At 38.3% G+C, this 142,455-nt stretch overlaps 7 protein-coding genes and 1 pseudogene across 16 annotated transcripts; 4 read left to right on the forward strand and 4 right to left on the reverse strand.

Moving 5' to 3' along the window:
- Positions 1 to 5,291: 5,291 nt before the first annotated feature.
- nsd1b (nuclear receptor binding SET domain protein 1b) lies at positions 5,292 to 46,935 on the forward strand. Of its 4 annotated transcripts, XM_048167313.1 has the most exons (25): positions 5,293 to 5,495; positions 5,581 to 5,765; positions 5,890 to 6,020; positions 7,536 to 8,236; positions 10,714 to 10,855; positions 11,002 to 11,174; positions 11,265 to 13,113; positions 13,211 to 13,323; positions 13,431 to 13,713; positions 13,939 to 14,039; positions 14,178 to 14,223; positions 23,420 to 23,601; positions 23,832 to 23,963; positions 26,139 to 26,262; positions 26,354 to 26,554; positions 35,794 to 35,973; positions 37,050 to 37,206; positions 37,289 to 37,494; positions 38,875 to 38,987; positions 39,074 to 39,343; positions 39,991 to 40,107; positions 40,191 to 40,332; positions 40,430 to 40,536; positions 43,172 to 43,373; positions 44,408 to 46,935. In XM_048167313.1, exons 4-25 carry the CDS (start codon positions 7,886 to 7,888, stop codon positions 44,920 to 44,922), a joined length of 5,706 nt encoding a protein of 1,901 aa, XP_048023270.1. In that variant the 5' UTR covers positions 5,293 to 5,495; positions 5,581 to 5,765; positions 5,890 to 6,020; positions 7,536 to 7,885; the 3' UTR covers positions 44,923 to 46,935. The 4 variants fall into 4 exon arrangements, with proteins under 4 accessions (XP_048023272.1, XP_048023270.1, XP_048023268.1 ...); XM_048167311.1 differs by having other exon boundaries at positions 5,293 to 5,811; XM_048167314.1 differs by having other exon boundaries at positions 5,293 to 5,765; positions 7,615 to 8,236.
- Positions 46,936 to 47,345: 410 nt separating this feature from the next.
- rab24 (RAB24, member RAS oncogene family) lies at positions 47,346 to 53,164 on the reverse strand. Of its 2 annotated transcripts, none has more exons than XM_048167318.1 (9): positions 52,690 to 53,164; positions 51,654 to 51,797; positions 51,363 to 51,431; positions 51,205 to 51,283; positions 50,592 to 50,659; positions 50,408 to 50,507; positions 50,247 to 50,297; positions 50,086 to 50,145; positions 47,346 to 48,895 (listed from the first exon to the last, which is right to left on the reverse strand). In XM_048167318.1, the coding sequence occupies exons 2-9, from the start codon at positions 51,768 to 51,770 to the stop codon at positions 48,723 to 48,725; spliced, it is 717 nt and encodes a 238-aa protein (XP_048023275.1). In that variant the 5' UTR covers positions 51,771 to 51,797; positions 52,690 to 53,164; the 3' UTR covers positions 47,346 to 48,722. The 2 variants fall into 2 exon arrangements, with proteins under 2 accessions (XP_048023275.1, XP_048023276.1); XM_048167319.1 differs by having other exon boundaries at positions 48,503 to 49,176; positions 52,690 to 53,161.
- Positions 53,165 to 53,781: 617 nt separating this feature from the next.
- On the forward strand, positions 53,782 to 60,359 carry taf9 (TAF9 RNA polymerase II, TATA box binding protein (TBP)-associated factor). Of its 2 annotated transcripts, none has more exons than XM_048167316.1 (7): positions 53,782 to 53,938; positions 54,343 to 54,424; positions 54,883 to 55,019; positions 55,100 to 55,234; positions 56,230 to 56,311; positions 56,504 to 56,635; positions 60,022 to 60,359. In XM_048167316.1, the coding sequence occupies exons 1-7, from the start codon at positions 53,897 to 53,899 to the stop codon at positions 60,183 to 60,185; spliced, it is 774 nt and encodes a 257-aa protein (XP_048023273.1). In that variant the 5' UTR covers positions 53,782 to 53,896; the 3' UTR covers positions 60,186 to 60,359. The 2 variants fall into 2 exon arrangements, with proteins under 2 accessions (XP_048023273.1, XP_048023274.1); XM_048167317.1 differs by having other exon boundaries at positions 53,783 to 53,938; positions 56,525 to 56,635.
- Positions 60,360 to 64,681: 4,322 nt separating this feature from the next.
- siah2l (seven in absentia homolog 2 (Drosophila)-like) lies at positions 64,682 to 109,050 on the forward strand. The gene is made up of 2 exons (XM_048167040.1): positions 64,682 to 65,301; positions 106,339 to 109,050. Exons 1-2 carry the CDS (start codon positions 64,861 to 64,863, stop codon positions 106,888 to 106,890), a joined length of 993 nt encoding a protein of 330 aa, XP_048022997.1. The 5' UTR covers positions 64,682 to 64,860; the 3' UTR covers positions 106,891 to 109,050.
- LOC125253637 lies at positions 90,913 to 91,029 on the reverse strand (annotated as a pseudogene).
- A 5,598-nt stretch (positions 109,051 to 114,648) lies between the features above and the next one.
- rbmx2 (RNA binding motif protein X-linked 2) lies at positions 114,649 to 120,970 on the reverse strand. Its single transcript, XM_048167039.1, has 6 exons — positions 120,850 to 120,970; positions 120,162 to 120,277; positions 119,030 to 119,081; positions 118,805 to 118,934; positions 117,398 to 117,584; positions 114,649 to 115,335 (listed from the first exon to the last, which is right to left on the reverse strand). Exons 1-6 carry the CDS (start codon positions 120,852 to 120,854, stop codon positions 114,773 to 114,775), a joined length of 1,053 nt encoding a protein of 350 aa, XP_048022996.1. The 5' UTR covers positions 120,855 to 120,970; the 3' UTR covers positions 114,649 to 114,772.
- A 2,763-nt stretch (positions 120,971 to 123,733) lies between these two features.
- On the reverse strand, positions 123,734 to 126,521 carry LOC125253195 (glucose-dependent insulinotropic receptor). Its single transcript, XM_048167037.1, has one exon. It carries the CDS (start codon positions 125,144 to 125,146, stop codon positions 123,977 to 123,979), a length of 1,170 nt encoding a protein of 389 aa, XP_048022994.1. The 5' UTR covers positions 125,147 to 126,521; the 3' UTR covers positions 123,734 to 123,976.
- A 1,580-nt stretch (positions 126,522 to 128,101) lies between these two features.
- Positions 128,102 to 137,419, forward strand: LOC125253198 (kidney mitochondrial carrier protein 1-like). 5 transcript variants are annotated; one of them, XM_048167042.1, is made up of 4 exons: positions 128,102 to 128,153; positions 128,874 to 128,972; positions 129,739 to 129,877; positions 136,310 to 137,419. In XM_048167042.1, the coding sequence occupies exons 2-4, from the start codon at positions 128,909 to 128,911 to the stop codon at positions 136,419 to 136,421; spliced, it is 315 nt and encodes a 104-aa protein (XP_048022999.1). In that variant the 5' UTR covers positions 128,102 to 128,153; positions 128,874 to 128,908; the 3' UTR covers positions 136,422 to 137,419. The 5 variants fall into 5 exon arrangements, 3 of the variants coding, with proteins under 3 accessions (XP_048022999.1, XP_048023000.1, XP_048022998.1); XM_048167043.1 differs by having other exon boundaries at positions 128,104 to 128,153; positions 128,877 to 128,972; XR_007181375.1 differs by lacking the exon at positions 128,102 to 128,153 and adding an exon at positions 128,160 to 128,309 and having other exon boundaries at positions 136,310 to 136,404.
- Positions 137,420 to 142,455: the final 5,036 nt, after the last annotated feature.

Below are 142,455 nucleotides of genomic sequence, written 5' to 3' on the forward strand. Positions count from 1 at the left end.
CATATACAGAGGTCCTTCAGGGCCAGCGTCCCAGAGGGGGACTCCATCCCTAGCCTCGAACAGCCGTCATCAGCCCAGTGGGGTTTGTTTGTACTCGGTCCGAGCAGGAGCTCCACATTTCTCCTTACACAATGTCTGGCCCCGCCGATTTGGGGCTTGGGCCAGGATGCCCTCAGCATCGTATGGTAAGTAAGGAGCCCCGGGGCCTCTTTGCGGAGCTCCTGGCGGACCAGCTGCGCATGAGGTTCCTCATCTTTCGTGCTCATTCTTTTAATTAGACAATCTGAGAATTAGCTCTCAGAGGGACACCTCCACCTTCTCAAAAAGCCCCGCATGCTCAGAGAGGTGGCGGCCCGTATGTGAGCCCCAAGCTCATATACATAATCTCACCACATACCTCCACCCCCCCCACCCATCCTCATTTCAATAGCGCTCCCCTCCTTTGCCCCACAGATACTCAAAAGGAGCCCACACCTCCCATTTCCAGGAGCCTGTGGGCGCAGTGAGAAAATGAAGACCTCTGCGCCCCTCCAAATCCCCAGGAATTTCTCATTAAGAGCAGGTCCTGGGCTCCTGAGGACCCCCGGGTTCCCCCCGCACCCCCTGCTCCCTCAAGAAGTCGACCCTCTCGCCCGACTAGAATGGACTACTCCAATCCACTTTGTGTCGGGCGGCTGTTTCCCTGTGTCTGTTATTCATCTTGCTCCCATTCTCCAGGCACAAGAGGCTTTCCCCGCCAATGGTGCTTTGAAAGTCCTCAAGACTTCCTCTTCTTTTCACCACATTTTTTATGTGTGTGCATGTGCGCAAGTCAGTGTCTGTAATGAAAGACCTGGGCTCTGGATAGCACAGAATAGGGGTAATTGAAATGACATTTTTTTAATGGTCTCCCATGACAGGAAGCGGGAGTTGGTTCATCAGGACAGTTCTGAGGTTTTGTGCCTTGCTTGGCATTCATCTACAGGCTGTTTTATTTACAGACGAGTGCTTGGTTGATGAGAACAGAAGTGTACTTTAGTGCGAGCGGGACGCAGTCAAGAACAGTTATGTTTTTATTTCTCTGTGGCTTACAATCATATCAGCACTGCTAAGTATTGAATGAATGAACAGTATGTTTAAACAGTATGAACAATATGGTTTAACATAAACCGATAAGATAAAAGTAGAGATTTTGCTACCTCGCCTTGAAAACATTTCTGATCAACTCTACCTTGGCAACTGTCGCCATCTGCCAAGATTTTGCTTATTTCTAATGTAAGTCTATGGAGGATCTCTGCAATTTAATTGTTTTAAACACAATTTGATGGCAAAAATATGGCATTAAAGTGACAGAAAGTACAGTATTTTTACTGGTATTTTTCCTTCTCCAAATCTTTAAATAAATCATACATTATTATATAAAATAAGACTATATGTCAGCCCTCATTCTCAAATGACCATGTAAAACATCAGTAAGAACACCAACATTTCTCAAAGGTAATGTTACTAACTTAACATAATTTCATTTAAGCTACTTATTGATTCAGGTCATTGTTTTGTCGATAATAACTAAGAGTTTATTATACCATAATGAATGCATTGTAGAAACGTTACACTAATATTATCTGTTACAATTGCTTTCTACTGAAAATTTTCATTTTGCCTTGATTTTGATTTATAGTCCCTGAGGTTTTTAGTCACAATATGGTAATAATTTTAAAGAAAAATTTAAACCCAATCCTGCAGCTGATTGTAAAGATTTCATAGTCCATGCCAATCACAGTGCTGATTGTCTACACAACACTGAAACAAATACTAACCCCTAACCCTAACACCCTAAACTTAACCTCATTATAATGTTGGTAGCACATCCTGAAAGATAGTCTAACAGTTTACAGTGATCCGATCCGATAAAATCTGAACCTTTATTGACACGTGACTGTGTGATTAAGTTAACCAATGAAATCGGCCTTGGGGTGGGGTTCATGCTCAACTGGTTAGAATTGATTCTAGCCCATATACAAATAATATCTAATAATTTTACCACTTTACAAGCATATTTTACCAAAAATGACATATTCATGGAAATCTCCTGTTTATTCCTTTTGGGTGTCTTGTAAAGCTAGACAGCAACAGTGAGCAGGAAAGGTGGACCTTAGTGAAAGGTCAAAAGAAGTGGGAACTCCCTCTAAGAAAACTGCAAGAAAATTAAACAAATTCTATAAATAAACATCAATATATGGTGACCGTTTACATTTTTATAAGTAACAGTATTCACTCCAGAATAATCATTGTAGTGTGGCCTCTTTGTATATGAAAGAGCGATTGACTCCATCTAGTGGAGAGAATGACTCTCTGCCTGAATTTGAGTCCACACATGGCAACAGTTTGAAGATCACTCTAAATCATAACCCAAGACAAGACAGGACGTAACCCTACTCATGAAGAGCTTAAGACGTCATTTGTCACAGTCAGTTGGATCAAGTGTAGCATGCAAAATATAATTTTCTCATCCACATGAAGTCAAATTACAGGCCTAAACTTGAAATGTTGTTATACTATTTATATAATTTACGTTCCTCGGTCAAGAAGTGAGGAGTTTGCTGTGCATTTAGTTTTTGTAAGTCTTTGTGCTGTAAATCTACAGTCTTTGTTTATACAGGATGTACAATAAAACTCTGAGTGACTCATTTATTTCTTTAAATGTTTCTCAACCACTCAGTTTTACTTGCCAATTCATGCTATCATTCAAGACACTGGGCTGTTTAAAAAGTTGAGTAAGAGAAGAGAAGTGAGAGAGACAGAAAGCAGGAGAGAGCTGTCACAAATGAAGACAGCTGTCAGCTGGGATGGCAGGGCTCAGAGGTTAAGGAGGAAAACAACGGGGGTGGACAGTGGAATCTCAAACAACAGGAAAAGACTTCTACACACAGACCCAGACATACGGGCCTCCGGAACTCTCTTTGAGAGATGGGTACAACCAGACACCTTCAGCAGATCACTCCATGGCCCTGTCCTTAATGCCACTCCATATTTGTGGTGACAATGCCACATAGACTGCAGGGAAGTAGTTCGCTGCAGTCCAGACTTCACAAAAGGAGACATGCATGAGCGAATGCAAATCCACATCAAGTGTACCATTTGGGACAGGGCCCAGTGCAGCAGGATTCTTAAATTCTTTTGTTGAGTTGTGCTGCCCTCTGCCAGTAATATTTGTTACTACATTTGTTGGTTTGTTAAATGTCAAGTACAAGTATCGCCCTTCAATTAAAGTATAACACTTACGTCTTACAAAATATTGCTTTGTTTAATAATTCTGCTTTCTTAAAATGAATCTTATGACACTGATTTCATATTAAAATCGGTTCTCTGATTAACTTTTTCTTGTGTATGTCAGAAGAAAATGATTAAACTTCATATGCATTAAAGTGAAATATCCAGGAAAAAGTTTTGTTTTATTTTTTTCACTGAGTCTACAAATTGAGCAACAAAGTCCTGCAATCTAATCACCAAAGACAAATGCTCTGCTGAACGATTGTTGAAGGGTAATAGGTCAAGACAGAAATGATTTACCACCAGGGGGCGTAAGAAAGAACAGCATGCGCTTTAGGCATGAGAAAAATGATATCATCCAAAAAGAACAATATAAGCAAAATAGTAATTTAATGTTAAAAGCACATTTATGTATTAATAGGCCCAAAATATTTTAGCATTATGTATACATGTGCAATTTATAGCTAGTTTTATTAGTTTCAGATCCCCCCCCCCCCTATTTTCCCATTCCCATTTTTAAAAATAAAACTTTTTTTCTTTTCTTTTCTTTTTCTTTCTTTTTTTCTTTCTTTTCTTTCTTTTTTTTTTTTTTTTTTATAAAATTACCTTTACAAAAAGTGTGGCCTTTACGGAGCCTTTCTCCTTTGGCTTTTTCTGCATGTTATACAGATTTAAATAGCTTTGTTTGTTTGTTTTTGTAAATCAAATTTGACCAAAAATAGTTTGCATTTCTCTTAAAGATTTGGCCACTCACACATAGTAGAAGGAACTATGGAGCTAAAAGCCCCAGTGTAAAAGGTCATTTGGATGTAATTTCTTCTTACGACAACAAAAATCAAAACTTAACTCGGTTTTGTTGTCATGTGCCAAGTGTCAAGTTGCCAAATGTGGAGAACAATATTGCTCCAGTCACAATAGAGATTAATTTGTAAAATACTCTTAAACAAAAAACTGCAAGTAGCCTATAAGATGTACAGGCCAACTACTAATTTTATAGCTGAATGTTACAATACATGAGATATTACAAGATGCCAAAAGAGACTGAAATTGAAACGGGATAGCCTATACGTTTTACTGTAGCTTTGTCTAGTTAGTTCTTTTGTACACAAATTTTGTTATTTAATATTTAATTTAATTTTCCCCGGAGAAAAAGACTGGAGATAGACTATTACTTACGAGTATAAATCGGTTATAAGTAAGGTTAACTTTACTGCTGTAACTCGGGTGTATTTTCTGCCAGGTGAGGCGCTGTTCAGGCGAAGCGGAAAGCAGCAGGCCCACAGACAGCGCTGAAACACTTTCTCTCTCTCAACACCAATTTTGACATCTTTCGCAAATTTCATTTTTCTAGGTGCCAGCGAAAAACATCTTTAACGACGTTGTCTGTCGACATGATAACGTTTCCCAAGCACCAAACACGCCCTCCCCTTAAAATATCCATATTGCAGTATAGGTTTTGAGTTCTGCATGATTTGGAATAGACGTGTTGCTAAGCAGTTATATGTAGGCTACGTTTAACGCTGTCACTTATTGAAACGGGATCTAAAGCTGAATGCTCCTCGTATCAAAGCGCTCCAGTGTCACATTCACACGACCATTAAACTCGGCCACAATCGTTGAGATGGTGTCGGACTCCTCCATTTTCTCTCTCCTCAGACAAAATAAATAAATAAATAAAACAAACGACAGAGAAAAACAAATGCGCTGTTGATATATTTACACGTCCAAATATCATTAGGATCAACACAGTTTCGATGTCATCTCATATGTTAGAGATGTGACTGAATGAAACGGATCAGTGCATTGTGCTGCGTTGCCTGCGATATTTAGCCTGTTTATTACACAAAATCTTCTTAGTAGCCTATACTAGTACTAACGTTATATCTATATATAAATGTGCCATTGTAGCGCAGCATTGCTGAACGCACGTGTCTTCACGCGCACTGTCATTTTTATCAACTCTAATGTAAAAAAGCCTCGTTGAAAGACGAGTCACAACTTCTTGAATGTATAAAAGCCTTACTTCAAATCGAAATTTAACACTTTGTGGCCTGTGCCAGCACACAGCAGACTCCATCTTGAATGATCAAGAGCGCTGAACTTGAATAGAATCGCGTGTTTTCATACGGTTCCGAACGTTTGTGTTAATTGTTTATTTATTTCAGAATAGGATTTTATACCACTTAAAGGAAAATATCACTTAAGGGTAGAAATGTGCGTTACAAAAGCACAGTTTCTTGCAAGTGAGTGGGGAAAAAGATTAAAAGGACGCCTAATGGTCGATTAAACGTACATTTGAGCGTTTAAAAATGCATAATTGTGTTTTAGGATAAAGTGAAGCACAGGAGTTGAGGAGAGCTCCTCTCACAAGGGGTTGGGTTGCCGTGCCGATTGGCTGCTGTTCATAGACACATACAGTCACGGGCTTGAAACAGAACCAGGGGCAGGTCGACAGCAAAGGAAACCATAATCATTGAAAATGAAAAGTACAACGTCCGCATCGTAACCCAGAGGTACGTTGTGACTCAGACATCGCGCACTGGAAAGCTTCCTCTCTGTGTGAGTGTTATAATGCATGTGTTTGATGTGTTTTTATATTGAAGGGGTAGAGTGATGATAGCATGAATGTGTTCTCAGGTTCTCTGGCCTACTACTGCAGCTGCGGCTGGGATTTTCTTGATCCACTTTCACAATTTGGAAAAAAAGGTCATTTCACGCGCACAAACGAAGAGTTTTCAATATGAATAAGACTGGCCAACATTTAAATGGTAAGATTTCATCGGTGTTTCCTTAAGCATCACATTTTATATGTTTTAAAATAACGAAATATTAAGTAGAAGACCGGTGTAACTCTGTGAACTCGTTCTTGATGTTTGTTCGGGAGAGAGGTATTATTAAAATAATAGCTTATAAATATTAATGAGATTAGAACGCGTGACAACGAGCCCAGCGCTGCCAGTTTTACATGTATGTCATTACTGTATCTCATCATATTATACTTCTTTATGTGAATTGTGTCAGTCAGAGTTCACTCTTCGCTCTGTTGTGTGCGCCCGCTATCATTCCTGCGTTCCTGTGTTATGGAGTATGTTCGAAATGACATACCATACTTCCCCTACTCGGAATAGTAAGCACTATAAGCAGTACGTAAATAATCTGTTCCGAACGTACAGTCGCGCTAGAAACTTTGTAAACGCTTAAGATTTTTCTTCATTTAATCATAAAATTCCACTACATTGTAAACAAATCTCTGTTTAAGTCCTATACCTCAATAAAGAGAAACTACATAAATAAATGATTCACAAATATTTGTATTCATTTATTTAGGCTATTGAGCAAAATGATCCAGGTGTAAATATCCTTTTTGGAGAAAGTAACATCTCATTACCAGATCATAATAATTCAATAGTTCATAATAATAGGGATAATTGGAGCAGGTGTTTTAAATGGATAAAAATCAAGCGTGAGTTGACAGCCCCATATTACTGAATGAACATACACCTGTGTCTTTGGTCAAAAGAGATTTCTGAGAACCTCTGAAAAAGTTGTTGATGCTTACTAGGCTGATTTCTATAGTGAATACAAATGTACTCTCTTAGTCTACCAAGAAATGATCATCTACTAAAATCCCTCCAAAAGCAGGACATATAATATTTAAGGAGGTCACAAAAAAAAAAAAAAAAAACTCAAAGTAACATCCTCAGATCTTCAGGTCAGGGTTTGTGAGTCCACCATCAGCTAGAGAGACAGGGCAGCGAGGAGGATGGTACTGCTTCTCCAAGAAGAACATTACTGTCTGTCTAAAATTTGGATGAGCCAGAAGACTAATGGAAGAATGTTTTGTGGACAGATGAGGCCAAAATAGAGCTTTTTGGTGTTAATGAACCATTACAGTTGAAGACAGCCAAACAGTGGATTTGGCTTAATAAATACGTGACAATATGTAATTATATAAACATATAAAATATATAATTCTTTTTATGTAGTTAAAAGTTTTAGATGTAGATGTGATGCAAATTTAGGTCAAAGTTGTGCAAAATTTCTTAAAGGTTCATAAACTGTGCTGGGCACTTGTTGGCAGCTTTGCTTTACTATTATTAGGCCTACTATTCTTTAAAACTTTTTGATTAAATGTTTTAGAGAATTCACACACAAGCACAATTTATATTATATATTTAATTTATAGTAAGCACAATTTATTATTATTTCATTTCAAGAGTTTTACACATACAGAGGAGGTAATGATGAATTGAATTCTTATATTATATACATTTGTTTTTCAGATAATGTAGCAGAGCCGTTATGATTCGGTCACATGTGCTTAGTCTCAGTAATTCAACACATTGCCGTACCTGTCCACAGGTGCTGGATCTGATTGACTGTACATGGAAAACATCACCCATAGGCAGACAGGCACTTGGCTTTGACCCTGGCCCTTCCTGTCTCGTCTGTCCGTGGGTTAAAAACTTAAGAGCCATAGTTTACTTACTTATCATCTCTAGAGAAGCCTTGGAGATCTGAGCCTTTGCCTCTGCCTGACAGGGACCCACAAGGCTTATGGAACAATGTGTGCACGATGAACTCAGATTGGTGTGTGGTAGCCAGACTGACTTATTGACACATCTGTCTCAAAATGGATGCAGCTCTGACTGACAGCTGCACGTCCCCACCTAGCCCTGATTTTAGTCTGGATTCATCCAGTCCATTTGCAAATGGACTGCACTTTGATTCAATTCTGTTTGAAGACGAGGATGAGGATGAAGTTATGGATCCAGAGACATTGTCTCAGCTGGAAAGAGCCTCGTGTGGCTCAACGAGAGATCATACAACAAATACAAATTCAAAGACAAAATTGGATGTCAAGCCTAGAAGCAAAATTTCAAAGGCTAGCTCATCCTTGGGGCAAGAAGTCGTCTTTGAAGACAAGTCTAAAAGTGATTGTGGGCTTTCTTCTCTTGTAAGCAGGCCTGCCGGGATTATAATGGCAAGTTCTGGTTCTGTTCCTCCATCCCCACCATCAAACCACTACTAACATTATTAGATATCTCTTCATACACCAATCAATTGTTCTACTATACCTTTTAAAATGAGGAACATGTCAATATACAAAATTTTAGTTATAAATAAATGTATAATTATCAATAATTTAATATTTGATAATATCATTTATAAAAAATATGCTCATAAAATGTAGATTATATTACAGCTTATTATATTTATTATATTACTAATAGAAATTATATCCATTTCTGATATCCTGCGCAATGTATAGATATAGGCTACCAAGTATATGACTTATTTCTGTAGGCACATTTACGGGAATTATATTGGAAGTTTACTTTACAGGATTTTAACATATTAGGCTATAATATTTATTTATTTCAGCTAGTAATTAATAGACTACATTAGTAAATAGATATAATTATAAACGTATTTAGCGTTTAAAAATGTTTTCTTATTTTATGTTCTTACATATTCTTTTGACAAATATATAATATAATATAATATAATATAATATAATATAATATAATCATAGTTCCACTTTTTTGTCATTTTTAATTCAAAATAAAATATTTATTACTTCTGATAATCCCAGGTTGCTATGGTCATGCAGGCTTGTTGACGAAATAAACTTGTGACCACAAGAAAAGGCTGTCGTTCCATCAACATAAAAAGTCGTAGCCATGGATCTTGAGGCCATGACTTCACATCGCGTGGCCACGAAATATACCTGGTATTAAGATGTGTTTTGGTCGATCGGATCACAAGTAGACGAGGCAGACACATACCCATTTACACCTGCTTCCAGTTGCATAATCATAGTCATTCTGTTAAGTCTGTGTGTTAAGTACTAGTATGACCAACTAGTGATTAGTCTAGGAGCAGTAAGTCTTACATTTTGGTTTCAAATTAGACCAATCTACGTTTTTATGTAACTAACTTAAAACAGTTATGAACAGTCTTAAAGAAAAAAAAATTGATGGCTAACTTGTAAGACTAGTCATAGCAGTATGCAACTGGCACCTGGTGTTTTAATCTGTCCTACTTTCAACTTTCAACCACTTCTGTCCTGTTTTCTTCGAGGGAAAGTCTATGGCCGGGTAAATGTATAGGTTTTTTTCAGATCTTTCGTTCTAATGGACAAAATAAGCTCACATCTGGTCAAATGTGTTTTCGACTACCTCTGGAAGTGGTCGCAAGTGGACAAGCTCAAAACGTTTTCGACCCCGTTTACACCTGTATTTAGCATTGTCCCTTTGTGATCCGATTGACCAAAACGTATCTTAATAGCAGGTATAAACAGGGCCATAAGTATGTCGTTACCTCAACAAAATGATCTCATGGCCACAACATTTTCTCACATTCCCACAAGTTAATATGTCTGAAAGCAATACAGTCGAATGTGTTTTCGACTACCTCTAGAAGTGGTCACATGTGGACAAGCTCAAAATGTTTTAGACCCCGTTTACACCTGTATTTAGCATTGTCCACTTGAAATCCTACTGACCAAAAGGTATCTTAAAGGGTTAGTTCACCCAAAAATGAAATTTCTGTCATTAAGTACATCACCCTCAAAACAAACCCAAACAAAACAAAAATAACAACTTTATTCAACAAATTCTTCTGTCCCCTGTCATACTGCTATGCTATTTTCGTTGCAGAGCTTCAGTGTTTATGTCAGAACACGGGCTCATTATTGGCCGTCTCCTGCGTCAGCATCACACGCCTGCGTCGTGCTGCTCACGTGACCAGAGCTGGGCAATACTGAGCCGCCGTAAACACTGAAGCTCTGCAACGAAAATAGCATAGCAGTATGACAGGGGACAGATGAATTTGTTGAATAAAGATGTTATTTTTTATTTTATTTTTTTGCACAAGTATTCTCGTCGCTTCATAATATTAAGGTTGAACCACTGTATTCACGTTGACGGTTTTAATAATGTCTTTAGTACCTTTCTGGACCTCAAAAGGTGCAATGTCGTTTCCGCCTATGTGTGGTGCAGCTACCTTCGGATTTCATCAAAAATATCATAATTTGTTTTCCGAAGACAAACAAAGGTCTTGCGGGTTTGGGACGACATAAGGGTGAGTACTTAACGACAGATATTTCATTTTTTAGTGAACTAACCCTTTAATAGCAGGTGTAAAAAGGGCCATAAGGATGTTGTTACCTAAACAAAATGTCTCATGGCCACAACATTTTATTATGTTCCCACAAGTTAATATGTCGTGGCCTCAACATGCTGTGACGTTCCCACTAATTAATATCTCAAGGACACCATGTCCACCATGTCCCCTCCTGGTCACCGTTTTTTTGTAGTTAATACTGAAACCTTTTTTTTGTAGTTGATACTGAAATCATTTTTAAAACATTTTTCATGTTTTAAAGGTTTACCATGTTTTGAAACCTTTTAACAATATGTTAAAATAACCTAATTTATATATGATGTCTACCAGCAGACAAAAAAAATGAAAACAAAGGCTCTACCACCAGTGAAATATTTAGAGGGTGAAGTTATATGGGCTAAATTCAACCGTAGACCATGGTGGCCATGTCAGGTGACTGTTCACCCAGTTGAGGGAGTTTACCACAGAATTAAAGGTAAGTACACAACCACAGAAGCCATGCTGTAGATGCCTAACTTCATGAACCAGATTCATAACTTTTCAGTTTCTTTATACCACATAATCCACCCACAAAAATGTGTATTGTCCCTTCTTGAATTGCTTTGTGTGATTGTGTTTCAGAGCCACCAGATAGGACCAATCGTCAGTATTTCCTCAAGACATTTGGGGAACCTGAAGAACAAGCATGGGTTCCTGAGCGATCTACTCATATATTTGTGGGTGGATATCAGTTTAACAATCTCCCTTTTGTGAGGGGAAGTGGACGTCAACAAGATGAAAACACCAGACACTCTGTAATTTCTGAAACATCCTTTCAGTTATATGGATATTGTGACACCTTTTTAAAACCCTTGTGAAATTGTTACTCTTGGGTTACTTTGCAGATACCCAAGCGTTTTCTAAACTCTTGGAGAGATAGTGTGGTTGAAGCGGAAGCACTTCTCCTGGAGAAGCCAAGGGTCACCACTCCATGCTCAGACTTCTCCAAAACAATCTCTGAAGGAACCACAAATAACACAGAAAACAAAGTGTCTGTGCCAGTGGAATTACCCAACATTAGTCTTCTGAGCAATGGAACAGTTACACAAAAAGACCACCTGAACACCTTACCACATAATCAGGGGTCTAAAAACAAAAAGAAACAAAGAAAGTCATCAACACTTTTAAAAACATCTGAAGAATTTCATTACGAGAAGGATAAGATTATGGAAGGGTTGGACAGTCCCTACTCTGACATTGATTCAGTACCACAGATCCGCAGATGTCCCAAAAGCTCTGAGCGAATATCAAATATTGAACAATCAAACTTAACCCCAAGTCAGCTTCCTATTACAAATGACAAAGAAATAAAAAAGAATGTGGAGAAACAGGGTGGCCTTTGGTTCAGTAAAACAGGGAAAGGTCAAGTCAATGGGGGACTTGGTCGTGCTGGAATTAAATCTGTGAATTGTTCCTTCGGAAAGGTATCTTGTAAAATTAAGATGCCAGATTCAGCAAGCATGAAATCCAAGGACAATCACATCACCGGACTTGAACATCTATCTACCGAAGCCAGGAAAGCTCTCGGTAGGAGAGTGAAGTGCCTTCCAGCAAGTAGTCGCCTCATGACGAGAGCACTGAAGGCGATGGAGGAGGCAGAGTGGATGAAGAAACAACTGGTAAACCAAGAGTCAACCTCAAATGTTGATATAGAGAATTGTGTATCTTCTTCTGACTTTACATTACCTGAAGCAACAGATGTAGACAACAGTGGCTCTTCACAGAAGATGCCAACTACAGCAAGCAGTGATCTGAAAGAGGACTCAAACATTAGCACATGCACCCAGCTGTCATCCGATCCTCTGAGTTGTAAAGACAATGAACATTTAGTCAAATCTGAAGATGAAGCTTCTTTGATATCTCAAGCACCTGTTGCCTTTCATTCATCCAAATTCAAACAAGAGAGTCACATTTCTAATTTATCTTCTAGTTCTACACCAAATTTGTGCTTAAATATGGAAGATATGGAGAACATGAAAGAAATAACCTTCAAATCACTAGCAAATGAACACAGTGGCCAACCTCTGTTGTTTCATCCTAATGCAAACTATAAGTTTAGCACATTCCTAATGATGCTTAAGGATGTACACGATAGCCGGGAAAAAGATGGAACAGCATTGGTAATAGAACCGTTACCCAAAAATGAACTTATTAAAGAGGAGCCATCACTGATTCCAAACATGAAGGATGAGCTGACCACAGGAAACACAGTAGCAGCACAAAAATGTCAACAGGGCAAAATCACATCCAAACAGAAGAAGATGAAGCTGAAATCTGGGACCAATATTATCCCAGAAAATCAGTTAAACTCTACATTTTCAAAAAATGCTCAAAGTCTTAGTAAAAAAATGAGTTCAAAAAAGAAAACCACTGAGGTTACAGCAAACACCCACTCCAAAGATGCATTTGACAAACTGATATCTGAGCATCACCTGCCCTCAGAGGAACCAGAGACCAAGTTCTCAGCAAATGTGCCCAAAAAGCGTTGGCAGAAGTTTGACCAAGTCAGTAACAAAGCATTGCATGCAGACGAAGGTAGTTGTATTCAAGAAACAGAAAGATTGCCCTCAGAAAATTGTGACATTTTGGTGGGTGGCACAAATAAGTCTTGTTCTTTTTTGCCTGAGAAGGCAACTTCCATCAGTGCATCAGAAAATTCTCAAGCCAACTGTCAAAAAAATGACACCCCTACAGGTAAGTTAGACAATGTAATCAATGCTACTATCATCTAAGGATTGTGTGAAGTCTTAAAATTTTTAAGTGGGCTCAAAAATGTTTGTGCTTTTTACAGAATGTAAACGTATTAGAAAACCTAGCAAAAGACTCATAGAATGGACAGAAGAATATGATCAATTGTTTTCTACTAAGAAGAAAGCAAAAAAGAAACCTGAGTCGTTTAATAAGGTAGCTCAATTTATGCTAGCTAATCAAGTTCAAGTTGGATGTGTAAATTTTCTTGTATTCTGTAATTCGCTTTAGCATTCTGACAATTTTTTTAAACTTATGAATAGGTCGAAAACCACAACTGCAGTGGCCCAGTGGAGAAAACATCTGGTGAAAGTATTCAGAATCCTCAGGTAACAGAACAAGGTATGTCGAGGCCCCTGCCAGAATTACAGACTCCTCCTCCAGAAGACCTGTCTCGGAGCACTCCTTCAATAAATACCACACCATGTCAAGAGAGTCAAGTGTTGTCTGTTGACACGCTAACTCCACCTCCAGAAACAATCCCATCACCATGTGCTGAAATGTGCCATAGGGAGCAGCTTCAAAGACAAAATGCTTTAGCCATTGGTGAGTACCTTTATGAAGGTTTACATAATTATGAAGAAATTCAGCAAGCATATGCAATGGTCATATGTAGACCTAGTGCAAGCCAGAATCACTTTTTACCACGTTTTATTTTATTTATTGATTTAGGCCTGATATTTTTAGTTTTAGGGCTATACCATATTCAGTACTTTTTATAAGAACAAAAATAACAGTCAAAAAGAAATGATTGTTCACAATTTTTAATAGGTGATGGTGTGTGTTTAAGCACAAAGAGACAACGAAAACCCACCAAAAAGATTCTAGAAAGCTCCATTGAAGCTGAACCAATTCTCATCCCTAAAAGAAAGGTACTATTTAAAAAAAGTTCACTTTGATTGATTACTAAATAAAGAATATTTGTTATCAAAAAAACATATTTATTGCGATTTTAGACTAAAGGACAAAAGAACAAAGGAAAATTGGGCTAATAGCATTATCATTCACAGGTGAAGTCACAGAAGATTTGCTCATCTGGACAATCTACAAGATCAGGTTTGACTGCTTTCAAAACAATTCAAGGGCCACATTTTCTGAAGATGCAGCCCTGGGGTGCATTTCCCGTACTCAACTCACTGCTTAACTACCATAGCATGATGCATCGTTGAAGAAATTAACTAGCTAGTCATGACCGTTTCCAGAAACCGTATTGTAGCAAATTTGTCACACAGGTGGTAAAAATAACTTTCTAATGTTACCGGTTGAAATTGAATTAATGCTAGATTTTTTGCTATAAACTATTGACATGGCATCTGAGGACTAATTCTCATTTTTCTCAGTAATTTTGCTTAATTTACATATTCATTCATAGGCTCGTTCTTACGTACTAGAGCATATACGCACACTTCAAAAATGCCGCTATAAATCTCTTGACAAAATAAAAGATGTAAATGATATATATATATATATATATATATATATATACAGTACAGTCCAAAAGTTTGGAACCACTAAGATTTTTAATGTTTTTAAAAGAAGTTTCATCTGCTCACCAAGGCTACATTTATTTAATTAAAAATACAGTAAAAAAAAAGCAATATTGTGAAATATTATTACAATTTAAAATAACTGTTTTCTATTTGAATATATTTCACAAAGTAATTTATTCCTGTGATGGCAAAGCTGAATTTTCAGCATCATTACTCCAGTCTTCAGTGTCACATGATCCTTCAGAAATCATTCTAATATGCTGATCTGCTGCTCAAGAAACATTTAATGTGTACAATTGTACAAAATATTTGTCACAGACACGTCAGGCTCCACCTCCCGTCAATACCCACGCACCCAATCACCGGAATTCTAATCATCGCCACCTGCACATCATCAGCCACTTAATCACCAGCACTATTTAACCCACACTCACACACACACCAGTTGTCCGGTCTTGTTTGTAGTACAGACTCATGTATGCAAACCTCAAGGACTCAACCTGCTACTTACCTGCAACTTACCTGCTACCAGCGATCCCTATCGCTCCGTTGTCTCCAGTTCCCCTCCTGTGTTCCTCTTTCCGTGTGTGTGAGTGTTCCTCGTCAGCCATTCTCCATCTCCTCGACTTCTACCTCCATCTGCAATCACAAGGACAGTATCAAACCTCTATCATCTCATTTGAATTCTCCATCTTCCATTTACTCACCTGCTCATTGCTGTTTCTCAAATAAACCACCATACTTGCCTTTACCTCTGCCTCCGTGCCGTCTGTATCATAACAGAAGACCGGACCTGTAAAACACGGCTAGAGATCAGCATGAGCCAACAAGACCTGTTCCAGGAGCTTGTGAGCGCGCTGCGCCGAGCACTCACTCCACCACAACCACCGTCACCAGCACCTGCCGCCGCTTCCCCAGTCACTTCTTCATTGCACTTTCCAACCCAGCACGCCAGTCCCATGGCCAGGCCGGCGCCCTACTCAGGATCGGCGGAGAATTGCAGCGCATTCCTCCTGCAATGTGAGCTGGTCCTGGAGATGCAATCGCAACTTTACCCCACTGACACCTCTAAAGTCGCATTTATCATCTCGCAGCTACAAGGTAAAGCTCTCCGTTGGGCAGACGCACTCTGGATTCAAAAGAACCCCGTGGTGAAATCCTATTCGGCCTTCGTCTCTCACTTCCGCGAAGTCTTTGGAAAACCCCTTTCGGATTCATCTGTCGGTGAGAAACTCTATAAATTAAAGCAAGGATCTAACGCTGTGAGTGACTATGCTTTGCAGTTCCGTACCCTGGCTTCCAGTAGCGGATGGAATGAACAAGCCCTCATCACTTCCTTCCGCCAGGGGTTAGAACCAAAGTTGCGATTGCATCTCGCTGCATACGAGGACAACATCGGCCTCGAACGCTTCATCCAACTCGCCGTCCGTGTGGGCACTCGTATGCAGTCGTGTCTTGAAGAGCACCAGGGCCAGCCACCTCTTCAACCTCTCCTCCGTCGGTCCGAACCCGTCAGCTCCCCAGAACCAGCCAGCGAACCTATGCAAGTTGAAAACTCCCGACTCACCCCTGCAGAACGACAACGCCGGCTGACCCTGAACTTATGCCTCTACTGCGCCTCTCCCGGGCATGTACTCTCCGCATGCCCAACACGCCCTCCAAGACCTCTGGTGAGTGCCATCCTTCCCTCTTTAATCCAGATGAAACCACTCACCACCGTTGTAACCCTTACTGCTGCCAATATGTCTGTTCCAGTTGTTGCGCTCCTCGATTCAGGGTCAGCCGGGAACTTCATCTCCGGGTCCCTCTGCCGTCAACTCAAGTTCAAAACCTCGCCTTCGGCTAGTATCTATCAAGCCCACTCCATTACCGGAAAACCCCTAGGCCGCAAAAAGATCACCCGATGTGCTGGTCCTCTGCAACTCCGCATAGGCCTCCTTCATGTCGAGGATATCCATCTGCTGGTTCTGGAGGAATCCACCGCTGACGTGGTTCTAGGGCGCCCGTGGCTCGAACTCCACAGCCCAACCATCTCCTGGCGCACGGGCGAGATCCTGAAGTGGGGCGAACACTGTTTCTCGACCTGCCTCTCTGGGTTTCCTGTTCCTCCATCTCCACGTTCCAAAGAAATCTCCATCTGTGCCACTTCCATTGAAAGCCCCATCGAGAAACGATCCATCGACATCCCAGCCTGTTACGCCCCCTTCAGCGATGTCTTTTGCCCACAACGAGCCTCCAAGTTACCTCCACACCGGCCATGGGACTGCGCCATAGATCTGCTACCGGGTGAACCAGTGCCACGGGGAAGGATCTACCCCCTATCTGTGCCGGAGGAGAAGGCCATGGAGGACTACATCGACGAGGCCCTCAAGCAAGGATACATCCGTCCGTCTACTTCCCCTGCTGCTTCCAGCTTCTTCTTCGTGGCCAAAAAGGACGGAGGCTTGCGGCCCTGTATTGATTACCGCTCACTCAACAAGATCACCATAAAGTTCCGTTACCCACTTCCCCTCGTCCCAGCGGCCCTGGAACATCTCCGTGGTGCCACTGTGTTCACTAAGCTGGACCTCCGCAGCGCGTACAACCTCATCCGGATACGCGAGGGGGACGAGTGGAAGACCGCCTTTGTCACACCCACTGGCCATTATGAATACCTGGTCATGCCCTATGGACTAGTCAACGCCCCCTCCGTATTCCAGGATTTCATTCATGAGGTGCTCCGGGAGTTTCTCCATAAGTTTGTGCTGGTGTACATCGATGATATCCTCATCTACTCCCGGAGCCTGGCCGAACATCGCCACCACGTTGCGGAGGTCCTCAAACGCTTACGGCAGTTCCAGCTGTTCCTCAAGGCGGAAAAATGCTCCTTCCACCAGTCGTCCGTCCACTTCCTTGGATACTACATTGACCACAGTGGCATCCGGATGGACGAGGGGAAGGTGGACGCCATCCGGTCCTGGCCCACTCCGACTACCATAAAAGAACTCCAACGCTTCTTAGGCTTCTCCAATTTCTACCGCCGTTTCATCAAGGGCTACAGTTCCATCGTCTACCCACTCACCAACCTTCTACGCCATCAGCCCAAGACTCTGTCCTGGTCCGAAGAAGCCACACAAGCCTTTGAAGCCCTTAAGGAAGCCTTCACCACCGCTCCCCTCCTCGTCCACCCTGATCCCAACCGGCCATTCATCGTAGAGGTAGACGCATCTACCACAGGAGTGGGAGCGGTACTTTCACAGCAGCAGGGGCAACCAAGTAGACTCCATCCATGCGCCTTCTTCTCCCGCAAGCTCAACCCGGCGGAGGTCAACTATAACATCGGTGACCGCGAACTCCTGGCCGTCAAGCTCGCGTTGGAGGAATGGAGGCATTGGCTGGAGGGAGCCAAACACCCCTTCCAAGTTCTAACCGACCATAAAAACCTGGAGTATCTTAAAGCTGCTAAAAGATTAAACCCCGACAAGCCCGCTGGGCCATGTTCTTTTCAAGATTCGATTTCACCATCTCCTATCGTCCCGGCTCCAAGAACCTCAAGGCTGACACCTTATCCCGTCTCCATGCTCCTGATGAGAAGTCTGAAGCTCCTGAAACCGTCCTCCCAGAAACCATCTTTGTGAGTCCCATCCAATGGTCTGAAGAGACTCTGCCCTCCTCCAATGCCTCCTCCAACACTCCGCCGGGTTGCCCTCAAGATCTCCAGTACATCACCAGAGCACGACGCACTCAACTCATCCACGCAGCTCACTCATCACTTGGCACTGGTCACCCGGGGGTCAATGGAACCCTCTCGCTGCTTAAAGCACGCTTCTGGTGGCCCAACTTGGCCAGGGATGTCAGAAGGTATGTGCAGGGCTGCAGGGAGTGCGCCATCTCGAAGAGCTCTCGTCATCTGCCGGCCGGCAAGCTCCATCCTCTGCCTGTTCCTGAGCGACCATGGTCACACCTGGGAGTTGACTTTGTGACGGATCTCCCACCTTCTGATGGTCATACCTGCATACTCGTGGTAGTGGATAGATTCTCCAAGGCCTGCCGGCTGATCCCTCTCCAAGGTCTACCTACCGCTCTCACTACTGCTGAATTAATGTTCAACCACATCTTCCGCTACTATGGAATCCCCGAGGACATTGTATCTGACAGGGGCCCCCAGTTCATCTCCCGAGTCTGGAAGGCCTTTTTGTCGCTCCTGGGTGTGACCGTCAGCCTATCGTCGGGATACCACCCTCAGACGAACGGGCAGACGGAACGGAAAATCCAAGAGATCGGCCGCTTCCTGCGTACCTTCTGTCACGGCCACCAGGACTCCTGGAACCAGTACCTGGGTTGGGCCGAGTATGCCCAGAACTCTCTCCGTCAACCTTCCACCGGATTAACACCTTTTCAATGCATACTCGGCTACCAACCCCCATTGTTCCCCTGGGACGGGGAACCCTCCAACGTTCCTGCCGTCGACTACTGGTTCCGGGAGAGCGAGAGGGTGTGGGACTCAGCCCACCATCAGTTGCAGAGGGCCCTGCGCAGACGCAGGATGACAGCCGACCTTCATCGCTCCAACGCTCCCAACTACCAACCTGGGCAGAAGGTCTGGCTGTTGACAAGGGACATCAGACTGCGTCTGCCATGCAAGAAGCTGAGTCCCCGCTTCATTGGCCTGTTCACCATCCTTCAGCAGATCAACCCCGTCACGTATCGTCTTCAGCTTCCTCCTGAATATAAGATTCATCCCACTTTCCACGTGTCTCTACTCAAACCTCACCACACCTCTCTCTCCTTCCACAGAGCCTGACGTGACAGCCGCCGAGCCCCCCCTTCCACTTCTTCTGGAGGATGGGACTGCTTACGAGGTTCGGGAAATTCTGGACTCCCGGTGCCGTGGTGGTCTCCTGGAATACCTCGTCGACTGGGAGGGCTACGGGCTAGAGGAGCGGTCGTGGGTCCCGCGGAACGACATCCTTGATCCCAACCTGCTACAAGCCTTCCACTCCAGCCACCCGGACAGACCTGCCCCACGCCCTCGAGGTCGGCCACCACGACGTCGGGGTCCTCGGCCCTCAGGAGCGGGCCGTGGGAGGGGGAGTACTGTCACAGACACGTCAGGCTCCACCTCCCGTCAATACCCATGCACCCAATCACCGGAATTCTAATCATCGCCACCTGCACATCATCAGCCACTTAATCACCAGCACTATTTAACCCACACTCACACACACACCAGTTGTCCGGTCTCGTTTGTAGTACAGACTCATGTATGCGAACCTCAAGGACTCAACCTGCTACTTACCTGCTACTTACCTGCTACCAGCGATCCCTATCGCTCCGTTGTCTCCAGTTCCCCTCCTGTGTTCCTCCTTCCGTGTGTGTGAGTGTTCCTCGTCAGCCATTCTCCATCTCCTCGACTTCTACCTCCATCTGCAGTCACAAGGACAGTATCAAACCTCTATCATCTCATTTGAATTCTCCATCTTCCATTTACTCACCTGCTCATTGCTGTTTCTCAAATAAACCACCATACTTGCCTTTACCTCTGCCTCCGTGCCGTCTGTATCATAACAATATTTGTGTACAATATTTTTTTTCAGGATTATTTGATGAATAGAAAGTTCAAAAGAACAGTGTTTATCTGAAATCTAATCTTTTGTAACATTATAAATGTCTTTACTGCCACTTTTGATTGATTTAATGCATCCTTGCTGAATAAAAGTATTCATTTCTTTAATTTCTTTTCAAAAAAATAAAAATAAAAATTCTTACTGACCCCAAACTTTTGAACGGTAGTGTATAATGCTACAGAAGCTTTGTATTTCAGATAAATGCTGTTCTTTTGAACTTTCTATTCATCAAGGAATCCTGAAAAAAAAAGTACACAACTGTTTTCAACATTGAAAATAATCATAAATGTTTATTGAGCAGCAAATCAGCATATTAGAATGATTTCTGAAGGATCATGTGACACTGAAGACTGGAGTAACGATGCTGAAAATTCAGCTTTGCATCACAGGAATAAATTACTTTGTGAAATATATTTAAATAGTACACATTTATTTTAAATTGTAATAATATTTCACAATATTACTGTTTTTTACTGTATTTTTAATTAAATAAATGTAGCCTTGGTGAGCAGACGAAACTTCTTTTAAAAACATTAAAAATCTTAGTGGTTCCAAACTTTTGGACTGTACTGTATATAATAAAAGATATAGATTGTACTGAATGTCAGCTTGCTTATTTTGCTCAAGATAAGGATTTAAGTCCACATGTCATGTAAACAAGAAACTATGCTTCTAAGCACAGGTTGAGAGGAGTCATTCCAACCACACAACTTTAAGATGTGTTACGTAATGGTGGTGTATCAAACACGATGAGGAAGAGTAAAGTTAAATAAGTCTTTACTTGATAATCCACAGGGAGAAACACAGAATCCAGAGCAGAAAATACACCAACACATCTTACATGAAACGAGACCTGAACAAAGACACCAACAGAACTGAACTAATATACACACACTAATGAACTCAAATGACAAACAGCTGTGAAGATGATGATTAGTGTCCATAGTAACAGATTGTGGCGGGAAACTCAAACAAAGAAACACGTGACAGAAGAAAAAGCAAACAAACTGACAGTTCATGTGGCGTGTGAATGTGACATATCGCCCCCTCCCGGAAAGACGCGTCCTCGCACCGTGGAGAGGAGATGAAGATGATGAAGAGATGCAGATGATGATGTAGGAGGTGGGCGGCCTACCGGGAGGAGGCAGGAAACAAAAGTCTAGGGTGGAAAGGATGGTGGAGTGATCCAGGGTGGAGCCTTGAGCAGAGGCAGATGTTGTGTGCTGACCCAGGCCACAGCTGAGACAGCTGTGTCCCATGGCGGCAGCGCAGGAGGGAGGAGCCATGGATAGATGTTTACTGGCACCGCCATGGGGACGACCGGAGGCGATGGAGACACCGATGATGGAGCCCACCGCGAAGCCAGCGAGCCAATGTAGTGGAGGGACTCCGAAGATCTAGACGGCCATGACGTAGCCGCAGTGACAACCCCCCCCCACCTAGACTTACCACTGAGAGGAGGTGCTGAGGGACTGATGGGAGGCATCGATGATGGGACAACAGGATTAGTTGGGGACTGGGGCAAAAACTGTGGAGCAGAGGAAAGTCCAAAAAACAGTCCATGGTGTGTTGGAGGGGTAGTGGATGAGGGAGGTTTGGAGGGAACACAGGGGACACAGGGTTGGACGGAACCGGCGGGGAGACGGACAGTTCAGGGCTGGATGGAACCAAACAGTTAGAAATGTGACAGATAGACTCAGTAGGTAACAGAGGGGGAAACAAAACAACCTCTCCAACATCAAAAAAAAAAAGAATTCTCTCCAGTGTGGTGGCCAAACACTCACTCTCAGTGGCGGGAGGGTGTGGGCGGGGCTCCTTTCCATCCCGTCGAACTCCACTAAGACTCCCTCAGCGATGGTTAAGGCAGCCGGCTCACACACCTGGTCAGGCACGCGTTGCTCTGGCTCCGTGGCGATGTTCTGCTCGGTCGCTCTTGTGTGCGCTGGCTTGTATGTCGCGGCGGAGTGGCTCTCGTTGCCTGCGGTGGGCTCGGGCTGATGATCCCCGCAGTTGAGGTGTTGTTGGCTGGGCACTGGGTAGCTAGTGGGGCTGGTGACATCATCGAAGATGTTCACTGTGAGCGGCGAATTACAGGACACCAGCACCCACTCGATGTATTCCATGAAACTCCCTCGAGGCCCTTCCCCGGACAGCAGCGCTTTGGTGGCGGTGTTAAGGCCGGCATATAGGAAGATGCAGAAGCTGCGGTCCGGGAAAGTTGTAGATGGTACGAGATGGATAAAATCCTCTAAATGTGCCTCGAGGGAGTGGTCCTTCTGCTCAAGGCAAAGCAGTTGTACTGTAAAAAATTATTCCATGGTGCAGGAAGAAAACAAAAAACATACTCACAAAAAACACAGAAAAAAACAAAACAAAAAAAAACACTGATGACAAAAAGCATGCCGCTACTGTTTTGGTCGGGTCTTCTGTTACATAATTGTGGTGTATCAAACACAAAACGAAGAAGAGTAAAGTTAAATAAGTCTTTACTTGATAATCCACAGATTGTGGTAGGGAACTCAAAGAAACAAGTGACAGAAGAAAAACAAAGAAACTGACAGTTCATGTGGCGTGTGAATGTGACAAGATGCTGTTTGCGAATGTTTGTTGGAACTGTGGTTTCGGGAAACACGACTCGTTGAACTATGCTGATAATGGCGGAATTTACTACCATATTGGGCTAACGATGCTTTTGGGAAACACACCCCAGGTCATTTAATAATGTACTAAAAGATGCATGTCCATCAATTATATTTTCAACAACAATCTAATCTAATTAAAAATTATGTTTTAAGCATGTTATTTGACATTATTCAAACTTAATAACAGGCAAATTCATATGATGCCTCAGGTTCAAATCAGTTCAGTAGTCAGCATCATATTAGTGACCATCATAGTGACCGTGATCAGTAAATTTTCATAAATGATATTAAATCCTTGGTTTTTAATAACGGAAATCTGAAGAAGCCTGAATCTCCAATAATATTTTGGAAATGCAAAACAGCTCTTTTGTTGAGCTGCTAAAAGAACTGACATATGCTGCACAAATAACTTTGTTATTTTTTTATGAACTGTAATTTAATCTATTCAGCAAGTTTATTTGGTTCCTTATAGTTGTCTTCTGTTTTACAATCTTTAATTGTATTGTAAATGAAGGGATGGGACAACATTCATCAAAAAGTAAGAACAAGCTGTCTTCTGAGTCCATCGACACACCAACTGACCCAATACTAAAAAGCACAGAGCTGGATATAAAAGTTGCCCCCGCAATGCCTCATACAGTTAACCCAGAATCAGCTGAGGATGGCTCTGATGTTCTCAGATGCTCAAGTTCAGAGGTCAGTAAAAAGAATTCTTGAAAATAGATTTTATTTTATTTTATAGAAAATTATTATTTCTTAATGGCCACTTTATTGGGTATACCTATACAACTGCTTCTAATTAGCCAATCAGTCAAATGCATTACTAGTAAGTACCAATATTCAAAGAATTCAATGAAAACAATTTAAATCAGTCTTTCCAAATGCTCAATTAATTAAATAACCTGAATATCTGACATTTCATTCAGATGTTTGAATCTAGTTATGGCTTGTGTTCTGAAAGAGAAGAAAAATCACAATCTGATGAAGGACTACCGGATAATAAAAGACTGCCAGAGGAGAAAGGTGGCAGCATCTTATTCATGGAAAATGTGTGTCAGGTAGGTGTGTTGAGGCCCGTTTACACCAAAAATGATAACTATATTAGTGTCCACACCAACAGACAACAGTTATTTCATGTGCTGTGTTAAATACTCAAGCTCTTTAAAGTCAGGTGAATTCTGATTCTCAATGTTTTTTATCATTCATTGTTCAACAAATCACTCTGAAAATGATCCAGTGATACTGTTCCTCTATGTAATTATCGTTATAGTTGTGGTGTGAACTTTTATTATCACTATTTATTATTTAACCTTTATTGTCTCCCTTTGAAGATTTTTTTTTCTTTGGCGATTCAGTGAACACAATTGACCTACACATATATAGTGAAATCAACCTACAATTAACAAAAAATTAAAACAATTACTAAATTAGCGAATTACTTTTTAGTTACAGTTATCGTTATAATTACCGTCCTTGGTGTAAATGGATCTTCATCCTGGCTAACAACATGGTTGGTTGTAATGCATTACTAAGTAATAGGGAATACTAGTTATAGGGATGGACCGAAATAAAAATTCTGGGCTGAAACCGAAAATGTTTTTTCAGTTAATTAAATTAATAAAATAGCCAATAAAATAATTAAAAAAACACTTTCATTAAAAGTAACAAACTAAAATTGGACTGAAAATTGATATATTAATATTAAATATCAGTATATTATTCTTTATTTAGTTCTATGCAACAGAATCAGATCCAAATTATCCAAATTATGTATAGTTCTACAAAGCTATTATTATCAGAGCATGTGAGCAGAGCGTAGTGGGGAACGGATCAGTGAACGAGAGGGTAGCATCATTTTACCAGTGTTGCCCAGCCCGGCTATACCACACCATGTTACAGCACTGTAGGCCTATTGCAAACAGAAACAAGTATACTACTGCATAGAAATTTCACGTCGGCACGTTATTTGAGCGGACTTTGCTTTTCCTGTGAGAGTGAGTGGAGTGTTCGCATGGCCTGTGAGCAACTGAGAGGAGTGCACATGGATAGAGTGGAATATTGAGTGGAACGTCACACCGTGCAGTGATATCAGCTAAACCTAAACACTGAACACTGCGGGGCAGCATATATTTTCAGCTATTTTTCTCTTTCGGCCAAAAAACGAAAATGCCATTTTCGGCTGATAATATTTGATGGCAGAAATTTCGGTGCATCCCTTAATTACTTTTAACTTAAAATATTAAAGTAAGGAATTACTCTTAATTATTTAGCAATTTAATTACAGTTACTACTGATGTAATTGCATTAAATTCTGTATAGACTATAGAACAATTTTATATAAAACAACAGTGGATTTAACATAAAAATTTAACATCTAATGTTAAAATGTTTTTAATGTAACCTTTTCTCTGGTCAGTTCAAGAGTAATTTATGTAATTTTATATTATTTATTTAAAAGAATTAAAAGAGCAGTTTCATGTCTACCTTTCTATTGTTCAACTGGTTGAGGTTGATTTGGGATTAATTAGGGAGTAATAAGTAATGCAATACATTTTAGTGAGAGTAATTAGTACATATAATTACACTGTTGAAGATATAATTAGTAGCTAATTAATTACTTTTTTAGAGTAACTTAACCAACACTGGCTAACAATTACTGATACTAGTAAAAACAAAAATAAATGAAAAATGAATTATCACAAATATTGACAATGACCTGTATTTTTAAGGCTTAAAGTCACAATGAAACAGAAGTAGGACATATCTTTTTGATATACTGTATATCTGGGAGAAACAGATTATTAAAAAAGAACTTGGTTTTATCCATTGGTTGTTGATTGGCTGTAGGCAGATCTGAATGCAAGTTTGCAATTGATTGTAAGAAAGGGGCAGGGTTTAAGCAGACTAATTGATTGGTGAAGAAGTCTGTTGCTTCACCATAAGATCAAAAACAAAGATCAAAATGCATGGATGCATTTAAAAAATAGGGTAGACTTTTATTTTATGCTAACTTTAATCATAAACAAATGACAGTGTCAAATGACATTATCAATTGGAAAAAATTAATTAAAACTATATTTAAGACTAAGATGTTTCCAAGGAGTGATTGATCTCAGGATGTTTTGGCAAATTTAAATTTATCATTTAAAATATTAGTTGACTAAATTAAGTAGTCAATAACTATGGTATATTATAAAATACCTCAATGACCTCCTCCTCTGCTGTTTCTGAAGGCGTGTGAGAAACAGGGAGATCTCCTTCTGTGTGAAGGGCAATGCTGTAGGGCATTCCACCCACAATGCACTGGTCTGAACGAGCTTCCCACAGGAAAGTTTTTATGTCAGGAGTGCACGTCTGGTGAGTGCCTGCTCCATAATTCACACACCAACAATTTGTCTTAAAGTAATTTTACAGCTTTTGACAGCAGGTTTTGTGAATATTTGAATAGGTATACACTCATGCTTTGCTTGTAAGAGCTTGGGTGAGGACGTCAGGCGCTGTATGCTTCCTGGATGTGGGAAGTTCTACCATGGGGAGTGCGCTGCCAGCCATGCACCCACTGTACCTCTGAACCGGGCCTTTCGTTGCCCTCTACACGTCTGCCTGTCGTGTTTCATCACAAACCCTACCAATCCATCCATATCTAAAGGTTTGTTGTGCTTAGAGCAGTTAGGTGCTAGATCAGGTGATTCTACACAATGAATCAGGTGATTGTACATAATGAAGGCTTGTCGTCACTGCCCTAAAAAACACCAACAATTCCACCTGGGAACAGCAATATCTGTATATATGTAAGATTCAGTCCATAAAGTGTGGGTCCATAAAGTTGTTATTTTTAATTAGGTGAGTTACCTCATCATAATGGCAACAATCTTTGGATGCTGTGTATGTTGGAGCAGTGCAAATTAGCTTTAAGATGTCATCTTGCAAACTAGGTATAGACCGATACTATAATTCTGGTCAATACAGATAAGCCCATGATTATTTCATGTTGTGGCTGATAACCAATAAATGGCTGATATGAATATTCTATGCTATTTTGCCTAAATAATTTTAAAATTAAACACTTAAAACTAAAATCAGTCATTTGAATTTGGTGATTTTGTGCATCACAACATTATAATGTAAAGTATGAAAAATTGATTTTAATTTTGAGATTTGCTAAATATTACATTTAAGTGTTTTAAAAGATTCAAAGGTAATCTAGTGCAAAGGTAATCTAAATTTAAAGGGGTCCTATTATGCCCTTTTACGAAGTCTTGATTTTGTTTTGGGCTGTACTAGAATATGTTTTTATGCCTGTTTGTTCAAAAAACGCATTATTTTTCACATATTTTACATTATTACAGCTCCTCTCTCCACAGTCCGGCTTGAACGCGCTGTCTAGTTCCTGTTTCGATGAAGCCCCTCTTTCTGAAATACGAAATGTGCTGTGATTGTTTAGCTGACCCAGTGTGTTGTGATTGGCGCTTGTTCGGGAAAAGTCACACCCCTTCATAACAGTGAGTTTTTCTCTGGTGTAAATAATTAAGGATGGCTTCAATTTCAAACCAATTTGAGACCGATTCAGACCCTGACAATGTTAACGAACAAGAGGATTAGCAGACCGGATTTCAAGCATGGACTTTGCAAGCAAGGATTTCACAGGATGTTTCAGAGTGGTATGTTTTTTTTGTTGTTGTTGTTTTTTGTAATTTTCTTAGAGATTACAGATATGATGTTATCCACCATTTAATCATATTTGTCGGAAAACTATGGTAATACAAACAGAAATCGCTCACAAAATCAAGGATAATTTTCCTAAGGGGTGGTGAACAGTCTTAGAAAAGCGAGAGCTTACAAAAGCTACAATAAACACTACATCAATACTGTAATGTTAGTTAGCAGGCTAGCGGAATCAAAGCTTTGCCCTTTGTTTATATCATAGCAACTACATAAAACTTATAATTGGAATTATACAAAAGGCCCGGATGCTTTAATGCCACCTTCACATGCTCTCGGAATTATCATAAATACGAGTTTCCTATGTAAAAATTGCACATGAATGCCCACCTAATTTGAAACTTGAATGTGATGAGCTCATAATCACTACTTCAAAAGTGGGAATTTTCAAATTTCCGATAGCATGTGAAGGCAGCATAAATGTCCTGGATAATCCTGACCAATCACAGCATACAATATTACCATAGCGTCACCTGTGCTGAAGCGGAACCGTGTTGGAAATAGAGAGAAGACGCAGCGCATGTTAGAGAGTGTAAAGTTTGTCAGCTTCATTATAGTTCATCCATCGATGCTCTATTACTATTCATTTTAAGACTATATTGAGTTGCTGTGTGCGTACATATCAAGTAAGTAAATATTGTCTATATATTTCCTGTTTTTGCTGAGAAATGCTTAGTTTAATTTCCAGCCTAAACACTAGCCGATTAGCTAGTTCTGTTCAGTGTATTTCGGAGTTTTTTTCTATGTGCCATTTTATGTTAGATGTTATGTAGTGCACACTTTATCGCATGCCTAGTTGAATGCCATTTACGTACTACTAGCACTCTCTTGTGACGATGTAACTAGTTACTAGTTACTCAGAATTGTCCAATAATACTTTATTAATAGGCCTATCATTCTTTTATACAGACTGAATACTGTTTAATCATTTAAATGGATGTTTATGTTTGTGGAATACATGTATGTATGTATGTATGTATGTATGTATGTATATATATATATATATATATATATTAATAAGTTTATTTCTCTTGTCTACAGAACCACACAAGTATACTCAGTCAGCTCTTCGGTAAACAGAGTGAGAACTTAGACCCTGCTTGGTGTGTCTCTTCAACTAAGAGTCAACTCTAACATGAGATGTTAGAGCATTCAAGCTGATTGCCCTCCGTGTGCGCTCATTAGTGAGTATGCTAGAGCAGTTGGGGTCAGAAGTGGCGGCAAAGTTGGAATGTGGTTCGCTTGTGTCCAGGCTGCCAGGCAAACTTCCTCACAAGCTTAAGACCGTAGCTATGGCGTAGAAACGGCCTAGGCTGTGTGTACCACGCGTAGCCTACGACGTAGCTTGATGTGCACCTCTTCAAAAATGTAACAACGTGTCAGTTCTACGTGGACCTCAAGCACTGTTATTGGTCTGCTAGAACCCCTCCCTCAGGTCAAAAAACTGGCGCGGAGCAATCAGAGAAGAGCGAGCGTCAACTTCCATAGGAATGAAGAAATGCTCTGTATCAGAGGACAAATTCAGTCATACTGCAACAAAAGTTGTTACCTCTTTGCCGCTTCTATTTGTAAGCTTCTCTGACAACGTACATGACAAGCTGCTTCTTCTTCGACTTTTGCCTTGATACTCAACATGACTGCGGACACTGCCTCCTAGTGGTCTGCATGCACGTCGACGTGGGCAACAATGCAGAAGTATAAAGAAAACAGACACATAGCCTACGGCACAGAGGCTCCGGTGTAGGTCCAATGCAGAAGTATAAATCAGTCTTAACAGTTCCTATTTTTCTTGACTTTGCGGACTGATTAGAGTACGAGCTCCAGGTTCAGGATGATACTTATGGTCCAGACTCATCAACCAAGATCCACAAGCATCCTGCTGGGTAACAAGAAGCCTGCTGCAGACAGTGAATGCAGAGTGCCAGCTCCAGAGTCCAGACCTAGCTCCAACAGGTACAGAGAGAAGTCACGTGCTTACTGCCCTTACTGTGACAGTGCCAGTCATTTTCATAATGGATGTCTCAACTTTAAAGAACTGAATAAGGAAAAGAAAGAGGCCTGGATTTGCAAGAATAACCACTGTTGGAGATGCGGTCACAATCATCATGCTTCCATCAGGCCCTGTGAAAGACTCAATGGAGACATGAATGGAGATATGTTGTGCTTAATGATGGGTCAGAAAAGACTATTCTTCTCCATGCTGCAGCTCAGCCGCTGAACCTTAAAGGACAACCAGAAGACTTGATGTTGCGAACAGTCAGACAAGATAAGCAGGTGCTTCATGGGGCGGCTGTGTCTTTCACAGTGTCTGTGTCTAATCTTCACAAGAAATTCCTCATCAGAGGTGCATTCACAGCCAAGAGACTGGGCCTTGCTGAACATACCTACCCAGTGGCATCCTTACAGAAGTGGTATCGACACCTCGCTGGTATCCCACTGCAGCAGATGGATAAAGTGCAACTTGTGCTGTTGATTGGTTCAGACCACCCACATCTTATCACACCTGTTGAACCTGTCCTGTTAGGCCCACCAGGTGAACCTGCAGCAGTTAAGTCCCATCTGGGATGGACTCTTCAAGGCCCCACGAATGAGATTAAGCATGGGTTCAGTGCTCACTAATCCCTCTTCACATCTCTCCATCCCAATGTAGACCTGTTTGCTTACATTGAGAGACTGGCAGATGGATGTGATTCCCTTCTGCAGCAACAAGATAGTGACGAGATCCAATCACTACTAGTGGTTCTGCTCTGCTTCAGAACCACTGCTCTGATCCTAGAGACCAAGTCGATAATTGTCTGCACCGTCTTTACTCCCCCCAAGAAGCCTGAGAACTAGTTGATCGACTCCCTTCACTCCTAGACTCCAGAGGCTTTGAGCGATTCAGCGATTACTCCCCTCCCCTCTGAGTCCAGATCCAGTACCTGTAAACTCTAGCTCCGTCAAGGTCAAAAGGACCATGAGTCTACATTCGGACAGCCCTGGCACTGTCAGTCGGACACCCTACATTATAAGCACAGAGCAGACGCTGTTCCCCCGTGGCAATGCAGATCACATTTACCATGTTCTAGCAAGCCAATATGACCCTCTCGGTTATATCATCCCTTATACTACCAGAGCCAAGATAATGGTACAGCGTCTGTGGGACAAGAGGCACAACTGGGATGCCTGGGGCATTGCTTACCTTGTGGTTTGATTGGGAGAATTAGTTGAGTGGTCTAGAGGAGATATCTCAGCCCAGGTGTTACTTCAGCTCACAGATGGATCACCCTTCCTGTAGACATGTGTTCTGTGATGTGTCGGAGCAGGCATATGGGTCAGTGGCTTACCTGCAGACAGAGGGCAGCAAGGGTCAAGTAGAAGATTCCGTGTTGCCCCCCGCAAGCAGTCTTCTGTCAAGCTCAAGCCGAATCTTTTCCCATAGAGCTGAGGCTTCTGAAGTCAGGCAAATCAGTGTCAGCCACAAGCAGACTGGCCACACTCTCCCCTGAGCTTGACATCTACGCCACTGTGAAGTACTAGATACAGATGCTGTTTCAACTGTGACTCATTCCTGATGGCCCTATGATGGTTCATTGCCCAACGAGGGAAACCGTATGAGCTATTGTGTGACCAAGGCACTAACTTTGAGCGAGACCAGACAATGATGGTGGACGAGGTGTGTGCTTATGTAGCATTCCTGATGATTGTGCAGATGAGGTGCAGGTGTGTGATTTAGTAGTCTGCTGAGGGTGTGTGCTGTGATTGGCTGGGATAAGAGCCTGACATATTCATGATAGTACCCCAACCCCGTTAGCCTCTTCCACGGGGAGCAGGACGATCTGGGTGAGAAGTATGGATGGTAGCAAGCAGTGTGGGATCAAGGATATCATTTCATTGCCCAACGAGGGAAACCGTATGAGCTATTGTGTGACCAAGGCACTAACTTTAAGGGAGGAGAACGTTAATTGATTGACTCCTTTGCCGCCCTCCAAGATCAGAGTCACCTCGCCAGCCAGCAGATCAAGTTCGTCTACAATCCTCCAAGTGCCCTTCACTTTGGTGGCTGCTGGGAGAGGGAGATCTGCTTGATCAAGGCAACCCTTAGAGTGACCATCGGGGGCCAGACTGTCACTGAGGAAGTGTTGAGAACAGTCTTGGTCGAGGTTGAAGGTATTCTCAACTCAAAGCCCCTTGGGTATACCTTCTCAGATGTGGCCCACCTTAACCCAATCACACCATATCACATGCATATGGCATGCCCAGTTGAATGGCATTTACGTGCTACTATCGCTGTCTTGTGGCGATGTTGAGAATAGTTACTCATAATTGTCCAATAATAATTTATTAATAGGCCTATCATTCTTGTATACAGACTGAATACTGTTTAATCATTTAAATGGATGTTTATGTTTGTGGAATACATTTATTAATATAAGTTTATTTCTCTTTATAACCACACATACTCAATCAGCTCTTCAGTAAACAGAGTGAGAACTTAGACCCTGCTTGGCGTCTCTTCAACTAAGAGTCAACTCACACAGTTCTTACCGACTGCCTGCTGCATTTCGCACAAATCTAAATTAGCCAAACTTCGAACCTCTTCATTTCAGCAATGACTAAAGTGCCCCTATTATGGATTTTTGAAAATTACCTTTCATGTAGTGTGTAACATAGCTCTAAGTGAATGAAAACATCCTGCAAAGTTTTAAATTTGAAAGTGCACCGTATATTAAAGGTTCTCTAAGCGATCCTGAGCGGAGTAACTTCCTGTTGACGTTCGAAGTGTTGTCAAACAAAACAATTCAAAATAAATTTTAACCTCACTATGTTTGTCCACCTTTGGACAAACTTTTTCCAGGGTGGAAAAAACAGCAACAACACTCTTCATCTTCTTTAGTGCAGCTTAACCAGGCCTCACCCCCTTTTTTGTGAATTCCGTGGGCAGAGATTATCTAAATGAGTAACACTGTGACTTCACAAGATCTGAAAAAAACACATTGTAGTCCAAATGAGCAGTTTGTTGTAGTTCTTGAAAAGTGGATTCTGTTAAATAAAATATCATAATCTCCCTTTAGAGTGGACTTTGAGCTTTGTAACTGTTATGGAATGTAGATTCAGAGAAATGCAGTTAATAGCTTTATTGACAGCACAGAGCAGATTGGAGGATACGGGTGAGTATGCAGTTGACGCATGCAAAGACGCTGGAATACAAATGCTGGAGGTAATCACTGGAGAAAAGGTAAGTAGTCCACTTAGTATGAACAAGACCGAACATGGTGTGTGTGTGCTAATGTAGCAGTCCTGATGATCGTGCAGATGAGGTGCAGGTGTGTGATTTATTACAATGGTGAGGGTGTGTGCTGTGATTGGCTGGGGTGAGAGCCTGACAAATCCATGACAGTACCCCAACCCGCCAGCCTCTTCCACGGGGAAAGGAAGACACTGGAATACAAACGCTGGAGGTAATCACTGGAGTAAATGCTGGAGAAAAGGGCTTCTTCTGCTGGGCCAGGCTCTGTGGGAACAGAAACAGGAAAGTGATAAGGCTTGAGGAGTGAGCATGGAAAGAAGAGTGAATCCTGTACTGTGAAGGAAGCTGAAGTTGATACGTGACTGGGTTGATCTGCTGGGTAACAGTGAAGGGGCCACTGTATCTGGGACTGAGCTTCTTGCAAGGCAAGCGCATCCTGATATCTTGGGTTAAAAGCCAAACCGTCTGACCAGGCTGATAAGTTAGAGCTTCAGTCCACCGGAGGTCTGCTGATCCTTTTGGCGGTGCACTTCCCACTGAAGCTGATGGTGAGCTGCGTTCAAGACCCTCTCACTCTCTCGGAACCAGTGGTCGACAGATGGGACATCAGATGGTTCTCCAGACCATGGGAACAAAGATGGCTGGAAACAGAGTACGCGCTGGAAGGGCATAAGTCCAGTGGCAGGCTGACGGAGGGAGTTATGTGCATACTCTGCCCAGCCCAGGAACTGGTTCCAAGAGTTCTGGTGGCCATGGCAGAAGGTTCGTAGGATGCGTCCAATCTTCTGGATCTTTCTCTCCATCTGCCCATTTGACTAGGGATGGTAAACTGAGGAGAGATTTATGGTTACATCTAGGGTGGTAAAAAAGGCAAAAAGGCGAGTACTCTTTGAGATGGTTCAGTCAGAGCAACCTCGAACAAACCTTCTCACATCCCTGGCCATGTTGGGCCACCAGAAGCGGTCTCTTAGCAGCGAGAAGGTGTTATTGGCCCCTGAGTGGCCAGTGCCCAGAGATACTGAAGCTCAGGTGGACAACCTGGTGGAGTAGCTGTGGAGGCATTGGTGGAGGTGGCTGGCTCTGGGGACCACTGGATGGGACTCACAATCATGCTAGTGGGCAGGATGGGTTCAGGTTCTTAGTGGACCTCTTCTGGAGCATGCAGATGAGAAAGAGCGTCAGCTTTCACATTCTTGGTACCTGAAAAATTAGAAATGGAGAAGTTAAATTGGGTAAAAAAAAAAACAGCCCAACCAGCCTGGTGAGGATTTAATCTCTTAGCTTCTCTTAAATATTCAAGGCTCTTGTGGTCAGTCAACTCAGTGAAAGGATGTTGTGCACCCTCCAACCAATGCCTCCACTCCTGAATGGCTAACTTGATGGCAAGGAGCTCCTGGTTGCCGATGTCATACTTTCTCTACGCCGGGGTGAGCTTCTTGGAGAAGGTGCATTGATGGTGTCTGGCTGGAATCCCCTGCTGCTGAGACAGAACCGTTACTACACTGGTGGTGGATGCATTCACTTCCACGACGAAAGGTTTGTTGGGGTCAAGATGGATAAGAAGCATTGCGCTGGTGAAGGCCTCTTTGAGTCGTTGGAATGCTTTGATGGCAGATGGTGACCAGGACAGAGACTTGGGCTTGTTCTTCAGCAGATTGGTTGAGGGACTAATGATGGAGCTGTAATCTTGGATGAACTGTTGGTAGAAATTCGCAAATCCTAGGAAGCTCTTTGAGCTCTTTGATGGTGGTTGGCGTGGGCCAGTTCTTAACGCCTTCCAACTTCCTCTTATCCATTTGGATACCATGTTTGCTGATGTTGTATCCAAGGAACTGCACTAAGGACTGTTGGAAAGAGCACTTCTCAGCTTTGAGGAAAAGATAGAATTCTTTCAGGCATTTCAGGACCTCCACAACATGCTGGGAATGTTTGGCCATGCTCCGCAAGTAGACGAAGATATCGTCTATGTAGACAAGCACAAAACTCACCACTGATCGTGGACTGAGCATGATGAGATCACATGCCCACCAGCACTGCAGTATAGGCAAAGCCCCTGGATCAGCCTCCTCTGCCGCTCAGCTGAACACTCCGAAGGGAATCCACAGTCTCCTGGAATGGGTCAGAGGTGCTCATGATGCTGTTAATTCCTTTAGGGTCCAGTCTTCTGTTACAGAATGCAGACTCAGACACAGAGAAATGCAGTTAACGGTGAGCTTTATTGACAGCACAAGAGTAGATTGCAGAATACAGTTGAGTATGCAGTTCAAAAAGACTTGCAGAATGAGAATGGCTTGGTAATATAGATTTTCCTTGTCTTACAGGTGCAGGAGATCATGGATGGCTGAACGGATAGCTAGATGGATGCACACACCTTGTCATGTTTGGTGAGTATGGTAGTAATGGTCTTTTGCAGGTTGTTGACTGGAGAACACAGGAGACACAAGGGAGAGGAAGATGCTGGAATACAAATGCTGGATGTAATCCCTAGAGGTAATCGCTCGAGTAAACACTGGAGAACAGGTAAGTAGTCCACTTATGAATGAAACCAGACAATGATGGTGGTCAAGGTGTGCGGTTATGTAGCAGTCCTGATGATCGTGCAGATAAGGTGCAGGTGTGTGTGATTAGTACTCTGGTAAGGGTGTGCACTATGATTGGCTGGGGTGAGAGCCTGGCAGATCCGTGATAGTAACCTTGTAGATCTTTTTTGGCTCAAACAGCAACATTACAGACTAACTAAAAGTGAAAAAGCATAACAGGACCCCTTTTAAAACTAATGAAATTGCCTGATACGGATTAAAAAAAAACACAAAAAAAACTTGATAACCGTTATGGTAATGATATATCATACCATGTTAGTGTTCCCCATCTAAATCACACATATTTCAAATGTGGGTGCATAATTTTATTATGAAATTCTCTGTATTTTGTCTCAGGCCAGCTAACCTGCTGTATCAGATGCCCTGTGGCATATCACGCCAACGATTACTGCGTACCTGCTGGGAGTGTCACGCTCACAGACAGCAACATAGTGTGTCCCAATCACTTCACACCAAGAAAAGGCTGCCGCAACCACGAGCATGTCAACGTCAGCTGGTGCTTCGTCTGCTCAGAAGGTTAACTCAGATTTTTCATATATTTTACCTTTATTCTACACCGTTGTTTCCCTTCTCCTAAAAATGCTCTGTTAAGTTCCTGGTTCTATAAAGCCCCTCCCTCAGAAATACGTAATGGGCTCAGATGTTTGTATTTGTATCAAAGTGTTTAGATATGCTGTCACTTGTAAATGTTACTGCTGTTTATGTTAGCTTTCGATATACAGTGTTATCCTGATTAAAGCTTTACTGTAGCTGAATACATGACTGAGTAGTAGCATTTTTGTAAAGGTATTGTTTATTTGTAACATGAACGAGCATGTGGGTAAACACAACATAAAAGCTGTACACTGACAACAGAAACGCCAACAAACACCAACAGAAGTTTGCTGGTGTGATTACATAGAAGTTTGTTGGTGTTTGTTGCCGTTTGTTGGAGAAGTATGAAATAGAATTTAGCTAATTGGTCTTTGTTTACGTCCCAGAAACTATATAACTTTATAAACAATAAAATATACTTACAGGTTGGGGCCCATAAACAGCAGCTTCTGCTTTTAAAGTGGGAACTGCTCCATCTTTCAGTAATAGCCTTTGTGCAAATCCAGCATTGAACTTGTGTAGATTCTGGAAGTTGTCTTCCGTAAAATGTGCAGCACAGACAGCTAAATTAGCATTATAATTGTCAGGAATAGAATTAAACATAAATTTTAAACATTGTTCCCAAAGTCCAGCATCCCTAGGAATCACAAACACAGAAGACTTGTATGCACGTGACATGGCCTCGCCCACTTTGTTGCGTATTCCCGGGGGCAGGGTTTATGTTAATTGCAGAAGCTTGTTGTAGTCCAAACCAGTCATAATTGTAGGCATTAAACTGCCATAACTTTAAAAGACAATATCTCATCTGCATTGAACTTTCAGCGCTGTAACTTTGCAGATACTGTTTATGCTCAAGCAGCAACATTACACACTAACTGAAGTTAAAAAAGTGAAATCGCAATGAACCACCCCTTTAAGAGAACTTCCCTTACAAGTTCACTTTATATTACCTTATCAGAAACAATTCCTCTCCGTATCTGTATCACTTCCCTCTACAGGAGGTAGTCTACTGTGTTGTGAGTCATGTCCTGCAGCATTTCACAGAGAGTGTTTGAACATCGACATGCCAGAAGGCAGCTGGTACTGCAACGACTGTCGTGCTGGAAAGAAACCACACTACAAGGAGGTAGTGTGGGTGAAAGTGGGCCGCTACAGGTCAGCATGCACAAACCAACCATTATTATTCCTGGTTTGTACAGTCATTGTACACAACAGTTTTTGCTCTGCTCTTTGTTAGATGGTGGCCAGCGGAAGTTAGCAATCCCAAAAACATTCCTGAGAATATCCTCCGCATGAGACATGATGTTGGAGAGTTCCCAGTTCTTTTCTTTGGTTCTAACGACTACCTGTGGACTTACCAAGCTCGTGTTTTCCCTTACATGGAGGGTGATGCCAACAGTAAAGAGAAAATGGGAAAGGGAGTTGACTCTACCTATAAGAAAGGTATCTTCTGCAACTAATTATTTCTGCTTGCTTTTGGTACTGCTATTTCTAATGCCCTATCGCTTTTTTTAGCGATCAGATTAACATTTTCAGGTGTGATAAAATTGATATTAAATGTAAAATAAAACGAAATCATTTTGCTACCAATACTACAAATCCAATACTAAAAAGTGAATTTAGACATCACAACACTGAAATGTTGTCATAGTTTGGTTAAGCAAGGGAAAGTTAAGGTGTTGATCTAAGAGCAAGTGGTAATTAAATAATCAAAACAAAGACTCTAAACAACTGGAAATGCTGGGAAGCACAACCAACATAAAAGATGAGAACGGATAACTGAAACTCAGGGCTATGAATACAAAGACTAAATCAAGAACTAAACAATGGAGGAGCTAGCAGAGTGGGATGCCATGATGGAGCCAGAGGGATGAAGCCCATTGTGGAGCCTTAGGCGGTGCAGCCCAGGGTGGAGCCAAGGAGACAGAAGAACGTGGCAGAGTCAGGGAGACTGGAGAAGCAGGGTGATTTCACTTGTACAGAGGGCCAGTCGGAGACAAATGACCACGGTTGAGCTGGGGGCTTGGAAGACCAAGGTGGAGCCAGTGGGAGTAAGGATGACAGCGAAGGGAACTGGAGGCAGCCAGTTGAGCCGAAGGAAAAAAACTGGGCAGAGGCTGTTAACTGGACGGGACTGGCTGAGGAGGGGGAGCTAGAAGACTGGATGGAACCAGCGGAGGAGGAAGGGTCAGGGAACTGGTCAGAACCAGAGAGTCCAACAAGCTGGACAATACCTTAACTTTAAAGGAATAGTCTCTAAAAATGAAAATTCTGTCATTATCAGAATGAAATCTGCCTAATGTAATTCCAAACCTGTTTGACTTTTCTGTGGAACACAAAAAAGATATTTTAAAGAATGTTTCAACTGTCAAAAGTCAATAGTATCCAGAATAAAACTGGCCCACACTGACTTTAATTTTATAGTCAAAAACACATATATACATATTATACATTATACAATACCTATAAATGATAAAAATCTCTAATATGGGCTGATAGCCAATATGGTACAGACATATTGTGCATCCCTAATGCAGTCCAATGGACTTACATTGTAGAAGGGACCTGAATATCAAAGAGAGGTGGGGTCATTTGACTTGGGCAGCCACATAAGCAACTGCATAGAAACATGCTAAACACTTGGAACTCCTTAACGACTTTGTAGCAATGCCTTAGCAACCATCCACAACACCATAGTATCTTGAAGGTGACAACTGCACACACTACTCATGTAAAAACCTAGTTGTATTACATGGTTCTTGGTGTAGCTAAATCAGTGATCAAATGAAAATTTCTGAAATCAGAATGTTCAATGTGGTTTAGCTTTGGAAGAAGCTGCACTAAGATTCAAAGAACTGCAGGCCGAGAAAGAACTGCGGCAGCTCCAGGAGGACCGACGAAATGACAAGAAACCTCCACCATACAAACATATTAAGGTACATGACCATACAAGACATGCTATGAGATTGATTGCTAGCTTTATATTATGACGGTACCTGTCTTATCTTGGTCAATCCAATAGGTGAACAAACCAATTGGCAAAGTGCTGATCATCTCGGCAGACCTTTCGGAGATTCCCCGCTGCAACTGCAAAGCATCAGACGAGAACCCCTGCGGTATGGATTCAGAGTGCATCAACCGCATGCTGCTGTACGAATGTCATCCACAGGTTTGTCCCGCAGGGGAGCGCTGCCAGAACCAGTGCTTCACCAAACGGCAGTACTGCCAGGTGGAGATCTTCAGGACACTGTCTCGAGGCTGGGGGCTGCTCTGTGTGCACGACATTAAAAAGGTGAGCTGATTTCAAATGTTCTTCATGGGTACAGACTCCATTAAACATCATTCATGCAGACCACACAAAAAAAGTCCTAAAGTATACTTTGTTCGTGTTCCAGTCCGGCTCGCGAACTGTCCGCATGCATGATTTTTATCATCAGCACAGTCCTCTGATGTCCGCATGCAGCCTGATTTTTATGTTTGTGTAATTGCTCAAAAACAAAGTTCCACTACATGGGGTATCCATTCACACTCACAGTAAATTATATATATTTTGAAGGCATTTGCTTGCTCAACTGTGCGCAAGATGGAGTTGAATGCGGAAAAAAAGTATACCTCACAGTTGTATAATGCTCATAGTTGATGCTTAGCATGTTTCTGAGCTAATTGCTTCAAATTAACAATCTCAACAACATATTTTTGCTTCTCTTTGTCTAATTACACTAAAAACTGTGTTCAGTTTAGAGTAAACAAACTTTCAAAAAGCAATTGACTTTTTTTATATTGAGAGTTAGAATTTTTCCTATACATATTTTACAATTAGTCCATCTCCTCCTCCTTATAATGTCTCTACAGAGAGCCAGTATGGATGTGGATATAATTAGCTTTAGTTTGTCCAGTCTGCTTTGTAAACAAGTCTTTGTTTTTAATGCTCGACCCAAGGGAGGATTTGTTAACGAATATGTTGGAGAGGTGATTGACGAGGAAGAATGCCGTGCCCGGATTAAACATGCTCAGGAGAACAATATCGGCAATTTCTACATGCTTACATTGGACAAAGTGAGATTCTAAAACTACAACACTAGTTTTTTCTGACTTTTTGTTATAGGAAGCTGAATATATTGCTTTGTTTTTTCTGGAAGGATCGAATTATTGATGCCGGGCCCAAGGGAAATGAAGCCCGTTTTATGAACCACAGTTGCCAGCCGAACTGCGAGACCCAAAAATGGACGGTCAATGGAGACACGCGTGTTGGGCTTTTCGCGCTTACGGATATTCCTGCTGGTAAGTCAAATTCATTTTTTTAAAGACGACACTGTGGTACAGCCTCACATTTACATGCTTTTGCAAAATCATTGATAACTTGATGTTTTCTTTAAAGGCACAGAGTTAACATTCAACTATAACCTTGAGTGTCTGGGCAATGGGAAGACCGTGTGCAAGTGTGGTGCATCTAATTGCAGTGGATTCCTGGGAGTAAGGCCAAAAGTAAGCAGATGATCTCCAGAGGTTCTCTTTTATATAGTATAACATCATGTTATAACTAGAGATAGATTGATCATTTATTTGGCTGATATAAGGCTGATATAATTAATAATAAAAGATTATTATTAATATATTTTATTAATATTACTATTAATATTAATAAAAGAGAAAATACTGGAAAAACAATTATCAGTCTATAATAATAAAATAATTTATATTAATTATTGTAACGTAGGGAGTCCACTGGAGGCGAGCGTAGTTAAGAACCCAAGTGAAGTATTTAATGATGACCCAAAATCCAAAATACAAACATGAACACAGACGTGGCTTGACATAGCATGACTTGACAATAGACACTAACACACACACCAAACAGCGGGTTACAATAAATGAAGCTAGACAAGAGTACAATGAAACATGAGGGCTATTTATACAAAGGGACTAATGACAAACAAGGAACACCTGTGAACAATGAAGACGATGGACCAATGGAAAGACAGAACTGAAATCACATGACAAAACCAACCAATCAGAACATGACACATGAGACAGGGGAAGCACATGACATGAACACATGAGGGCAATGGAATCACGACACAAAACACATGGCAAAAACAAACAAAGCATAACAATGAAAACAAACTATAAACTGTGAATATGAAACAATACCAAAACAAGATATGACATGACATGACATGACAGAATCCCCCCCTCTAAAGGGTGGCTTCTGACGCCCAACAACAAAACAAAAAACTATAGTTCAGGGGGGTGGTCTTGGGGGAGGGATGGTGGGCCAGGCCCTTGCAGGGGAATAGGCGGACCTGGACCGTGGAGCGTGGGAGGACCTGGGCCGTGGAGCGTGGGAGGACCTGGGCCGTGGAGCGTGGGAGGACCTGGGCCGTGGAGCGTGGGGTCCCAGTGTACTGGAGGACCAGGGCCATGGTTCGGTGGTGTACCAAGCTCCGCAGCCGCAGGAGCTTGGTACCTATAACCCCCCCCCCCCCCCAAAAAAAAATTGAGGGCAACTAGGGCAAGTTTAGTGAGAGGGGGCTCTGGTGTGGCAGGTGTGGCGGCCATGGCATGGCAAGGCTCTGGCATGGGATGACAAGGCTCTGGCGTGGCAGCCATGGCATGGCGAGGCTCTGGCGTGGCGAGGCTCCGGCGTGGCATGAAGAAGCTCCGGCGTGGCATGAAGAAGCTCCGGCGTGGCCTGACGAGATTCTGACTTGGCCTGACGGCCATCTCGGGGCGAGACACTGGCGCGGCGGCCTTGATGGCGAAGCGGGCGGCGGGCTAGCATGCGAAGCGACCGGCAGGCTCGTGAGCGAAGTGGCCGGCTTGAGACGTGACACTGGCGTGGCAGGCAGGGGCGTAGCATAAATAATCCCAGACATGAACGTGGGGGCAAGAAGACAGTCAGGTGTGATGGATACTGTAGGGTTGCGGGGCTCTCCATCCGCAACTCCTACAGTAAACGGTGAACCAGCCAACACCAGTGCATAGTCAATATATTGTGCAAGGGGGAAATGAATTTTTCCCCCAGGCAATCGTGACCGCAACAGTTCATTTAATCCATTTCGGAAAATGTCCTTGAGTGCCACATTAAAATTGACATAGTGGCACACGTCACAAATCCTTGACATAGTCCTCTATACAGCGATTACCTTGACGTAAATCCAAAAGAGTGTCTGCTGGGTTCATGGTTGGTCTAGCTTTCTGTAACGTAGGGAGTCCACTGGTGGCGAGCGTAGTTAAGAACCCAAGTGCAGTATTTAATGATGACCCAAAATACAAACATGAACACAGACGTGGCTTGATATAGCATGACTTGACTCGACTCGACTCGACTCGACATGACATGACATGACATGACATGACATGACATGACATGACATGACATGACATGACATGACATGACATGACATGACATGACATGACATGACATGACATGACATGACATGACATGACATGACATGACTCGGCTCGGCTCGGCTCGGCTCGGCTCGAGACAGCGAGCAGCGGGTTACAATAAACAAAGCTAGACAAGAGTACAATGAAACATGAGGGCTATTTATACAAAGGGACTAATGACAAACAAGGAACACCTGTGAACAATGAAGACGATGGACCAATGGAAAGACAGAACTGAAATCACATGACAAAACCAACCAATCAGAACATGGCACATGAGACAGGGGAAGCACATGACATGAACACATGAGGGCAATGGAATCACATGACACAAAACACATGGCAAAACAAACAGCATAACAATGAAAACAAACTATAAACTGTGAACATGAAACAATACCAAAACAAGATATGACATGACAATTATATTATTTAATAATCACTAAATAATAATAATTTGTAATTAATTAAAAAAATATAAATGAAAGTAAATATAATAGCCATTATAATAGCTAAAAAATATAAATAGCTATTAATATAATAGTTATTGGACACTGATAAAAATAATAATTGGTATCTGTATTGTTTGTTATATATGACAGAGATTTACAATACATTTCTAATGTAAACCTGTCCGTTTTTAATATCCAAAGCATTCTTGCAAATTCAGTGATCCTTTCTGCTTTGATAAGTGATTGTAATTAGACATCAACTCTGTGTCTATCAGAACAACCCCCCATCAGACGATAAAGGCCGTAAGCTGAAGAAGAAGTCCCAGATGAAGCGCAAATCCCAGCAGGAAGTAATCAAGGAGCGGGAGGATGAATGCTTTAGCTGTGGAGATGGAGGACAGATTGTGTCCTGCAAGAGGCCAGGCTGTCCTAAGGTTTACCATGCCGACTGCCTCAATCTCACCAAGAGACCTGCAGGTCAGTCTTAATTCTCAAACACAGACCACTCACTGACCATAAAAATACACTTTTCTTTGATTTTATGTCTATAACTAGTGTTTTGCAGTACCAAAGGTTTAGTAGTCAATAGCATTACAAGTGAAATTTCACAATTCTCAATACCAGTGTCTTCAAAAAGGATTCAATAGCACCATGTCATATAATCATGTCAAGTCACAATTGTTTATATAGCGCTTAATACAATACAGATTGTTTCAAAGCAGCTTCACAATAATAAACAAGAAAATAACAGTATTTAAAGTATTAATGGTGCAAAGTTCTTCAATCATGGAATGAATACAATTTCAGCTGTAGAGCAGTTCTAAAATGTGTCATTATTCAGCTCAATTTAGTTTAATGTTGATTCAATCTAGTTCAGTAACATTGATCATTTTCAGTTTTTCATTAGTTATGAAGCAAACTTAATTCAACTATGATGTAGTATCATTATTACTGTAGGTCCAAGGCAGCTCAGTGTTGATTCAGTTTAGATCAATTTCATCAAATTATGAAACAAGCTTAATTCAGCTTTAAGCAACTCTACAGAAGGCAATAGTGTTATTATTCAGCTTGAGTCAGCTAAATGTTGATTCAGTGGAGTTCAATTACAATGTCAATGTTGCAGCGTTGATCAATTATGAAGCAAATTCGATTCAGCTATAGAGCAACTCTACAGAAGACAATAGTGTCATCATCCAGCTCAATTTAGTTCAAGTTTTGTTCTCATCCAATAGTGTCAGAGCAGTCAAATCAATAATATTACTGAATATTAAGTGTCTTTTATATAATAGTTTTTTTTGTGAAACTATTTTAAGTCAATATTAACCAAAAATTAGGAAGCAATGATATCTGATTTGTGAACAGATCATTATTTTGAGTCGGATCTTTTCAATTAATCAATTGATCTGGTTTACAAAACAAATCTGAATGTTTACTGACTCAGTGATCCTCTTGCAGCAGGTAACAGCTCACTGGAGGGAAAGACTTAGTAAGTAACTTGTTTTGCATTTCAGGCCGTTGGGAGTGTCCCTGGCATCAGTGTGACTTGTGTGGACAGGAAGCAGCTTCCTTCTGTGAGATGTGCCCTAGTTCCTATTGTGTCGAACATCGAGATGGCATGCTTTTCATATCCAAACTGGATGGGCGATTGTCATGCAGCGAGCACGACCCCTGTGGCCCCGAGCCCCTGGAGCCTGGTGAGATCCGGGAATGCCCTGCAGAACTCGTGACAACGTACCCTATAAACCTCATCAGAGCTGCCAAAACCAAAACCACAACCCTAAACACCACGGCTGTCCCGCAGGCTCCCTCTCCCCCTGATATAGCCCCTCAGGTCTCATTTAGCCCCCCCAGTAGCCCTCTACCACTTAACATCTCTTTAAACTGTGCATATTCACCCATTTCTCCCTATGGAGAAGAAAAAGAAGAAGAGGACGACAGTTTGATGCGTTTAGAAATGGATGGTGAGAAAAGCGCATCTCCAGATAATTCGGAAAGACTAAGGATAAAGAAGAAAACCGAAGTATGAAGGTTTAATTTATTGACTATCGAAGCAAACTGACATGTGGTTTAAATGTCCCAACAGACCTCTTTTTAGCCATGTTCTTGTTTTCTCAAACTACTTTCACTGAGGGTATCTGGTGTAATTTGAGTTCCAATCACTACAACTTACTTGAAGATGGCACTCAAAAAAAAAGTTTGCATCTCCATCTGTTATCACTTGCAGATTTTATGAGGTTGATTTTAAGGAAGATGAAGATGACAGTGCTTATAAAAAAAGATTCAAATGATGATTGAACAGTATCTTCTTCATACAATGCCATCAACAGTTACAACATCATAGGACGTCATGAGATTTTGGCCATCTTATTATTTCTTGCTACATCTGGCACTATGAAAGATGTTAAACATCACAAAAACGCAACATTGAAGAGAATGAAAATACAGTATTGAGGGAAGGGAATATATTTTTCCAAGGAAATGCCATTGCCTTCTTCATCGAGTCAAATAATAATGACTATAAATAATAAGTACCGTTACCAAAACTCATTTGCTCTGTGAGCAAATGGTACATAACCTAAGCTTAGGTTCAATTTTACTATTGAATAAGTGGTTGATATATTCAAATCCAAAGTATACTTTGGTTTTTACAAACAAATGCTACATGCATACAGTGCGTGTGACGTAAATTTCATCACCAGCCCAATTTTTGTAACCGTGTGTACTTAATTTGCGCTAATAATCTGGTACACAAAGTAGCAACACTGGGCTGAACTGTTTGAAACTAAAAAGAAACGTAAGAGATGGAACAACAAACTACCGAAGACCACATTAACAACAGAAATGCACATTGATGAGCGATTGCGTGAGAAGGTTTAGAGATATCGCAACTCTAGTTTAAAAGAGTACAAAGAGTGTAGATTCTAGAGAAAAACAGCACGGACATTAGATAAAGATGAAAATGTCTAGTGAATGTGTCAACCGCCTATGTTGGCATAAGTTATCAAATTGACTATACTTTGAAAGGCTATGCGTTTGGCATATGCTAAGCATTTGCATTAAAACTGAAATATACTTTGGTGATGGTAATTAATAAAATTAAAATATCGGTGTCTTGATCCTGTATTTTTTTCACATCGTATTATAGAGCCTGCTGTTAAAATGACTTCAAGACTATCGGTTTGTTGAAGCACTTTTGTATAATAATCCAAAATTCGCCTGCTAACATGTTTAGACAAAGGCAAGAATGCTTGTAATTTATTTGAGATAATTTTAGGAGAATTCCCAGAAATGTCTCCGAATTAATCTTAGCCAAATTGTCACAAAATTTTCTGGTGTAAATTGTGCTGTAAATTTAAAGGTGAACAGTGTGATTTTTGAAACACTTGTGGCATCCAACAGTTACAAAACATTCAAACAAACAGGAAGTTCTGTCCCAACTCACACCAGTGGTTGAGCCAGAAGTTTAAATGTTGGCTGCTCAACCAGAGCAAACTTATGAAAGCGCAACTATGAGGTCTAGTTAGATGAAAAATATGAGCTGTTCTATCCTGTTGTACGTTTTTATACATTTCAGCTAAAAGGGAGAAAGTAACAGACTTTGCAATTCTGATAATGAAACACTCCCAGCCAAGTCTTTGTCATTTGTTGACTTCATGTTAAATCAACATACAATTTGAACTGAGACTGCAAGTGTAAAACACTAGAAGACAAGTCCTCTATCATCATTTGTGAAGCTAATGTATTGGACAAATGATATTGGCCTGTTGCATGTCTACACTCCTGAATTTCCTCTTCTGGTTTTCCTGACCCCCATCTAACTGATCATGTGTTCATGTTGAACAGCATTTTAGCTTTTATTTTTACTGTATTCATGTATAGCAATGTTAACTTATTAGTTTTCTTGCTGCTCCTAGAGTCATTTCACTTCAGTATATTTCAGACAAATTATCAAGCGAAAGGGTAAAAAAAATCTGTTGCCTTGTCAGAGATTTTAATTGTGCTGTAGTGCTTTGTACAGAATAAACAACAGTACACACTTGTTGCATCCTTGCTGCTGTTTTTACTACATTCCTGTATATGCTTTGATCTAAATTGTATTTCATTTATTTATTGCATTTGCCAATCATTAATTGTCATTAATCAAATGTTAGAGGAACTGAAACTATTAAATCTCACAAAAACTGTCAAGAAAAAATAAATTCTATTTTACATAAAGAAAATGAAACCCATTTTTAGGATCATTGAAGTGTTTGGCATTGCAACATTAATGTCGTAACAATTAAGCACATTTCCACATAATGCAGAAAAAAGGAGCATTACTGTAACACAAAACTATTCCATTTACATTGTAAATTCTAAGTAAGCCTATAGATAATGGCAGCATTTGTTGTACTGTACTTTATATTTAATGATTTTAATAATAATAAAAAAAATGTCCAGACAGGATGATTTAATTTCTGTATTCTATACAGTAATGAGAATTTTAATGAGAATTTGAGGCAACTGTCATGGCAATAGTGTCACCACGCAAAACTCTTGCAGCTAATTTCATTTTCTTTGTGTAAAAGATCTTGAAAGTGCAGAAAATGTCTAAATGTCTAAATTTTCAGTTTAATTTCTACAAAATCACATATATATATATATGAGTATTTGGTAATGTACAAGAATGATACAGAATATTCAATGAATTTTGTTCTCTGATGCAGTACACAGAATTGCTAATTATTTTGGTGAGAGAGTCGATCTTAAACAAAAATAACTTACACATGTGAGGGCAAGCAGGAATAGGCAGCAAAGGATGAATATGATATGTTGGGGGAAAAAATCCATGTTGAATTTAGGCGATTACCCCTCAAAGTTCTAGGATTCATTTACAGTATTGATAAGCATACTGCACGCACACTTGATATTTTATTGTTCCAATATCTGATAATGACTTGGGCTGCTTAGCTTATATAATTTTGATACACTTAAACTTGGTAAAAATGCTCTGTATATGCAAGAGGTGTTTAAGATCACATGCTTTAGCTTTTTTTTTTTTTTTGATAATATTCACATAATCTGTAAGAAAGTAAATTATTATTGGGCCCTTCTTTCCTGTAGGATGCCCGGTAAAAAAATGGCACAATATCAGGATCCGACGTAAATTACGCAAATGTTTTCACAAGAACCATATTTTTAGCTACAGGCCTCTTTGAGCAGTATTTAATACATTCACAATATGAATTGAGAACGAACTAAGGCTGTAAAGTTCACGTAAAGTACACGTTCACAACAGTTAGTGTCCCAGTTTACAATATCTTACCCAAACTATATTGACGTAAAATTAAATAATAATTGAAATAACATTGTAAACATTAACATCACATTCATCAAAGGCTGCACATAAACTCACTTTTGGAATGCAGGATAGATCTATTATGTCAAACAGTCAACTGCAAATAATGGACAACATGATACAGGAAACTTTGGGCTTGATTATCAAACACTGCAAACTGCAAACAGTTTTTGTGATATTTCCAGATATCAAATTCACCATGATATAATGTTCAAGTGACCATAGTTATTAGCCTTTAACATATTGACAGCAGCTTTTCAGCCGAGCATGAATGGGAAACTGCCTTTTACTCTCTGTGATCTTCCACCCCATCAACATCCAAACCATTATCATGAGAAAGTGTTTTCAGATCTGGTTTCAGATCTGTGAAAACTGCAACTTAAATGGCTTCAGTTTAGTGTGGACGTGCATTTATCAGTAGAGTGTGATAAATGAAGGGTGTAAACATGGCGATCCTCAAAAGATCTATAAAATGGAGACACTTTAAATTATAAAAGGTGATGAATCACAAGGCATTGTTTGTGAAAATTGGCAACGATCATCTCCATGCAATGGCATCTGTCCCTAAAGCTTACTTGGCGTCTTTTCTTTTTGGTAAAATGGATTGCCATGCACTGTTGATATTTGCTGTAGTCAATATTCTCAGGTCCAAAAAGTGTTCCTGACAAAGAAAAAAAATGTTCATTGCTAGAACACAAGAAAAGGAAGAATCCTTCACTTTCAAAAGCCCAATCTCAACATACTGCACAGCAAAAAAGAACAAGGAAAAAGGAAAAAGCAAAACACTCCAGCTGATGCTGTGAGGAGTATAAAAGACAGAGAGCTTCCAGTCATCCCAAAATAGATCATATGATACAGCAGTTTTTCCTGTGATAGGTCAGTTATGGCAGCAGTTGTCAAAATAAGAGTCCTTCTTTTGCCCGAGATCCACCCCTTTCTCTTCTGTGAGGATACAATATCAAAAATAAAATAAAAATATAAACAATATCACATTATTTTAGCAATTCTATTCCTATTATTATTTACTTGCCTTAATCAAATTAGTAAATAAAATTATTATTATCAAACGCATTCATGATTTGAACATCAAAAGCTTTGGAAATTAATAAATACTCTTCAACAGTATTGATTTACAGCAAAAAGAGCAACTTATGTGTTTTTTTCTATCAATACTGTAGAAAATAGACAAAAACACGGTAAGAGAAAGCAAATCTGTTATTAAATAACTATTAAGGCCCGTTCACACAAAGCACGATAACTATTAATGACAAAAATATATATTTCAAAAACCACACCACAACTATAATGATAATGACACAGAGGAATGATATTGTTGGAATCACTTTGAGAATGACTTTTTTTTTCCAGCTGATGAACGATAAAAACATTGACAGCCAATCAAAATTCATTCCGATTTAAAGAGCTTGAGCATTTAAAACAGCAGACGACAAACCTGCAGCACGCGCTTAGAATAAACAGAGCGTAATAGTTCGTTGGTGTGGACGCTAATATAGTTATCGTTCTTGGTGTGAACGGGTCTTTAGGCATCCAAGTCCATGTAGGGTAGGCAGGTATTTCCAAGCCTGTAAATCTTTGATCTAAGATATCATCGTTGTGGGCTGTATCTTTATTTCCCCACAAAGACAAGCAGTTTACTTAGGTCATTGTAATAAAAAGTTTCTGTGCTTTTCATGCTTATGCTAAGCATCAAGTAACTGACAGAGTGCTATGATTGTTAGCAAATAGGTTAGCATGAAAGCTGATGCACCTGAAACACACAGGACATAGGGTGTATAGTGTAAAAAAAATAAATGTGTTATGTAAAAGTTTTATTTTGCGACAAATTCCCACCTTGCATGAACTCTAAAGCACAGCTACTGAAATCTTCAGCCACCTTCTGAAACACCTCATCTGTACAAAAAAACAAACAAGAAGTGAAACTTCTCAGTATCTAACTGCATGTTACACATAAGTAGTGCTCAACAGAGCAGATACACTTAAGTATCACTTACCAACATTTTTTCCTGTTTTGCTGGAGGTCTCAAAATGTTGAGCACCTATTTCTGCAAAGAAAAGTTATAATGTTGATATTTATTTATTTATTTATTTTTATTTTTTTAAATGTTTTGCAATTGTTGCATGGAAAAACAAAAACAGCTAAATTCATGCTTACCATCTGCGAAGTCTTGAACATCATGGAAGTCTACTTGCCGCACACTTCGATCGGCTTCAATTAGGTCACTCTTGGTACCACACAAATATATTTTACAGTGCTGAAAATAAAATAATGTGTCAATAAAGTTGTGCTGAATAATCCTGAGATGTTCCTGTTTTTGTGAGACGTGGGTATATTTTACCTCTTCACAGTTCTGTAACTCCTTCACCCAGAACCTGGCCCTTTTAAAACTGCTGCTGTCAGTCAAATCTAAGTGCAAATGTCAAAGACAACCACATATTTAAAATAAAATATTGATGTTTTACAACTTTTTCTCTTGTAAGGGACTAATAAAAATATTTCAATACAATATTATTTTTTTCACTGTATTTTTAATTAAACAAATGCAAACTTGTTGAGCTTCTTTTAACATACAAAAAATTTCATAGATCCCAAAATACAAACCCATTTATAGTATATAAGAAATAGCATAAGTGTCTGTGTTTGTGTATATATGTATAACAAAATAGCCACATCATGTAAATAATTTAAACATATTTCATTATATTAACACATTTTTACTTTGACAGCCCTAAAAACACACAGAGTAAAATCTTTTATTTTGTGCCCCAAACTTTTATGTAGCCCTGATTAACTTATTTTAAACCAAGCCTAGCAGGATTCGTAACTACTGTAAAATGTACACAGAGTGAGCAAGCATGAGCCATTTACTTGCTCACAGTCACCTGACTGCTAGACTAGCTGCTACATGAAAAAAGCCACTTTCTGTGTCAAACTGTGAAAGAGGGATATACCATAGCAGACAATGGCAGCACGGGCTCCTCTGTAATAGATTCTGCTCATGGCCTCGTAACGTTCAGACCCAGCAGTGTCCTGAGATTAAAGGAAACACATGAAGTCACTAATAAGTGGTTGACGAGCATATATAAAAGACCATAGTGACAACACTTACCCATATTCCCAGCGTAACCACTTTGTCACCGACATTGAGGGCTTTTGCAACAAACGCAGCCCCTATAGTCTTAATGAGACAAAAACAAATGAACACATCAAGCTTAGCAACATCATATCAGGTCATCGTTAAAGAAATCACTGACATCAGTGGAAGGTGGCTTTACCTGTGGAGCTGGTTTATGTGACACATGATTAGAGACAGCTGATACCCAGTCAAATGGACATCTTACACAAAAATGTCTTTAATGAGAGCTTACTTCTTGAGGTGTCTATGCAAACGCAAACTTACATTTTGATAAGGTCCCACAAGAAAGCGGCGATGTACGTATCTTTCCACCAGGCTGGTTTTACCAACACTCTCCTTGCCAAGCATGACCACTTTAGCATCCACTCGCATGGCAGTCATGATTATTTGGGTTTGTAGAAAAAGACACTAAAGAAAAAATAAAAAGACATGGGTCTATTGTGTAGACATAATAATATATAGATACTGTAGATATGGACAGCATCATTGTGAAAATGAAGTGTGCTTAAATGTTTTGAATGTGCACTTGTAGTGTACTTCAAATCTTGAAGGTATATATTTTTAAAGAAAAACAGTATTTGCAGGTAATATAATATTAATGAAATAAAAAGACCACTTAAAAAGAGTAAACTTACATGACTGTTTCTTAACGTGCTTAAGTACACTTTTAAAAAGTGCACTTTGCAATAATGTCCAATTAAAAGTTTTCTTTAAAGTACATTTTAAAACATTTTAAATGTTTTGCTGTGTTTACAAGTAGTACACTTATTTTGATGGGTTGACTAAGATGGTAAAGCACATTTAACATGTAAAGTACTTGATTTTACACACCTGTAGTGCGTTATTCAATTTTACATTTAATATTAATATATTTTAAATGTTCTAAATTGCAGCGTCATTATTACAAATGTGTAATTACAAACGAATTTAAACAAATGACAAAAGTTTCATCATGCAGTACACTTTAATTATATTTCAAAGACAGTAGAATGATGAAATTACATATACAGATCAGCTTAATCTGTAATATTATGCTAAAAAGCAGTTAGTTAAATTGAAGAGTATTCTATATAAATTTAGTGTCCGACAACATAGCGTTCAGTTAGCATTTAAGTATATTATTTCCGTAATAAATATTATTATTGTTGTTGTTGTTGTTTTTTAAGTATGCTAAAGTGTTGTAGTAGTGGAAGAAATCAGAGCTAGCTTTGGCTAATGCGCAGTTTCAGTATATCAAGCAAAATATTATCCATGTGAAACACACTAGAGATTTGTTGGCCTTCTCATATTTTTCACTTACCTGCGCTTTTAACGTATCAGTTGACGGGACTTCAGAGTGACTTTACTGACAGACAAATACTGTAAGTGGGTGGCTAATGGTTTAGTTAGCAATCTCCACTGATATGCCACTGAAAACTAATAATACAGTTAAAGACTACTTGATGAATAAATACAAATAGCGAATCACAAGACACTTCAAACTGAGAACACGGTCAAAAATAAAATAATCGGTGATTTGTTCACCGTAAAACGAAAGGAAAACAGGTTAGCTAGTTTCAACATCACTAAATACAGCAGAGCTAGATAATTTCCGAGCCATGTTTTGTCCCGTTTACATGGGAAATACTACAGTAAATGCTGTGACAGATGTTAGATGTATTCGGTAGAAGAGGAACTGTAGTGTGTCCAGCTAGCTGGAATAAACTAGTGTATGTTTTTTTTTGTTTATATAGAGGAGGATGTGACTTCACTAGGGACAGTGGTTGTGTCTCAAATAGCGATGTATGAATCGGGAAACAATCGTTCTTACGAATCGGATCTTTTAATTGAACTGTTTGTTGACTGATCAGAGTGAATCAGTTCTAACGTTTCTGGGGGATTTGCAGAAATATCAGGAATAAAACCTACTGGAAATATGTTTACAACTTAGTTTGCTTATGAATTAGAGCTAATTATAGATTATTTTTAAAACGTGCAAAAATATTTTTCAAGCTGGATATTAATTCTAATATTGTTTCATGTAAATGCTTATTATATTTAGGTTCAAAATAATTTTTTAATGAGTTAAAATCGTGACTGTAACGAATTGAACTTGGACACATGAAATTTCAATAAATACAGGTAGTAAAAACAGGTAATCGAAAAACATATGGCTTTATTGTAACGTTTAACGATATCTTTTTTAAAATGAGTTGCTTGAAACGAACTGTTCGAAAGAACCGATTCGCTGAAATGATTCAGACGTCCTATCACTATAGGCACGTGCTGCAGTTTGGGCGCGTTGAATGTCTAAGCCGCTGCTGATTGGATGCTCGAGTCACAGTTGGCTGAATATTTGCATATCTCTCTGTGATTGGTTGCTTGTCTCCGCCACTCATTGTTTCTTCATCCACAGTGGCTGCGCTGCTTCGGCACCGCCTGTGGTGGCCAAAATGCTGTCTAGGTAGACAACTCAGTCCGTTTTGAAACACAACCCGAGCCTTCAGGGGAGGAGATTCTGAGCTCATATGAAAATGGCGTCTCCGAAAACAGTACCTAAAGATGCACAGGTAAATAATGAATCAAAGACTGTTTTATTACTGTAGTATGCACCATTTATTGTTTTAAAACAGTAGTGATTAAAGCAGCATGTTTAAAGAGCGACTGTGTATTTTATTCGTCCTACTTATTCTTCTTTGTGCACACACATGCGTTAGCACGCTAACTGGTCCACTGTAATGCAGTGGTTTGAGTTTCAATTTGGCGCGATTTTAACATGCTGTGTTATAATTTGCCATATTTTTGTAAATTTGAAGTTTTTTTTATGAATGATGAATTTACAAATGTAAAGTAAGATATGTGCTGGCACATCACTGCAAAGAACCTGCAACAGAGTCGAATTGATGCTAATATAGTATGCTTAATATTTCCCTTTCGCACTTTTTGCTTTCTTATTTTACTATTATTTTTAAAGGTTATGATGCAGATACTTAAAGACATGGGGGTCACGGAGTACGAGCCTAGAGTGATCAATCAAATGCTGGAGTTTACATACAGTAAGTCAGGATCAAAATGGACAATTTGTATTTGTTTATGGAATATTACAGCGTTTATTATAATTGATTTATCCATGCAAATCTTTTTTTTTTATCCATGTGCTCTCGTAATATTTAATCAAAATAACTTTCCCTCCCTCTTGCAACTAAATCACTTCTCTCATGACGTGTTTACTGGCGCGAGGGTGGGACAACCTGTCACTCACATGACATCCCACTAATGGCAAACCACAACCATCCAATCAATTCTCGATGGACAAAATCAAGTCCTGCCCTACGTTTTTTTTTTCTTGTTCAAGAAGCCAATTCACGAAGAAAAGACTTATCACAACATCCGCTTCATACCGACTTTTAAGTATATTGTTAAATGCTTTTAGAGAAATGAACGCACTCCAGCAATAACTTTTCTGTACTAGAAAATCATCCAGTAACTTTTTAACATTGATGTTTTTCTACAGGATATGTAACCACCATTATTGAGGATGCAAAAATATATTCCACCCATGCCAAGAAGTCCACTGTGGATGCAGATGACATAAGGTTAGCAATCCAGTGTCGAGTGGATCAGTCGTTCACATCTCCTCCACCACGAGATGTAAGTCTCTCTTGATGAATAATTCATAACTCATATGTGACTTCAGGTAATTGACAGTCCTGTTTGGTCCATGGTTTCAGTTTCTGTTGGACATTGCAAGGCAGAAGAACCAAACACCTTTGCCTCTGATCAAACCGTACACAGGTCCACGCCTTCCACCAGACCGCTACTGTCTCACCGCACCAAACTACAGACTGAAGTCCTTGCAGAAAAAGGTATTACTTTAGATAATGTGATAATATACAGTTTTAGTCAGTCTGGTCTAAAAATTGGATTTGGTGATCTAGGGATACTTGTGATGTTTTACTACAGTTATTGTACCTGTAGTGCAATGATTTTCAACATTTTATCCTTTATATTATTTAACTATTTTTTTCACCTTTTATCCACAACAATATTCGACAGCCATAGTTTTGTTTTTCACAACGTATTTTATTTGAATCTATTTGATCATAATTAAATAGACTAAAATAATTATTAAAATAATGTAAGGTTTCCAGATGTTTTAGGAGCTAAATGTTACCGCTCTTTTTACCAAAGGAATTTCCAAAAGTGCAGTCACAATTTTCAGCAAAATTTTGTGGGCAAAAAAGGTCTATGGCGCATGTATAAAGCACTTTTCAAATCAAGTGACTTTCTATTGGTCAACACAGCCAATTCACATGACCAACTTGAATTGCAAAATCATTGGGGAAATTTTATACCCTCATGTGAAATTCTCAGTCACATGTTCTTATATCGAAATGAATGGATTTTATATTGGCATAAATAGTAAAATGTATTCATTTTTAAAATGCAAATGGCATTTTATTAATTTATATGACCATATATATAAGTGTGTGTGTGTGTGTGTGTATATATATATATATATATAAAGTTTTAGTAATTTTGTTGCTTTTTTTTTTTTTTTTTTTTTGTTCATTTTTATATGTAGTTATTTTAGTACATCAAGTAGAGCTAAATATAAATGAGAAATGTTGTCTTGCCAACTATATGATATAAAATGTTGTGTATTTTATTTCAGGTAAGGTTTTTTCCAAAGGTTGTTTTATGGTTTTATTTTTTAGTCAGACTATAATAACCCTGATAATAACTTAAAATTCAATTTCCTCATATCGAGGTTTTTTTTTAAAATCCTGGTTCTTCAAATAAAATAAACAGATGTAAATTAAAATGCACAGTCTGATATGGTTCTGATTTGAATGTTTAGGTGTCTTCGTCCGCGGGCAGGATAACAGTGCCACGGTTGAGCGTGGGGGCCGTGTCCAGTAGGCCAAGCACTCCAACTCTTGGTCAGTTATTCTAAATGCTTTTTGTATAAACTGAAAGATCTCAAGCATCTAAATGAGCTTTCAGGACACTTTACATGCTTACGATTTCCAACATACATTCATTGAGCTAACGTCTTACAAGAAGAGCTTTTATTTGGTTTCCTTTGTTTCTTGTCATTGGTGAATGAGCGAAATCTAAAACTCCATTTTCAGGATCCTCATCGTGTTTTGTAGGTACTCCATCAGTGCAGACAGTGGGGACAAAAGTGGGAACACCTGTGTCACTGACCGGCCAGCGCTTCACTGTTCAGATTCCCAACTCACAGGCTGCTTCTGTCAAATCAGGTACCAGTTTCCACCTTAGAACAAGCAGTTCTCCTTGTTCTTTTTGTATATTAAAGGATTAGTTCACTTCAGAATTAAAATTTCCTGATAATATACTCACATTCATGTCATCCAAGATGTTTGTCTTTCTTTCTTTAGTTGAAAAGAAATTTAGGATTTTGAGGAACGCATTCCAGGATTTTTCTCCATATAGCGGACTTCACTGGGGTACAACGGGTTGAAGGTCCAAATTGCAGTTTCAGTGCAGCTTCAAAGGGCTCTACACGATCCCAGACAAGGAATAAGGGTCTTATCTAGAGAATCGATTGTCCATTTTGTAAAAAAATAAAAATAAAATAAAAATGTAAATATTTTTCAACCACAAATGCTCATCTTGCAGTAGCTCTGCGATTTGCCACGCATTACTTAATCATGTTGGATAGGTCACACGTGATGTTGGTGGAAGATCCAGTGTCTTCAAAGCGAACATGCAAAGAATAAGTCAAACACCTTTTACAAAAAAGGTAAAACATCAATGTCGGACGATTTTGAAGTTGGAGGAAAAAATGAGATAGGAGTTTTTCGTCATACCGTGATACTTCAGCCTACGTCACACTTGATCTTTCCAACGTGATTATGTAATGCGTGGCGCATCGCAGAGCTAGTGCAAGACGAGCATTTGAGATTAAAAAGTATATACAGTTTTTTTTTGTTTTTTTTGTTTTTAATTTTACATTTTTTTTTTTTTCCCGCTGTTAAATTATGTACTACATTCGTACAAATTCAAGCACGATCTCTCTGTATCTCCCAGTACTGTCTAATAGACTGTTGAGACACATGCAAACACAATATGGATGTTATAATGCAGCTAGAGTGGGAATCAAGGCTTTGTCAGGACAGTGTTCTTGCACGGAGAAGCGCGATTACACAATGTTTTAAGATGAAAAAATCTTTGTTTTTTAAATGCAGTAGCCTAACTAATGTGCTCACTCACAGAATTAAACACTGCTGCATTTTATATAACACATTTCCCGTTATGAAATATAATAAAGTTTGGTTCATTGGTCCGTTGGGTCGGATTGCTTTCACACCACAAGCGAACCGCCCCGATCTCGAAGCGATTGTTTTGGTGCGGGTCCAAGCGCAATTGCCATGTTCCTAAACAAACCGAGCCAAGTAAGAAAATGCACCAGGTTCCGAAACAAATCCTCAGTTGTGAAAACACCCTTATTCCTTGTCTGGGATTGCGTAGAGCCCTTTGAAGCTGCATTGAAACTGCAGTTTGGACCTTCAACTCGTTGTACCCCAGCGAAGTACACTATATGGAGAAAAATCCTGGAATGTTTTCCTCAAAATCCTTAATTTCTTTTCAACTGAAGAAAAAAAAGACATTAACATCTTGGATGACATGGGGGTGAATAAATTACCAGGAAATTTTAATTCTGAAGTGAACTAATCCTTTAAGAGCCATGGGAAGATTTTGTGCCAAATCAGTAAGCAGGTCAAAAGTTAATCTGTTGATTGAGTTGCAGTACCTGTCAAAAGTCTGGAAACATTACAATTTTTTATGTTTCTAAAAGATGTCTTTTATGCTCACCAAGGCTGCATTTATTTAATCAAATGCTTTCTATTTTAATACATTTAAAAATGTAATTTATTCCTTTTGATGACAACTGACTTTTCAGCATCATTACATCAGAAATCATTCTAATATGCTGATTTGCTGCTCAAGAAACATTTCTAATTATCGATTTTTTATTTATTTATTTATTTATTTTTTTTTTTTAAGTTTTTGCTGCTTAACATTTTTGTGGAAACAATTCAAACATTAGTGATAAGATTTAAAAAATTAATACTTTTATTCATCATACATTGATCAGTGAACACATTTATAAAGGTATAAATAAACTCATCATGCTGCAATATTAATGTTCATTGAACTTTTTATTAATCAAAGAATCCTGAAAAATGTATCATAGTTTCTACAAAAATGTTAAGCAGCACAACGGTTTTCAACATTTGCTGCTCAACATTTCTTATCAGCAATCAGCATATTAGAATGATTTCTGAAGGATCATGTGACACTGAAGACTGGAGTAGTGATGCTGAAAATGTAGCTTTACCATCACAGGAATAAATGTTGCACAACTACTTCCACGTTCTACTTATTACAACTCAGGAGTTTCCGGTAACAGCATTCAGCGCACCTACGTACATGAGAATGCAGATTATTACTATGTTTTATGGTTGTCAGTTCATTAAAACAATGAATAATGTTCTCTGCGTTAACATGAATTATCTTGAACCTGCTGAAATGTTGCTATAAATATATTTTCTTTCCAACTGTGCATTCTGAATAAAAAATATAATTCCCCACTAACCTGCCGCAGTCCAGTACTCATCTTCTCATTAAGTATTTTCTCTTACTGATCATATTTCATACCTGTTGAGTTTAAAATTTAATTAATTTGACTGATAAAAAAAGATTGCTTGTTTGTTGTATTTAATCTTAATTAATATTTAATTAATCTTAAAGTAACGGGTTAACAGCACTACTACTTTGAATATTAAGAATGTTTGCATAAATGTAAATATCTTACAGTGAAATGATTTACTATAAAAAATGACAAAAGTAATTCAAATATTTTATACAGATAGATAGATGTTCATATTCATCAGGTCTCACACACTTCAGCATTGTGGTCACTAGTTTAGAGGAGCACATATGTTTACTAGCCGCTGCTTTCTCAGATTGGCTTGGGTTGGATTAAAACTTTGTGTTCTGTTGATTTTGGAAAATTCTTTACACAGTAATCATCAGAATATCTCTTCTCCTGCCTCTGAAAATGTCCCGATTTTTAAATCTTCTTACGGACACTCATTTTAAGTGCCGTTGTCCATTGCAGTTTAAAATATAAAAATATATGGTAACACTTTACAATAAGGTTAATTAGTTAACATTAGTTAACTACATTAGTTAACATGAACTAATAATGAACTGCACTTATACAGCATTTTTTTTAATCTTTGTGCATGTTAATTTCAACATTTAGTAATACATTATTAAAATCTTGTTAACATTAGTTAATGCACTGTGAGCTAACATGAACAAACAAAGAACAACTGTATTTTCATTATTGTTAATGAAGAATAGTAAATACAGTAACAAATGTATTGCTCATGGTTAGTTCGTTACATTTAACTAATGATTAACTAATGAACCTTATTGTAAGGTGTTACCAAATATATTAATTTGTAATAATATTTCACAATATTACGTTTTTTTTTTTTTTGTTTGTTTTAAATTAAATAAATGCAGCCTTGCTGAGCATAAGATACTTCTTTCAAAAGCATTAAACTGTAATGTAACCACATTAATTATGAATGATTTAATTTTTCATTCACAGCTACTCCTACCACTCCCACGGTTCAGAACGTCCTCATCAACCCCTCTCTCATCGGCTCCAAGAACATCCTTATTACTACAAATATGGTGTCACAGAATTCATCTAGTGACTCTACGTCTCTAAAGAGGAAGCATGAAGATGAAGATGACTATGATGCTTTATGACCTGCTGCGGTTTCTTACTAGTATGGAAGAAAAAGTGATTCTGTAAATAAGCATTTGATAACTCTGAATTTGCCTTTCAGTAGTCTTGTCTTGTTTAGAATAGTACCATTACATATTACCATTTATTGTTCATTTTTGTAAGTAAAAAATAAATAAATAAAATAAAATGATAAATTGTGTGTTTGGTTGTTTTTATTTCAGACTTCATTTAGTGGTACAGTTAGTTAACAATGGTGCAGAAAAAAAAATCTTGATCACCTTGAGCCAGTTTAATCACTTAATCAAGGGCAATTTAATTATTTGGATAATTTCATAATATGTGTAAATAAAATGTAATTTAAAAAATAAATAAATTAAATTATTTCTAATGAAATCAACAGAATGCCAGCAGAGGGAGCTGGCTAGACAAGTGCTTTTACTCCAGGATTCTGATACTGATGTATGCTGAAATATTATACTGATATAATTTAGAGGCAGCAAATGAGATGTACACCGTTTGTGAACTAAAAATTACTATTAACTGGCCAAGTGTACAAAGGTGTATCTGTAGCTTACCTGGTAAAGCATGGTGCCAGCAGTAAAATGTTATCTCTTGTGTATTATTTACATAGAACAAATTTTTTACATACAGTGCTCGGCGTAAATGAGTACACCCCCTTTGAAAAACATTTTAAACAATATCTCAATGAACACAAACAATTTCCAAAATGTTGACAAGACTAAGTTTTATACAACATCTGTTTAACTTACAACATGAAAGTAAGGGTAATAATATAACTTAGAGAACAAAATTTTCAGTTTTACTCAAATTAGGGTGATGTAAATATGAGTACACCCCACTGAAAGTCTCTGGAGCAAAGCTAAATTTTAGACTACAAATGTCTAATTTAACAAGAATTCAACCACAAGTGAGTCTAATTATTCATTACACAGGTGTCCAGCAGACAGCTGACTATAAAAGGGTGTTAAAACCCCTTCCCATTTCATGCTGTCAGCAATGGCACCACATGGAACAGAAATGTCACAAGACATGAGAAAGAAAATAATTTCTTTACACCAGAAAGGTGAAGGCTACAAGAAGATCAGCAAAGCTTTACTTATCAGTCAGAATACTGTAGCAAAAGTGGTACAAAAAAGTTAAAAAGATGGAACTACAACCTTCTCACAGAGACGTCCAGGTCATCCATGGAAGTTAAAAGATTAGTTCACTTTCAAATTAAAATTTCCTGATAATTTACTCACCCCCATGTCATCCAAGATGTTCATGTTTTTCTCTAATTTTATACGTTTTAACCATAAATGCTCACCTTGAACCAGCTCTCTTCTTCTTCTCTATTTGAATTCCAGCAGTGTAGAAATTGCTAAGTGTATTACTGCCCTCCACAGGTCAAAGTTAGAACTAAATTGTCATATACAATAATGCAGGGGTAGGCAAGTTCGGTCCTAGAGAGCCGCTGTCCTGCAGAGTTTAGCTTCAACCCTGAAAAAAACCCTCACCTGTCTATAGCCTTTGTAATCCTGAAGAGCTTGATTAGCTTGTTCTAAAGGCTGTTTCATAAAACAAGATTAGAAAACAAGCCAGGCTTATTTTACTTAGTCAGACTTGTTGTCAGCGAATTCTGTTTCATAAAACAAACTTAAATTAGTTCAAACTCAGTTACTCTGGCAACTTATGATGGGAAACTAGCCTGGTCTGGAGCAGGCTAACTGTCAGGCTAAGCTGAGCTTTTCTAACACTGATCAATAGGAACGCAATGATATTACAGCTGACTCTCTCACATACAATTATTTGACTTTATTAACATATATATATATATATATATATATATATATATATATATATATATATATACACACATTTACTAAATAGTGCTAAATAAATAAAAATATTGGTGTAAGTTTAAGGCTTTTTTTTTATTAAAAGGTTAGTATGATGAGAAACAAAACATTTAAAGAGAAGTAATTTCTTAAAAATTAAGTGTTATATAGCCCACTGAATCATTCTCAGACTTAATACTGACAACAATGGAAGCACTTGGGAGAGAACTGTCAGAGACTTATTTCTTAGCACAGAAGAGTACAAGAGGATTACCAAATCATTGTTTTAAGTGTGAAAATATAGTAAAAGTAACACAGAAATTCAAAGTCAATAAACCTGTGACAAGGCCCCTGAAACAATCAGGCCTTCATTTGTAAGCTTTCATTAAGTGATGAGTGATTTTTTTGCTAGACAAAGAGCAGGAGAAATACCAAGTGAGTGTTTCAGAGCCAGCAAAAGCTATGAAAAGAGTGACAGAGTAAGATGCAGCCTGCAGAAATGACATGTATGGATGTTGTCCACACTGGAACTACCCACTGTAGTCAAAGCACAATAAAGTCAGCTAGCCTTTTCCAAGGCCCATATTTAATCTATACTCTGGTCTATTTAAATATATATATATATATATATATATATATATATATATATATATATATATATATATATATATAGATAGATAGATAGATAGATAGATAGATTAAGGTTGGAGCTAAACTCTGCAGGACAGTGGCTAAAATTAAAAAAAAAAAAAAATTGTAGAAAATGAGTGATGGTTTCTCTAGATAAGACCCTGTTCTAGTGCAAGTATATAACAATTAGTTCAAACTGTAACCTGTGGAGGGCAGTAATACACTTAGCAGTGTCCACACTGCCGGAATTCTAGTAGAGAAGAAGAGAGCTAGTTCAAGATAAGCATTTATTGTTACTTATATCATTTTTTTATTTTAGAAAATGAGCGATGGTTTCTCTAGATAAGACCCTTATTCCTTGTCTGGGATCGTGTTGAACGTTTTGAAGCTGCAATGAAACTCTAATTTTGACCTTCAACCGTTTGGGCTCCATTGAAGTCCACTATATGGAGAATAATCCTGGAATGTTTTCATCAAAAACCTTAATTTCTTTTCGACTTAAGAAAGAAAGACATGAACATCTTGGATGACATGGGGGTGAATAAATTATCAGGAAATTTTAATTTGAAAGTGAACTAATCCTTTAACACCTCGACAGGAGCGTCTTCTGATGAGAAGGGTTGAAAAAGATTGGCATGCAAGTTCACTGCAGTTATCTAAAGTAGAAAGCCAAACTGAGGTGACTATTTCCCGAGACACAACACAGCGTACACTGCAGGAATGGCATGCATGGGTGCCATCCATGAAAGAAGCCTCTCCTAAAGCCCAGGCACAAAAAAAGCCAGCCTAGAGTTTGCCAGGGCCCATGCTGACAAAGATGAAGACTACTGTGACTCTATACTCTGGAGTGATGAGACAAAGATAAATGTTTTTGGAACTGATGGCTTCAAAACTGTATGGCATCGCAAAGGTGAGGAATACAAAGAAAAATGCATGGTGGCTACAGTGAAACGTGGTGGCAGTGTCCTTATGTGGGGCTGCATGAGTGCTGCTGGTGTCAGGGAGCTGCATTTCACTGATGGCATCATGAATTCACAGATGTACTGCTCTATACTGAAAGAGAAGATGCTACCATCACTCCGTGCCCTTGGTCATTGTGCATTTTTCAAACATGACAATAATCCTAAACACACATCTTAGGCCACTGTTGGATTTCTGAAGAAGAACAGGGTGAAAGTGATTCAGTGGCTCCTGATCTGAACCCAATTGAACACCGATGGGGAGTTCTGAAGAGACAAATTGAGCATTACTCTTCATCCAGCATCCAATCTCTAAAAGAGGTCATTCTTGAAGAATGGAAAAAGATAGATGTTGCAAAATGTTGCCAACTTATTCATATTCCATTCCTAGAAGACTTGGTGCTGTCATGAAAAATCGTGGAGGCCGTACAAACTACTTGATGTAGTAGTTTTTGTTGTGGGGTGTACTCATTTTTGCATCACCCCAATTTGAGTAAAACTGAAAAATGTGTAATCTAAGTTATATTATTAACCTTACTTTCATGTTATAAGTTAAACCAATGTTATATTAAACTTAGTCTTGTCAACATTTTGGAAATGTACGCTGAGCACTGTAGAAACAAAATCTTATGTATTAAAAAAAAAATTAAAATGGTATTAAATATATATTTCAATATTTCGTGTATTAAATATGTATTTTGAAGTGTTTTTTTCTATATTAAGAAAAAATGAAAATAATGTTGAGCTCATTTCAAGTTAATTAGTTTGAATATACTCATTGCACATATTTAATTTGTGCATGATCCCAAACATGTTAACTAAAGTGGAAAACATATTTTATTGAACCAGAAAGGAAGGGATTTTTTTTAAAGACTTTATGTCCTTTTTTCATTGATTAGTTCTAATGGTTTATCTTTAGTCTTTTAAATGCGCCAGTCCTCGGATTGCATAAAACGGTGAAACATCCTTTGGTCGTGTTGAGGTGCCATAGTGCAACTGTTTGCCGTTTACTTCACTATCCAGTCACGTAGACGTGCTCTTACGTAAACGTCAAGAGCAGCTCTGTGATTGGGTAAAGAGAGTGTCTATCAAATCTCCTTCATCCAATAGACTCGTTACTCGCTCTCAAACTATGGCGGCCATGTTGTATCCGCGGGGGATTGGAGGCTGTTCGGAACTGAGTCTGTCTTCAGTCGGGAGTATATGGTGAGGCTCTCGGGCTTGAACTCGTCTGGGTTTTACACCATCAGAGATCTACACTCCTCGCCATGAGCCGTCCGTCCTCTACGGGTGGCGCGGCCGGGGGACTCGGAGCTGGTAAAGCAGGAGGAAGTAAGCATGGAGGTTCTGGAGGAACAACCGCCTCTGCCGCCGCCGCCGCTGCAGCTGCTGCCGCCGCGGCCGCAGCAGCAGCCGCCGCGGGGGTATCTGGCTCTGTCCCGGGCTCTGGTACTGTGCCCGCGGCCGCTGTAGCCCTTCCAGCCGCTGCCCTACCAGGACAGTCAGCCGAATTGACAGCGTTGTTTGAATGCCCGGTGTGTTTCGACTATGTGCTGCCTCCGATCTTGCAGTGCCAGGCTGGACACCTGGTTTGTAACCAGTGCCGGCAAAAGCTCAGCTGTTGTCCAACCTGTCGCGGCCCTCTTACGCCGAGCATAAGGAACTTGGCAATGGAAAAAGTTGCATCTACTCTGCCGTTTCCGTGTAAGGTAAGAACAACTCCGTAGCACTGGTGAAATACATTCACAGGTGTCATAACCAATCCAAAGTTGCCTAGAAGATTGTTTAATTCAGAATCAGTACTACTGTATGATGGCACACAGGCAGCCATAAGTTTAGGAAGTGTGGTCATATTGTGTAACTTAAGCTTGGATGCCACAGGTAAATTACATCAAGCCAAGAAGATACAGCGCTTCTCTTTAATTCATATTTTCAGGCAACTTTTGCTTATATTTGCACTGACATCCAGATGAACTGTCTATTTTTTTAGTGTTAGAATACTTTAATCTATTACTTATTCTTATAGCTTAATATGCAGTAGTGCTTAGATATCATAACATTAAAATTCAAAACGATATTTTGAGCATCCCGACCAAAGCCGACATATAAACATTGTCTCAACCAATGGCTTGTGTTTGGGGCGGGATTATCTTTTAGTTCAACAGATGACAAGTAGGGAGGCGGGGAATGTCTGGGAAACCTGTTTGGGAACAATTATTTTTGTATTTCGTTTGGTGACGCTAGGGGCGCGAAAAATTACACTTTAGCTTTAAAATTTGAGATGGGGCATAGGCTGTGTCCGAAATTGACACCTATACAGGTGCTGGTCATATAATTAGAATATCATCAAAAAGTTGATTTATTTCACTAATTCCATTCAAAAAGTGAAACTTGTGTTTTATTTTCATTCATTACACACAGACTGATATATTTCTAATGTTTATTTCTTTTAATTTTGATGATTATAACTGACAACTAAGGAAAATCCCAAATTCAGTATCTCAGAAAATTTAGAGTATTACTTAAGACCTATACAAAGAAAGAATTTTTAGAAATCTTGGCCAACTGAAGAGTATGAACATGAAAAGTATGAGCATGTACAGCACTCAATACTTAGTTGGGGCTCCTTTTGCCTGAATTACTGCAGCAATATGGTGTGGCATGGAGTCGATCAGTCTGTGGCACTGCTCAGGTGTTATGAGAGCCCAGGTTGCTCTGATAGTGGCCTTCAGCTCTTCTGCATTGTTGGGTCTGGCATATCGCATCTTCCTCTTCATAATACCCCATAGATTTTCTATGGGGTCAAGGTCAGCGAGTTTGCTGGCCAATTAAGAACAGGGATACCATGGTCCTTAAACCAGGTACTGGTAGCTTTGGCACTGTGTGCAGGTGCCAAGTCCTGTTGGAAAATGAAATCTGCATCTCCATAAAGTTGGTCAGCAGCAGGAAGCATGAAGTGCCTCTAAAACTTCCTGGTATACGGCTGCGTTGACCTTGGACCTCAGAAAACACAGTGGACCAACACCAGCAGATGACATGGCACCCCAAAGCATCACTGACTGTGGAAACTTTACACTGGACCTCAAGCAACGTGGATTGTGTCCCTCTCTTCTCTTCCTCCAGACACTGGGACCCTGATTTCCAAAGGAAATGCAAAATTTACTTTCATCAGAGAACATAACTTTGGACCACTCAGCAGCAGTCCAGTCCTTTTTGTCTTTAGCCCAGGCGAGACGCTTCTGACGCTATCTGTTGTTCAAGAGTGGCTTGACACAGTCTACTCTTTGTGAATCTCCCTCACATTTTTGAATGGGTTTTGTTTCACAATCCTCTTCAGGGTGCGGTTATCCCTATTGCTTGTGCACTTTTTTTTTTTTCTACCACATCTTTTCCTTCCCTTCGCCTCTCTATTAATGTTCTTGGACACAGAGCTCTGTGAACAGCCAGCTTCTTTTGCAATGACCTTTTGTGTCTTGCCCTCCTTGTTCAAGGTGTCAGTGGTCATCTTTTGGACAACTGTCAAGTCAGCAGTCTTCCCCATGAATGTGTAGCCTACAGAACTAGACTGAGAGACCATTTAAAGGCCTTTGCAGGTGTTTTGAGTTAATTAGCTGATTAGAGTGTGGCGCCAGGTGTCTTCAATATTGAACCTTTTCACAATATTCTAATTTTCTGAGATACTGAATTTGGGATTTTCCTTAAGCCGAGTTCAGACTGCACGATTTTAGCCCTGATTTTGGCTCACCGACAGGTTTGAGAAATCGCAGACAAATGCCCGAAATCACAGGCAAATCGGTGCTCGTTCACGCGAGTGACAATCACGCAGTGTGAATGAGCAAAGACGCGATCTGGGAGAATCGCCGACGAGTCGCTTACACCCGTGAGATATTTGGCATGCTAAATATCTGGACCTGTCGGCGATTCAAAATCATGCAGTGTGAAAAGTGTTCTGACTGAAAACTACATCGGCGATGACCGACAGCCAATGAGAGAGCAAGATACAGAGCAGCGGAGAGTTCGGGGAGGAGTTATAGACCACATTATCAGCAAGCATGGCTTCATTTCAGATAAACATTACAACTCTATCAAACAAAAACAAAGCACAAACATTTGCTTGACTATCCGCAACAGCAGCACATTGAAAAGTTATGTATTTAGTTCCAACTGTCGTTGCAGAACACATAATCCACAGTCTCCCCAAACATTTCCTTCTCCATATTCTTCTTTTATTTATGTTGTTTTCGCTGCAAATCAGCGCACAGGCAATTCGTATTTCAAGCTTCTTGCGGACTACTATTTTTATTAATAATCCCACCGTGTGTCTCAATCAGCTCCCTAGTTCAGTAGTCAGGGCACTGATCAGGGTATCAGCCACATTCACTTTCATTATATACTGATTCACGACCTAGGGAGTTAGGGAGCTGATTGAAACGCAGGGCCAGTCTCACGTGAGAACTCCGGTCTTGAACGCGTGATATCGCGTTGTTTCCTTGTCACGTCTCGCGTGTGTTTGGTTGTGAAACGTAGTTTGCGTGCCAGACAGAGTTGTCGGCGATTCTTCCTATTGTAAAGTCATGCAGTGTGAAACCTTCTGTCGCCGATCCATCGTGCAGTTTGAACAAAGCAGCGACTGAATGCTGGCCAAGATAGTCATGCAGTGTGAAAAGAACAGTGACCCGACTATTTTGAAAATCGTGCAGCCTGAACTCGGCTTTAGTTGTCAGTTATAATCATCAAAATTAAAATAAATAATCATTTGAAATATATCAGTCTGTGTGTAATGAATGAAATATAATATACAAGTTTCACTTTTTGAATGGAATTAGTGAAATAAACTTTTTGATGATATTCTAATTATATGACCAGCACTTGTATCCTCATTCACTCCCTATATCCTCATTCACTATTCCCTACATTAGTCCACTAATAGTTCTCGAGGGAGTGAATGAAAATAAATGAGCAAATTTGGACATTGAGTGTGCCGCTTTTTGCATAGTTTGTGTGGGGTCTTGAACTGTGTTGACCAGCACTTGTATCCTCATTCACTCCCTATATCCTCATTCACTATTCCCTACATTAGTCCACTAATAGTTCTCGAGGGAGTGAATGAAAATAAATGAGCAAATTTGGACACTGAGTGTGCCGCTTTTTGCATAGTTTGTGTGGGGTCTTGAACTGTGTTGTTTTATTGTTTCATAATGTTTCCTGGGGTGCGCTTATAATGTTAATATGCTTTTTACATCTAAAATTGACATAATTTAGAAATAAAAGGCATTTTTCGTACCCTGATTTTAGCTCTCTTATTTGAACGCTCTGTTTTCTTCTAACAGCAACTGCAGTGATGCAATGACTTTATCAATCAGCGATTGGCTCGTTTACTTAGAAGACGGACATATTCCACCATAATGCGTGTTGCAGTTTCTCCCATTCATAACTAATGGGAGTGAACAGTCTTTATATATATATATATATATATATATATATATATATATATATATATATATATATATATATATATATATATATATATATTAGTCATTGGTATCACTCTATTGAAAACTTTTATCATGTTTTTACTATTACTGCTCTCAAGGTTAACTAATCGTGAAAAGCATTTAGATCTATGGCATTATATTTAGATTGTGGCATGAAAGGTTGCAGTGATGAACATTGTAGCTGATCACAGACATGTTGTTGAGTGCATGAAAGCAGTGATCTCATCAATGCTACTCAATTTCTGCACACTAACGAAAGCTTTCATCTTGACTAACAGTTACTAACTGTCATAACTAACGCGATGTAACTAAGAAATTCGCTGAATAAAACAGGAGTTTTGGCGTGAGTCTAGAACTCAGTCAGTGATAAACTCATGCTGTTTGATTGACAGCTCCAGTGTTCTATCTATATATATATATATATATCAACATTATTTTTCACAATTATTATTTTCATCATCCTACTAAGAGTAACAATGTGAAGTTGACCGTTTAGTCACTGGTTTGATTTACTGACATATAGACAAAGAACATCTGATTGTACACGAATTATTACATATCAGATCAGGCATTAGAATGAACACAGTTACTTACATGTTGTTGCATTACTGTCGAGTCCATATCGTAAAAGTCTGTTTGCAAAGCCTTCGCCAAAATGTGATTGATTTACCAAAGAATCCACAGTGAAACGTACTGAATATAAATAAATAATGCTCAACTGAGACCATCACATTGTTGAAAATAAATAACCATATTTCTAGCATTAGGATCCATTGAAAGGTAATGTTAGGTGAGTGGTGAGGGTGAGTAATAAATGACATTATTTTCATTTTTGGGTGAACTAACCCTTTTAAGTCCTGTATTGCTCTTCTCTCCTCATCTCACTAACACGCCAGTGGGAATTGGCAATGATGAAGTATGAGTATGAAGTATGAAGTATAAATGCGTTGATTTCTTCTGCGGAGGATGCGTTTCACCTATCTATGACATAGGCACAGGCATGGTGTCAATAAAAGCTTTTATTCGGCTAACAGGGAGGTTTTCAGTTCTTAAACTTGCAGGATATTCGGTAACACTTTACAGTAAGGTTCATTAGTTAAACATTGGTTAATGTATTAACTAACACGAACTAACCATGAGCAATGCATTTGTTACTGTATTTATTAATCTTCGTTAAAGGTCCCATGACATGCTACTTTTTGGATGCTTTTATATAGGCTTAAGTGGTCCCTAGTACTATATCTGAAGTCTTTTTCCCGAAATTCAGCCTTGGTGCAGAATTTCAGCCACTACAAGCCAGTCCCACAATGAGCTTTACTCAGGACGTGCCGTTTCTTGATCTGTAGCTTTAAATGCTAATGAGGAGAAGAGAGGCGGGGCAAGGTGGAGGGTGGGTGTGGCCTTAACCCGCTTGCGGCCACGGTACCATGCGCTAATGTTGACAGTGGATGTATCGCAATGGCTCGTAAACACGCAGTCGTTCAAGCTTTCAGTTTGACCCAGAATCTGATCTGGATGGAGAAGCACCGGATGAAGAAGTTGCAACTCAGTGGCTATATCTCCGAATGGTTAGTTTAAAACATTGTGTCTGGATACGGTACTTTAGTTGGTTTAAGTATGCTGTTGTATGCTATATATATAATTATCAGCTATAGACACTAACCAGCACCACTAAATTAGTCAGACCTCTGCCATTATTACAAATACGGATACAAATACTTTTCGGATAGGTGCCATTGTGGAAAATGTGCTACCATGCCAACATCATTTATTTGTTTACATATTTTATATTTCATAAATCTTAAAAGTTTTTACAATTTTATTACAATTACATCAAGCTCTGCAATCTGGAAATGTGGATGTCGCGTGCGCCATAACAGCAACAGCAGAACGGTTATCCAAACAACAAAGAAATGTACAACACTCGCATTACAGTGTGTGTATTCGCACACACACACACACACACACTTGATGCTGTCTACCTTTACATTAGCGACAGTAACTGGGCTGTATTGGCCCACGTTGAGGAAACAGTCGTCGGTGAAATGTGTGGCGCAGACATACAAAACTATGGGAAGTTGTATAGGCGCATTACCAGAGAAAATAAAATTAACCCACTGTTTCTTCATAGGCTCAGATGAAGGAACTAAAAAATACTAAGGAGTTCATTTGTACATCCAGACACTGAGCAACTGCCATGCTTTGCTAGTTTACAAGGCATGATGTCTCTCGAGGAAAAAAAATATTGTGCTTGAATCTCACTGTAGTAGCTCATTTTCTCATGGGCGGGCAAAGCAGAGAAATGGGAGGTAACCTTTCCCCTTATGACGACATATGGGGAAGATTCCAGATTGGGCTGTCTGAGCTTTCATTTTCTCAAATTACCCAGGGCTCGGTTTACACCCATCACCTTTTCTAGCCACTGGGGGACCATATGCAGGCCAGGGGAACTCATATCAATGTTAAAAAACCTCATAAAGTGAAATTTTCATCCCATGGGACCTTTCGTTAACATTAGTTAATGAAAATACAGTTGTTCATTGTTCGTTCATGTTAGTTCACAGTTCATTAACTAATGTTAACAAGATTTTAATAATGTATTACTAAATGTTGAAATTAACATTAACAAAAATTAATAAATGCTTTAGAAGTGCAGAAGTGCATTATTAGTTCATCAACTAATGTAGTTAACAAATGCCAACTAATTAACCTTATTGTAAAGTGTTACCGGATGTTCTTATAGCAAAATGACCTCTTGTATATCAAAAGCTCAAGGAATAGTTGATTTCTCAATTCATGACCCCTTTAAGCAATTTAATAATCAATTAAAAAGGAATTTATACCTGTATGATATGCTGTAGCCACATTGGACCAGTGGTTTGGAAAATGGATGGATGGATTATTTAGCTGTGGGAGCCATCTTCTGGTCAGACTTGGGAATTTATTCTGCATGATCCTCACAGTGCATTATGGGTATTCTCTGGCCGTTGAGTGTACATCAGGGGCTTTATTCACAAAACATTTTATCTTACCACTAAGCGTTCTCCTAAATAGAAGTAAAAGTTCTTAGCTAAGAGTTTTCTCTTTAAACCTATTCACAAAGCTGCCGAGACCAACTTTTACTAAGGAATAGACTGAAGTCTTAAGCTAAGAGTAAGGGCGGGGTTGACCTCGTTGCTATGGAGTATACACACAGTGATTGGCTGATTGGAGGAGTCAGTGATTTAATCATAGAAATATTGTAGAATGAGGTGTCATGTTTGGATCGGAATATATACACATGCAGACGAGAGCCGACTCGCCTATAGTTACTTCGACAGTTTTCTGTATCCCTCCGCCACTCTGCTCCTCACTCTCGGCTGGGGATATGGGGAGAACTTTGGGTTTGGGCTAAATTCCAAGCTCTGAGCCCTCGATCTCCTTGGACAGCACACCAAATACGCTTGTGTGTGTGTGTGTGTGTGTGTGTGTGTATATATATATATATATATATATATATATATATAATATATATATATATATTAGGGCTGCACGATTAATCGCATGAGATTGTCATGCGTGTCTCGTCAGTAAAGCCGGTTCTGTGATTAGCGGTAAATGTCCATCACCTGCTTTCAAATGGAGCGGCACTTAATATACAGAGCCGTAGTTCGCGGACAAGCTACGCAATATCGCGTTCATAATCGCAGATGAATCGCCTTCGATTATGAACGCGATATTGCGTAGCTTGTCCGCGAACTACGGCTCTGTATATATAATATATATAATTTTTTTTTTTTTTTTTTTTTTTTTACTCTATTCAATCATTTGTAAGTGTGAACTCATGAAAACCATTGTGGTGGATTAGGACTGTTTGTGATTTGGTCTTAGTGACTTAGGAGTCCTCTTGACTACTCCTAACGTTTCACAGATTTAGGAGCTAGTTTTAGTGCTAAAATGCTTTGTGAAATACTCTTAGAGCAAAAATTTAGGACTCGTAAAATTAGGACTGACACGCCCATTATTTTTAAATAAGAGTTTCTCCTAAAATCTCTGAATTCACTCTGGATTAGTTCTAGCTCTTACTGCATATTAAACACAAAGTTCAGATCACATTTTGACTTTCCCCCATACAACTGCAGTGTGCTGTAGCTTTTTGGCCAGTTTGAGCTTAACGTTTTTTTTTTTTGACTGACCTGAAACACCTTGATTGCATCATCAGAACATTAAAGTTGTATTCTCTATGTTATCACTGGTGAAAGTTGATCACTGCTCTTGTTCCCTGGGGTAATGTTTCCTCCTTACAGTGGCTGTAATCAGGGCATGGCAACTGGTACGTGATGTAGTGCAGTCTCTAGAGTCTCTTTGGTGATACAAGTCACCAGTAAAGGAAAGTAACCCTCAACGTTTGTCGTAAAAGTACAGCTGCCTCCACTGTTGTTTCAGCAAATGGTCAAAAAAAATTATCACAATTTAAATTTTTCATATCAGTGAGTCGATGTTGATAATTATCACTCAATATAAATATCAATATAATAAAATTTAACAGGAATATCCTACATTTCTGCCACAATACCATGGTGCAGTTAGTGTTACTACAGTAAATCCATGGTAAATGATGGTGAATGCGATTTGTAGATCAAAGAGCTGACTGTATTGTTGAGCACAGTGTTTCTCCTGTTTGTCAGCCTGTTTTTCATCTGGCTTTAAAGGTGCCCTAGAACTGAATTGAAGGTGAGTCTCAAACTCCATTGTTTCCTCCTTCTTATATAAATCTCATTTGTTTAAAAGACCTCCGAAGAACAGGCGAATCTCAACATAACACCAACTGTTACGTAACAGTCGGGGTGTACGCCTCCAATATTTGCATATGCCAGCTCATGTTCAAAGCATTAGACAAGGGCAGGACGTCTGGATGTGCACAGCTTGAATCATCAGACTAGGTAAGCAAGCAAGAACAATAGCGAAAATGGCAGATGGAGCGATAATAACTGACATGATCCATGATAGCATGATAGTATGATAGTTTACATATATCACTAAAAATGTCTTTCTAAATGTTTAGTTAGCATGTTGTTAATGTACTGTTAAATGTGGTTAAAGTTACCATTGTTTCTTATTGTATTCACGGAGACAAGAGCCGTCGTTATTTTCATTATTAAACACAATTGCAGTCTGTATAATTCATAAACACAACTTCATTCTTTATAAATCTCTCCAACAGTGTAGCATTAGCCGTTAGCCACGGATCACAGCCTCAAATTCATTCAGAATCAAATGTAAACATCCAAATAAATACAATACTCACATAATCCGACACATGCATGCAGTATGCATGACGAACACTTTGTAAAGATCCATTTTGAGGGTTATATTAGCAGTGTAAACTTTGTTTACGCACTGTTTAAGGCAAGCGCGAGCTCCGTGGGCGTGGAGCGTGAGCATTTAAAGGGGCCGCAACATAAATCAGCGCATTTCTAATTATGCCCCAAAATAGTCCGTTAAAAAAAATGAATAAAAAAAAAATCTATGGGGTATTTTGAGCTGAAACTTCAGACACATTCAGGGGACACCTTAGACTTATATTACATCTTGTAAAAAAACGTTCGATGGCACCTTTAAACTAGTTTAATTCACCAAGACATTTGTGTTCCTTGGTGATTTCAAGACCTTCTCACCTGATCTCACGGCGCTGTTTAGCGGTCACATCACCGAGACCGATCAGCGAGTAAACACATCTGCACTAGAAAGGTTTTATGTGCTACTATGGGGTTAAATTCCCGCCAATAGTATTGCGGTCACAGATAAAAAAATAAGCGTGAATCAAAAATTTAAAAACACATGTAAAAATATATAGCACAAACTTATATTATCATCATGAGCCAATTAATATTTTAACATCAAACACCATATATTATGAACATAAAGATTAACAATCATAACAAGAGTGCACATTAAAATGAGTATCTCATGTCTCTCAAAAAGAGGAATTATTTGTCCATAGTTCAGATAACTTTACAGCTTGAAAGACCTTGTAAAGTTTCAAATTAAACTGTTATCTTCCCCTGCATGAGTGTGAGCATCAGTAGCCATGAGTCGCACTGAAGTGATGTCATCTCCCTCTCTTCAATTGATTGGCTAGAGGAGGAGCTGTCAATCTAGAACTAGTGGACCAATGGTGACACTTAAGCCCGGCCTAATTTATATGAAACTCAAACTGCAACATTTGGAAAAGCAAGAGCGAAGAAGAGCAAAGAGAAAAACAGCACAAGCGTACAAAAGAGTAAAATATGAGCAGAAAATGTAAGAGGGCACGAAGTACAGAGTAATAAAAGCAAGGAAAACAACTTTTAAGAACAGATAAACACAAGTTTAATATTTGTGCAATATCATTTTTAATGTGTTTTAAATTTTCGATTCATGCTTATGTTTTTAAATGTGCTTTTAATTTTTCGATTCACGCTTATATTTTGGCTTATATTATGATCCGTGACCACTTTCTTTGCCATTCTGATCATTTTGCATTATTTTTTAAGTTTGTGCTATATATTTTTACATGTGTTTTTTAATTTTTGATTCATACTTATTTTTTGATCCGTGACCGCAATACGGGAATTTAACCCCATACGCTACCGTTTGAATTTTGAGCCGGTCTGTGTGGTGCGGTTCAAATGAGCAGCACTATTTCGTTACGCTTTTGGCACATAAACATTATATCGAACATTTATCGATCTCTTGTCATTGTTTTGTCAAGGAAAATTATACTGCTATATTTATAGTTATCATTTTATCGATCAACCCTAAGGGACCTCAGTTTTTAGTGGAGGGATGTTGTGAAAACATGTGCAGCAACATAGCACAATTGTATTACAGTTTATTCATTTTATTAGTTTTATCTCTCTTACCCTTGAAATTAAACAAATAAATTCTTATTGCAGTTTGGGTTCAATAGATTGTATTTTTGGACTGGGGATGACATTGAGACCTGAAAGTTATATAGTATATTTAAAAAAAAAAAAAAAAAAAAATGTAATTGGTAAAAAAAAAAAATTCTCATTAATTTGCCTCTTTATGATGCTTTTAGAGGTATGACTATATTACTTTCTTCTGCTGAACAAAAAAGAAGATATTTTGAAGAATGTTGATAACCATTTTGCTTACCTTTTGCTTGATTTCATGGACAAAAAACACTAAAGCATTTCTAAAAAATAGCTTCCTTTGTGTTACACAGAATAAAGTAAGTCATACTGGTTTAGAACAGCATGAGGGTGAGTAAATGATGACAGAATTTGTTTTTTTGGGTGAAAATAATTGGATTAAAAAATGTTTTAAGTCAACATTATTTATAATGCATCAGGCTGTCGCTATGAATATGTGGGTTATTGAAATTGCTTTCGAATGCAAACTCGCTTTTCACTTTCGCGATCATGTGTACTCTGTGTATATGGAGCGGCGGTGCAGACCACACATTTTACAAGATAAGATATTTATTATATATAGGATAAGATATTTAAAGGATTAGTCCACTTTTAAATACACTTTTCCTGATAAATTTACTCACCCCCATGTCATCCAAGATGTTCATGTCTTTCTTTCGTCAGTCGAAAAGAAATGAAGGTTTTTGAGAAAAACATTCCAGGATTATTCTCCTTCCAGTGGATTTTAATGGCTACCAACAGGTTGAAGGTCAAAATTACAGTTTCAGTGCAGCTTCAAGGGCTTTAAACGATACCAGATGAGTAATAAGGGTCTTATCTAGCGAATTGATCGGTCATTTTCGAAAAAAATACAACTGTTTATACTTTATAAACAAAATATCGCCTTAAACGTACTTTCCGCTTCCGCATTATTTCCACAGTCAGTGATGGTTTGGGGTGCCATGTCATCTGCTGGTGTTGGTCTACTGTGTTTTCTGAGGTCCAAGGTCAACGCAACCGTATACCAGGAAGTTTTAGAGCACTTCATGCTTCCTGCTGCTGACCAACTTTATGGAGATGCAGATTTCATTTTCCAACAGGACTTGGTACCTGCACACAGTGCCAAAGCTACCAGTACCTGGTTTAAGGACCAAGGTATCCCTGTTCTTAATTGGCCAGCAAACTCGCCTGACCTTAACCCCATAGAAAATCTATGGGGTATTGTGAAGAGGAAGATGTGATATGCCAGACCCAACAATGCAGAAGAGCTGAAGGCCACTATCAGAGCAACCTGGGCTTTCATAACACCTAATTCTTGTATAATAAGTAGGGGTGTAACAATACGCTCAGGTCACGATACGGTACGTATCTCGATACAGAGTTCACGATACGATACCTATTAGATATTTTGAGCAAAATTAAACTGAAATTGAAATAAGATTTATTTAACAAACATTAACAAATTTCAATTATTTTTTATTGTTGTACATACAAGATCACATTTCAAGGTTTAATAAAAACCTTCTGTATTCAAATTAACAGCTGAATAGGTCTGTCTGTCACTGAAAAAAAAATGTTAACATGAACCTATAATTAAGTATCCTAAGGGACGTTCACATATCATGTCTAAAAAAACGCGTGGAAGGCACGGCCGCACCGCTTGCGCTCCTGTGGCGTCGGTCGTTGCTATGCAACCATGAACTGTGCTCGCCAAGTTTCAGCAAAGATGAATTCTTCTTCAAAGATGAAGTTTCAGCAAAATGATTTCTAGCCCTTGCATTAGCTTTACTACTAGATATATTTATGGAGATAAGATAAAAAAAAAACCTTGTACAGCTACGATCAGCTGTTCGGCTGAGATTTCGATGTTTAGCTGATCGGTTGGTTCTTGTCACATGGCCTGCGGTGCGCTTGCGGCATTCTGTAAAGTTGAGAATTTTTCATCTCGATGCGCCTGGACAACGCACCGCATGCGCGTCACGACCGCGTTGCTTCCATTGTGAGCGCGCCTGCCGCATGGCTACATTTGAAATAACTGACTTGCACGCAGAAAAGACGCAATATGTGAACGGCCCCGCAGAACTTCTTAAAGCAAAGCATCGCAAGCATCTTTTGCTTTTCTGTGAGCACAGCTGTTGCTGTGGCACTGCGGTGAAAGAAAGCCACGACTTTTCACGTGACCAAGCAAGAGACTGATGCGAGAAATGTTTAAACCTCCTTGCAAGATTCGATGCGTGCGCGAAACACTTACTGAACTAGGGAGCTGATTGAGACACACCCTTAATATGTGGTGACAACCCGGCTTCTCTCACTGCTACATCCATGTTGCAGAGTAGGTCACGTCACGTCGGCAGCTCAACCAATAAGATTAGACTGCCGTCATATCGTACAAGTATCGGCATCACTCTGCGATACATATCGTAACATATATCGTAACAACGATATATCGTTACACCCCTAATAATAAGCGCGAATCGAAAAATTAAAAGTACATTTAAAAAAATAACCAGGAGTATGCGTACCCCAGTTTGGGAACCACTGATATAAAGCGATTGTGTCTCTTCAGAAAATTTGTACTAAACCGCTCAATTCATATGGATTAGTTTTTCGATCTCTTTATGAACTTTTTGAAGGGACAAAGTGGAAGTTGCGTAGTTGTCAATGGAGGGACAGAAAAGATTTAATATAACATATCTACATTTGTGTTTCGAAGATGAATGAAAGTCTTGCGTGTTTGGAAAAATGTGAGTGTGAGTAAATGACTTTTTTTTTTCTTTTCTTTTTTTTCTTTTCTTTTTTGGGTGAACTAACCCTTTAATTTTATTTGTGCAGGTCTTAAAAAGGTCTTTAAAAAGCCTTAAATCTTTATTAGCACACGACAGGTGTTTGACAAATATTCGTGAGTTGAACCTGAAACAGGATCTGCTTTTCCACATTCCTGAAAATGATTTATTCGGTTTATAAGAAACATACTCTTTGGGAGAAGTGGAAAAGGAAATGAAAGACTTGGATCTCAGTCGTTGTGTCTCGTCAGATGTCTTAGTAGCACACCTCATGTAGGATGTCCGTTTGGAGCACGGCCCAGAGAGTCTGGCAGGAAGGGAGCAGTTCCTCAGAGCTGTCACTGAGCTGCTTTCCTCACACGCCAGGCTCTGGCAGCGGGCGGCTGTGTCCGGCTGGCATACGTAACCAGATTAGACATGGATACACTTAGTCCCCTCAGGCTTGGGCATTTATTTTGCTGTGTGAGTCTATTTTCAGCCTGTTCTGCTGGTTTGTTAAGACACAAGCTGCTGTCACTATGAATAGTGGTGGGTACAAAGCGAATTAGAGGTTTGTAATGATCTCCATCATATCCTGTTTAAAGAGGAGTGCACCCCAGTGTGGCGAATACTGGTGACACCTGGCCACTGCGCATGTGTCTCGATGATTGCAGCACTGAGTGTAATACTCTTCCAAGCATCTGTGTGACACAAAATGCTCTGCTGCCCTTGAAAATCAGTATGTGCATGGTTTTGCTTTCTTATATTCTTGTTTACTAGATTTATTCTCACATAATTCTTAGCAAAAATCTTTATCATTACCATAGTTTACGTTTAGTCATTTTGGGATTTTTGGTATCTCTAGTGTCCAGACTTGGCTGGCTGTTTGTCAGTCTATTGTAATGTGTGTTTTATTGTTTTTAAATATAAATAAAATCTATAAATAAATATTAGCAAATTTTAAATATTAAATATTATATATTATATAAGTAAATATTAAAATATTGTCAAATATGTATTGAAAAAGTCTTGTCAGATTTTTTAAAATTAAATATTAACGAAGTATAACTAAACACTTTCTTTGTGTATTGTTCATAAAACCTTTACAAAAATTTAAATTATTACAATATATTGTAAAATATTCATTGAAAGTCTCCTTTTTTTATATATATATATATATATATATATATATATATAAGTTTTTTTCTTTTTAAGTACCTTACAATAATATGTAAATATGTGCCACATTACCATGTATAACATATTCCATTTTTTTTGTTGTATACATGTATTGTGTATATAATCTTTAAATATATTTGTTTTTGTGGCACATGATTTGGCTACATAACTCTTTCTTATTTTTTTTTTTTTTTTTTTTTTTTATCAATAGGCACACAAACCCAAGCATGCCACTATTTATAAAACATACACGTTCAGACAAATATGTCACATTCATTATTATACATATGCACACACACATGCACAGAGATCTCCAGGCACTCAATGTCAATTAAGTAAAGAAATGGAAGAATTAATGAGAAATCGTCAGTTTTCACACATGAGCTGTGCTGAGAGGTGGATCAAAAGACCATTTTAGCGCTCAGCATTTCCTCCCCCTACTGTAATAGCTGCGGCCCCTTCATCATATCACTGGAGGAATGAATGTGAGCAGCCCGTAATTAATTTCACAGATGAGTTGCTCACAGGGTGACTCCTTGCCCCTCTGCAGCTGCATACACACAAACTGCATATGTGTGTTTGCAGGTATGTTGAGAAAGGACACGATCAGCATATTGACATATGAACTTCAGGGAGCAAAGAATAACAAATGAAAGAGTGACTTTGTGTATCTCTGGAGGCCAAAGGCAGAAAGGATGACTGAAGTTAAGTGTTAAGGTTAATGCAGTTTGCTTTTAATGCTTTTAATCTGTACTTTCACCAAAGGTAATGTAGGACACAGTCATCTTTATATACTTCAAGGAACCATATGGTCGATAAAGGGCAATTGTTGTTTGTCAACATTTCATGCACCATACCTCCTGATTCTGTACAGGAAGTTTACACTAGCAGAGATTATGATAGTGAGCAATGCTGAGCTCAGTGCTATCAAGTACATTTTGTTTAAGATTGCACTGGAGAGATGACCAATATTGCTTTATATGCTGCCCTATTAAATTTTCTTAAAATGTAAATATATCTGAGTAGCCAAATGGCAACATACTATTTTTAATTTTCATTTGTTGATAATGGCATCAATTATATGCTTGTATTCATTTTTTTGGAAGCGATTGCCATGATAAAATTGAATATATGCATAAATGACACAATAATGATTTGTATTTTTTTTCAGTCAAAAACAGCAATATTTTATGGAAAGAGCAGAAAGAATGCACAGTTAGCTCTTTTAGATTTATTTAAAGACTGCATGGTAATGAGCAAGCTAATATTAATTCTCACTTTTGCTTCTTGCTGATTCAGTGGATATTTTCTACACACTGTCACTTGTCAAATTGGATGCAGTGGAATGCATACAATATAAACACCTCTCAGCACCGCTGAAGTGCACACAATGTCTGTATTATTATATCCATTAGTCATATTACATAGTCACAACTGAAATCGCGAAGAAAAAAATGTTAGTATGGATTATTCGGTGGTTTCTTTGGTTGTGGTCACATTAAGCTATGAGCATGTGGAATTACTTTGGACCCTGCAGCTCTTAAAGGGATAGTTATATATACAACTGACCTATAGTGAAAATTATCACATGATTTAGCCTACTCGCCCTCAAGCCATCCTAGGTGTATATGACTATATGATTTTCTTTCAGACAAACACAATCGGAGTTATATTAAAAAATATCCTTGCTCTTTCAAGCTTTATAATGGTAGTGAATGGCGCTCCTGATTTTGAAGTCCAAAAAAGTGCATCCATCCATCATAAAAGATATCCACAGGGGGTTAATAAAGGCCTTCTGAAGGAAAGCGATGGTTTTTGTAAGAGAAATATCCATATTTAAATCTTTATATACTATAATAACTAGCTAACGGCCGTACGCATCGAGTTACACCAAAAGAGTAACCTCTGACCTGACGCAATGACGAACGTGGATACGCAGATGATAGAGCAAAACAAAACATCGGTCATGAATTATTTAGAAGTCTAAAACAAGAAAATACTTTTACTTGAGTAAAAGTACAGATACCCTAATCAAATATGATTCAAGTAAGAGTATTAAGTACTACTTTTCCATGTTACTTCAATAAAGTACAAAAGTACTTGATTTTTAATGTACTTGCATATTAAAAGTAAAAAGTACTGATTGAAAAAACATTTTTTTTAACATTTATTCTTGCCAGTGCTAGTCCGACTAGTGATTAGTAGGGGTATGTGATATTAATATTTCTCGTCAAGGTAAAAAGTTGTCTCGCGATAGCATGATGGAGTTGAGTTTGTGGCAAAGCCTTTTACAGTGCTTGCACTATATTGTTCTGTCTTTTACTGCATATGATAATTAAATAAATATAAATATATGCGCTGCGGGTTTTAGAGTGAAGCGTGACGCTTTAATTGTTTACATTACATGCTCCGTTCACAGTAAATGCTGCTCCCTCCACACAGTCTCTGCATTGTTAATAAATTCTATAGATGTGTCTGAAATCGCATACTCTGAGTAGGTACTTATTCTCAATAAGTAATTACTTCACAACCACTACAAAAGTATGTTCTATTTAGTATTAATGTTATCTGGACGTAGTACAGTCGTCATGTTGAAATTATTATGTGACCTACCAGTGTCAATCATTCAAACTGATTCGCGAACCAATTTAGACAGTTTTGCCAACTTGTTTGATCAAGTCTTTGAACAGAATCGACTCAAGTGATTCATTTGTGAATGGGACATCGTTCATAAAAAAGAGACAGCGTTCTTGGAATAAACTATGCATTTCTTAACATGTACAGTATTGCATTAAAATAAAGTAACGAGAGGAACGTCGCCAAACGTAGTGAAGTAAAAGTACAGATTTTTCATTAGAAATATACTCAAGTTAAAGTAAAAGTACCCACATTTAAATCTACTCTAAAAAGTACAAATTTTCCAAAAAACTACTCAAGTAAATGTAATGAAGTAAATGTACTTCGTTACTACCCACCTCTGCCTACTTTATAGTAGAGAAGTATGCGATTTTGGATGCAGCCATATGCCGCGAGTTTGGGTTGCTTATAACGTTCATCTGGGAAAGCAATGTGGGTCATTTCACCAGATTTGTAACATAAATCATATACAAACCTACGCCAACACAGGAGAAAACATCAATTTGTTTATAAATATGCAAACTGTTGTTCGTCAAGATTTCACAATAAAAGTTTAAACCCTTGTTCTGAGTTTGTATGTTTTGATGTCCGGATGTTCTTGTCCAAGAAATTACAGTGGCTGTAGCATTTCGCAAACAAGTGGCCAAATATTAAAAGGTTAAGGGGACAATTGAATTAAATGTTGTTTGGCCAATATTAAAACAAGAATTTGATCATGCTGTAAAGTGAAACAACAACAATCACCAGGCCGTTGGCGCCCTCTGCAGGCATTTGTTTTAATACATAATGTATATGAGTTGATTGTTTATATCATGTATGTTACATTTTGTATTTTAACAGTGTTGTTCAATAAAACTGTACGATTACTTGCTTTTGATACTTTATTTGAACCAATTATTATTGTCTAATTGTTACTATATGTATTTTAAGTCATTTTAAAGGATATTGTTGTTCTTTTTTTATTACCACAAAAAAAAAAAAAAAAAAAAAAAAAAACGATTAATAGTAATAATAATAAAATGATTACTCTATTGCTAAAATAATCATTAGTGACAGGCCCTGGATTAAAATGTTTCAAAATACACCTGCATTGCATTTTGTGACTCAGTCAAATTAAAGACATTTTGTTATTGAAGATTTCTTAAAAATAGTTAAAATATTTTCTTCTCGTTCCCGTGAACCCAATATCATTTATCGTCTTGTGAACTATGTATTGTCACACATTAGTGAACACTAATAAGAAAGATTAGTGCAGATATTTAATATGTATTGATCTGCAAATAAGCAAATTTTACTATTTTACTTTATTGGAAATTTTAAATTTAATTTAAATTTTACTTTTACTTTAATATACTAAAATATCTATTCAAGTGTTAACAAGTAAAGTGATAAACAAATACCATAGTATTTTAAAAATGAGGAGAAAATAGATTTGTGTAGCTAAATACGTGGCTACAATACTTAAAGGGTTGGTTCACCCAAAAATGAAAATGTCATTTATTACTCACCATCATGCCGTTCCACACCCGTGAGACCTTCGTTAATCTTCAGAATGCAAATTAAGATATTTTTGTTGAACTCCAATGGCTCAGTGAGGCCTGCATAGCCAGCAATGACATTTCCTCTCTCAAGATCTATTAATGTATTAAAAACATATTTAAATCAGTTCATGTGAGTACAGTGGTTCAATATTAATATTATAAAGCGACGAGAATATTTTTGGTGCACCAAAAAAACAAAATAACGACTTATATAGTGATGGCCCATTTCAAAGCACTGCTTCAGGAAGCTTCAGAGCATTATGAATCAGTGTGTCGAATCAGCGGTTTGGAGCACCAAAGTCACGTGATTTCAGCAGTTTGGCGGTTTGACACGTGATCCGAATCATGATTCGATATGCTGATTCATAACGCTTCCGAAACTTCCTGAAGCAGTGTTTTGAAATCGGACATCACTATATAAGTCGTTATTTTGTTTTTTTTTGGCGCACCAAAAATATTCTTGTCGCTTTATAATATTAATATTGAACCACTGTACTCACATGAACGGATTTAAATATGTTTTTAGTACATTAATGGATCTTGAGAGAGGAAATGTCATTGCTGGCTATGGAGGCCTCACTGAGCCATCGAATTTCAACAAAAATATCTTAATTTGTGTTCCGAAGATTAACAAAGGTATTAGGGGTGTGGAATGGCATGAGGGTGAGTAATAAATGACATTATTTTCATTTTTGGGTGAACTAACCCTTTAAGAACAGCTGCAATTGGATCAGTCCGATTCACAAATTAATCATTCAGTGTGATTTGTGAACCAATTCATCAGGTTTTTTTGTTTGTTATTTTGTTTGTTTAGCTTTTTACAATGCACATTGTCAAAGCAGCTTTACAGTGATAACAGGAAAATAATTTTGGCTGCACAGCAGCTCTAGAAGAAAATGGTGTCATTGTTTAGCTTAAAGCTGCAGTCCGTAACTTTTTTTGGTTAAATTATCCAAAATCAATTTTTGAGCATGTACATAACCAGCCAGTGTTCAAAACTATCTTATTATCTTAGCTCGATTCACAACAGTAAGCTTGTAATAATGTTTTATAATAAGAGCTACATGGTGGATTTCCACGGGAAATTTGAGCATGCAGCAGTTCCTCTGTGCGTCATTACGTCATGTCCGTAAACAGAAAGGAAGGAGTCCAGGCTAATCAGTTTTATCATGTGAGGACACAGCTGGTAGCGGATCATTTATAGCCTGTTCTCACAGCAGCTGAAATATTTAAACTTATCATTTTGATGGCGGATTGTAATCCAGAAAGGTCCAAATGACAATCATCAGTGACAACTGGAGATTCACTGGTAGTCAAAAAGCAAAAGACTTTGGACTGTGGAGTGGATACAGAAATTGAAATCTACAGGTAACGCTAATATACACGAAATACACAGTCACGCAATGCTGATGTTGTTAAAGGTTCTCTAAGCGATCCTGAGCGGAGTAACTTCCTGTTGACGTTCGAAGTGTTGTCAAACCAAACAGAGGCTAGCTAGACCCTCCCTCCGCCTCCTCCTCCCCTCCCATCCGTGCTTCCTGAAACAGTCATGAACGCGCATTTAAAATGATTCTTGTCAGTTATTGGCTGGAGCGTGTTTATTATGTTTCGTGGTTCAGGCTGCACCAGTTTGTTTTTGTTGCCGTTTTTGGAGCTTGTGGCGACTTCAGAGACCGCGTTTTTTTTACAGTGTGTTCAGGGGACAGGCAGCTAGCGGATAGCGAGGATATGTTTGCTGTATGTGACAAAAAATGTTTTGGCCTAAAAATGTGTGACATTGCTTAGAGGACCTTTAACATTAACAATTTGAGTGCAAAGTATAACAGTAATAATAATTTGCACGGTTTGGCGTGATCCAAGCTAAGCGATCGTTAGATTTAATCATCATTGGCAGCATGATTTATTGTATGCCTAATGCTTTTTTCCTCAGTTGGTCAGAACAAAACTGGCAGAAATGTTACTTACTTGTTCAGATGAGATTTTCCAGTGAACATTCTTATATTGGTCATACTTTCAAGATGTAGAATCTGTGATTCTGAATTACAGTATCCACACCGGTGCGGTGACTGACAGCAAGCATTAGATTCATCCGCACTGACGAGCTGTGCCGAGGCACAACGCACGTACAGATAACTGTTCCGCGTATGACTGCAATTGCAGGTTTCAAACAAGAGATGGCAACAAAGAGGAAAAATCGCAGACTGCAGCTTTAAGTAAATTCAGTATTGATTCATTCCATTGTAAAATCATTAGTTATTAAGTTAGTTCATTTATCTATACAGCAGCTCTGTAGAAAACAGTGATGTCATAGCCCAGCTCAGTTCAATTCGCATAGAATGGTATCAGTGAAGGCAGATCAAAAACATTGTTGAATATCAAGTTGAATGTAAAGTGTCCCCAACTAAGTAAGCCAGAGGCAACAGCGGCAAGGAACCCAAACTCCATCAGGTGACCACAAATGGAGAAAAAAAAACCTTGGGAGAAACCAGGCTCAGTCAGGGGGCCAGTTCTCAGAACTGGCCAACAACGAACAGTGCATGATTAAGATTCAGGCACTGTTACGGGTTATAAGTCAGATTGGGATCAGAACAGTCAAATTATTTAATCCAGTTCCATCTGGTTGAAGATTGGATTCGTCATGCCGATATGGAAGCAGTTTTGTTGAGGATCTGTGCCACTGGCTGTCATGTCTATGAGGCCTTCACATGGGATAGTTGACACAATCTAGCTGACATTTCAGGGATATGTTGTGGTCGTGTCTAGGCGCAGGTCCTCCATCTGATCTGGATACATCCCGGATTTGGCTGAAGGTTTTATGTATGTGTTTGAAGTTATTATATATCTAAAGGTTTTATGCATGTGTTTGAGGTAAACCTAAACAGAGAGACTAATATTAGCATAGATGCCATTCTTCTTATGATGAAACGAATTGGTTGTCATAGGGTGTTCATTCAAAAGAATCAGCTCGTTCATGAATTGGACTTCGCTATTGCGTCTCAGAGTAGGTGTCGATTTCTTCAGCTTGAAATAACGAGGAACGATATGTTTTTAGATATTTTTTTAATCCCGAAAGGGAAATTATTTTTGCCATAGCAGTCTTCAGACAAAAGTTATATAATAACTTCAAACACATACATAAAACCTTTAGGTAGTTAAATAAATTAAATGCGGATATAAAAAGATATGTGTGCTGCATGTTTTCGGTGGATGAGCAAAAATAATATCATCCCTTTTTTTGCTTTCTGTCTTCCCAAACCAGTTAATGTTAGTCTTGAGAGAGAGAACTTATACAGCTAGCGCATGTTCTAGTAGCATTTTTTTTTGTTGTTTTTTTTTTGTTTTGTTTTTTATGTGGTCTTCGTTTCAGGCATTTACCACCTCCACTCCACAGGAAGCACAAAGTAATAGCACATTCCCTTAAGCACAGTAGTTACATTTCCTGTACAGCCCTTTAATATATGAACAGAGTTGCTTTTCATCACACGCTCCGCAATATCATCCTCGGCTCCATCTTCAAATTGGATTATCTGATGCTCTGGAATGCAGTGCACACAAGCACCTTCTTCCTCCTGCTCTCTCACTGTACAATGTGAGGATGCCTATGGAAAACAGTATTGACCTTTGGTGCCATGTCAGCAGCATTTTGTATCTGCCTCATGTGCACATTGATGCGTCACTCTTTGCTTCTCCTGCACGTTAATGATGGACGCAGTGATCCTTGACCACATTCTGCTTGCCCTCCCTGCTCGGCCTGTTTAATGATGCGACATGTGCCTCGTTTCTCCCGAAGCGCGCAACCTCCCAGTGGCTCTCCACCGATCATGGCTCACTGGCCACAAGGAAAATGGCCCATCATGGAATCCAGACAGGGTAATGGGATACAACGATCCACAGAAAAAGCAATTAATCTTTTAAAAGTTAATAGGTTAATTGAGTTCTTTGTGACAACTTTAAAGGAAGCCCTTATGAAAAAGCAGCACACTTTAGCATATTTTTAAAAATAATTTACTTATTATGGAAATGAGTATACTTAAAATGTTAGTTCACCCAAAAATGAAATTTCTGTCATGAAGTACTCTCCCTCATGTTGTTCCAAACTCCGTAAGACCTTCATTCATCTTTGGAACACAAATTAAGATAATTTTTGATGACATTCGAGAGGTTTCTGAACCACACATCGGCAGCAACGTCATTACACCTTTCAAGGCCCAGAAAGGTAGTAAAGATATCGATAAAATAGTCCACACTACTAACGTGGTTCAATCTTAATGTTATGATGTGAAAGGTGCAATGATGTTGCTGCCTATGTGTGGTTCAGAAACTTCTACTAAACTAACCCTTTAAGTGTGATCTGTAATGTTTTCAGACACCTAATTGCATATTATTTACAATTAAATGAAATTGTATTATAGTTTAAATTTATATTAAATACAATAAGTTGAACTTAAGTGTGTTTATTTTGACCTACTTTAGTATGCTTTAAGTACATCTTTATATGTAATTTCATAATTCTATTGTCTGTTGAAATAGGGTTAAAGTGTACTGCCGAATGTACAAGCATTTATGGTAAACAAAAATATATTTTAAAGTCATTTCTATTGAAACTGTCATAAATTTGTAATTGCATATTTTTTAATGATAAAGTTGCAATTTAGTGCATTTAAAATATATTGACTTTAAATGTAATAATAAATATTACACTACAGTTAAAATTATAATCAAGTATTTTACATTTTAGGCAAAACATCAAAATAAGTGTACTTTAAATTATGACAAAAGGTTATTAAAACAACATAATTAATGATCATAAGTACACGTTGGTATGAATAATTACATGAAGTGTTAAACAATGTCATGAAAGTACACTTAAGTGGCCTTTTATTTTATTTAAAATAGTTTTTTGCATCTACAGTTTTACAAAATATAAAGTATAATTTGTAAAACTGTACATGCAGATAATATAATTTTAAATGAATTTTGAAGTACACTAAAAGTGCACATTTAATACAGTCAAGCACACTTCTTTTTCACAAGGAAGAGATTGCCCAGAAATGACAATCCTGTCATTATTTACCCAACCTTGTGTTGTTCCAAACCCATTTTATTCCTTTGTGGTACGCAAAACAAGAAGTTTTGAAAAATGTGTTGTTTTTTTCCTCCTTAAAATGAAAAGTCAATGGGGGGCCAATGTTATTTTGGATATAATTGAATTTCATTGTGTGGGGCAAAAATGAATTAAACATTTTTCATAATGGCAGAAGAAAGTCAGTCATATGGGTTTGGAACAACATGAGGGTGAGAATGGCAGAATTTTCATTTTTTCCCTTTAAGTTGAAAATTGTGATTTTGGATTTTTCACCATTTGGAAATGGTTTCAACAATGGTTTTTAAATGCAAAAAAGCACCTGAACCATTGAGATAAATATGCATCTGGACATTTTGCTGAATTTTATTGAGTTTAACCTTCGGCTCTTATCGCTTAAGCTTTGTTTAATGTCCATTAAAGCACAGTCAATGAGCTCTTTAGCCAGACGTAATCAATCCCTTACTGGGTGACCTTTCCTCATCCCATTAAACTAGCGAGCACTTACTTTAAATCCATGGATGAGTTAAATAAGCCAAGTGAGGGCCCATTAATCCTCTTTGTAAATATATAGCTTAATATCGTCCCTTCCTATATCAGTTCCTCAATGTGAATATGGTAAAAGGAAGTCAGGTGAGATTAATGGGATGGCTCAATTGTCTCTATTTCAATCATCTTCCCTTTGTATCCCTTTTTCTACAGCCTGTCTCTGTCCCCATCCAGCTGCTTCCTTAGTAACTTGGCCATTCACTTAACAGAGCCTTTTAATCAGGGGCCATTTGGAGCAGCAAGAGCTCTATGAGAGATGGGCAGCTTGGACTATTGTGCCTGAACTGAATGACTCCCAGGAGGCTAAACTGGAGGGGACACAGCAGTTTGTCATACAATGGGGCTCAAATTGAATGAAAGTGCAATTGAGCCTTGCTCTACCCAATTAGGATTTGAGGAATAGAAGATATTGATGGTAAGACATGCCATTAGACAGATTTTCAAACCAGTGATTTGTGTTTCTTGTCATGTTGTGTAATATTTGGTCAGGCTAAGGTGGAATGTTATAAGATTAAGATTTCTTTTTCTTTTTTTTCTTTTTTTTTTTTTTTGGAAAGAAGTGAATACTAATCAATACTAGGAAATGTTATTAAGTACCAAATCGGCATTTTAAAATAACTTCTGAAGGATCATGTGACACTGAAGACTGGAGTAATGACTGCTGAAAATTCAGCTTTGGCATCACAGGAATACATTACATTTTAAAATGAATGAATGAATGAGGCATTTATATAGCGCTTTCATATGTACAACTGTACACCCAAAGCGCTTTACAATCATATCAGGGGTCTCTCCTCATCCACCACCAGTGTGCAGCATCCACTTGGATGATGCAACGGCAGCCACAGTACAACGGCGCCAGTGCGCTCACCACACACCAGCTGTAGGTGGAGAGGAGAGAGAGTGAAAGAGCCAATCCAATGGATGGGGATTATTAGGAGGCCGTGATTGGTAAGGTCCTATAGAGGGAATTTGGCCAGGACACCGGGGTTACACCCCTACTCTTTACGAGAAGTGCCATGGGATTTTTAACGACCACAGAGAGTCAGGACCTCGGTTTAACGTCTCATCCGAAAGACGGTGCTTGTTACAGTACAGTGTCCCCGTCACTATACTGGGGTGTTAGGACCCACACAGACCACAGGGTGAGCACCCCCTGCTGGCCTCACTAACACCTCTTCCAGCAGCTACCTGGTTTTCCCAGGAGGTCTCCCATCCAGGTACTAACCAGGCTCAGCCCTGCTTAGCTTCAGTGGGCAACCAGTCTTGGGCTACAGGGTGATATGGCTGCTGGCATATAAATGTATAAATGTTTAAATATAAAACAGTTATTTTAAATTGTAATACTATTTTACAATAATATACATAATATGTTGATTAGATGGTAAGCAAACAATCAGTTCTTGTAATCAACATGTTGGTTGCAGGAAAAATGGGCAGGAATAAAGATCTGAGCGACTTTGACTCAGTCGCCTTGTCATAACTATTTGGCCCTTGTTAGAGCATCTCTGAAACGGCAAGGCTCCTGTTTAGCAATGGTAAGAATTTACCAACAGTGGTCCGATGAGGGACAAATGACAAACCGGCGACTGGGTGTTGGGTACCCAAGGCTCATCGATGCACGAGGGCAATAAAGGCTATCGCATCCGGTCCGAGCCAACAGAAGGTCTAACTGTGGCACAAGTCATATAAAATTTAAATGATGGTTATGGGATGAATGAGTCACAACACACAATGCATCGCATTCTGCTATGTATGGGGCTGCATAGCCGCAGACAAATCAGTGTCTGATGACCCCTATCCACCATCGAAAGGGCAAATGAGCATCAGAACTGGACCTTTGAGCAATGGAAGAAAGTTGCCTGGTACAATGTGTCCCGTTGTCCTTTACATCACATGAACGGCCGTGTACATGTACGAAGTTTACCTGGTAAAGTGATGGCACCAGGATGCACTGTGGGACAAAGACAAGCCAGTGGAGGGAGTGGGAAACTCTGGGTCCGGCCGTTCACGTGGATGTAAATTTGACGCATGCTACCTACTTAAACATTGTTGCACACCAGGTACACCCCTTCATGACAATGGTGTTCCCTGATGGAAGTGGCTTCTTTTAGCAGGATAATGCACCCTGCCACACTGCACACATTGTTCAGGAATGGTTTGAGGAACATAATGATAATTCTCCAGATCTCAATCCAATTGAGCATCTGTGGGATGTACTGGACCAACATGTTCAATCCACGGCGACTCCACCTCGCAAACTACAGGACTTGAAGGATCTGCTGCTAATGTCTTTGTGCCATATACCACAGGGGTCCTGTAGAGACCATTCCTTGGCAGATCTGCTCTGTATTGCATATTAGGCATTTGGTAATAATGTTTTGGCTCATCGGTAAGTGTATGTATATATGTACTGTACGTATGTACTATATGTATGTACGTACATATGAGGTCTGGACTTCTCTGGGCCATTGCAACACCTTGATTCTTTTGTTTTCAGCCATTCTCTTCAGATCATTATCCAGTTTTGCATGACCCATTCTTGGTCAAGCTTTAGCTGTCAGACAGATGGCCTCACATTTGACTCTAGAATAATTTGGTATGCAGAGGAGTTCATGTTTGACTCGATGACTGCAAGGTGGCCAGGTCCTGTGGCTACAAAACAAGCCCAAAATCATCACCCCTCCACCAGCATACTTGACTTTTGGTATGAGGTGTTTGTGCTGATATGCTGTGTTTATTTTTCATCAAACTCGGCACTGTGCATTATGGCCAAACATCTCCATTTTGGTCTTGTCTGCCAAAGGACTTTGTTCCAGAAGTCTTGTGGTTTTTTTCCAGATGCAACTTTGCAAACCTAAGCTGTACTGCCTGTTTTTTGTTTTGTTTTGTTTTGTTTTGTTTTTGTAGGGAGAGAGAAGAGGCTTTCTCCAGTCTTCGTCTTTTATTTATTTGTAAAGGGACCATGTACAATTTTTAACATAAATTTTTCCATTCCATGCATTGTACCAGGTTTAGCCAAATGTTCACCCGCAGTCTCCTGGAAACCCTTCCAAACATGCCATATTTGTCTTGTTTTTCTAATTTTAATGTCATGAACTTTATCATTTAACATGTTAACTGAGGCCTGTAGAGTCTGAGGTGTAGTTCTTGGGTTGTTTGCAATTTCTCTGTGCATTACACGGTCTGATCTTGGGGTGAATTTGCTGGGATGTCCACTGCTGGGAAGATTGTTGTCTGCTTTAAATGTCTTCCACTTGTAAATAATCTTCCTCACTGTAAAATGATGGACTTAAAATAGTTTGGAAATGGCCGTATAACCCTTCCCGGACTGATGGCAGCAAGAATTGCTTCTCTAAGATCATTGCTGATGTCTTTCCTCCTTGGCATTGTTAACACACACCTGAAGGCTCCAGACCAGCAAACTGCCAGAACGTCTGTTTTTATAGAGGTGCTCACACTTGCTGATGATCGATTAATCAAAGGCATTTGATAAGCAGTGCCTGACTGCTACTTACCCTCTTATTTCCTAAGGAATATGGAATAAGGGTGTTCTTAGTTTGTCACCCATGGCTTTTTCATCTTGGCTTTATTTTTGTTAAATAAATAATGACACGGTGTGATATGTCAGGTGTTATTGTTCATCTGAGGTTTTATTTTCCATATTTTAAGACCTGCCAAGGACTAGATTACTTTTTTTTTAATTATGTCCCGATACAGAAAACCATGGAATGCATTAGGGTGTCCTAACTTTTTCACATGACTATATACATATATTAGTTATACAACAGTTCTTTCTGGTTCTCCAATCTGATTGGCTGAGAGCCGTGCAATATTCTTCCAGTATCAGCACTGGTACCGTTTCACCATATGTATCACTCCGCTTGTGGCGACTGTCGTGGTGGTCAAGCAAATCTACCATATTTTTTATAAATACTACTGTTATTTAACTTAAATCCTGTACTGGAGCACTACTTTTGTACTTTTGACTGTTTGACTGAATTGTTTGCTTGTGTTTCTTTTATAATGGCTATTGTTATATAAAAATATTTTTTAACAATATTTAAATTAAGTAATATGCTGTATTTGGTATTGAGACAGGGTCCGTCAAAAGTATCAGTGGAAGCTACATTATTATGGCATTAGAGTGAGTCAGAACAAGGAAATTGTTTTAGCGCTGTGGGAACTTTTAAAAGGACAAAGACAAAGATGTTGCATTCCTCTGCAAATTTTCAAACAGATTTTTTTTTTATTATTATTTTTTTACATTTTAAAATTAGTAACAGAGGCTTTGGCTCAACTGTTAAACTGTCAACTTGAGATTTGAATCCATGGCAGAAGGAAGTAGTTCTGCATAAAGATGGTTTTTAAAGACACTCCGTTGTTGTTGTTATTTCTTTAAATGCTTGTGTCGTCAAACTGTTGTATAAACGCAATAATATCACACTCTTAGCCATGCGATACAGCAATATATGTGATATATAATATGTGTATGTATGTGTGTTCTCTTGAAAAACTTTATTGGATGAAATTTCCAACCCTAATGACATCTGTTTGTACATTTGATGATATTTTGATGATGGATTGTGATTAGTAAAATGTGGCTACACAGTGTACATGTAGGCAGTTTTACATGGCCTTTCTTTAGTTTCTCTGTGGATGAATGTTATTGCCGATTATTGCTCAGAGATATCACGTCAGTGGTTTATAAAATAGCCAGGCATGTGTGCCATGTGAGATGGCGTAATGAATATTGTTTACATTTAATGATTTGTGGCAGAATATAAATTTGTATAATGCCAAATATTTCCACATGGAAGTATCCAAGTCGTTTACTGCTGCTTCCAATCAGGGAGGGGGAAGACATTTCTCCTAATTTATTCTCTCTCTTCCTTCCCTTCATAGTTTCTCCATCATTTACATTTCACACTCTGTCGACCCTAAAATTTCCACGTTCCTCAGCTCTTTACATTCTGCTCATGTCTGCGTAAGAGCTGGTATTCTCTCTAGTGTTCATATGTGCGTGCAGGAAAAGAAAATGGGAATGATTTTAGAGTGTGCACATACTGGCAGGCTGCCAATCTCATCCCATCACTGTCTCGCTGGGCTATTTGAGCACTTGGTGTTGGGGGGCTGCAGTTGATTGATTGACAGGTGGTCTTCTCTGTTGAGCTCTTCGAGGGTACAGCTTTGGCAGAAATTGGTCCCTTTTGGAAGGCGAGTGACAACTACTGCAGTCAAGCCTATTTGAATAGGTTCGTGATATTGCGCATCCTTGTACTTAAAGGGTTAGTTCACCCAAAAATGAAAATAATGTCATTTATTACTCGCCCTCATGATGTTCTACACCCGTAAGACCTTCGTTCATCTTCAGAACACAAATTAAGATGTTTTTGATGAAATTCGATGCTTTGCGAATCTTTTGTTTTGAATCAGTGATTCGGATCGCTTATCAAACTGCCAAACGGTTGAACGGTTTTAAAGACTCAAAGACAGTCCTTGTGGCGCAACAATGTAACTACACTGACTGACAACCCGTCTGGAATGCGCAGAGATGAGTAACGTTAGTTCTGCTTATACTCTTGAAATATCAGCAGAAAGTCTCTTGTTTAGTCAGATTCAAGGATCGGAACTAACTATTATACATATAACAATAGCCCTACGATCTTACTGTCAGGTTTATGTTCTGTTATGTAGACCCTTATTTTGACATTCTCTCCTGTTACTTACTTCCTGTTTCAATGCTCTATTTAGTTTTGTTATTGAATATGACCATGTTACACAGTTACAATGTATTTTATGTTACATACATACATACATACATACATACATACATACATACATACATACATACATACATACATTTATATGGCGGTAAAACAGCATATCGCGCTATTGAGCCACTCAAAAATACCGCAAGGGAAATTCCTTAACGCGGCAGCCATAGCGCTGCCCCATGAATTTTATTAATTAACTTCACTACTGAATCGCTGTAATGTCACTGTTTTTGAAATAATTTAACTCACAGATTCTTTGCTAGTAGAGAGACGTTGCACAGACACACATCTCTCTCAATAGGCTAATTCAATAAAATAAATGTAACCTTACAACTTACTTTGTCTCTGTGTCTGATTTAAAATGGACAAAATGCTAGATCTAACGAGCGGTAGCTGAAGAAAATAACCGTCATTTTACATTTGACAAGCTTTAACTTGTCAATACTGGCAAATGAGCATGGTATAAGCAAGCTAATCCATGGCTAGCTGTGCATTAAATGATTTTATTGCACGACTTAGTGGCAAAGAACCACCCATCACAAAGCAGAGGGTGGTTGCCTGCGCGGAGTGCATTCAAATTGTTTATCCCTTATGTATACAACCATAAGATGCAAGCTGTGCGCTGAGGAAAACGCGTCTCAATCGCATTAAACAACACGCGCGTCTGACTGTAGGGCAAGCCATGTAGTTTTGTGATTTTTCCTTTTTAGTGCTTCAAATAAAGCACTCACGTTTAAGATAAGTTTGATTGTACACTTATTCGGCAGCAGTTCACTCTGTGTCCTGCGTTATTTCTCAGATGTATTTGCAACATCATATATATCATACAACATTGATATATTATAAAACTTGGAGAGAAGGTCTGCATGTGCAGTGGTTAAAACAACACTGTATTCCTTTGGTATGCATGCATAACGAACAGAAAGACCTGTACCAAAAATTAACGGTACAAATATGTGTACATTCACACCCCTAATGTTTATCAGTTAAAATTTAAATTATAGAGCATTAAAGTAATCACAATATATTGATATATTGTTTTGTTTTATGCTTTGTGTTGTACTTTGGTTTTTTGTTTTGTGGTTTGATATCTTTGGTCTGCACTCTGCAGCATTATAACCAAACTATTTTATTGGCAGAGGAAAAAAATAAAGAAATTGCCAGACCATAATATGTCTGAAATGTCACTTAACTTGATAGTGAATACATCTTTTCTGGTAGAAAGCATGACACTCGCAAACATGCTGTTGTACTAAATATCAGCACTCGTGATATTTCTTTAATTTCACTGGTGTTGTTCAAAAGGTGTTTGAGAGAGAGCTGTTTATTCAAGCTACTTTGAATAGATGAGATTACCTGAACAGTTCCTGGAATTACACATGGCATTGCCTTACTGTGAAAACACATTACTGGCTCATGTGAAATAAAAAGCCTTATGTTGTTGTGCTGAACCAGTATCAATACGATCTGTCTTTGTCCCTGCTCAGCGAACGTTAAATTTAAACTGCAATCACGGGTCAATCTCTCATGCCCCATAAATCCATGAGCACCCATCGCTTAATTGAATTGCCTGGTTTTGAGAACCCAAGGCAAGTCTAGCTCTCTCTGTGTCCTTTATCTCTCATCATGGGGTCCAAATGGAAATGCACCAGGTTTTTTAGCTGCAGAGGATGGCACATATTGTCCAATTCATCCTCTCTCTCTCTGTCTCTCTCTCTCTCATATATATATATATATATATATATATATATATATATATATATATATATATATATATATATATATATATATATATATATATATATATATATATATATATATATATATATATATATGCTCATTACGACTAGGTGGTGTGACAGTGTGTAACGTGTGTCAGTATAAATGTCAACAAATATCCAATCCTGCTGTCTGCTATGTTATATCCTCACTCCTCAGCATGATTTTCTGACACCACCAAGTAAAAAAATAGTATTCTGTTTCTCAAAATGATAAACACAATATACTTGTACCTTACTAGTTATCTGCTGATTATTAGTTTTTTTTTTTTTTTTAAATCATATCAGAGGATGTTGAATTGTGAACAATTATTTCCCAATTTTTTTACCTTTGTGTTATGCACGCGCATACATGCAGTTAATATTTTAAAACACCAAAAATTTATTAACACTGTTTCATGTAATCTCTAGCAAATATCAAAATGATGAATATCCATTTTTCATACTGTACATTTATAATGTTGAGATGCATAAATTGACTTGTAGCATTTAAAATTTAGTTTCCAGTGTTTTATTAATTTACACACACACACACACACACACACACACACACACACACACACACACACACACACACACACACACACACACACACACACACACACACACACGATACATATATATACATTTTATATATATTTTTATATTTTATAACCCATTTTAATTTCTAGCAAAACCGTATCATGATATATACTGTTACTGTGAAATGAAATGACTCCTACTGTGATGTTGTTCTTACCACCCACCCCAAAATGCTCATGCATGTCATTGTAATGAAATAAGAATGCGAATGTCAGCCTTCGTCTCGTGTAGCACTCTAATTGTAACCTCCTGATTGTGCTGCCAGTCATCGTCAGGCTAAAAATAGGCGGCTTTTTCCAAAGCGGGGAAGCCAAGAGGTATGAGCCTTATGTGAGTGTGTGCGTGTGTGAGGGCACTCACCCAGAAAGTGAAAGGGGGTAAAAATGAGTAGAATGCAATGAGACAGATTGTCTGTCACCTTGTGCATGAATGTAAATAAAACCTGTGGTAGTGATGGCTAGATCCACAGACTTCCAGGCACACAGATGTGTGGATACATCTAGTTTAATCTGAAACGCTATTGCAGGAGGTCAAAGGAGGGCCTAGAAGGGAAGAGAATGATGAAAAGGGAAATGGACAATGGTGAAAAAATTCAAAATGCTGGAGCGGTGAGAAGAAGTCATAGTCAGCAAGCCAACTGTGCCTAAAGAAAAACCCAATGCATGGTGTGATTTATTTATAGGCAAACACACAAACACGTGTGGAATATACAGAATTAGTGTTGAGGCAATTTATTTGCAATATATTTCATAATTGTTTTGACAGTTTAATATTAGCATTTATTGTGGATATTAACAGATTTTCGAAAAAAAAATCATAAGGAAGGATTGGGGACCTGGATCTATCCATCGGTTGTGGATTATATGGAAGCAGATCTGAATGTGAGCTTGCAGTCGATTATAAGAAAGGAGTGGAAATGACAAAATGATTAGAGAAGTCTAGCAAACATCACTAAAGAGAAGTCTGTCATTTTTCTGGAAGGCCTAGTTATAACATATTTTGATTTAAAAATCATGAAAACATTTTCATGAATGAATCATTGACAAGGTGATTTCTTTCATCCTTAGTTTATAGATGAAAGTAGGCCAGTCTTGTTTTTTCTTTCATAAGTATAACAGGATTAAAACTTAGCACTGTTGAAATGTACTTCACAAGCTTTCAAATATTTTAGTAAATATAAATTAATATTTCACCTAAAAATGAAAATTCTGTCATTTAATTACTCACCCTTGTGTTATTCCACATCCGTAAGACCTTCGTTCATCTTCGGAACACAAATTAAGATATTTTTCATAAAATCCGATGGCTCAGTGAGGCCTGCATTGACAGCAAGACATTTAACACTTTCAATGCCCAGAAAGCTACTGAAACATATTTAAAACAGTTCATGTGACTACAGTGGTTTAATTTTAATGTTATGAAGCAACGAGAATACCTTTTGTGCTAAATAAATAATGACTTTATTCAACAATATCTAGTGATGGGTGATTTCAAAACACTACATGAAGCTTCACAGCTTTATGAATCTTGTTTCGAGTCAGTGGTTCGGAGCGTGTATCAAACTGCCAAAGTCACGTTCCCCAGTGGTGAACCACTGAAATTTCGAAACACTTATGATGTAACGAAGCTTTATTTATTGAAATCACGTGACTTTGTCAGTTTGATACGTGCTCTGAACCACTGATTCGAAACAAAAGATTCATAAAGCTTCAAAGCTTCATGAAGCAGTGTTTTGAAATCGCCCATCACTAGATATTGTTGAATAAAGTCGTTATTTTATTTTTAATTTTTTTGCACAAAAATTATTCTTGTTGCTTCATAGCATTAAGGTTAAATCACTGTAGTCACATTAACTGTTTTAAAGGATTAGTCCACTTTCAAATAAAATTTTCCTGATAATTTACTCACCATGTCATCCAAGATGTTCATGTCTTTCTTTCGTCAGTCAAAGGAAATGAAGGTTTTTGATGAAAACATTACAGGATTATTCTCCTTGTAGTGGACTTCAGTGGCCTCCAGATGGTTGAAGGTCAAAATTACAGTTTCACTGCAGCTTCAAAGGGCTTTAAACGATACCAGACGAGGACATTTGTGTTTATATGCTTTATAAACACAAATGATCGCCTTGCACATGCTTCCGCTTTCTGTATTCTTCAAAAAGCTTACGCTGTATGTCCTACGCCTTCCCTATTCAACTTACGGAACGAACGTGGTGCCAGTTTCACTTTTTTTCTGTAAGTAGAATAGGGAAGGCATAGGACATACGGCGTAAGCTTTTTGAAGAATACGGAAAGCGGAAGCACGTGCAAGGCGATAATTTGTGTTTATAAAGCTTATACAGTTGTATTTTTTCCGAAAATGACCGATCGTTTCGCTAGATAAGACCCTTAGTCCTCGTCTGGTATCGTTTAAAGCCCTTTGAAGCTGCACTGAAACTGTAATTTTGACCTTCAATTGTCTGGAGGCCATTGTTCTGTGATCCGTATGGACCAGGCCCCACAGTTCGGCACGCATGTGATTCATGGATTTATTGCAAAGTTTAACCATCATAGAGTAAAAGTTTATCGTTTGCACATTTTGTCTTGCCAGTTTACACATTCAAGCAATTTTTAAACCTTTCTAATGCAAGAAGAGAAGAAAAAGAACTCAATTCAGTACGTGTGCGCTGTTATCTGTGTGTACAGCTGTGAACACTGAATTAATTCCTCTTTTGCATCTCCTTGCACTTGAATGTACACATACACACAAAATTATGTCAAAATACCCATTTCGGCAAGTATTCTCATATACCCAGTCGGTTATGTCTTAAGGGAACAATCCGTGACCCGAAAACTGTAATATGATCCAAACCGTGAGGGGTTTTTTGTTTTTGTTTTTTGGATCCGTTGATTTCTGAATGATCATGTGACACTGAAAACTGGAGTAATGATGCTGAAGATTCAGCTTTGCCATTGCAGGAATAAATTACAGTTTAAAATATATTCAAATAAAAAAAGTTTTTTAATTTGCAATACATTTTCACAATATTACTATTTTACTGTATTTTTGATCAAATAATTGTAGCCTTAGTGAGCACAGACTTTCATAACATAAAAACAAACTATTTTTTTAATATTTATTTTGATATTCATAAATCATTTATAATCATCTTTTTCCCTGATGGCTCGCTCACTCACAAGTGTATATGAATGTTTATACGTCTGCCCTTCAAAGTGCCGCAGGGGAATAGATGAGCCTAAATCTAACATGAAAGACCTGTAGATTACGTTCTGCTTGAAGTCCCCAAATGGCTGTGCTACAGGCATGAGAGAAAAAAAACACAAGCAGAGGAATGGGGAGGTGAGAACCCCTCTACACACACACACACACACACACACACACACACACACACACACACACACACACACACACACACACACACACACACACACACACACACACACACACCACCACCTCCTCCTCCCCCTCCCCCACCCCCTCCCGTCGTGTGCAAGCGTGCTGCCAGTGCTGCAGTCCAGAATGTTTTTCCGCGTCCGCAGCTCTGCTGAGTTGTCACCCTCCGGAGCGCAGCAACAACAGAGAGAAGAAAGAAAGGAAGGAAGGAGAAAAGATTGTTTTGCAGAGATCAGTCTTTTGGCCAGCTATATTTGTAGGATCTTCCACAATATGAGAAGAGGTTGATGCTTTCCTGGCGGTACAACATCTCACCTGCGATCACTGACTGTGTTTAAATGCCTTTTATTGGGGCTGATCAATTTTAACAGGATGCTGTGGTTCGTAGATGTTTTTGAGGCGTATTCTGGAAGCTTTTGCAAAGAACTAACCTGTCTCGTCTGATTTGACCTGCGTCCAGAATTGGGAACAGAGAGGAAAGCGTGTTTTTGCATCAGCATGGAATGAGAACAGAATTTAAATTGGGATTGAGGTGTTTTGACAATGACAGTTTCTGTACAGCTACTGAATCACAGTGTTGGTCTCTTTCTGGTCATGTGAGGGGACAATGCAGTCCATGGTGTATGTTTTGAATCAATAGATTGTTTGTTTGGCTTTACTATTATGTGCATTTGTCAGCCAGCAGACTTCTAACGGGTCCACAAGACTTGTGTTTTGGCAGTGTCCTTCAGGACACACAATCATCCTTGTCAGAATCGGAGGTAAACGGGGAGACATTCAATATAATAACTCTGTGCTTCCATACACACTTGGACTTGTTCAAATGTACTCAGGGGAACGTTGTTTTCGCTTGAGTGAGAGAGTACAGCGTGTTCAGTTTACCTCCTTGACTCTTAGTAGGTCAGTAGTTTCATTCCACACAATTTCGAAGACATTTTTTTTTTTTGCATTAATAGTGAGATTCTTAAGATTTAGATTTTATACTGTCTATATGTGAATGAAGAGAATGCTTGTTTATGTTGAGCATTACTTCAGGTTGATTTTTGGATACTGAAGCTTGAGCTGAAGCTAGTCTAGCCTAATTTTATCTGACGGGGCAAACGGTCTCAAAACAGACTTGGGTATTATTGTATTGAGGTGATGTTGTGCCCGGCCTCCTGTTTCCCTCTCCTGAGGGATTTGTCCCAGTTGCGGTGCCTGCTCGGTTGGCCACGACAACGAGGTGTTTGTGTCACGGGCACAAATCGACCAGTTTGTCATACCAAGCCACTTCCAGGGAGCAAGGTGAGTATTACTTGTGAAGATCATTGTTCAATATATTATTGTTTTTTTTGTTGTTGTTGTTTTCTTAGATATTATGTATTTGTGGTACTTGTTCATTTGCTGTTTGCTGCAGGAATATATTACACTTATTTTACTTCTTTCCATATGTGTCAGCTGGCAGTAAGCCCATGCTTTACTTGTAGAGGAAACCAAAAATTACAGGACAATTTCAGGAATATATGAATGTTATGGGAATTGGGAATGAAGTCGCGCCCCCTACGGGAATAAAGTTGCACCGTTTACAGGAATAAAATCATGCTTTGAGAATACTTTCATAATAGTATAATATTAATAGAATACTTGGCAATGTTTTGTCATAAAACATGAAATTAAAGTCATCATTTAATGACAAAATCACAAAAAATAGCCCCAAAGTAGACATTATAAAAAAGTAAAAGGCTTAATGTACTAAAACCATCACCATGCTTTTTTAACTAGATGTTATTTATTTTTTGTAAAAAGGCCTTTTATGAAATTATTCTCAAAACATTGACTTTTTTGTTTTTGTTTTAATATAGCACTAAAATGTCATCCTAGAGTACAGAAGGCTCAGATTCCATGTCTTTCATACAGACAAATTACACTAATTGCTCCGTAAAAACAATAATGTAATTGAAGAACTGTGCAAGACTGCAAGCAAGAACTCCCCTCCCCCCTTTAACCTAATTACTCTGGCCTTCACAGGGCCGATTTCAGCTTTGAAACTTTTAACTAAATTGCTATTGATTCCAGAGTGGGAAAGCGAGTGTCTGGGCTTCCATTGCAGTGGCTGAAGTGGGTGCGACGGCTTGCCACTGATCAGGAGAAATCAGATTTCTCTGTGCCTGATGCACAGGCCTTTCGTTTGGGCTATTTGAAGGCCCCCACAGACATGATTCTAATTATAAGCTGGGACTGGCTGCTTCCCAGCAGTGATGAGGTCATGTGCAGACATGGTGTCTTATAAGAGGGGACCAAGATGATGGTGGCCTTTCTTGGTCTCAAGAACGCTTTCTCTTGCCATATCATATGCGTTCATATGCTGTCCTTGAGGGAGAGGGGAAAAGATAATGATGGTAATGATGCCATCTTGTCTGTCCTGGGTTCCGTCTCTGGGGATCTGAATGTGGAGACGCCATCGTTTTTTAACTGACACTTCAGTGATGGCAACTCAAGGTCTTCCTGCTTGTTAATGGAGGAAAGATAAGCCTGCCTCTCATTCATTTGCTCTGAATAGGTGTATGGGAAACATCAATAGTTTCTTGAAATGAGGCTACCCAGCGCTTCCCAACTGTCAACAATGTAGGCAGAGGCAGTCAATTGGTAAAAGGAAAGGTACCCTTGAGCTTAACAGTACTTTTAGCACAACGTGTTTAAAATTGTTTTGAAAATTGATCATTTTAGCCTAGGGTAAGATCGAAACCAGTGTGACACTTACATGCCCATTTTGTGTTCTGATTTGCTGTTAAATTGTTGATTTTGAAATACATTTTCATTTCAACACACAACAAAACTAATTAATAGATTGTCAAAATTCATTGTCATTTATCAAAATGAGCATATCAAATGACTTCCCCTTTTGGCTAAAGTGGCAAGATATAATTTGCAACTTAAATGTGGAAATGTGTAAATAATTCAGTAGCTAAGCTCCCAGCCCAGGGTCTGTGTGTCTCCACAGGGCTAAATTGGCAGAGCGTCAAAGGGTGTACCAGAAAGAGAGCACTTCATTTATTATTTTATCAGGTCTCTAGAGCAATGTACGCTGGTGATAAATTCAAAGTTTTAATCAAAGTGAATGAGGGTAGGAAGGTGAAGAATTTAATTTGCAGCCAGTGGCAAATTTGTTTGTATGTCATTCCTCCGCTTATATATATATATATATATATATATATATATATATATATATATATATATATATATATATATATATATATATATATATATATATATATATAAATAATTCTGGGCATATTAGTACATGATGTTCAGATGCGTTCTTGAAACGCACAGTTAATGTATTTGCTGTAGGGTCTAATCAATGCAAGGTAAGTGAATATACTGGGTTGTTTTGAGAAGTTCACAGCTGGAATCAGGTATAGTAATGACTGAGGGTTCTGAATACACACATACTCAACAGTGTGCCCTAAACAAACACTTGATACTGTTCCTTCCTACCAGATATGCTAATACCCTCAGCTCCAACAGGCTCCTGAAAAAAAAAAAAGGGCTTTATCTCCACCGTACGGCCCTAGGATTACCGCTTAAAATCCTGTCATTCTCTCATTAAAAAGGTGGATAAGAGGATAACTGTCTGTCTGATTGGGAGGGAAGAGATGGGACACACAAACTTCAACACCTTCAGAAGTCAGATTGTTTGATTTGTAAAAGAAAGGCTGGGAAATGAGGAAGGATTAGCTTAAAGAATTTGAGGGTATTTGGACACAGGCCATGTCCTAATGAAAGACAGTTTGGAAAACCTAGTGTTACGTGAAGGAGATAAAATGATTCTTTCTCCCAGCTGCTTCTTAACGGCTTTTGACAATAAATGTCAAGTGTTTTAAGGCAGTTATGGCCTCTGGGGCCTTCTGGACCACTGGATAACAGCTGTCACTCATTGATTTTTGCTAGGCAGCCAGTGACTTACCACCAGATTAATAATTAATTTGGCAGATATTGAAGCACACCCTTGGGGGGCGTTGAGTGGGCTGAACACCCAAACCTCCAGCCTTGCACTAACTTAATAGAAACGGATTGTTCTGTGGTTCAAGGATTTAAAAATAATTTATAAAGTTTACATGGATTTTCAGACTAAAGAATCAGATAATGCTTTAAAAATGAAAAGTGAAAAAAAGATTCATTTCTTTTAGTTTGTGTGCTTAAATTTTGACTTGGTCTTAGTTCTTCTCGGTCTAGACATAAATGAGCTTGCTTTTTGTCAGAAAACCAGTCTTTTTCCTGCCTATTCATTCAAGGATTTTCTTTGTTGCTTTGTCTATGGGCTCACTTTTTTTTTTTTTTTTTTTTTTGTCGAATTCTAAACCTTTACCCATAATTTGAGTTGAATACCTTGTCTTTATTGCAGCTCTGCTAAGCTGATGAAATTCCCAGAAAAGGGCATTTATCAGGTTATTGTGGGATTTCACCTTTTGTTGATGCAAGTCCAATCCAGTAGGCCAGTCAGGGAGATAAATGTTGGTTTTAGAGTGTGCAATGAAAGTCATGCAGTGTGCACATTTCTAGTAAAGTGAGCAGATCGGGGGAACATCCATATTTGACCTTCATTTATATTCTCTTCCTGAGATAATCAAAGAGAGAGCCTTGCTGTGCTATTCATCTTCAAGCAACACAATCCGTCCCACTTATTTTCCCAAACTGCATGGACATGTGCATAAAAAAATGAGAGGGTTGTCACAGCTTGACACATTAGTACACACACGAACAGACGGATCACTCTATGTAATTTATGGATTTGCTTCAAATGATACTGACGTATCTCAACACATGGCCTAGTTCCTTCTTTACCCTACCTATATATAATTCCCTATCTCATGTGTCCTTCACCTGCCCTCCTGAAATCCCCTTATCCTACTTTTTCTTTTTTTTTCTTTGTTCTCTCACCATTTCTCAGCCTCCCACTCACCATTCCTGCTACTCTGTCAGTGTTTTCCCATTACTTACCCGAGCACTCTTGATCCAAACTCTCTTCACTCTCACTTTTTTGTACCAGTGCTCATGCAAGCTTTTCATTAATCTCTTTTTCCCCCCCCTGCAGTATGCCTCGGCTGGATGTCTGCTGTCCCTTCACCACAGTGAGAAGCCAGAACACGAAGAAGTGTGCGAGTTTCGCCCATACACCTGCCCATGCCCGGGGGCCTCCTGTAAATGGCAGGGCTCCCTGGAGGCCGTCATGCCACATCTCATGCATGCCCACAAATCCATTACCACCTTACAAGGCGAGGACATTGTCTTTCTGGCCACGGATATCAACCTACCCGGGGCTGTGGACTGGGTCATGATGCAGTCATGTTTTGGCCACCACTTCATGCTGGTTCTAGAGAAGCAGGAGAAATACGAGGGACACCAGCAATTCTTTGCAATCGTGCTGCTCATTGGCACGCGAAAGCAAGCAGAGAACTTTGCTTACCGCCTCGAGTTGAACGGCAACCGTAGGCGGCTCACGTGGGAGGCCACGCCACGCTCAATCCACGATGGTGTAGCAGCAGCCATCATGAACAGTGACTGTCTTGTATTTGATACCTCTATTGCCCACCTGTTTGCAGACAATGGCAATCTGGGTATCAACGTGACCATCTCCATGTGCTGAGGTGGCAGCGTTAGGCTTTTTCTAGTAATCCAAACCTTGGACAACCTCTGCTCCCTATCAGACTGCAGATTCTGAAGGCAACAGTTTGGAGATGTATACATTTTGTATATTTCTGTTCAAGAGTCATTTGCTAAACCAACGCAGACTTTCAAGATTCACTTGTAGGTTAGTATGGTAGATAGATGGCAGGTGTTCTTCTCAAGATAAAGAGGGGAGTGTGCAGGTGTTGGCAGTCAGTCTAAGTGCAATTGAGATTTTCTCTTGTACACCCCAAGGATTCAAACACCTCAACCTTCAGAAACTTCTGATTACACCTACAGTAAAGTTCAGGTGTGGATGACCACATTTATTGTCCGGCCCAAAATCCACAGGAACTTTACAAGTGAATCTAGCTTCACAGAATCAAAATGCTAAATTGGGAAGAGTCTAGGCATGAATGTGTAACATTTGCCTCAGAAAACCTATGTGTACAAAAACTGCACTGACAACTTTGGTTTTCCTCTTGGGATATTGAGTGGAACCATGACAATGTAAATGGTAATCCTCTGAATTTCATGGTTGTATAATGGCTGTACCCATGGTGGAGATGGTGTGCATGGTGGAAATAAAATTCACTTGCAAAAAATGACTACAGAGCCACCATGTTTGTAAGGCAAGAATCTTACCTGTTTTTTGTTTTGTTTTGTTTTTTGTTTTGTTTTTTAAACTATATCTGTCTTCAATGTTGCAAGACGTAGATGAGGACAATTCTGAAAGTTTGTTATTTTATGGTCCTTTGTTAAAACTTACCCAGAGGAGAGAACTGGTTTGTAATCAACACAGATTCAACATCTTCAGCTATGTGAAAACACAGAACTATAGCCAACCTGTTCAAATTTTATGTTACCCATGATCTAATGCCACATAATAATATTCCTAGATATATTTGTACATGATGCTTGATTTTTAAATGAATAGTTGACCTACCATTGATAAATCTGTCAATATTTACTTACCCTCATTTTGTTTTGTAACACTTTTTGTGGAACACCAAAGCAGAAGTTTAGCAGAATATCTCAGCTGTTCTCTTTCAGTACAATGTACGTGGATGGAGACCAGGGGTTGCCAAGCTCCAAAAATGGCAAAAAAGCACCATACATGTAGTCCATACAACTTTACAAAATTATATTGCAAGTCTTCTCAAGCCATAGCTTTGTGTGAGGAGTGACTGAAACATGAGTTATTTTACACTGAAAACCATGCCTTTAACTTTCATTGTATGAAAAAGAACAGCTTGCACATTTACCTAGATGACTCCTTTTGTGTTCCATGGGGTAGAGAAAATATATACGCATTTCAAACAATGGGAAAATGATGACAGAATTTTCATTTTTAATGAACTATTCCTTTAATATAGGTGTTCCACCTTTGCGTACATTGTCTTGTCTCCAATGACTGTATGTAAAAGATTTAGCCTGCGCACAAACAACAATCTGTTATTTTCCCGTTGATTAAGTGTTCGCATTTGACTGGTTTTGTTGTCATTGTACTTTTCTTTCTTTATTTTCAAGGTAATCTGTAAGATTAAGGAAAGCTTTTGTAAATATATAAACAAGTTTAGTTTTGTTGATATTTGTTGTTATTGTTAAGTCTCTTTAAAATGATTTAGTCTAGACAGAAGTTTTGTTTACTCTTTTAAAAACCCACTAAGATCTGAGCAATTCCTCACTCTCCCCTTTGGTCAATGAACCCACAATGCCTTACTTGTATACAAACTTAATCTTTTAGAGTCTGCCTTCTTCTAGGACTCAAGTGTGTCAGGTTCAGGTCACTATGCTCCAAACCTCCAGTGTCTTGAAAGAGACTTAAATTTACAAAGTGGCATTATGAGTGGGAAGGACATGGCACATTCATAGGTCGTCCTACTTTGCCCCCAAAACCTGCTGCAGTAACAATTTCACTTAAACTGTTCAAGTATGGAACCCAGCCTCTTATCAAATACCTCTGATGACTTTGGAGATGTCTGTGCAGGAAGAGCATAGATATCCCTGAATGTGGGTGGTTCTGTGAAGAGATCCCAAGTTTGCTGCACAACTTCACACCTTCAGCTTTATCTGTCTCCTATTTCATTCTCTCTGGAAAAAAATAATTTAAAAATGTAAATTAAATGTTTTATAAATCTGTTGTAGTAAATGTATTCTGTTTTGTTGATGAATATAGACCCATAGGAGATGAAAGTGTGCTCATGTGGTCAGTGTCTCCGCTCAGACGTGTGGACAGACTCTCATCCCCCATGCTTTTGTGCTCACTACATGCAGTTGTCATGGTAACTAAATATGCTAATGTGAAATCTAGCTCCTTCATTCCTAGTAGAAAATTCTTGTACATTTTTTTGATTAGTCTAAAATCCTATTTTGACATTTTGTAGATGACGGAGATCAAAATCAGTGAATTTGTCAAAGTATTTACAGGACATGGATCATTCCTCTAAAGATCTATAAAAAATTATGCTGTTGAACCAAATGGATGGTGACTGTAGCACTTCCATTATTTTAAGTTCTGCATACATAGCAAATGTGTGTTCAACAGGATGGAGTACCTGCATGTAGATCACAAGCCCTGAAAGAAGCTTGGAGGCCTGAGTCTGGGTGGCGTAACTCCTACGGCTTGTAATAGGAAAAACTAACCATGTTTAATTTACACATATAACCTAATCTGTTTGGATTTTCAAATAATACAGATATATTCAGTCATCTTAATTCTGATGTGACAACCCACCAGTTGTAGCTTGTTGTAGCTCCAAGACAGAGACAAAACATACCAAGTCAAAATAGACTACCAGCCATCTGTTTATCTCCCATGGCATTTCAGACTCCCCTACACCAAAGTGAACCCAAAACTGAATAAATACATTTTAATGAAGCGACCAGGTGGTTTCCCAAGCTGTGTGCCATGCCTCACAATCAAGCCATCACGATCAATATTGAGCACCACATCCTAATGAACTTGAGAATAAACAAGTTCCCATCAAGCACTAGAATACTTAACATGCATGGCGATGAAATGATGAGCTTCATCCCGTTTCCTGTGCCAACCCAGTGATAAAGATACTAGCACATGTGAGTCTACAGATCCATCACATATGAAAATGCATAATTTCAAATGCATTATGCTAGGAAAAACAATATAGAATAGATAAACAGAAGGTTAAATTTGAGATAAAACAGAAGTAGCGACAGGGTTTTTGTTTTTTCATATTGTGACGTAAATCCGGGTGAAACGGATTATCAAAAAAATGAAATATTTTTTGGGCAGGGACTTTAGTTATAACCATCAGTTTTTGATTGGATGGAGGCACATACAGTGCCCTCCACAAATATTGGCACCTTTAGTAAATATGAGCAAATGTGGCTGTGAAAAAATTTTTGCATTGTTTATCTTTTTGATCTTTCATTCAAAAAATTCACAAAATGCTAACCTTTCATTGAAGGAAAAGAATTGAAAATGGGGGAAAAAGCTCATTATGAAATAAATGTTTTTCTCCAATACGTTTGCCACAATTATTGGCATCCCTAGAAATTCTTCTGAGTAAAATATATAAGTATAAGTATAAGTATATATATCTAAGTATATTCCCATTCACATTTACATTTTTAGCACACGAGGGTGACTAGGAGCATGAAATTGTGCAGCCATGACTTCCTGTTCCACAGGAGTACAAATATGTGTAAACACAAGGCCAAATCCCCTTAATCATTCATCACAATGAGAAAAAAACAAATAATATAGTTCTGATGTGCAGCAAAAGATCGTTGAGCTTCACAAAATAGAAAATGGGTTTAAGAAAAAAGCTAACACATTGAAAATCCCCATTTCCACCATCAGGGAAATAATTAAGAAGGTTCAATCAACTAAAAATGTTACATCTTACAATCTGCCTGGAAGAGGACGTATGTCTAAATCGTCCTAATGTGCGGTGAGGAGGAGAGTTTGAGTGGACAAAGACTCTCCAAGGATCACAGCTGGAGAATTGCAGAAATTAGTTGAGTCTTGAGTCTCAGAAAGCCTAAAAAAATTATCAAACAGCACCTACATCCCCACAAGTTGTTCGGGAGGGTTTCAAGAAAAATCCTTTGCACATCCAAAAACAAACTCCAGCATATTCAGTTGTCAGACAAGACTGGAACTTCAAATGGGACCGGATTCTGTGGTAAGATGAAACAAAAAAAAAATAGCTTTTTGGCAGCAAACCCACCAGATGGGTTTGGTGCACACATGGATAAAAAGTACCCCATGTCCACGGTTAAATATGCTGCTGGATCTTTAATGCTGTGAGCCTATTTTTCTGCTGGAGGTCCTGGATATCTTGTTCAGATACATGGCATCATGGATTCTATCAAATACTAACAGATAAAAAATCAAAACCTGACCACTTCTGCTAGAAATCCAATAATGGGCAGTGGTTGGATCGTCCATCAGGACAATGATCCAAAACAAACATCAAAACCAACACAAAAATGTGTCACTGAGCACGAAATGAAGCTTCTGCCATGGCCATCCCAGTTCCCTGACCTGAAACCTAAAGAAAATGAGTGGAGTGAACTGAAGAGAAGAAGCACCAACATGGAGCTGGAATCTGAAGGATCTGGAGAGATTCTGTATGGAGGAATGGTCTCTGATCTCTACCCAGGTGTTCTCCAAACTCATCAGGCATTATAGAAGACTCAGAGCTGTTATCTTGGGAAAAGGACATTGCAATAATTGGGTGCCAATAATTGTGGCCAACATGAACTAGAGAAAAACATTTATTTCATAAAGAGCTTTTCCACCCATTTTCAATTCTTTTCCTTCAATGAAAGGTTAGAATTTTGTGAATTTTTTGAATGAAAGATCAAAAAGATAAACAATGCAGATTTATTTTCACAGCCGCCTTTGCTCATATTTATTAAGGGTGCCAATATTTGTGGAGGACACTATATGTCACAGAAACCACAACCATTTCAATAATTGTTACTGTAATATATTAGACTCACTTTATCACCAAATTCTACTTTTATTGTTGTTAGAGGTTGTTCAAATTTAATTTACCATAATGAATAGTGTTGCTGCAGAAACCTAATGCTTTGCTGTTGACCTGTTCATTTAACTATTATGTTACACTGATAAAGTAATGAAAGAACATTCTTATGGTAAATAATTTACATGATTTAGTTTGGGAAATACGGTGAGACTGGCTAAATTGTCAATAACGAGGCCACGTACAACTACAAAAGACTGCTACATCCAAAAACCTATTGTCGTATGGCAGCTGTTTATTTTTTTAAGCATTTTTCCTCTTTAATTTTTGATAGTTTATTCAAACCAGGGTTGATGATGTAGGTCAAGGTCACTTTTATTTATATAGCACCTTAAAACAACATTAATGCTGACCAAGGTGCTTCACAATATCACAATAAAAAAGATAACAGTCATACAAAAAATACAAAGTATAAAAATTTTAATCAATTTAAACCATAAAACCAAATAAAGATCAGGACTAAGAATTTAACTCACTAAGACTAACTATCCAAAATTATGAATAGGCCTGAGACTACTTAAATACAGATGACTTAAATACAGATAGAAAGGAGGATAACCTAACAGATAGCAGTGGTGAATTCCACAGCTTAGAGGGAAATATAGAAAAGGCTTTATCACCTTTAGATTTCAAGCGAGACAATGGGACGGTTAATAGTTTGTCAGAGGATGATTTACCAGATCTTCGAGTAGAGTACGGACAAATAAGGTCTGATATATAAACTGGAGCCAGACTGTGCAAGGCTTTAAATACAAAAACTAAAACCTTGTAATCAATTCTGAATTTGACTGGTAGCCAATGTAAGTGTGCCAAAATAGGGGTGATATGCTCACGCTTTTTCTTCCACATTAAGAAGCGAGCCGCAGCATTTTGAACCAGTTGCAAACGTGATAGGGAAAACTGGTTATTACCAGCATATAGAGCATTGCAATAATCAAGCCTTGTTGAAATGAAGGCATGAATACCTGTCTCTAGGTCACTAAAAGATAGAAAAGATGGCTCTTACAACACAGTTTATTTGCTTGTCGAATTTTAACTGAATGAACAACAACACCCACATGAGTGCATTCTTTACATGAGTGCGGATGTACTCTAGTGAGTGAGCACTGAAAGGAGGGACATCTCACGGGAGTGAAAGGAGTTCAGTGCAAACAAACATTTGACCTTTAACCTTAAGTATTGACTTGAATGTTTAGTGTCTGTGACCGAACATGTCTAAGGAGTCACATCTGCAATACATCCTGATTGACCAATTGTGGATTTTTCATATTTGACTCGCAGTAACTCATGTAAGAGTGATTTTCTTAATTTATGGTATAAAAAGCTGTGCTAACTGTTTGGTGTTATGCTACCGAAAGCAATTATTATGGACAAGAAAAAAATGCTGGAATTCTTTGGCTTTTTTTTATTCTTAGATAAGCTATTCACCGCAACAACCCACATTCCTAACTCAGAGTTTATTACTAATAAATTTTGTGTATTTATCTATTCAAAGTATATTTGTGTAGTTCTGTTTTATCCTCTCTTGCTAGGTTATTGAATATGTGGCTATGACGTGGCTATAGCGATAATTTGAAATATTAGCACTGAAATGCGGTTTCCTGTTGAGCGGGTATAAATGGGTAATGTGCAAATCTGTTTGGTCTGATTTTTTTTTTTTTTTTTTTGCTCCATGCCCTTAACTAAATATCTTTTAATAGTTATACAGCTGAATCCATAATGATTGGTGTACTTTGACTGCAACATCTTGATTTTGGAGTATTCAGTTTCCACTGTTCATCAAGACATTTTTGGTTTTTGTACCATTTAAACTCAAATAAAGTTTATTTATTTGTCAAACGACTGTGTTGGGTGTAATGCATTACAAGTAACGTAAAGTAATGCATTACTTTTAAATTTACAACAAAATGAGTTACTTTTTCAGTAAGTTACTTTGTTTTCCCATGTATTGACTGACAGCTCTCCTGTCCTCATGTTGAGAGAAATCATGAGTAAGTGCAGAGGCATTGTGTGCACTGTGTGAACATGATGGTTATTGTAGTTCTAGACTAAATGTGAGCATTTACTCATCTCACTTGCACAAAAACAGATTCAGTATTACTCAAAATGAATAAAAACTCAGAATATTACCTGCAATAATTATTTTCAAGTAACCATTTTAAATAACACAAATATACTTCATGTATTTAATCATTAACCAATGTCTTTGCTGCTGACCTTCGATGATCCAATTCATTTCCATACTAATAAGCAAAAATCACTTTAGAAACATCACATTTGTTTCTTTTTGTTTGTTTGGTTTGGTTTATTGCTGAAGTAAAAATGTTGAACTTTCCTCTGCTGCATCCTATTCTGCAATCCAGAATTCTAGCACAGCTAAAAGGTTTGTTTGAGCTGCACCCTACTGTACAGGCGTGAATTTGCATTTCCTTCAGCCTGAGGCTTTCACTTGTGGTGTGAAAGGGCATTTATATTTGCCCATAATAGAACTTTTTTTAGGTTATTAAAAAAACAAACAAGCCCAGCCCAAATGAGAAAAAGTAATGTAAAAGTAACGTGTCACTTTCCATAAAAAGAAAGTAATTAGTTACTTTTTTAGCGAGTAACACATTATTGTAACGCATTACTTTTAAAGAGTGACTATCCCCAACACTGCAAATGAGTGTATGTAATGTAATACCAGGTGGACATTATACAGTTAATTATTCCAGACAGATGTTTAATAAAAATTCTAAAGATGTATTTACATTTCTGAGGTGTATACACAAAAAACAAACAAACAAATAACAAAATTTGTATTAAAAAAAGTTAAATTATTATCTCTGCTCAATTTCGCCTGTGTTCTCTTTCACGACTGTGATCTCTGTGTTTGGCAAACCCTCGGTCATTACCTCTGTCTCGCTCCCTTCTGTCTCTATCTCTCTCTCGTTCCCGGTCTCTTTCAGGTTCCCTTTCTCTCTCACGCTCTCCGTCTCGTTCCTTCTCTCGTTCTCCATTTCTCTCTCTATCACCCCTTCTTCCCCTGTCTCTTTCTCTGTCCCCCTCCCTGTCTCGCTGTCGAGTGTCTTCATGTCTTTTGTCCTCTCTGTTTCTATCTGTCTTTTTATCTTCTTCTCCATCCCTGTCTCGCTCGCCTCCATACCTATCTCTGAATCGGTCCATCTCATCTGCTCTGTCTTGTGGATTCCTGGAATCTTGTCCTGGTCTGTCCCTTCTGCTTCCTGCCAGTCCTTTCACAGCATACTTCTCATATGCCGTATCCTCCTTCTCCTTCTTCACTTTGACAGGGGAAGACGCTGACGTCTCAGTCCGTGCCTCATGTTTCTCTTCCTTTAGCAGCTTTTTCTTCTCTTTCTTCTCCTTCTTCTTTTTCTTCTTCTCCTTTTTATCTGAAGTATAACAATATTAAAAATTAGCCAATCAATTATTAAAGGGTTAGTTCAGCCAAAAATGAAAATGTACGAGAATGGCACAGAAGAGAAGATATTGTTGAATAAAGTCGTCATTTTTGTTTTGTCTTTGCACACAAAATGTATTCTCGTCACTTCATAACAATAATGTTGAACCACCAAGTAATTAATGACAGAATTTTATTTTTTGGGTGCACTAACCCTTTAAATAAACAACAACAAAAAAAATGGTTTATGGTAAAAATGGTTTTAGTAAAAAAAAAATTTTTTACTATAGTTTATGGTAAAAATGGTTTATTAAATAAATAATTGCCTTTTGAAATAATCAACTGTAGTTACATTTACTAGGGGAGTAAGTTAGATGACGAATATAGTCAGTCACAGGCAATCCACACTCCAATTGAGTAATGCAACGCTGTTTGCTAACCGCCACAGTGCAGAAGAAGAACAAATGATCTATGTATTAGATATGTTTACGTGTAATCTCTCAACCAGTGTTTCAACCATGGAAAGCCATCAATAAAACAGCTTGTGAATAATATCTCACATAGCATTACATTTACCTCAGGTAAATCATTTAGTGTCCACAGCATTTTAGTTCACTAGAGAAATGAACTGTAGAGGGGAGCACTAAATTTATATACTATAAGAGCTTATATTCATTATATTTACTTTACCTGTTAGTAATGTCTTAATTATTTAATATATGTTTAAATAAATTTGTCATGAAAACAAGTTATGACAGTGACTATGTAAATGATCATTTTTTAAAAATTGGAATAGAAAAATAATTGAAAATTAAATTTATAATTAGATTTAGAAGTTATGTAAAACCTGCCTTATGTGCAATTGTTTTTTTTGTTTTTTTTTTGTGAGTGTTGATTATTATATCTAAAAATAAATAGCAACTGAATTTAATAGTTTAGGCTCTGTTGTTAATTGTAACCTTTAAAGGGTTAGTTCACCCAAAAATGAAAATTCATTTATTACTTACCCTCATGCCGTTCCACACCCATAAGACCTTCATTAATCTTCCGAACACAAATTAAGATATTTTAGTTGAAATCCGATAGCTCCGTGAGGCCTCCATAGGGAGCAATGGACACTTCCTCTCTCAAGATCCATAAAGGTACTAAAAACATATTTAAATCAGGTCATGTGAGTACAGTGGTTCAATATTAATATTATAAAGCAACGAGAATATTTTTGGAGCGCCAAAAAAAAAAAAAAAAACGACTTATTTAGTGATGGCCGATTTCAAAACAATGCTTCAGGAAGCATCGGAGCACAGATGAATCAGTGTGTCGAATCTGCTGTTCGGAGCGCCAAAGTCACGTGATTTCAGCCATTGGCAGTTTGACAGGCGATCTGAATCATGATTCGACACACTGATTCATTGTGCTCCGATGCTTCATGAAGCAGTGTTTTGAAATCGGCCATCACTAAATAAGTCGTTATTTTGTTTTTTGGCACTCCAAAAATATTCTCGTCGCTTTATAATATTAATATTGAACCACTGTACTCACATGAACCGATTTAAATATGTTTTTAGTAGCTTTATGGATCTTGAGAGAGGAAGTGTCCATTGCTCCCTATGGAGGCCTCACGGAGCTATTGGATTTCAACTAAAATATCTTAATTTGTGTTCTGAAGATTAACGAAGGTCTTACAGGTGTGGAACGGCATGAGGGTAAGTAATAAATGACAGAATTTTCATTTTTGGGTGAACTAACCCTTTAATATAATATTAATGTGCAAGAAAGGGCTCCCTGTATATAGTTTACAGCATTTGCTGTTTTTATCCTTAAGAAAATGTTAATTATAATTGATTTATTTAAATAGAGACAATTTGCTCAATAAACCACTGTTTAATAAAAAAAAAAGAAGAAAAAAGAAGCAATTTTATGTTTATTTTTCTCCCCCTTACTGTACTGAACCCGTACCAAACCATGACTTCAATACCAAGGCACGTACCGAACCGTCATGCTTGTGTACCGTTACACCCTAACATTTTTACTGAACAGATACAGCCTCTTCTTACCTTTTTTTGGCTTTTTCACAGGTACAGCATAATCTTCCTCAGACTCTGACTCAGAGGAGAAAGGTGGGGGCACACTGGGAGCGCATCCCTCCTCTCGCAAACGTTTAGTGATATCATCAATGTCATCTGTGTCCTTTGGTGGTCGATAATTTGCAACATGGTCCACACGTATGGTTCGGCCCTTAATCTGTAGAGCAGAAAAACAATAAATAAAAAAAAAAAAAAAAAAATGTATATACAGTACAGTCCAAAAGTTTGAAACCACTAAGATTTTTAATGTTTTTAAAAGAAGTTTCGTCTGCTCACCAAGGCTACATTTATTTAATTAAAAATACAGTAAAAAAACAGTAATATTGTGAAATATTATTACAATTTAAAATAACTGTGTACTATTTAAATATATTTGACAAAGTAATTTATTCCTGTGATGCAAAGCTGAATTTTCAGCATCGTTACTCCAGTCTTCAGTGTCACATGATCCTTCAGAAATCATTCTAATATGCAGATTTGCTGCTCAATAAACATTTATGATTATTTTCAATGTTGAAAACAGTTGTGTACTTTTTTTTTCAGGATTCCTTGATGAATAGAAAGTTCAAAAGAACAGAATTTATCTGAAATACAAAGCTTCTGTAGCATTATACACTACCGTTCAAGTTTGGGGTCAGTAAGAATTTTTATTTTTATTTTTTTGAAAAGAAATTAAAGAAATGAATACTTTTATTCAGCAAGGATGCATTAAATCAATCAAAAGTGGCAGTAAAGACATTTATAATGTTACAAAAGATTAGACTTCAGATAAACACTGTTCTTTTGAACTTTCTATTCATCAAATAATCCTGAAAAAAAATATTGTACACAAATATTTTGTACAATTGTACACATTAAATGTTTCTTGAGCAGCAGATCAGCATATTAGAATGATTTCTGAAGGATCATGTGACACTGAAGACTGGAGTAATGATGCTGAAAATTCAGCTTTGCCATCACAGGAATAAATTACTTTGTGAGATATATTCAAATAGAAAACAGTTAAACATTGTGAGATATATTCAAATAGAAAACAGTTTAAATTGTAATAATATTTCACAATATTACTGTTTTTTACTGTATTTTTAATTAAATAAATGTAGCCTTGGTGAGGAGACGAAACTTCTTTTAAAAACATTAAAAATCTTAGTGGTTCCAAACTTTTGGACTGTACTGTGTGTGTGTGTATATATATATATATATATATATATATATGACACGTCAAAAATGCAAAAAAAAAAGAGAAAAGTAATATGTGGCAATATGTAAAAAGTAAAAAATCTTATTTAATTATATAAATAACAATAAATAGTCCATTAGTATTAATATTCCATTAGTACACACACAAATGAACAAGTGACTGGGAAAGCCCTTCACCTTGATTCCATTAAAGTTATCCACAGCCAAAATGGTGCTCCTTTGATCTTCATAACACAGGAAGCAGAATCCTTTGGATTTGCCCGTCTTCTTATCTCGCACCAAGTTGATGTTGGCAATCTCTCCGTACCTGAGATGCACAGAGGAGGATTAAGCTTCACTAGAAGAAAAAAAAAACATAAGTACTGCAAGAAGATGTTTAAAATGTGAGCAATTAGGACTTACTGAGAGAAAACACAGATGATGTCTCCTTCTGTCAGCTCATATGGAAATCCACCTGCAGATTACAAAATATTTACATACAAAGCTGAACAGGTCAGCATTTACCTAAAATAAATTATAAATAAATACAGAATTTATAAAACAAGAAGATATTATGCAGTTCTTGAAATTGTTCTCTTTAGTCTGGCAAATTAATGTGAGTAATTAATATACATCACTTTCTAATTTTACAAGGTCAAATCAGCATTACTGTGCACAGTGTACCAGCTTGGTCTTCTAGAGAAAGACTGCAATCATACCATTGTCTACTGAAGTACGTTTAGTGAAACAGGTAAATGCTGCCACCATCTGGCAGTGTGCAAATATAGTCTATCCAGAGAGCATTTTCAACAGTGCCCTAAAACGAGGCATTGCCTCTGCCACAGACCCTGATATGACCATCCTGGTGCGAGGGACCCCCATCTTAAAATTTAAAAGGCAGCTATATATTTTCATTTCTAAGACAATTTATACTGAGAAAAATTTATATTATATGTTATTTAGAAAACATTTAGCTTCTGTGTTATGTTACTATGTTTTTATACACACTATAGTAGTGTACAGTTAGGTGTACGGTTAGATGTACTATTAATTTATTTAAATCAACATATTATTTATTAACATTATTATTTATTATTTTAATCATTTTATGTATTTTATTCAAATAATTTATTTAGTACAATAGTTTGATATTTTTATTATTTATTTTTACATTTTTACAGTCCTTCTTTAAAATAGATTTATTATTATTTATTATTTTTATATTTTTATGTATTTTATTCAAATTATTTATTTATTTATTTAGTATGATAGTTTGATCTTTTTTATTATTTATTTTTACACTCTCTTTCTCTAAATCAATTTATTATTATTTATTATTATTATATTATTATTTTACAAATTTCTTTTGCATTTTACTGAAATTATTTATTTATTTAATATCATAGTTTAATCTTTTTTAATTATTTATTTATTTTTACACTAAACATTCCCATGGACCCCCTAGCATTCCCTTGGCACCTAGTTTGAAAACCCCTGGTGTGTAGTTTGAAAACCCCACAATGTTATAATTTAATAGTGTTAACCAGTCACTTACCGATGAAGACCCAGGCGCTGTCTTTATAGACTGAATGCCAGGACACACTGTCTTTGACACCCAGTTCAGCCTCTTTTTCATTCAGTTCATTGATGAGTTTCACTTTGGTGAGCGGACTACATTGAAGTAAAGATATGCAGACAGATAATGACCATATATTTACATTGTATCTCATTTAGTACAATATGTATTGTCTCTAATGATGTTTATTATTCATTTGTGGTGTCTGCGTGAAGATATCAGAATTATTTATGATTCCTCAATTAGGATCACTTTTGACTACTTGAAAAAAATCTTCAAAGTATGTCAACTGTATTCAAACATTTTATCGCAAATATCCATTTATGGTAACACGGTATCCTCCAATTATGTTATAACTGTCACGCTGTATGCCGAATGAGTGGTCGTAACAATTTCTTGTTATTTGTCAGTGTACTATAAATTATTTTAAAAAGAATAATTGAATCGAGACTACAAAAAGTAGTAGGCTATACTTCCATGTTTTACTAGCTTTTAGCTACTGCTGCAAAAACTGAGGCTAGTTGTTTAGCTTTCACCTTTAGCTACATTTCCTTTTTCCATGACTGAGGGGTCTAGTAATATATTAGACTAATATATAAAAAAACATATGACAACAAATTTATGGGAGATATTTCAATTAAATGAAAAATTTCAACGCATCACTTACTTCATTGTGATGAAGCCGCAGTCACTCCGGAAGCATTTAGTTCCACTAGAGAGTTTCGCATTTTGTACGTAGTACTATTTTTTCCGGGTTAATGAAAAGGACTGTGGGATATGTAGTTGACTGTAGTTAAACTCAGATTTTGTCCTTCAGCTTTAATTGTGTTTGTAACTTAAAGTGTATTTTTTTCATAATCTACCGTGCAACGAGTTTTACAGCTCAAGAACTTATGAACATATGAAGCATACACTGATAGTTTTATTGGCATAGTAAAAAGCTTTTCATCACCAAGACATTAGTAGGCGTAACACTATAGCCTACACATGCATAACCTTTACATAGGTTATAAGTAGCCTATACACAATTTAAAGGAGTACAAAAATAAACAACATGTTTTGGTCAGTATTAAATAATTTCCTTTAATTTTGTCATTGTCCTAAAGCCAAAGCAAATATTAAAATATCATCTGGTAAATATTAAGATATTTAAGCATGTTTCTTTCTTTTCTTTTTTTTTTTTACCACCAATGTTAGATATAGCCTACAAGAAGAGACATATATTCAATTAAATTGTATTTGCAATGTATCTGAATAGTGCTCACAATGAACATTACACAAAATCACTTTTACAGAGAATATTGACTTATAACCAGACATATATTAAAGGGGCTCAGAGTCTGGTATTACCTCAAGTGGGCAAGCTTACAATAATGATGAGAAACCACCTAGAAGGATACAACACAAATACAAACGATTCTTAAATTAGAATATAAAGTAATATGTTTACTACTTATTGCTAAAATTATGTGTTTGTCAACAGAAAATCCTTAAAAAAGAATGTAATTTTCAAATTGTCAAATAATCGTCCAATTTGATACAAAAAAATGTTGTAATAAAATATCAAATTAATATTGTTAGTTAGGGCCCAAGCGAAAATTCGCGCAGGGCCCTCTTGTTCTTCTAAGGATTATTATTATTATTTTTTTTTTTTTTTTTTTTTTTTTTTTTTTTTTTCCGTCTTCCGGGGCTTTTTGGGGGCCTTAACATGCTCAAAAACTCTTGAAAATTGGCACACACATTGGAATCCGCGGCCATTAGGACGCCGGAGAGGCTGGTACCCGGGCGTGGCAGGGGGGCTCGACAGCGCCCCCTTGAAAAAAGTCTGAAAATTTGGTCCATATATTAAACACGCTTGCACGTATTAGTATGAAACTCAGTACACATATAGACCTCATCGGGCCGAACAACTTTCGTGCTCTAAGTTAAACACCACGCCAACAGGAAGTCAGCTATTAAGGGTTGTTTGAAAAACGCATGCTCTGGAATTTGATATACTCCTCCTAGACGATTAATCCGATCGCCACCAAACTCGGTCAGCATGAAGTCAAGACACTGATGATTAAAAATTGCCAGGGGATTTTTGATATCTCGAACGGTTTGGCCGTGGCGAGGCAACGAATTTATGGCGAGAAAAAGGAAACAGGAAATGTGTTATAACGTCTGCATACATATATTGATCTTTATGAAACTTCACGAGTGTGTTCGTTATAGGAGTCTGATCACATGGATGTGACTATTGTGAGTCAAAGTTATAGCGCCACCAACTGGCAGCAGGAAGTGTATCACTTTTTGAAATGTTTTGAGATCACCCTCTTATTTTTACCTGATTTGCTTCAAACTTCATCAGTGTAATGTCAATACACAGCAGATGTAGACCTATGACAGGATTTTTGATATTTGAAATATTGTTGCCATGGCAACAGGTCAAACTGTAATAATATTCTTGAGTGTTTTTGAGGCTCTTAACATGCTTCAAATTGCATGAAACTCGACACACACATCAATATTGTCAACCAGTAGACATGGACAAAGCCATAGAAATGGGCGTGGTGGAGGGGCTCAGTAGCGCCACCTTTTGACAAAAGTGGGGGGGTTAGTTTTTCCTACAATCACCAAACTCGGTACACATATTGTTCTCATCAAGCCGGACAATTTTCTAATTTACATTCATTAGCTCCGACCAACAGGAAGTCAGCTATTTTGGTTTGAATGTTAATTTTTTGAAAAAACAGGCTATGAATTTTATACTACTGCTCCTACAGGGTTTATCCAATTTACACCAAACTTTTTTTAACTTGTTGCTAACACATTGAAGTTGTTTAATTGCAAACGGATTTTGGATATCTCAAACGGTTTGGCCGTGGCGAGGCAACGAATTTATGGCAAGAAAAGGGAAACAAAGTGTTATAACTTCTGCATACATTAATTGATTTTGATGAAACTTCGGCTTAGTCTTCGTTGTACAAGGCTGATCACATGGATGTGACTATTGTGATTCAAAGTAATAGCGCCACCAACTGGAAGCAGAAAATGTGTCACTTTCAGCATACATTGAGATCACCCTCTTATTTTTACCTGATTTGCTTCAAAATTCATCAGAATAATGTTAAAACTTGGCACATGTAATCCTTTGAAAATGGGCAGGGAGGAGGGGCTCTATAGTGGCACCTTGTAGTGCAGTAAATGTGGAGTGAATTTGACATAGTCCTTTGATGTTTAACCGTTTTAAGTGCCTATTGCCCGCTGTGCACAGTTGCCCTGAAGCCACCGGGGTGGCGGTGCCACCGGGCTTGGGCCCGCCATCGCTGCTCGCAGCTATATTTATTCTATTTCCTCTTCATTTTGTGTGCAGAGGGGGCACAATGTCTTAATTCTTTAGCAGATGTTTGTTAGCTAAAATCTAATGCTGCTACAAAAAATCATTCAGTTTGTATAATAATTCATTATACTCTTTCTGTAAACCGGACTTCCTTTTCCACAGATTTTTTTTCTGTATCACCAAAATTACATTTATTTGTGAATATATAATGAATGACAAAAACATACTGTTCTGTTGAATATGAGTTTAATCTATATTACAGCCATATATTTTACAATTGGAAAACAAAAAACAAAACAAGAAACGGGGAACTAAGTGCTAGGTATATTTTGAATGTAATGTGTTCATTGCAGGTGGAAATGTTAAGCAAATAAAGTCGTCTGTTTTATTTGGACATATACACTGGGCTCTACATCCATTAAGGGATTAAGCATTTGTCAAAGACCTTTTACAGTTTCCTATGACCAGAGGACTAAAAGGACATTCCCATTCTATTGGAAATATTTTCTGGATGTTGTTCAGGAATTGTGACAGACCTACTATAATTCACTGGAGTGGCTGGCATCTTGTCATGAAATATGACTGCCTGAGCGACAGTCGGGTGGTCTGAGGGGTACCTGTCCGTTGTCTCAGTGTGTGTCACACAACACAATACAACTTTAATATGAGCGAAGAGCTCGCAGATCTTGTTCCTCACCTCTTGTTGCCAGCAGGCGTAGACGAGAGGATTGATAAGTGAGTTTGAGAGACCCAGAAGCCAGAGATGGTTCTCCAAAAGGTAATAAAGTTTACAGTCTGGACATGACGCCTGCACAATACTGACCACAAAAAAGGGGCACCAGCAGAGAGTGAAGCAGCCAACCAACACGGCAACAGTCCGCAGGGCTTTTACATGACCCCAGTAGCAGCTAGACGACAGAAAGCGTGTACCTGACTGCTGGGCGCGGATGCGCTTCTGGTGGCCACAGGCGATTTTTAGGATGTCCATGTAGAAATAGATGAAGACCGAGAGTAGTGGGAAAAAAAACAGGCAGAAGACCACAATGATGCTCTTGGGCTCTATGACGGAGAAGAATGTGCAATCCTTGTGATAGTCTTCTTTCTGCAACGGTTTCAAAACACTGGGCGAAAATCCCACAATCAATGAGATGAGCCAGACAGGGACCAGAGCCCCAGCAATCATCTTCTCATTCATTAGCTGCGAATAGCGCAGTGGCAACTTTATAGCCATGTAGCGGTCCAGTGAGATCAAGAACATGGTTAGGATGGAGGCTGCAGAGGGTGCGATGATAAAGGTCATGCGCAACAGACAAAGGCCCTTCTCCATGGAGGCCGTCGTTCCTTTGAGTGTATCAGTGGCAATGCCAGTGATGGCCATGCCAACTAGGATGTCCGCAATGGATAGATTTAAAACAAAACACCAACTCTGGCAGCCCCTTTTGCGGATAAGCAAGACCAGGGCAATGGCAACTAGAAGGTTGGTAGAGATGATCAAAATGGATCCTACACTAAGAATATAGCCAATGGTCACTACTACTCTTCCTTTCATGTCAGGGGTTGTGAACTCAGGACTGGCTGATGTCACTCTGTTCTCCCTCATAGTTTCCAAGGAAGTCTCCTGAGACAAGTTGAAAGTGATCATTGTTGCATCAAATATCTCATTTCACTTCAAAGTTGAGACTTTAAACAGACCAAGATACTGATGGTTTCAAAAGGAGGAAATGGACACAAGGATGTAGATTTTTCTTTGCTCCCATTGGGAAAAGCAAAACTTTTGCTGCTGTAGTTCCGTTTGTCCGACCCTTGTTCTATCTGGCTGTTATTCAGGTCCCATAAGAGTATGCTTCCTACTGGAAGCATCTATATCCATGAGGATTCGATTATGATGAACCTAACCTTACTGAAGTACAAAGACAATGCTGATCTATTGATGAAATCTTTATCCTTGGCTTTTCATTTAGAAATATTTCATTAAGGATACTATTCAATTTCCAGATGTTTAAGAGTGTTCCTTGCCTGAAACAACGACGAGAAGCAGATGAACTCTATTCCAGCTGAGAAAAAAATGTCCAGAACAAGGATTCCAAGTGAGTAGTCATTCTTGCATCTCTCATATTTGGTTGGCTTTAAGATGAAGACAAAAGATCAGAGCTTTGTGATGTGCCGATGTCCGCAAATCGGAGATGTCTCTCTACCAGCATGGAATCAGTCTACTAACTCTGAACAAACAAAAAGGGGGAAGAAAAACTAATGAACATAGAGAGAGGTTTGGGTTTGGAGAGTGGGCTGAGAGGTGGGTGGATGCTAACTGCGTGGCTGTGATTACTCATGAGTGAACAAACTCTGAATCAACAGAATCGCTCATGGGTGATTAAACATTTACCATATCCAAACCATTTTAGATTTTATCATAGGAGCCAGGGTCAATGCACAGATATGGATATATTTTGGGAGCAGGATGAATTAGTTACATTGATTCCGCAATAATGCAGCAACCTCTTCAACTTCCCTCTCGAGTCATGTGAATGAGTCAAAGCCCTCAAGTACAATGGGTTTAAAATTACACAACTGGTTTTTAAAAATCTGCACACAGTCATCTATTCTGAGAAGATCTATAAATGACAGTGCTACACAATAAAGCCACACAATAAACACAATAAAGACTCCCACCAGCCAACAATGTGATGTTATTCATCCCTACTAGACTTTTCACTGCTATTGAAAGTGGATTTTGGTCAGCAGTTGTTGTGCCCACTGCTATGCTCTGCCCACAGAAAGCTCTTGGATGCGATTTGTGCAGAACTGTGCCTACCCCACACCTCCACATCACTGCCCATCTTCACCTTGAGCTGGATAAATAAGGAACGTCTTGAGCTCTTTGAAAGGAATACTGAAGGTTCTTCAGGTTGTTTAGAGCACTGGGAAGATGTCTTTAAAGCGGAGACTGCTTTCCATGTTGTTGTGCTGTGCGTATTGCGTGGCGTCACTCTTTTGCCTTCACCCGGACAGAAACAACTGTGTCTCGAATGGTGCCCGGTGAGTTTCAAGGCCACCATAATCCATAAAGGCCACAGAGAAACTATTTAAAATACATCTAATCTTAATTTTCAAACAATTAAAGGAAGAAACTTTGAAGAACTGTTCTTTTTTGTCCATACGTTGAAAGAATTTCATTGTATGAACAAAAGAAATGACTGAGGCATTTTTCAAAATATCTTTAACACTTTAAAATAAAATAAAAATCCAGCTGTTCATTGTTTGTTCATGTTAGTTCACAGTGCATTAACTAATGTTAAATACAACATTTGATTTCCATAATATATTGGTAAATGTTGAAATTAACATTAACTAAGCTTAATAAATGCTGTAGAAGTATTGTTCATTCTTAGTTCATGTTAACTAAAGTAGTTAACTAATTTTAACTAATTTAACCTTATTGTAAAGTGTTACCAAAATATCTCCTTTTGTCTTTAAGTGATATACTTTTGTAACAACTTGAGAGTCAGCAAGTGATGACAATATAATAAATCCTGCGCATGAATAATTGTAACTCACAAAGTTCATAATTTTGAAAGCCAACGTCTTTTGTGTGTTGCAGGAATCTGGTATCAGTTGTTCAGCAGCTGTACCAGCGTGTGATGAGGCTCCTACGCACCACTCTGTGACATCACAACTGCCTCAAACTAGAGGGAAGGTGAAACCACAACCTTTGTCTACGGACTACTTATCATGAGATCAGCATTATTGACATAAAACTGTGGACATTTAAGCGTGAGAACTTTAAAACATATTTCCCAACATCATTAAAAGGTGCATCTCCTTTTACCATGACTTTGTGTGTTTAAATTTATGATCTATAAAGACACATTAAAAAGCCATAAGAGAGATTTACAATGGACGGTAATGGCACTTTATGTGATCTCTTTACAGGTTGAGGTGTTCATTGCAAAAGATGCTCGTGTGTATTTGTGGGAGCATAGTCCTGTTAAAGATGAACAAATTTTGTTTGCATTACAACACGTGATATGCCATATCAAAAGGATAATATGTATAACCGTAGAGCAAATGCAGAGACAATACAGAGAGAGTCAAATGGTGATGCTTTGGTTGAACAAAGAGACGTTAATATAACTAAGAAAGAAGTTATCATTGCATTTAAAGGTGGTTTACATATTAGATATTGAGTGGTTTGATTGGGGAGTTCACAGTTTTCTTATACAAAGTTATAGCTTTTCACAATACTTTTTTATTTTTGTATTTTTTTTTTACAGAGCAGACTTTTTATTACTATTGAGTGATAAAAAAAAAATGTGTAAAGATGAAAATGAAATAAACTTGCTAAATATTGTTTACAATTTCTGATCTCTGACTTTTATTTTATTTTTGGTAATCCAAAACATTAGCTGCATAAATTAAATTTATTTAAATGACTAAACATTATATATTATAGTTTTTATTTATAGTTTTTAATGGCAATTGCATGAAGGACCACCCACATTTGACATCTCCGTTCTTTTCTTTAAAATAAATTTGTTTAAAATCAAACCTCACTGATTACTCCCTCTTGACGAGCAGGGTGACATTGAAAATTGGGAGGGGGTGGGGAGTCTAGTCTCTTTCAAACTTCCGGGCGGGAACTTCCGGTTACGGTGAGTTGAGTTCCTGCTAGACACACATGATGGTAAACTGAAAGCCGTAGGTGCGCTCCTGGAGTTTGTCTGCGAAAAGTACAGTAATCCTACATGTGGTCGAGACAATGGGGTCCAAAATAAAATAACAGAGGTGATTGAAGCACCAAGCCTCAGGTATGTGAGCTCACGAGGTGATATTGCCTACATGTTGCGATTACTCAGTTTTGTACTTTATAATGGTGAGAGTAGTTCTGCATACCTGGCTAACAGTTACAAGCCGCTAGATGTCCGATTCGGAACCAAGTACAGCGATCTTTCATACTACGCCAAGGTCATAAACACATTATATTTATATTGGTGAGTTTGGTCGCAGACTGTTTCTCTTTTTAATTTGAAACGATAACCTAAAAAGTTCAGTGTTAGACGGTTTGAACAAAATAGGCGAGCCGTTGCTTGCTGTCACTCACCTCCTTGCCGACGGAAGTGGGTGGAAATTCAGATCACTCCGACCAATCAGGATCGTAGATAACATTATTGACAGAGTTTACAACCAATAGAATTTCCGCAAATTTCCTATGGCGCTTGCAATGAATGTTTAATGCGGTTCGTCTTATTCCGGTGCACATTTGTCTATGCATCTGGGAAGACTGGCTGTAACACAGACGGGTAGCGCTATGTTGTACAATGTGAGATTAAAACAACTGGTTTGCTCCTATTTTGGTTTGCTGCTGTTTTTAGTAGGACTCCATCAAGCCGAGGGGGCCGCAACAGAAATGGCAAACCTGAACTGGAAGCCGTTTGTCTATGGGGGAATGGCCTCAATTGTCGCAGAATTCGGTGAGTCTGTGCACCTGCTGTTTTTACATCATCATCATCACCTATTACAGATCACTTCTTAATTTAAGTTTGCATAGTATAATTAATCGGAATACATGTTAATATCTCAAACAAAAGTGACAGAATGCATATTCATATTTGACAGAAAATATATATGTATTATTATTATTATATATTTTTTTTTTGTTCAGACCAGTAACTGGTTATTTTTGTGTACGTGTCCAATAGCTGAAATAAAGAACCGAGTTTCTTTCTACTTTTTGATAATAATATATACATTTATCATTAGGTTTCCACAATAAAACTTGCATTATAAATATTTAACTTGTTATTATTATCATTATTAGAATTGTTATACTGTTATATCAGTTTACTGTATAGTTGCATAACTGTTACATCATTATTATTACAATATGTATTACTTCTATTAGTTGCTTTACTAAATATACTGTTATTTAGAACTTTCAAAGTATTTCCTTTAGAATCTCAATCGCTGTATTTGCCATGTTGGACGGATTGTCGAATGAGCTTTGATTGTTAGTGCAAGAACAATGTTCAGCAAAACATGACAGGACATGTAAAACAACATTCCCCACCACACAGTGATGTACAAAGAGTGTCTGAAAATAGGGTGGGATATTAGATGACAAATATGAGAGGCAATACACATTTACAACCAAAGCAGCCTGTAGGTAAAGTACTGGTATAACAAAATAAAGTACTTGTAGATTTGATCTGAAATGTAACCCATAATTAAATCTTGCAGGTACGTTTCCCATTGATCTCACAAAAACACGGCTCCAGGTTCAAGGGCAGACGCACTGTATGGAGGTCCGATATCGGGGGATGTTCCATGCTTTGTTCAGGATTGGACGTGAAGAAGGCGTCCGGGCATTGTATTCAGGGTGAGTGCAAATTATTATTCAGAATATTATTCAGAAATACTCTGAATGACAACATATGCTTCATTTGTAGTGTTAGTGTTTACTGTACACTTTCTGAAGTTCAGAGATGTGTTCCCTTTTTAAAGGTATATTTGTAATCCGTACAGTAGTTTAAGGGTTTTAAATCAGCTGATAGCTGTAATAAACTCTAAATATAGATGATATTTAATTCACATGGTCTGCACGAGTCTGTAGAGGAGCTGAGTCAAGTGAAACAGGCCCTCTGCTTTGGCACGCACAGACTGCAGTCATTCGAGTTTACTTGGCCATTTTATCTGTGTCACAGAGCATCTTGTTTTTCAAACCATCATCTCGCATATTACTGTGCTGTTTCTTTTCCTTGCCAGAAGCTTATGTTTAGTAAGTTACAGTCATTTCTTGTCATTTTCTTTTAAAAACACTTTTAAGGCTATGCGTTAATTATTCTTAGTAATTATTAATGGTAACTTGGTAATTAATGGTATTAATGGTAACTTGGTAATTATTCTTACTTTTTTCACCTGTTTCACAATAAATCTGGAGAAAAATAGACTTGGATAGAAAAAGTGTAGACAAGGTGTAAGTTGTTTATGTTCATTATTATTGTAATGATATGTGCTTTGAGCTATGGCTTTGAGACATGAGGTAGTTTAACTTAAGCCCGAAACATACCGCCGGTGGGACAAAAAATGCATAATCAAATTACTAAGCAACCACTGACAGGAATAACGGGTATCATTTTAAATCTTAGAAACTCAGCTTTTTAATGCATCCAACCATTTTGTTCAACTCTTAATGAGCGCTGAGTCATCCCGCTAAACTGGAGTGTACTGCCCAAATTAATAATGACTTTAGAATGAATGTTGCCAATTTGATTAACTTCTAAGTAGTGCTGAGTTATTTGCTGAAAAAAAAAAAAAAGTTTTAATTATATATATATATATATATATATATATATATATATATATATATATATATATATATATATATATATATATATATATATATATTTTTTTTTTTGTACTATGTACTGCACTAGGGCTGGGTATTGAGACACTTTTCACGATTCGATTTCTATTCACATGCTTTGATTATTCCGAATGTAGTATATCAGATACAGTACATGGCAAATTTTCTAGAGGAAAAAATCTCAATGATGTTTTTTATAATAAATAGTTTAGAATTACATAATTATATTTCTACTCCAATTCGTTTCTTTGAAATTATAAATATTTAAATCGTGGCTGTCATAACTGATTTATTCAAACTAGGGCTGGACGATTATGGCCTAAAATCAAAACCTCGATTAATTGAACATTTTACCTCGATTATGATTAATGAACGATTATTTTATTTCTGATTTTTTTTTTTTTTTTTTGCCCTCATAGTTCACTGACAAGGTTTGTACTGTAAATAGCCTATGATTGACTATTAAGGTGGGATATTTTTTTTCCTGTTGAAAGAGTGATCTGACATCATAGCTCACTATCAGCAGTTATTTTATCTATGGTTTGTAACATTTCTTACAGGTTTCTGCTCGTTGTAAATCAGATAAAGATAAATTAGCACAGTACCAGTAGTGATTGCGTGTGTGAATTAGTCATACCGTCTCTCTATTAATTGTGAAGCTGTGGGTTGTAAATAGTTCCTTCAAAAGTATAAAAAAATAGATGCTATAACTTTTGAGTTTCTAAGCTATTTTAGTGATAAATCACAGGACAGCGTTGACAACAAGTTTCTGCGTTCCTCTGTGTGCGCGCGATCTTCACGTTTTGTCAGCTGTTTGTATGAGTGTTCGTGCTACATGCAAGCCTGACGTGGTCATACTCAATTCTAGTTCGAATATGAGTCTGATACTGCTCCATTGGGCTTTGATTATGGGGGCGTATTTCAACCGATCCAGGAAAGACCTCAATTGGATAGACCTACAACCAATCAGAGCTACAGAGTAAGTGACGTATGTTGAGCGACGCATAGTTGTCAACAGAACTCTTCTTAGCGACATCAGGGCCAGCTGATAAATCAAACTTTTGCCGAATCCCGTAGGAAGGACATCTTTCATCTTGGGGAGACATCTTTCCCATCGACAAATGCCTTGATCGCGGTCCTCTGTTCCTCTTTTAAAATTAATGCGCTGTCGATATCTTCTATAACGGACGCGATGGCGGAAACTACACATCTCAGTTCTTCAACAGCCATCATTGTTGTAAACTAATTGACCTTTCGCAAAGACTCGCCCCCCTTAGTTACTGTTGCTTTGTCCGACAAGCCGTGGCTCAGTCACGCCACACAGAGTGGAAAATACATCGCGGAGCAAAGAGGAAACTGACAACACATCGACAGACGAGACAGAGCAGGTTACTTATGATATTAAACAAAGTCCCAGCTTTCAAACTGTGTAGTTATTAAAAAAATTCAAACAATAAAAACGTTTTGTGGCTCTTTAATGGGTTGTGACCATGATCGTGACAGATTGCTGTAGCGCCTCAGCTCAAGAGGCTCGTGAACCGATCATCTCTTCCTACTAGTCCATTTATAGCATCAAATAAACATGAATGAACATGAGAATGAATGTTGTTTCAAACGCGGAAAGACGTCAATATGCACAATTTTTCAAGTTTAACTCCACCGAGGTTAATCTTCTAACTCCTGACTGCTTTGTCGGACAAAATGGCGGATGCGGCATTCTGATTGGTTAGATCGCTTGTCAATCAAACTCCATAAGCGCTCTTTGATGACGTGACTGATTACGTTTCTGGTGATAATCTGTCAATCATCGCCCTGACAATGTGATTGGTACGAACAGTTTATGTTCGGGCATAATTACTCCTCTACGGATCGAGTCCAGACCGAACTCCCCGACCTCAAAATGTTGTGGGCGGGGCTAAATTCGGATGGCATCCAGGCTAGCTACATGCAGCTGCGCGAGCGCGGCATAGATATATGTATATATCTATGCGAGCGCGGTAGATCGATATAATAATACACATCCGATCGTCTAATCGCTTGAATGTCCAAACCATAAAACAAATACAACTGACAAAGTTTAGTCAAGACACAAGGCTCACCGCTCGCGCGCCATCACAATAGGTGTGTTCGACATCGGCTGTGGCTGGATGTAACCGATCGGCGAGATTAGCTGCATCCAGGTGGGGAGGAGCTGAAAACGGAGACGTGAAGTCGGACACTTTCTGCTTCCCGTAGTGACGCTCGCACTGCGTTTGCATCGGTTTGCATACTTTATCACAGCTGAAGTGAAATAAATGCAATATTTGACTAATACACTGATGTTTCAGAGACCTTTTCATTCAATACTTTACTGCTTACAGCGTCTGTTTTTACAAGAATAAAGTTCAGCATAAGCATATGTTATTTAAATAACAATGTAGTGGGGTCTTTGTTTTTTATCCGTTTTATTTTGATAAACATGACAATACAACATCGCGACTACATGAAAAGAGCTTTAACTGTTATAAAAACAAAGATTTTTGAGCATTAGTGGAGCTGAAGGCGTGACAATAAACACGAAACACACGTGATCGTTGTCATGCGGTGAATCCGGCCAATCATGAAACAGCTGTGTCGTCATCAGCGCTCATGCAGCTCCTCTTGAGAAACTGCACTGGCTAAAAGGGCGGTCACACTGCACTTTTCGTTCCATTGACTTCCATTCAAACGCATGCGAATGCGTCAGCCGGAAACGCAAGATCGTGCGAAAAATTTCACATTTCGCTGCGTTCCAAAGTTCAAGTTTGGTGAACTCTGACCTGCGAATTCGCATCATGTGAAGACGTGCGACCAGTAGAAGATCGATTCGTCATGGCATGACCTCTTGGCTGAATGAAAATAATTATATTTTTGCAGTAAAGTCGAGTAGGTTCTATATTTTTACATTCTAACGTTAAATGTATTACTTTAAGTTATGTGTTGAATTCATGTTTATTAAAAAGACGCTGTAGACCGTGACGTCATATCACGACCGTTACAGCATCCGAAAAAAAATCGCACGTTCAAAGTCTAGTGTGACCGCGGCGTAACTCAGGCGGCTGATCTCGAATCGCTCTCGCGGTACTTTAAAGCCATACGTCACAGTCACATGACGTCAGCGCTGTCTCAAGTCGGACAACATATCTTACCGGCATGCACTGCTTCAAGTCAGCCGCCGATCGGTCTTTGCGGCGCTGCATCAAGTCGAACAAGCCTTATGTGTTGCTTTTATGCCACTGACTGGACTGGGCGGAGTCACGTGGCTACACACGCAGTTATGTTTTTAAGGGGGAGTATTAACAGGATTAAAAAACCGAAATAACTGACATGGGAAAATTACGTCGGTTAGAGGTTCTGAATTTCGGTTTCGATTACTTTTCGATTAATCATCCAGCCCTAATTCAAACATGCATTAAATATTGAAGAACATTAAAAAATATAATGAATATGTAACGGTGCATATTTATCAGAATGCTGCTCTCTAGAGTTCATTTTTCTAGCTGACTAATGAGTTTATGGTCACTGAATATGGTTTTTCTGACGTAAGTTAAATGTGACGTTAAGTGACATTGTTTACAAGCTGTTTTATTGACGTCTTTCCGAGGTTGAAACACTGATTGAGCTATTACACAAGACGTGATACGGATTTCGGGAAGTTGTACTGTATCTTTTAACATACCTTTATATGTTCACAAAAGATTATTGCGATTTATTGAATGGGAGGCGCGCTATATGTTCTGTTTATTTATCAACTGAAAAACAGACTAGACTAATCGGTATTGGTTTGTAAAAATGAGAATCGATTAAAATTGAGAAATTGATATTTTTTACCCAGCCCTATACTGCACTGTCAAAAACATCATACAGCTCAGATAATCATATGTCATATGTCATTTGAAAGGCCTCATGAAGTAGAATACAACAAGCATAATTGTTTTGGGCTTTGACTAAACTTGAGTGAGTTTTTGTATGCGAAGCCTTGCAAGACCAATATTTAAATAATATAATGATGCAGCATTTATGTCACGTTTTTGCTCCTAACTTCATGAAACATGCTCAGATTGTGGAAATTTGCACATCATTATTTACAGCAGATTCTCTAGATTAAAATGAGTCTAACATAATCCAATTAGTCGAGTTTTCTTTCAAATGATACCAACCTTTTTACTCTCCTTGCTACAGTTTTGGAGTTACAAATCTTTTCCTTTTTTGTATGTCACTTAGAAAAAAACAACTCTGAAAATGCCTTCAGGGCTTAAGGGGTTAACGGCTTCTTTTGTGGGGCTTTGCTGAGAGCAGCTGTGTGTGTGCGCATTCATGTGTTTTGGAGGAGGCATGGCTTTGGATGGCGATTTGCAGGGAGGCTGGGATCTCATGTTTTTGATGCTAGCAGGCTAACGTTAGCATTTCCCAGATCTCCTACTGCACCTTTAAGTCCCTTTTTTTTTTTTTTTTTTTTTTTTAGACCTTTTATTTTAAATTACTAGCAATGTTTAATTTGTGATCAAGCTGATTCTTTTCAGTGAACCTGTTGAATCAGTTTGCAAAGCGCACTGAACAATTAATTTATGAAATAGACTCATCAGTTTGCAGTGGTTCTTGAGTCAACAACTCAACAACCATTGCCAGTGCCACCAATGGTCCCTACAATCAATTTAGCTCACAATGCTTTTGAGAAACGCATCCCTGGTCAGATTGAGTGTCCAGTTAACAATTCACTCAGTTGGTCATGTGTAAATTTAAAATGAGTCAAGAATTGGGAGATCCTCTGAGCTTGAGTGTGCATGCAATGAAAAGCAAGCTACTAATACCTGATTTTTGTTGAAAAAAGAAAATCATATTTAGATCATAATAGTTATTTTAACTGAAATGATTGATTGTGGATGTTTGCATGTTCTTCTAAAAATGTTGATGCGTTTAAGCTTGCTAGAGTAAATAATAGACATGCTTTATCGATCAGCACTTTTTAATTTTAATACTTAAGTACATTAAAAATCAAGTTGTTTTGTACTTTTACAAAACATAAATTTGAAAACTAGTACTTATACTTTCACTGGAGTAATATTTTATTAAGTTTACTCAAGTACTTGATTTGTGTACTTCGTCCACCACTTATCACAACACTCACAGCATTTTGTATGGACAGTGTTTTTCAAATCTACTTCTAAATATAAATTTTCCTGTGGTACTATGGTGAAATATTTTACTTTTGTTGAACCAGTTTGCACAAAAGTTTGCATATGTGCTTTGCATTATTTTGTGTTTGTCTTTTAAACAGCTTGCATATGAGAAAGCATGTACTTGTTAGTCATTGCATGGTCTTGTGATGTGTTTAGTCTGTCATTGAAACTAATCTATTTAGATTTCCATTAACCTCAGAATTGAAATAAAGCAATGACCTTGAAGTTGTGTATTTTTTATTCATAGAATTTCACCTGCGCTCCTCCGACAAGCTTCCTATGGAACGATCAAGATCGGTACATACAACACACTGAAGAAACTGTTTGTTAGCCATCCTGAAGGTGGGTTTATAGGATGAATCCTTTGATTATATGGTTCATTTCATACCATATCTTTTCTTCTCAGTACCACATTTTTGTAATTTGAGAATAGAACAGAAAAGCTACAAAGCTTTAAAAATCGTGTTTGGCACTTTGATGCTGTTAGCTTCAATTAAATGACTCATTAATATCTAACTAATATCTAAAAAAAAAAAAAAACAAACAAACACAACAAACATTGATATCAAACATTGATATCAAAACATCTCTGTGACATATACAGTGCCGTTTTAATGTTTGTGATCCCTTTAGAATTTTATATATTTCTGCAAAAATATGACTGTCATAAACTATCATCAGATGTTGGTGGTAAATTGCTTGATCTGTAACATACTGTATATTTTCAATTAATTGATGACTTAAACTTATGTTTTGGTCTAATAAGAAAAGGTCAAACAGACTTATCCATTATGTCATAGTTGGTGTAACAGCTAGGTCAGAGTGACTTGTCAAATGTCAATGGATAGATGAAAATAGATACATAAGGTGTTGTTTTGACACCTTTTAAGAGAATATTGCAGATCTTGCGTTATCTCCTGTCTGCAGAGATGGAAACGGACATATTTTGATACAAAGGTACATCAAGTTCAAATGAGCAACAAATTCTGAAAACCTCATCGCTTCTGCAGTACATGGCAGGCGTCCAATATCTAACCACAAACGTGTCAACATAACCTGTCACATTGGAACACTTAAAGAACAATTGAATATAGCAAGCATACATACTCTTAAAGATAAAAGAAGATGCAATGAAGAATAACCATAAATAAGTACAATAAAGAGTAAATACTTGAAAATATGATGAGGATTAATATATTGAGTAGGAGGACAAGAATATATGAAATCATAGTTAATGTTGATAAATCATAAGCCATAAATGATTAAATGATTAACATGAAATATGAATAAAATGCATGAATATGAATATTGACCATTTTGGATCCACCAATATCTTAATATCCTTCTAAAGCCGGGCACACATTTAATGACTAGCTAAAACATTCTAAGACTGTGCTCAACATACAGCGATTGTTTCCTGCGACTGAAGCAGATTTATATGCTTACACATGGAATCTGAACACCGACTGTAATCGCAGACTGAACGCAACTGGCTCTGACTGGACGCGTTTGAGCGCGATCAGTCATAAGTATCAATTTACATTCATAATCGGCCTTACAATCGTTAAGTGTGTGCGCGGCTTAAGTTCTCATTCTAAATAAACTTTTCTTTTGGAGTCTTAATTTTTAAGGCCTTATATAGTTCAGTCCCATAGATATGGGGACCCCAATGTCACTCCATGTCCAAATTGTTGAATTTTACCCATTTTTAATGGTCAAGAAACAAATGTAGGTAACTTTTAAAATGGCTGATAGTTATTGTTTAAAGGTCCCGTTTTTTTGTGGTTTTTTGAAGCTTTGATTGTGTTTATAGTGTGCAATATAACATGTGTTCATGTTTCGCGTGTAAAAAAACACAGTATTTTTCACATAATTTACTTATCTGTATACCGCTGTTTCCACTGTCATAAAAACGGGCTGATGACTTCCTTGTTCTATGAAGTCCCTCCTTCAGAAATACGTAACGAGTTCTGATTGTGCCAGCGGTTCCTGTGTTGTGATTCGACAGCTCTGAGCGCACCGTGCCCGGAAAAGTCACGCCTCTTACCATAAGCACGAAACACACGTGATCGTTGTCATGCGGTGAATCCGGCCAATCATGAAACCGCTGTGTCGTCATCAGCGCTCATGCAGCTCCTCTTGAGAAACTGCACTGGCTAAAAGGGCGGTCACACTGCACTTTTCGTTCCATTGACTTCCATTCAAACGCATGCGAATGCGTCAGCCAGAAACGCAAGATCGTGCGAAAAATTTCGCATTTCGCTGCCTTCCAAAGTCCAAATATTGCAGATCTTGCGTTATCTCCTGTCTGCAGAGATGGAAACGGACATATTTTGATACAAAGGTACATCAAGTTCAAATGAGCAACAAATTCTGAAAACCTCATCGCTTCTGCAGTACATGGCAGGCGTCCAATATCTAACCACAAACGTGTCAACATAACCTGTCACATTGGAACACTTAAAGAACAATTGAATATAGCAAGCATACATACTCTTAAAGATAAAAGAAGATGCAATGAAGAATAACCATAAATAAGTACAATAAAGAGTAAATACTTGAAAATATGATGAGGATTAATATATTGAGTAGGAGGACAAGAATATATGAAATCATAGTTAATGTTGATAAATCATAAGCCATAAATGATTAAATGATTAACATGAAATATGAATAAAATGCATGAATATGAATATTGACCATTTTGGATCCACCAATATCTTAATATCCTTCTAAAGCCGGGCACACATTTAATGACTAGCTAAAACATTCTAAGACTGTGCTCAACATACAGCGATTGTTTCCTGCGACTGAAGCAGATTTATATGCTTACACATGGAATCTGAACACCGACTGTAATCGCAGACTGAACGCAGACTGAACGCAGTTCCTGTGTTGTGATTCGACAGCTCTGAGCGCACCGTGCCCGGAAAAGTCACGCCTCTTACCATAACGTGGAGATGCGTGCGCTCAGTGTTATTGTAAACATGTCTTTAATTTTACCCTATCAATTTGAGCCGGAATCAGACCCGGTGATTGGACTGCGGGATGAAAATAACAGCGTTTCGACGACGTGGCGACAAACACACTCTACAAACGCAACTCTTGTGTATTCCTGTGGGCGGAGGTTAGTCAAAAAACTGTTTTAGTGACGTCATTAAAGAAGGAAGTAGAGGGATGTAGTCCAAACTGGCCGTTCGATGTAGGCGACTTTTGTTAAATAAAATATCTCGCTTGGCATTGAACTTTGAGCTTTAAAATTTTACAGATTTTATTTATACTCTAACAACAACATTACACACTAACTAAAGTTTGAAACATGGGATCACGAAGAACGGGATCTTTAAAGCATAATGTATGAAGAACAAATAACACTGAAACTAGAAATGTATCTTGTTTCCCTCTTTAAAACAGTTGAATACAACAACAACAACAAAAATCTTTGTCTTTAATTCAAGATGTGTTGATTTCATTTTAGATTCTTCTTATGAAACTTTTCTGTTGGAATCTTAATTTTTAAGGCCCTATATGATTCAATCTCATAGATATAGGGATGTCAGTGCATTAACGTAGTTACAATACAACGTATTTGAATTTTTGGTTGATCTGACATGGAATGACCCTATGGGCCTACATTATATATTATCCACTATTGATCGCCATTAAGTCATTAATTAAGTCTCATGTCTTGGTGATTCTTTAGTTATTTTGTTGTAGTTGACATTTTAATCAGGCTACTTCATTATCAAGTAAAATTCTCTTTCAAATTCTCTTTTTGCCCCTTCAAAAAATTAACTTGTCCTAGACGAGCGTTAATGTCAAGCCCTGCATTTTCAGTTAGCTAACACTGTGCTGTAACTAGGCATGATGCAAGAGAAAAATAAATCCTGTCTCTGTGCTAATCTGCGCTTGTCCTAACCAGCTGTGATTAAGTGGTAAGTTGTTAGGGCCCAAGCGAATTAAGCGCGCAGGGCCCTCTTGTTCTTCTAAGGATTATTAGGGCCCAAGCGAAAATTCGCGCAGGGCCCTCTTGTTCTTCTAAGGATTATTAGGGCCCAAGCGAAAATTCGCGCAGGGCCCTCTTGTTCTTCTAAGGATTATTATTATTTTTTTTTTTTTTTTTTTTTTATTTTTTTTCCGTCTTCCGGGGCTTTTTGGGGGCCTTAACATGCTCAAAAACTCTTGAAAATTGGCACACACATTGGAATCCGCGGCCATTAGGACGCCGGAGAGGCTGGTACCCGGGCGTGGCAGGGGGGCTCGACAGCGCCCCCTTGAAAAAAGTCTGAAAATTTGGTCCATATATTAAACACGCTTGCACGTATTAGTATGAAACTCAGTACACATATAGACCTCATCGGGCCGAACAACTTTCGTGCTCTAAGTTAAACACCACGCCAACAGGAAGTCAGCTATTAAGGGTTGTTTGAAAAACGCATGCTCTGGAATTTGATATACTCCTCCTAGACGATTAATCCGATCGCCACCAAACTCGGTCAGCATGAAGTCAAGACACTGATGATTAAAAATTGCCAGGGGATTTTTGATATCTCGAACGGTTTGGCCGTGGCGAGGCAACGAATTTATGGCGAGAAAAAGGAAACAGGAAATGTGTTATAACGTCTGCATACATATATTGATCTTTATGAAACTTCACGAGTGTGTTCGTTATAGGAGTCTGATCACATGGATGTGACTATTGTGAGTCAAAGTTATAGCGCCACCAACTGGCAGCAGGAAGTGTATCACTTTTTGAAATGTTTTGAGATCACCCTCTTATTTTACCTGATTTGCTTCAAACTTCATCAGTGTAATGTCAATACACAGCAGATGTAGACCTATGACAGGATTTTTGATATTTGAAATATTGTTGCCATGGCAACAGGTCAAACTGTAATAATATTCTTGAGTGTTTTTTGAGGCTCTTAACATGCTTCAAATTGCATGAAACTCGACACACACATCAATATTGTCAACCAGTAGACATGGACAAAGCCATAGAAATGGGCGTGGTGGAGGGGCTCAGTAGCGCCACCTTTTGACAAAAGTGGGGGGTTAGTTTTTCCTACAATCACCAAACTCGGTACACATATTGTTCTCATCAAGCCGGACAATTTTCTAATTTACATTCATTAGCTCCGACCAACAGGAAGTCAGCTATTTTGGTTTGAATGTTAATTTTTTGAAAAAACAGGCTATGAATTTTATACTACTGCTCCTACAGGGTTTATCCAATTTACACCAAACTTTTTTTAACTTGTTGCTAACACATTGAAGTTGTTTAATTGCAAACGGATTTTGGATATCTCAAACGGTTTGGCCGTGGCGAGGCAACGAATTTATGGCAAGAAAAGGGAAACAAAGTGTTATAACTTCTGCATACATTAATTGATTTTGATGAAACTTCGGCTTAGTCTTCGTTGTACAAGGCTGATCACATGGATGTGACTATTGTGATTCAAAGTAATAGCGCCACCAACTGGAAGCAGAAAATGTGTCACTTTCAGCATACATTGAGATCACCCTCTTATTTTTACCTGATTTGCTTCAAAATTCATCAGAATAATGTTAAAACTTGGCACATGTAATCCTTTGAAAATGGGCAGGGAGGAGGGGCTCTATAGTGGCACCTTGTAGTGCAGTAAATGTGGAGTGAATTTGACATAGTCCTTTGATGTTTAACCGTTTTAAGTGCCTATTGCCCGCTGTGCACAGTTGCCCTGAAGCCACCGGGGTGGCGGTGCCACCGGGCTTGGGCCCGCCATCGCTGCTCGCAGCTATATTTATTATTTTTTTTTTTTTTTTTTTTTTTTTTTTTTTTCCGTCTTCCGGGGCTTTTTGGGGGCCTTAACATGCTCAAAAACTCTTGAAAATTGGCACACACATTGGAATCCGCGGCCATTAGGACGCCGGAGAGGCTGGTACCCGGGCGTGGCAGGGGGGCTCGACAGCGCCCCCTTGAAAAAGTCTGAAAATTTGGTCCATATATTAAACACGCTTGCACGTATTAGTATGAAACTCAGTACACATATAGACCTCATCGGGCCGAACAACTTTCGTGCTCTAAGTTAAACACCACGCCAACAGGAAGTCAGCTATTAAGGGTTGTTTGAAAAACGCATGCTCTGGAATTTGATATACTCCTCCTAGACGATTAATCCGATCGCCACCAAACTCGGTCAGCATGAAGTCAAGACACTGATGATTAAAAATTGCCAGGGGATTTTTGATATCTCGAACGGTTTGTCCGTGGCGAGGCAACGAATTTATGGCAAGAAAAAGGAAACAGGAAATGTGTTATAACGTCTGCATACATATATTGATCTTTTATGAAACTTCACGAGTGTGTTCGTTAATAGGAGTCTGATCACATGTATGTGACTATTGTGAGTC

This window comes from Megalobrama amblycephala, linkage group LG18, assembly GCF_018812025.1.
Source record: "Megalobrama amblycephala isolate DHTTF-2021 linkage group LG18, ASM1881202v1, whole genome shotgun sequence".
Classification (NCBI taxonomy): domain Eukaryota; kingdom Metazoa; phylum Chordata; class Actinopteri; order Cypriniformes; family Xenocyprididae; genus Megalobrama; species Megalobrama amblycephala.

Bases quoted from the DNA above. Each gene is read 5' to 3' on its own strand.
- LOC125253198 (XM_048167041.1), top strand. From the start codon at position 128,768: ATGCATCTGGGAAGACTGGCTGTAACACAGACGGGTAGCGCTATGTTG. The intron at 128,973-129,738 runs GTGAGTCTGTGC...TAAATCTTGCAG, and splicing joins CTCAATTGTCGCAGAATTCG to GTACGTTTCCCATTGATCTC. The intron at 129,878-136,309 runs GTGAGTGCAAAT...TTTTATTCATAG, and splicing joins GTCCGGGCATTGTATTCAGG to AATTTCACCTGCGCTCCTCC.
- nsd1b (XM_048167311.1), top strand. From the start codon at position 7,886: ATGGATGCAGCTCTGACTGACAGCTGCACGTCCCCACCTAGCCCTGAT. The intron at 37,495-38,874 runs GTATCTTCTGCA...AATGTGGTTTAG, and splicing joins TGACTCTACCTATAAGAAAG to CTTTGGAAGAAGCTGCACTA. The intron at 40,108-40,190 runs GTGAGATTCTAA...TTTTTCTGGAAG, and splicing joins ACATGCTTACATTGGACAAA to GATCGAATTATTGATGCCGG.
- LOC125253195 (XM_048167037.1), bottom strand. From the start codon at position 125,146: ATGATCACTTTCAACTTGTCTCAGGAGACTTCCTTGGAAACTATGAGG.
- siah2l (XM_048167040.1), top strand. From the start codon at position 64,861: ATGAGCCGTCCGTCCTCTACGGGTGGCGCGGCCGGGGGACTCGGAGCT. The intron at 65,302-106,338 runs GTAAGAACAACT...CCCCCCCTGCAG, and splicing joins CTCTGCCGTTTCCGTGTAAG to TATGCCTCGGCTGGATGTCT.
- rab24 (XM_048167318.1), bottom strand. From the start codon at position 51,770: ATGACTGCCATGCGAGTGGATGCTAAAGTGGTCATGCTTGGCAAGGAG. The intron at 51,432-51,653 runs GTAAGTTTGCGT...TGTCTCATTAAG, and splicing joins TTGTGGGACCTTATCAAAAT to ACTATAGGGGCTGCGTTTGT. The intron at 50,660-51,204 runs GTATATCCCTCT...ATTTGCACTTAG, and splicing joins TGCTGCCATTGTCTGCTATG to ATTTGACTGACAGCAGCAGT.
- taf9 (XM_048167316.1), top strand. From the start codon at position 53,897: ATGAAAATGGCGTCTCCGAAAACAGTACCTAAAGATGCACAG. The intron at 55,020-55,099 runs GTAAGTCTCTCT...CCATGGTTTCAG, and splicing joins CATCTCCTCCACCACGAGAT to TTTCTGTTGGACATTGCAAG. The intron at 56,312-56,503 runs GTCAGTTATTCT...CTCCATTTTCAG, and splicing joins GCCAAGCACTCCAACTCTTG to GATCCTCATCGTGTTTTGTA.
- rbmx2 (XM_048167039.1), bottom strand. The intron at 119,082-120,161 runs GTAAGTGACTGG...TGTAATCTGCAG, and splicing joins CAGCGCCTGGGTCTTCATCG to GTGGATTTCCATATGAGCTG. The intron at 115,336-117,397 runs GTAAGAAGAGGC...GTTATACTTCAG, and splicing joins TGTGAAAAAGCCAAAAAAAG to ATAAAAAGGAGAAGAAGAAA.